Here is a 144,179-nt window from a genome sequence, read left to right on the forward strand (position 1 = left end):
CAGGTAAATAATCATGCACCAACAGGAAATGTGAATTAGTATGTGGATTATAATTAATGGACATTTTTCTAGGAGTTGGTCCATTTGTCATAAGGGAAAATCAAATCTGAAATGTCTAAGTGGAAATTAGAAACTTTTGTCTTTTTAAACCTCAAATACACTACAAGTTTTACAGTTATTGCATTGCAGGACAGTTATTCTGCAACAGGGTGATTAAATTAAGATCCTACATCTGTAGCAGTAGTAGTGACATAACTTACTGTATAGTATTAAAATATCAGTAGCTGCTTTGAATGCAATGAAGCACATCAAGAAATAAAAAGTGTATGGAAATATGGACCATGGCTAGATTCTACTACTATTTGGCTACCATTGAGACACTTTCTAAATATGATCAGAGGCAATTGATTTTTATTTTATTTGACATGTGATTCTTATGTGAAGCAGTTTAGTGCCTTATCAATATTGTGCCTGTTATAAAACAAAAGCCCATTGAAACTTAATTTTGACAATCTGTAACCAGGCATAAGCCCATTTTCACAGTTGGAACTTACCGTAAGCATATGCACTGATTGAGATGAACATCCTGATTTCTATACATAGAGTATGTGGTGAGATTTGTACCAATAGGATGTCCTTCATATTGAAGGGTTAGACTGGTACCATCCATCAGGGGGCAAAAAATAAACGTAATTCAATCAAATATGAATTTATGTGCAATTTAATAGTACAGTAAATAATACAAATTATAAAATGCTGCACACTGCTGCTCATGCTCCCAGGTGATTTGATTATTTCAACCCTTACTTCTTCATCAGGCATCCATAGTCCAGGTGTTGGTGGAAGGTCCTATATATAGGGGCAGTACTCAGTGACATCACCTCCTGAAACAGGAGGTAAAAATATATAACATAGGTTCCCAATATCAACATTCAATGTATCAAAATATATGACCATATGCAAGGAATGTGATCAATATTTATGGTAATATAAACTCAGCAAAGAAAGAAACATCCCTTCTCAGGACCCTGTCTTTCAAAGATAATTCATAAAAATCCAAATAACTTCACAGATCTTCATTGCAAAGTGTTTAAACACTGTTTCCCATGCTTGTTCAATGAACCATAAACAATTAAGGAACATGCACCTGTTGAACGGTCATTAAGACACTAACAGCTTACAGACGGTAGGCAATTAAGGTCACAGTTATGAAAACGTAGGACACTAAAGAGGCCTTTCTACTGACTCTGAAAAACACCAAAATAAAGATGCCCAGGGTCCCTGCTCATCTGCATGAACGTGCCTTAGGCATGCTGCAAGGAGGCATGAGAACTGCAGATGTGGCCAGGGCAATAAATTGCAATGTCCGTACTGGAAGACGCCTAAGACAGTGCTACAAGGAGACAGGACGGACAGCTGATCGTTCTCGCAGTGGCAGACCACGTGTAACAACACCTGCACAGGATCGGTACATCTGAACATCACACCTGCGGGACAGGTACAGGATGGCAACAACAACTGCCCGAGTTATACCAGGAACGCACAATGCCTCCATCAGTGCTCAGACTGTCCGCAATAGGCTGAGAGAGGCTGGACTGAGGGCTTGTAGGCCTGTTGTAAGGCAGGTCCTCACCAGACATCACCGGCAACAACATTGCCTATGGACACAAACCCACCGTCACTGGACCAGACAGGACTGGCAAAAAGTGCTCGTCACTGACGAGTCACAGTTTTGTCTCACCAGGGGTGATGGACGGATTCGCGTTCATCATCGAAGGAATGAGCGTTACACCGAGGCCTGTACTCTGGAGTGGGATCGATTTGGATGTGGAGGGTCCGTCATGGTCTGGGGCGGTGTGTCACAGCATCATCGGACTGAGCTTGTTGTCATTGCAGGCAATCTCAACGCTGTGCGTTACAGGGAAGACATCCTCCTCCCTCATGTGGTACCCTTCCTGCAGACTCATCCTGACATGACCCTCCAGCATGACAATGTCACTATCCATACTGCTCATTCTGTGCGAGATTTCCTGCAAGACAGGAATGTCAGTGTTCTGCCATGGCCAGTGAAGAGCCCGGATCTCAATCCCGTTGAGCACGTCTGGGACCTGTTGGAGCTAGGGCTAGGGCCATTCCCCTCAGAAATGTCCGGGAACTTGCAGGTGCCTTGGTGGAAGAGTGGGGTAACAATTGTCAAATCTGGTGCAGTCCATGAGGAGGAGATGCATTGCAGTACTTAATACAACTGGTGGCCACACCAATAGCATGGAATTCTTTAACTGTAATAGCTACTGTAAATTGGACAGTGCAGTTAGATTAACAAGAATTCAAGCTTTCTGCCAATATCAGAAATGTCTATGTCCTGTGAAATTGACTTGTTACTTATAACCTCATGCTAATCGCATTAGCCTACCTTAGCTCAACAGTCCCGTGGAAGGGACACCGATACTGTTCGGTCAGTATTACAGAACTGTGCCTTGTGGTGGATCTATTCAAAGTTTAGCTGGGCTCTATGATTGTGGTGTGAGTGTTGAGAAGTGGTGTGGCTGAAGTGAGCATGAGTCTGAAATATGTATGTACACTATTTTATTACTGTGAAAAAAGGTGTGCACTTGAATGTGTGTTTAAAGTGCATGTGATACTTTTAGAAATAAAATATTGTGCAAAACATTCATGATCCCTCGTCACTTTTTCATCACCTCTTGAGGGGTATGCCTCAATGTAGGGCCTAATAAGGCAAAGCGCTCCTCTTGTCACTGACTGTGAGCAGAACTTTCTATTGACAAACATTAAACAGATGACTTTGACTATGAGGCATTGGAGAGGGTTGAAGTCAACTCCCTACTACAGCCTCTCCTTTTGGTTAACCCCTAGAACTCTTTACACCTAGGCCAGCAGCATGACACATGAATGCTTGTTGACCGCTCACATGCCAGAGGAGTGCTGAAACTAAACACCCGTCTTGTGACACCTTGGCATAAGGGCAGTGTGGATACCCATAGATGGAAATTACATACAGCATTAAAGTTTTATTAAGACAAGTAGTTGCAGTGTGTCATTGGTTATTACATATACAATAGCAAAAAAAGCCTTAAATAACCTCTTAAATGTAGAGGGGAGAAGGATAACCGAGTTATATTTTCATCACTCTCTTCTTTCAGAGGTGGTTATATGCCCATGCATTATTCTGTCAGTGGAATGTAAATTAAAGTGTTCTCTGACTTCAGTCAGCTTCCTGTGCTCTGTGCAGACTCATACCCTGCTGGACACATAATAACTTCTCAAACAGGAAGAGCCCCAGGATAAGTCCGCTCACCAGCCCCTGAATGATGGACAAAATACAAGTGTTTTAATTTCCTGAAACTATCTGATCAACAAAATTCTCTACATTATGGACAATAAAATACACTGTTGATGACAGGTGTGTAAAATCGAGAATACAGCCATGCAAACTCCACAGAAAAACATTGGCAGTAGAATGGCCTTACTGAAGAGCCAAGGACTTTCAATGTGGCACCGTCACAGGATGCCACCTTTCCAACAAGTCAGTTAGTCAAATGTATTGCCTGCTAGAGCTGCCTCGGTCAACTGTAAGTGCTGTTATTGTGAAGTGGAAACATCTAGGAGCAACAACAGCACATTTGCGAAGTGGTAGGCCACACAAGCCCACAGAACGAGACAACAGAGTGCTGAAGCACGTAGTATATAAACATGGTCTGTCCTCGGTTGCAACACTCACTACTGAGTTCCAAACTGCCTCTGGAAGTAACGTCAGCACAATAACTGTTCATTGGGAGCTTCATGAAATGGGTTTCCATGGCAGAGCAGCTGCACACAAGCCTAAGATCACCTTGATCAATGCCAAACGTCATCTGGAGTGGTGTAAAGCTCACTCTGGAGCAGTGGAAACGCGTTCTCTGGAGTGATGAATCACGCTTTACCATCTGGCAGTCCGACAGACAAATCTAGTTTTGGCGGATGCCAGGAGAACACCACCTGCCCCAATGCATAGTGCCAACTTGAATGTTTGGTGGAGGAGGATTAATGGCCTGGGGCTGTTTTTTATGGTTCGGGCTAGGCCCCTTAGTTCCAGTGAAGGGAAATCTTAACACTACAGCATACAATGACATTCTAGATGATTCTGTGCTTTTGGGTGATGGAATGCCCCCGTGCACAAAGTGAGGTCCATACAGAAATGGTTTGTCGAGATCGATGTGGAAGAACTTGACTGGCCTGCACAGAGCCCTGACCTCAACTCCAACGAACCATGACTACATGTAACTCTATTCCACATCAGGTAACTGATGCAAGCTGTAGAATTAGATTTAAAAAACAGGTGAAAATACACCTTATGGAACAGAGGGGACTGTGAAGAAACACACACAAAGGTACAGACACGCATATGCACACAAGTGCTAGCACACGTACTCTACACACACGTACATTGTTATATTGTTGTATGGTGGTAGTATACATTTTGTATTGTAGATACAGTTGAAGTCGGAAGTTTACATACACCTTAGCCAAATACATTTAAACTCAGTTTTTCACAATTCCGGACATTTAATTCTAGTAAAAATGCCAGTTAGGATCACCACTGTCAATTAGGACCACCACTTTATTTTAAGAATGTGAAATGTCAGAATCATACTAGAGAGAATGATTAATTTCAGCTTTTATTTCTTTCATCACATTCCCAGTGGGTCAGAAGTTTACATATACTCAATTAGTATTTGGTAGCATTGCCTTTAAATTGTTTAACTTGGGTCAAACGTTTCGGGTAGCCTTCCACACGCTTCCCACAATAAGTTGGGTGAATTTTGGCCCATTCCTCTTGACAGAGCTGGTGTAACTGAGTCAGGTTTGTAAGCCTCCTTGCTCGCACACGCTTTTTCAGTTCTGCAAACAAATTTTCTATAGGGTTGAGGTCAGGGCTTTGTGATGGCCACTCCAATACCTTGACTTTGTTGTGCTTAAGCCATTTTGCCACAACTTTGGAAGTATGCTTGGGGTCATTGTCCATTTGGAAGACCCATTTGCGACCAAGCTTTAACTTCCTGACTGATGTCTTGAGATGTTGCTTCAATATATCCACATAGTTTTCCATCTTCATGATGCCATCTATTTTGTGAAGTGCACCAGTTCCCCCTGCAGCAAAGCACCCCCACAACATGATGCTGCCACCCCAGTGCTTCACGGTTGGGATGGTGTTCTTTGGCTTGCAAGCTTCACCCCTTTTCCTCCAAACACAACGATGGTCATCATGGCCAAACAGTTCTATTTTTGTTTCATCAGACCAGAGGACATTTCTCCAAAAAGTACGACCTTTGTCCCCATGTGCAAACCATAGTCTGTTTTTTTTAATCTCGGTTTTGGAGCAGTGGCTCCTTTCTTGCTGAGCGGCCTTTCGGGTTATGTCAATATAGGACTCATTTACTGTGGATATAGATACTTTTGTACCTGTTTCCTCCAGCATCTTCACAAGGTCCTTTGCTGTTGTTCTGGGATGGATTTGCACTTTTCGCACCAAAGTATGTTCATCTCTAGGAGACAGAACATGTCTCCTTCCTGAGCGGTATGACGGCTGCGTGGTCCCATGGTGTTTATACTTGCGCACTATTGTTTGTACAGATGAACGTGCTACCTTCAGGCATTTTGAAATTGCTCCCAAGGATGAACCAGACTTGTGGAGGTCTATCATTTTTTTTCTGAGGTCTTGGCTGATTTCTTTTGATTTTCCCATGATGTCAAGCAAAGAGGCACTGAGTATGAAGGTAGGCCTTGAAATACATCCACAGGTACACCTCCAATTTACTCAAATGATGTCAATTTGCCTATCTGAAGCTTCTAAAGCCATGACATAATTTTCTGGAATTTTCCACGCTGTTTAAAGGCACAGTCAACTTAGTGTATGTAAACTTCTGACCCACTAGAATTGTGATTCAGTGAATTATAAGTGAAATAATCTGTCTGTAAACAGTTGTTGGAAAAATTACTTGCGTCATGCATAAAGTAGATGTCCTAACTGACCTGCCAAAACTATAGTTTGTTAACAAGAAATGTGTGGAGTGGTTGAAAAACGAGTTTTAATGACTCCAACCTAAGTGTATGTAAACTTCCCACTTCAACTGTATGTGTATTAAAGTAGTAAAAAGTGAAGTATTTGTTACCATATTCATAGCAAGCAATGACTACATCAATCTTGTGACTTCAAATTTGTTGGATGCATTTGCTGTTTTTTTGTTGCATTTGCTTTTTTTTTTGCAAAAAAATCTACAAAACTGTTTTTTCTTTATCATTATGGGGTATTGTAGGTAGATTGCTGACTATTTAAAAGAAAATGTAATCCATTTTAGAATAAGACTGTAACGTAACAAAATGTGGAAAAAGTCAAGGAGTCTGAATACTTTCCGAATGCACTGTACTACATGGTGTGTTTTGCCATCATTCAGCCACGAAAATGGCATTGTGGTTGTTCATTGTAATGGTAGATATCATAACAAAAGAACAGTGTGGAACTGGCAGGGAGTGGAGAGGTTTTTAAGAAGAGATTATTCGATATTCTGGTGGAACAAACTGTTTTGTTTCATAACTTCAAAGTTAACACTGTGTTGTACAGAACTCACTTCTGACTATGATAGGCACAGTCTTATCCAGTTTCTTAAGAACTCACTTATGTGATGTGATGCCATTCTTGTCATTACAACACTGGAACTCTGTACCATGAGAAAAAGGGACACTGCACCATGAGAACTGAATGCCACAACTATTTTACCTACATACAAGGCCGGTTGAAATGTACAGAATCTTAAAAGTCTACACCTAACCCATTTTATATTTTAAATTAGATTTACAGGTTTACCTTGTATGAACATTTTATTATCCAAAAATGGAGATGTTGCAAATGCCAATAGTATAACATTGGTTAACCATGCATACACACTGAGAATAGCCTATGTCTATTGGAGCCTGTTTGGTTTTATAGCCCCACAGTAAAAAAGAGGCCCACTTTGAGTAGGAGTAGGGTGGGAGGGGACTGTTTGCTCAAGCATGTCGCTCCTTCCCCAGTCTCCATTTCCTGGGCTGAAATGATTTTGATTCCATATAAAAAAGAAGGTCTTGTTCAGTGCAAAAAGTGCAAAAAGAAAACACTCAAAACGGACAGTTTTATCTCCATCTCTTTATTCAAAGACTCCATCATGGACACTCTTACTGACGCTTGTGACTGCTTCGCGTGATGTATTGTTGTCTCGACCTTCTGCCCTTTGTGCTGTTGTCTGTACCCAATAATGTTTGTACCATGTTTTGTGCTGCTACCATGTTGTGCTGCTGCCATGTTGTGTTGCTACTGTGTTGTTGTCATGTTGGGTTGCTACCATGCTGTGTTGTCATGTGTTGCTGCCATGCTGTGTGGTTGTCTTAGATCTCTCTTTATGTAGTGTTGTGGTGTCTCTCGTCGTGATGTGTGTTTTGTCCTACATTTTTTTTTTATCCCAGCCCCCATCCCCGCAGGAGGCCTTTCGGTAGGCTGTCATTGTAAATAAGAATATGTTCTTAACTAACTTGCCTAGTTAAATAAAGGTTAAATAAAAATACATTTAAAAAGTTGGATCTGGCTTAAAAAAAATTTCACCTGGTATTTTTGGTTGTCTTTCATTTAATGTGCTAGCAGGGTTAAGAGGTTTGTCTAATGGTCTACAAGGCATTTCGTTTTAACTGGCCAACACAGTAAAATGCGTTGAGGGACCTCTGTGTATTGGATAGGTATCATTTTGACAAGCCTCTATGGAAACTTCTGTTTTGTAGAACTTGCAGCTTCAAAACAATTATGCTTGTTTTATGCAAAAAATAAATGGCAAATGGGACTATTGTAGGCTACTCATACACCTTGGCATGACAATTTACTTTGTGTAGTTCATCTTGCCTTGAGACAAATTTGAAGGTAATTTCCAATTAAGCCAACATATGCAGAATTTACTTTAAATGCAGTCTCCGCTAATGCGGGAACATTGTCTTTACATTTATATCGCTCTGTAGTGCAGATCTCCACCGCTTCGGATTGAATCGAGCCCGTTTAGTCTTTGAAACAGTAGCATAACGTTATAATGTTCACTTACATTAATGGCCTGTGTAAATTAAGTCCCTAGACATTTATACCAGTTTCATTAGCTGTATCATTCTAAAACTCAAACATCAGCCACTGCAGCTCTGAGGACTCCATTACTGTTCTTATAGACTGGTTTCAGTGACAGCTTATTAGAATAATCTACCTTCACCAAAAAACTGCATGCAAACCAACATATGAGTTGTTAAGAGACAGGAAAACATAGAGCTTCCTCCTCAGCTCTTAACACTTAAGACTCTTTGGACAACTCGTGCCTGATAAAGAACCGTTGAGTTAAGTGGGGGTTCTTGGCGTGACATCTACGGTTCTTCAGAATTCTGAAGAAAGTCCCTTTCATAACACAGACCAAATTGGCAAGTGTTAACTAGTGTTGATTTTTCAGTGTAACATTTATAGTGTTGATTCAGGAGTGAAAAATAAACTGTAAAGAGTTAAATTAAAACTCAGTAGTGTAAAAGAACCCCAGTGTTGGTGTTAATAACCAGAGTTGAACCAAAACTATGCCCATTATTATCATATTTCCCAGCATGTTATATTGCAGGTTCATTTTACAATTGTTTGTTTCAATATCTATGTTTTGCATGGACATTGATTGTTAAATTAATCTTATGCTACTCAAAAATAAATAACGTACATTTTCTAAACTAATCTAATCTGTTACTTGGATTTATTGCACCCGTTACTGAAATGGTTGTTCCAGTTAATTTCAAATCAAATGTATTCAGTCACATACACAGTTTACATTAGGTATAAAAGGTGCAGCGAAATGCTTATGTGCTAGCTTCCTCAACAATGCAGTACATTAATCAACAATCAATCATAACAAAAACATAACAAGTCGTAGAAGTAATATAAGAAGTAGTATGCATAGTAATAGTAGACTGTATTTACACAGTATTTACAAATATAAAGCGGGTTGTGGAATCAATATTATATAATACAATACCAGTGTTGACTGTGTGTGTGTGTATGAGTTCTGAGTGTGTGTGCCTGCTTGTGTGTGTGTGTGTGTTTATGGGTGTTTATGGGTGTTTGTTTGTAAATGTGTGTGTAAGGGTTGGATGTGTGAGTAGTCAGTGCAAATAGTCTCTAAGGTGCAGGTCTGTGCAGGGAGACAGCTAGGTTTAGCTTTTCAGCAGTCTGATGGCCTGGTGTTAAAAGCTGTCTTGGAGCCTGTTGGTCCGAGACCCGATATTGCTTGCCGGATGGTAACAGAGTAAACTGTCCTTGGCTCGGGTGACTGGAGTTGTTGATGTTCTTTCAGGCCTCCCTCAGACACCGCTTGGTGTAGAAGTCCTGGAGGGCAGGGAGCTCGCCCCAAGTGATGTATTAGCCTGTCTGCATCTGTCACGTTCACTGTCCTCAAACTCCCTGTCATAAATAAACCAAGGCGCAGCGTGCATGGAATTCCACATCTTTTTAATGAAAAGGAAACTCACCAAAACAACAAACAGGCGAAAACGGGACGTTCTGGGGCTGCTCAAAGGCAGCTACACAAAAACAAGATCCCACAACTCAAGGAGGGAAAAAGTGCTGCCTAAGTATGGTTCCCAATCAGAGACAATGATGGACAGCTGCCTCTGATTGGAAACCACACTCAGCCAAAACAAAGAAATAGAAAAACTAGATTGCCCACCCCACATCACACCCTGACCTAACCAAACTAGAGGAAAATAAACGTTTCTAAGGTCGAGGCGTGACAGTACCCCCCCCCCCCATGGTGCGGACTCCCGGCCGCAAACCTGAACCTATAGGGGAGGGTCCGAGTGGGCATCTATTCTTGGCGGCGGCTCTGGTTCGGGGCGTAGCCCCCACTCCGCCCGCTGATCCCCCCACTTCTGTGTCGCCGGAGGAACCAGACCGTGGAACATCGCCGGAGGCTCTGAACTGCCGACCGCCGCTGAAGACTCCGGACTGCCGGCCACCGCTGAAGACTCCGGACTGCCGGCCACCGCTGAAGACTCCGGACTGCCGGCCGCTGCTGAAGACTCCGGACTGCAGGCCGCCGCTGAAGACTCCGGACTGGGGGATGTCGCTGGAGGCTCCGGACCGGGGGACTTCGCTGGAGGCTCCGTGCCATGGATCATCACTACAGGTTCCGCACCATGTATCATCACTGGAGGCTTCTTGCGTCTGATACTTGAACTCTGTGAAGCATTTATTTGGCCTGCAATTTCTGAAGCTGGTAACTCTAATGAACTTATCTTCTGCAGTAGAGGTAAACGGGTCTTCCTTTCCTTTGGTGGTCCTCATGAGAACCAGTTTCATCATAGCACTTGATGGTTTTTGCAACTGAACTTGAAGAAACTTTCAAAGTTCTTGACTGACTAACCTTGATGTCTTAAAGTAATGATGGACTGTCGTTTTTATTTGCTTATTTGAGCTGTTCTTGATATAATATGGACTTGGTTTTTTAACAAATAGGGCTATCTTCTGTATACTACCCCTACTTTGTCACAACACAACTGATTGGCTCAAATGCATTAAGAAGGAAAGAAATTCCACAAATTAACTTTTAACAAGGCACACCTGTTAATTGAAATGCATTCCTGGTGACCTCATGAATCTGGTTGAGAGAATATAAGAGTGTGCAAAGTTGTCATCAAGGGAAAGGGTGGTTACTTTGAAGAATCTCAAATATAAAATATATTTTGATTTGTTTAACACTTTTGGTTTTGTGTTATTTTATAGTTTTTATGTCTTTACTATTATTCTACAATGTAGAAAATAGTAAAGCTAAAGAAAAACCCTGGAATGAGTAGGTGTGTCCAAACGTTTGACCGGTACCCTATGTATTTTATTGTCTTAAAGAACTTAATTTTTATGATATCATATTCACTTAGGAGCTCACTTGAAGGCCACATGACTGAAAATGAATGAATGCAACAACTACTGTCCCAGTCATGTACTGGTAACAAAAATTCACTCAAAAGGCCCCCTGGAAAATATGCAAATAAGGCTTAACCCTACAGTGTTAAAACAACACTCCAAAACCATCCAAAGAACCATAAACATCTTTTTGTATAACCTTTTATGACGTTTCCCTGTGGAACCAATAATGGCTCTTTGAAGCTCTTGATTTTTGGCATGGTTCTTCAAAGAACCATCCCATTTAAGGATCTTCAGAGAACCTAAAATGGTTCCCCTATGGCATCGCTCTGAAGAACCTTATTTGGTTCCGACTGGAACCTTTTATTTTTAAGAGTGTACAGCTACTAGTGAAACTGCCAAATGCCCGTATGGATGTCACATTCTTGAGTGACAAACTCAGAACAGAACAGCTGCGGGAGAGTCCTGTGAAGATGGGCCACTGAGTTAATTTCATATACTGTAACTTCATGAAAACATGTAAACAACGTTGCATTTTGTTGTTGTTAAAGATGCAATATGACATGACATACATAAGAAACTATAACTAATTATGATGACAGTGATGTTAGTAATGGATGATCTGAGCTATAGTTCCATTGAATTAGTTTAATCTAACCATGTAAAGACCATAGAACTGAAGGTGTCTTGTTCTGTATGGCCTTACATTCCACTAGACCTGAAGTTTATGTGTTTATGCTGAAAATATATACTGCTCAAAAAAATAAAGGGAACACTTAAACAACACAATGTAACTCCAAGTCAATCACACTTCTGTGAAATCAAACTGTCCACTTAGGAAGCAACACTGATTGACAATACATTTCACATGCTGTTGTGCAAATAAAATAGACAACAGGTGGAAATTATAGGCAATTAGCAAGACACCCCCAATAAAGGAGTGGTTCTGCAGGTGGGGACCACAGACCACTTCTCAGTTCCTATGCTTCCTGGCTGATGTTTTGGTCACTTTTGAATGCTGCCGGTGCTTTCACTCTAGTGGTAGCATGAGACGGAGTCTACAACCCACACAAGTGGCTCAGGTAGTGCAGCTCATCCAGGATGGCACATCAATGCGAGCTGTGGCAAGAAGGTTTGCTGTGTTTGTCAGCGTAGTGTCCAGAGCATGGAGGCGCTACCAGGAGACAGACCAGTACATCAGGAGACGTGGAGGAGGCCGTAGGAGGGCCACAACCCAGCAGCAGGACCGCTACCTCCGCCTTTGTGCAAGGAGGAGCAGGAGGAGCACTGCCAGAGCCCTGCAAAATGACCTCCAGCAGGCCACAAATGTGCATGTGTCTGCTCAAACGGTCAGAAACAGACTCCATGAGGGTGGTATGAGGGCTCGACTTCCACAGGTGGGGGTTGTGCTTACAGCCCAACACCGTGCAGGCTGTTTGGCATTTGCCAGAGAACACCAAGATTGGCAAATTCGCCACTGGCGCCCTGTGCTCTTCACAGATGAAAGCAGGTTCACACTGAGCACATGTGACAGACGTGACAGAGTCTGGAGACGCCTTGGAGAACGTTCTGCTGCCTGCAACATCCTCCAGCATGACCGGTTTGGCGGTGGGTCAGTCATGGTGTGGGGTGGCATTTCTTTGGGGGGGCCGCACAGCCCTCCATGTGCTCGCCAGAGGTAGCCTGACTACCATTAGGTACCGAGATGAGATCCTCAGACCCCTTGTGAGACCATATGCTGGTGCGGTTGGCCCAGGGTTCCTCCTAATGCAAGACAATGCTAGACCTCATGTGGCTGGAGTGTGTCAGCAGTTCCTGCAAGAGGAAGGCATTGATGCTATGGACTGGCCCGCCCGTTCCCCAGACCTGAATCCAATTGAGCACATCTGGGACATCATGTCTCGCTCCATCCACCAACGCCACGTTGCACCACAGACTGTCCAGGAGTTGGCGGATGCTTTAGTCCAGGTCTGGGAGAAGATCCCTCAGTAGACCATCCGCCACCTCATCAGGAGCATGCCCAGGCGTTGTAGGGAGGTCATACAGGCACGTGGAGGCCACACACACTACTGAGCCTCATTTTGACTTGTTTTAAGGACATTACATCAAAGTTGGATCAGCCTGTAGTGTGGTTTTCCACTTTAATTTTGAGTGTGACTCCAAATCTAGACCTCCATGGGTTGATAAATTGGATTTCCATTGATTATTTTTGTGTGATTTTGTTGTCAGCACATTCAACTATGTAAAGAAAAATGTATTTAATAAGATTATTTCATTCATTCAGATCTAGGATGTGTTATTTTAGTGTTCCCTTTATTTTTTTGAGCAGTGTATGTTGTTATTGGTCTTTTCCAGGGTAATCCCTGACACTAAGGTAAGACAACCCATCAATCCTTCAAGCCTTCATTTGGATGCATTTCATGCACCTTCAATGGGAAGCTCGCTGGCAGAGCCCAGTCAGAGGCTCCAGATGGGTAAATATAGAAAGTTCTGCCAAAAGAGTGCAAAAGTAACCTAAGAAAGTAAGTAGTGACAAGAATGTAAGAAGCCTATCATATTTCGTGCACCAGACACTAGTGCGCAATTAGCCTGGGAACCCTGATGCAACTGACTGAAAAGGTTTCACAAAATCTTTAATTTCCAGTAGAATGCTATGCAATGGAAGAACAAAGTACTTGCCTAAATGTAAAGTATCAGACAACAATAGATGAGAATAGACTATAGCTGATAGATATGAGTTTGGAGATAGATATAAGAGAGACTAAATATAGATGGTTAGGAGTTGGCAAAGGTAGTGGCCAGAAATGTAGTTATTAAGCAATGGACAAAGTCGACTGACTCACGACCATGAATCAGTGTTGAATGAAGTTTAAATCATTTAAGGTCCCAAAGGTCACAACAAGCATGACGTGCACATGGCCTCTCAAAATTCCAATCTATAGACAGCAGCAAATCAATCAAGCTGCTAATAGCTTATATACTTGTATCTGGTAAAGTAAAGTCCTATAAGTGTGACATTGGTTTTCTCTACTGGAATAAGTATACTTGATGTGAGAGCTAACCTTGCCTTAACATCAATGAAAGGGTAATTTGTCCTTTCTTAAAATAGATAGCTATAGCTTTACATATTTCATCCCCCTACATTTATTTCAGTTGACATATTTTGGGGAAAGATATGGACCACCTGCCCACCTGCCCTTCTGTGTGGATGGTGACATTTGAGAGGGGAGCACTATTTTTGTCCATGACTGAGGATTGGTCCATGTGTTACTGACTGCAGCCATTCAATGCCCATGCTTTCTGGGCATGATCAACTTCAAATTGAGGTAGAAGAGAGGGACGGAGGGAGCAGGAGATGGTGGGAGACGAGGGAGGTGTAAAAAGAGTCTTAAAGAGGAACACAGGGCTTGCAATTTAGAATGTTGTTATACAGGCTTTCAAATTACTGTACATGGAAATGATAAGTCTACCTCAATTCTGTTGTCATTGTGGAAAAAGTACAGCTTGTTTCCCTTTCCATCAAGCATCAGGGGAAATGTGAGGACAGAGAAGAGTGGAATTTGGAGTAACCCTTCACAAAAAACAGAGGCCATGAGAGTCTCATCAAATCAAATCAAAGTTTATTTGTCAGGTGCACTGAATACAACAGGTGTACAATTTACATTTTACATTTTAGTCATTTAGCAGACGCTCTTATCCAGAGCGACTTACATTTCATTTCATTTTCATTTCATACATTTTTTTTTCCCGTACTGGCCCCCCAGTGCTTACTTACAGGCTCTAACCAATAGTGCAAAAAAAGGTATTAGGTGAACAATAGGTAGGTAAAAACATAAAACAACAGTAAAAGACAGGCTATATAAGTAGCAAGGCTACATACAGACATCGGTTAGTCAGGCTGATTGAGGTAGTATGTACATGTAAATATGGTTAAAGTGACTATGCATATATGATGAACAGAGAGTAGCAGTATCATTGAAAAAGGGGTTGGCAGCTGGGACACAATGCAGATAGCCCGGTTAGCCAATGTGCGGGAGCACTGGTTGGTCGGCCCAGGTAGTACAGTGGGGGAAAAAAGTATTTGATCCCCTGCTGATTTTGTACGTTTGCCCACTTACAAAGAAATGATCAGTCTATAATTTTAATGGTAGGTTTATATGAACAGTGAGAGACAGAATAACAAAAACAAAATCCCGAAAAACGCATGTCAAAAATGTTATAAAATGATTTGCATTTTAATGAGGGAAATAAATATTTGACCCCTCTGCAAAACATGACTCAGTACTTGGTGGCAAAACCCTTGTTAGCAATCACAGAGGTCAGACATTTCTTGTAGTTGGCCACGAGGTTTGCACACATCTTAGGAGGGATTTTGTCCCACTCCTCTTTGCAGATCTTCTCCAAGTCATTAAGGTTTCAAGGCTGACGTTTGGCAACTCGAACCTTCAGCTCCCTCCACAGATTTTCTATGGGATTAAGGTCTGGAGACTGGCTATGCCACTCCAGGACCTTAATGTGCTTTTTTTTTAGCCACTCCTTTGTTGCCTTGGCCGTGTGTTTTGGGTCATTGGCATGGTGGAATACCCATCCACGACCCATTTTCAATGACCTGGCTGAGGGAAGGAGGTTCTCACCCAAGATTTGACGGTACATGGTCCCGTCCATCGTCCCTTTGATGCGGTGAAGTTGTCCTGTCCCCTTAGCAGAAAAACACCCCCAAAGCATAATGTTTCCATCTCCATGTTTGACGGTGGAGATGGTGTTCTTGGGGTCATAGGCAGCATTCCTCCTCCTCCAAACACGGCGAGTTGAGTTGATGCCAAAGAGCTCCATTTTGGTCTCATCTGACCACGACACTTTCACCCAGTTGTCCTCTGAATCATTCAGATGTTCATTGGCAAACTTCAGACGGGCAAGTATATGTGCTTTCTTGAACAGGGGGACCTTGCGGGCGCTGCAGGATTTCAGTCCTTCACGGTGTAGTGTGTTAATTGTTTTCTTGGTGACTATGGTCCCAGCTGCCTTGAGATCATTGACAAGATCCTCCCGTGTAGTTCTGGGCTGATTCCTCACCGTTCTCATGATCATTGCAACTCCACGAGGTGAGATCTTGCATGGAGCCCCAGGCCGAGGGAGATTGACAGTTCTTTTGTGTTTCTTTCATTTGCGAATAATCACACCAAATGTTGTCACCTTCTCACCAAGCTGTTTGGCGATGGTCTTGTAGCCCATTCCAGCCATGTGTAGGTCTACAATGTTATCCCTGACATCCTTGGAGAGCTCTTAGGTCTTGGCCATGGTGGAGAGTTTGGAATCTGATTGATTGATTGCTTCTGTGAACAGGTGTCTTTTATACAGGTATCAAGCTGCTCGTTACCTGTATAAAAGACCCCTGGGAGCCAGAAATCTTTCTGATTAAGAGGGGGTCAAATACTTATTTACCTCATTATAATGCAAATCAATTTGTATCATTTTTTACTTTTTTTTCTCAATATTTTTGTTGTTATTCTGTCTCTCACTGTTCAAATAAACCTAACATTAAAATTATAGACTGATCATTTCTTTGTCAGTGGGCAAACATACAAAATGTGGGGCACACAATGCAAATAGTCCGGGTAGCCATTTGATTACCTGTTCAGGAGTCTTATGGCTTGGGGGTAAAAACTGTTGAGAAACTTTTTTGTCCTAGACTTGGCACTCCGGTACCACTTGCCATGCGGTAGTAGAGAGAACAGTCTATGACATTCTGTGACAACAAAGATGAGAGGGGCGCACTCCTCACCCCAACCCGCCTTGAGTGGACAGCCGTTACCCCTCACTGGCTACATTCATCTAAATATGCACAACACAATCAGTGTTCAGAACTTGCTGACATAACAAACATTAATCTATTGATACTGACCCTACTTCCACTCTTTTGTTTTCTGTCATATACACATGTTCACCTGTCCTCCAAGGGTCAAGATGCATTTAGAGCATAAAATGTTGGACGGGTGTACAGCCCAAAATCAATCAACAATGTAATCTGTCTCTTAACACACATCCTCTGTACTCCAGTCCCCTATAGCAACTAGGACATGTCTAATGTTCACATGGCCTGTTGAATGAGAGGAGGTTGAATGGACATGAAGAGCATGGCATTTTGGCTAAAGGGGAGAGTGGAAAGCCCTGCTCAGCCAGAACATGCAGTTGATCTGCCTGGTGCAACCTGACCACTCAGGGCTGTGCAATAGTAATGGGCAAGAGTCCAACATGGTGGGCTAAGGTGACCAACCCTTGGCTTTAATGATGAGGTGTACACTGTCACTTAAACTGTAGATCCATATTGTCTTTATTCAACTTATAACCATGGTATTGGCTATCTAGTGTATCAAAATGTATATAGGCTGAATTGATGCATGCAGAATATTGATATAGTCTATTCAGTATAATTTTGTTCAGCAATGTCCAGCTAATTTTCAGCTCTCTAGCATGTAACCAGGCACCCCCGTTGATACCTAACTAGCCATGCTTTGCAGGCTTACAGTGCCACTATAGTATAGCAGCTGTCTGTCAAAGACACAAGGCTGGAAAGGAGACCAACGGTGCCAACTGACATGGCAAATATATTCTCTCAATCCAACAGATACCACAGACAACATTTTGGTACAGCATGCAAGCCAATATATAACAAGTTCCAGGTGATTTGATTTGTGTGGTTATATCAGGTGTTTGATAAAACATGGTCTGAATTGTTACCAGAGATGTCACTGGGCACCTGTATGGCCGCATGAGTATGTTCAGGGCAGACTTAAATAATAAGTGGACAAAGACAGTGTTATAGTGCAGTACGTGGTGACAATGTTTTGTAGGCTATAGATATTGCAGACAGGTCCTCTGTATTGTTGAGCTGCTTCATTTGGTATGTGTGCTGCCGCAGCTTGATCAGTGTGTCCCTCACAGGAAAGTATCAGGTTAAAAAATAGCTTTCTGGGGTCATAATGACACTGAGCTTCATACTTTACAGTATGATATTCCAGCCTGGTCTCATAGATTTGACGTAACATAGTAAAGTAAATCCAAGAACATCAAATAAGTATATGTTACAGTTGGCATGGTTACATAAGACAGATGGTTACTGAAGGCAAAAACAAATGTGGGTAATTGAGGGGGAATTGATCGTGGTGGATTTGGTGGTTGCAAGTTCAAATCTCATTCGAACTAGCATTTTAGCTAATTAGCATCTGTTCAAATACTTAGCAGGTTAGCTAACCATTCCCCTAACCCTAACCTTAACCCTTTTAGCTAACCCTAACCCTAACCCATAGCGCTCGCTAACATTAGCTACTTACGTTAAAGCCTTATCTATTAAATATAAAAAATAAAAATCAACACACAATGCCCCATAATAACAAAGCAAAATCAGGTTTTTAGAAAGGTTTGCAAATGTATTAATGATAAAAACAGAAATACCTTATTTACATACGTATTCAGGCCTTTTTTCAACGAGACTCAAAATTGACCTCGGGTGCATTCTGTTTCCATTCATCGTCCTAGAGATGTTTCTACAACTTGATTGGAGTCCAACAGTGGTAAATTAAATTAATTGGACATGATTTGGAAAGACACACACCTGTCCATATAAAGTCCACAGTTGACAGTGCATGTCAGAGCAGAAAACAAGCCATGAGGTCGAAGGAATTGTCCGTAGAGCTCCGTGACAGGATTGTGTCGAGGCACAGATCTGGGGAAGGGTACTAAAACATTTCTGGAGTATTGATGGTCCCCAAGAACACAGTGGCCTCTAACATTATTAAATGGAACAAGTTTGGAACCACCAAGACTCTTCCAAGAGCTGGCCGCCCAGCTAAACTGAGCAATCGGGTGAGAAGGGCCTTGGTCAGGGAGGTGAGCAAGAACCCGGTGGTCACTATGACAGAGCTCCAGAATTCCTTGGTGGAGATGGGAAAACCTTCCAGAAGGACGCCCATCTCTGCAGCACTCCACCAATCAGGCCTTTATGGTAGAGTGGCCAGACGGAAGCCACTCCTCAGTAAAAGGCAAACGACAGCCCACTTGGAGTTTGCCAAAAGGCACTTAAAGGACACTCAGACCATGAGAAACAAGATTTTCTGATCTGGTGAAACCAAGAGTGAACTCTTTGGCTTGGAAATCAAGCATCACATCTGGAGGAAACTTGGCATCACTTATCACCTGGCCAATACCATCCCTACGGTGAAGCATGTTGGTGGCAGCATAATGCTGTGTGGATGTTTTTCAGCGGCAGGCACTGGGAGACTAGTCAGGATCAAGGGAAAGATGAGCGGAGCAAAGTACAAAGAGATCCTCGATGAAAACCTGCTCCAGAGCACTCAGAATCTCAGACTGGGGCAAAAGTTCACCTTCCAACAGGACAACGACCCTAAGCACACAGCCAAGACAAGGTAGCTGTGCAGCGACGCTCCTCATCCAACTTCACAGAGCTTGAGAGGATCTGCAGAGAAGAATGGGAGAAACTGTTACGTGCCTCCTAAGAGAGGTAGGTGCAAGAGTCAGGAGCAGGAGAGCAAGGATTTCCAGAAGCACAAACGTTTATTAGAACGTCCCAAACACGACAACAACAGGTGGGGAAACACACCCAACGAAGTCGCTACACACAGGGAAATAAACGTAACACACGGAGGAGAAACCTCTACTCCTAAATGAACTACATCGGTACAACACGACCGTGAGAAAAAAAAACCTGTGGCGCAAACACGCACCTCTACCGTGGCAACAACAGCAAATAATCCCGCACAAAGAATAGCAGGCAGCGGGGGTTAATAAACCCACCGAAATTAACTAATAGGACACAGGTGTAAAACAAAAACAGACAGTTACAAACGAAAAGGAAAAATGGATCGGTGGCAGCTAGTAAGCCGGTGACGACGACCGCCGAGCACCGCCCGAACAGGGAGAGGAGCCACCTTCGGTGGAAGTCGTGACAGAAACTCCCCAACCCAAACACTGGTGTGCCAAGCTTGTAGCGTCATACTCAAGGCTTTAATTGCTGCCAAAGGTGCTTTAGCAAAGTACTGCGTAAAGGGTCTGAATACTTATGTAAATGTGATATTTTTGTTCATTTTTGTTCATTTTTTTAAAACCTATTTTTCCTTGTCATTGTGGGGTATTGTGTGTAGATTGATTGGGGGGGGGGGGATGTTTAATCAATTTTAGAATAAGGCTGAAATGTACGAAATTGTTGAAAAAGTCAAGGTATCTTACACTGTCTGGAACAAAAGAGAATGACATGTTGCTGCCGTAATATTTGATTGATTGATGCCAGCAAGTGTTTGGCCACCCTTGATCATTTAAAAAAAAATACAATTAACTGGGTCACTTGGCCAATCAGCGTTGTGTTGAGCTCAATTGTGGGTTGTCCTGGCACAGCAAAATGCCCCCCCCAATGGAGGTCAGTTTGGATTTGACTTCACATCAATCAAATCACATCCTAAACAAAACGTCATTGTTGCCCGAAAATGGTGTCTGTTTCTGGTCTGCTTGTGTTGATGTCCTGCAGTAGTTAGCTTTCTAAATCGTCCCTTTCCTACGCCATTGATGGAGATGGGGAATTTGAACTAGTTTTGGACTTAATTATCTGTACAGGCCAATGATTATGACAGCGATTCTGATCTAAGCATAAATTCATATGTTGTGCCTCATATATTGAATTGAAGTTCAATATGTAGCCTCATAGGCTCATGTTAACTAGCTAGCTAACTTAGCTGGTTCATTGTTACCCATGTGAGTAAGTTAGGCTAGCAAGCGTTTTAGCTAGGTAGCCTATGACAAATAAAACTAAAAGCGTACTGGATGACAAAGCCATAGACCGTTTTGCCAACATGAGGAAGTGAGGAGGATGGCATTGGCGTTCATCTAGTCTACAAGTAGGGTGAGTCAACCATTTTTGTTTTACTTACGCTCGCACACACACACACACACACACACACACACACACACACACACACACACACACACACACACACACACACACACACACACACACACACACACACACACACACACACACACACACACACACACACACACACACACACACAGAAAACAGCATATATAGTTTTGTTGTTTAAGTTGAAATGGTGCTGGAATAGCGGAGCCAGTGCTCCTGTTATCTTTGTGCTGACTTGCAGTAATTCCATGGTTCTAAATCAGTTGTTGTTTGGTAAACTGTCAAACATTAACTTGCTTGACCATGATGCAGGTCATATAACTGTTTGTTACATGCAACATTTGCTTGGTGGACTTCACCACACAGACGTTGCTCACTGGTTTTGTGATTGAATTTATTCCACCACTGTGTGACTTTTTGTTGTCACGGCCTTATTGTATATCATGGTGGCGTATGAAAGAGTGGGTAATAGAGCAAACAATGCAATTGTCACAATATTGCTTTTTTTACTGGCTTGGCATTACTCACGCACCGCTACTGGATTGGGGCACTGATAAGCACTTTAATTGGAACACAGTAGCTGTACAGTAACATGCTAATGACCTCAGAGCTCAGGCTCTGCACTTCACAGCGCTGTATGGTTTTATGGATTTTTGAGTGACAGCTGTTCTGAACTTCAGCACTGCACATGACAAGAAGTTGCCCCCATCCCTCCCGCTAATTGGGAAAGTTTTTTTATTTTTCTTGTCTGAGGGAATGAAATGCTGTCCAAATGTGCACTTGACATTTCCATATGATAAAACTCATGTCATATAAAGTGTCAACGTTTATGATCACTATGTTTGATGTACAGTTACAAATGACATGGTGTCATACCTCGGGTTGTTATGAACAGATTGAGCCTATTTGTCTATTGTGAAGAAATGCACAATAGAACTACGATCTGCTTCTCTGAATTGCCCTGTGAAAGCCTAACAGTGTAAGATCATATTTTATAACTTAGCTAGCTAGTCATGTTGGAAATAGAACAAGCTTGTAAATGATGCCCACCTGACCCAGATTGTGATTTTTAATGGGCTGTTTTCGGACTGCATAAAGAACAACAGTAACTGTGTGATGCGGGGATACAGGGTTGTGTTCCAAAGAAAACAACTACAAGTGTGCTTGCTCTAGTTGCTAAAAAAAGCACATCATAGTTAAAAACTACTCACTGAAGTTACTTAGGAACTGTGCACACTTTGGAGAGGTGCATGGCCACTGGAAGACCCCAGTTAGTCCTCTCACTCAAACCCCTGTAATTGTTTTGTCTTATGTTGCACCTACCCCACATTTTCCAGGAAAATTCTTATCATGTTACTGAATGTATCCAGAGTATTTTCAGATTTCGTTATCAACAAACGTCCAACAAATGCGGTGAAAAGTACAGTAAATGTGAAATTCACATAAAATCAACATTGTAATGTTTGGATTCAGTCTTGGGTCAGGTGAAACTTTGGTCTAATAATTTTCCCATGATCTCCAAACTGTTCCCTTTCAATTTCTAACATGCTTACGCATTTCATATTTATTCTGTAAGAAATATTTAAATTTAGCCCTAACCATATAGGGTGTAAAGGGTTAAAGGTCCTAGGCATATTCACAAGCATGACCTACCTACCAGTAATACAATTCATAAAAAAGCTCAGGTGAAACCTAATAATTTATCTTGCACACACTTTATTGACTTCATCATCCATGTGAACACACAGCAATGATGGAGCATGTTTAATGCTCCTTGTATAAGAGTTGTCCCTGCTTGACAGTTTTTCACCAATCAAGTACATCACTGAAACACCCTTCCAACTGTGTGGCAAGATTTTTCATACCTACAAACAAAGCCAGCTTCATATTGCTGTGGTAGAAAGTGGGAACAGGACTTATGCTGGTTTAGTGTGTGTGTGTGTGTGTGTGTGTGTGTGTGTGTGTGTGTGTGTGTGTGTGTGTGTGTGTGTGTGTGTGTGTGTGTGTGTGTGAGAGAGAGAGAGTGCGAGGGGGTAGAAGTCATGTTGAATACACTTGGTACAGACAAGGCAGGAAGAAGAAGGTCATGCTATAGCAAACGAATTGCTTTCCAGCAATGAATTGTGGGTACTGATTTGAGGTCAGATACTACACGATCACTACCGAGCAAAGGTTTTATAAACCATGCGCATGGCAAGGAGGAAATCATATTCCTGGGACTTAACTCTATGCTTTATCACAATAATGTGGGGTTAGACTGCATCATGTGAGAACAACCCATTTGGATGTAACAAAGTCATGTTAATAAGTAATTATGTAGTTGTTCTATGATTATTGTGCATAGTGTGTGGTTATTTCAAAAGTTGTAAATTTGTTTTAACAATGCACTTTAACATCTAAATTATTCATCCATGTTAGCACAGATGGTTACTTGCTGCTAGACTTGGGTCAGGCTGCAGGGACATACTCTTCTGCAGCAGCGTGTAAACTTTGTGTTGACCTACCCCCTTCCATCACTCTCTCCTATCGCTCTTCCTCTATATGACACTGGTTTACAAGCCACTAATCAACAGGCTTTACTGTGTGTGTGTGTGTGTGTGTGTATGTATCTATGTATGTACAGTATCTCACAAAAGTGAGTACACCCCTCACAGTTTTGTAAATATTTGAGTATATGTTTTCATGTGACAACACTGAAGAAATGACACTTTGCTACAATGTAAAGTAGTGAGTGACAGCTTGTATAACAGTGTAAATTTGCTGTCCCCTCAAAATAACTCAACACACAGCCATTCATGTCTAAACCACTGGCAACAAAAGTGAGTACACCCCTAAGTGAAAATGTCCAAATTGGGCCCAAAGCATACTGCTAGCTAGTTAGCTAACGTTAGCTGGCTGTCTCGCTAGCTAACATTACGTGTATGATCTATGTAGTAATATTATTTGTATCTCAGAGCCATTTGTATTGCTAGTTATATCCTAATGTTAGCTAGCTAACATTGAACCTGGCTGGTTAGTTACCTGCAGATTCATGCAAAGTAGTAACGTTATGAGTTGGGATTATAGTTCATTGTTTAGCTAGCTAGCTACATGTCTAAACAAAAGACTCCACTATGCAAGTAACCATTTCAAAAAAAGGTTCATGATGTCACTGTGACAACTATCGATAGACGTAGCTAATAAATTCACTCTGGCTATCTACTCCGATTTCAGAGCACTCTCATCCAAGTGTGCCAGAGCGCAGAATAACTGACAAATTTACGAACACTCAACACCCGTTGAATATGGCCTGTGTCAGTAAACATTGGCAAAAAAATTGCCAGCAGCCAAGTTACAGTCACCAATGCTCTGGATAACATAAAAACAGCCTAACCAGCTCTGCTAGGGAGAGTGAAATAGTCAGTGAGCTGTTCTCTCATTTGTGTCTGGAAGTAGCTAGCAAGCTAGCCAATGTTAGCCATTTGGCTTTGGTGCTTGACTGCTCTTGTTAGGTCTGAATGCTCGGATCAACCCTACTCCTCAGCCAGAGCATCCAGTGTATGCTCCGATAGCAATCTGACAACGCTCTGAGTTTACGAACGCCCAGAGCACACTCTGGCACTCCAGACTGAATTTACGACACACCCATAGTATAAACTAGTCTTTAGTCTTGACATTTTTGGTTGTTTAGTACATGGCCTCCCATGTGAATCCTTAAAGAGATGGGTGGAGCTAAGGCTTAAGAGGGTGTGAACGATGCTGAATGGGTGTAGACAAAGAAGAGGTCTCCAGTAGCTTTACCAAAACTTTCATGGGCCATTTTCTCAAAAGTGAGGTTACAAACTTATCAACTTTCAAAGCAGAATTACTTTCCCATTGTTCCTCAACCGTAGTGTATGATATACCCTTTTCTAGCTCTGTCGCTACTTTTATCCAATGTAAAAAACAAAATTTCTAATTTTGCTACATAAGACCGAATAGAGCCGGTCAGTCACATTTTCTCATGGCTTTCTCCTGTCCCTCTGCAGCAGACATACAGTATATGAGCAATATGTTTGGAACATTGAATCTCAAAATCACAGTATTGAATTGCAATACAATCTTGATATTGTATTGCAATTCAATCTAATCTATATACAATCTAATCAAATGTTATTGGTTACATACACGTGTTTAGCAGATGTTATTGCAGGTGTAGCTAAATGCTTGTGTTTCTAGCCCCAACATTGCAGTAATATCTAACAAGTAATATTGAACAATTGTCACGGTAGTTGTAGGGATTAGACCAAGGCGCAGCGGGTTGCGTGCTCATCATTATTTTATTTATAGGTGAACACGAAAAAACAATAGATGAAAGTTTCACAGGCTATACACAGCAGTGCAAAAACAATCTCCCACAAAGGGACAGGTGGAAAACAGGCTCCCTAAGTATGACTCTCAATCAGAAACAACGATGTACAGCTGTTCCTGATTGAGAGCCACACCAGGCCAACAAAGAAATACACAACATAGAAACCCTAGAATACAAAACAAGAACATAAACCGAAAACCCCGGAACACATACATCCAACACCCCTCTACATACACACACACCCCGAACCATATAAAACAAATACCCCTCTCCCTAAATACATAGCCCAAACCACATGAAACAAACACCCCCTGCCACGTCCTGACCAAACTATAACAACAAATAACCCCTATTACTGGTCAGGACATGACAACAATTTCCCAACAATACACACAATACACACAAATCTAAGTAAAGGAATGGAGTTAAGAATATATTAATAACAAAAAAAAGGTCCGCGCTAATAATGTAAGATATAACACATAAAAAAAATGAAATAAGTTGCCAAGAAGCCAGAAGCACGATATCTATCGCCGCCATTTTCATTGGCAATACATATCGTATTGGCACCTAAGTATTGTGAAATCGTTTTGTGGCAATTCCCAGAACCTAGTACTACTGTGTCCTATGACCCTGGCAGTGGTCAGACTGCAGGACCTGACCCAGTAGTAAAAATTACAGCTTGTTCCTCTACCTGTCTCTCAGGGTGTCAAGTTCTTCTCCTGTTGAGGCAGGCAAATTCTGACTGCTTATATTATGGCTTGTGGGGCTATAGTTCAAACTCAGATATGGTTGTGTGAGGCTGAAATACAGATATGGGGTATTACTGTAAGTTACAGTGTGCTTTCCCTGGATGGAGCCACAGCTGACACAAGTTTTGCAAAACAGACGCCTGATAACATGTACCTGTGAGTGTCTTTGGCATATTCACTTTAGAGATTTTGCCAAACGGAATCGATCGTGGACATTTAACCTGGCCCTGCACTCGTTCAAATTCACAAAATAAAAGATTTTCCATCACACACAGAACTACATTTGTGAGAGTAAATACCTCAAAATCAGAAGTTTATTGCTTCTGACAAGACAGCAATTCTCACAAATAAATAGAAACACAACATAACGTTATCAACAGTTACATTACACATCTGAACTGTAACCTGATGTCTCATCATAGACTTGCTCTACAGATCTACAGTATAGCTGTACATTCGGAATAGAGAACGCATTTTCAATAATTCATGTGACAGATTATGACATTGATTTACTGTATGATTAGTTAGTTTGTAAGACAAGAAAGTGATAGATTCACTTCTATTGTGAGATTAGTATAGTATAACATAAACACAAAAAATATATATACTGCTCAAAAAAATAAAGGGAACACTTAAACAACACATCCTAGATCTGAATGAAATAAATAATCTTATTAAATACATTTTTCTTTACATAGTTGAATGTGCTGACAACAAAATCACACAAAAATAATCAATGGAAATCCAATTTATCAACCCATGGAGGTCTGGATTTGGAGTCACACTCAAAATTAAAGTGGAAAACCACACTACAGGCTGATCCAACTTTGATGTAATGCCCCTAAAACAAGTCAAAATGAGGCTCAGTAGTGTGTGTGGCCTCCACGTGCCTGTATGACCTCCCTACAACGCCTGGGCATGCTCCTGATGAGGTGGCGGATGGTCTCCTGAGGGATCTCCTCCCAGACCTGGACTAAAGCATCCGCCAACTCCTGGACAGTCTGTGGTGCAACGTGGCGTTGGTGGATGGAGCGAGACATGATGTCCCAGATGTGCTCAATTGGATTCAGGTCTGGGGAATGGGCGGGCCAGTCCATAGCAACAATGCCTTCCTCTTGCAGGAACTGCTGACACACTCCAGCCACATGAGGTCTAGCATTGTCTTGCATTAGGAGGAACCCAGGGCCAACCGCACCAGCATATGGTCTCACAAGGGGTCTGAGGATCTCATCTCGGTACCTAATGGCAGTCAGGCTACCTCTGGCGAGCACATGGTGGGCTGTGCGCCCCCCCAAAGAAATGCCACCCCACACCATGACTGACCCACCGCCAAACCGGTCATGCTGGAGGATGTTGCAGGCAGCAGAACGTTCTCCACGGCGTCTCCAGACTCTGTCACGTCTGTCACGAGCTCAGTGTGAACCTGCTTTCATCTGTGAAGAGCACAGGGTGCCAGTGGCGAATTTGCCAATCTTGGTGTTCTCTGGCAAATGCCAAACGTCCTGCACGGTGTTGGGCTGTAAGCACAACCCCCACCTGTGGACGTCGGGCCCTCATACCACCCTCATGGAGTCTGTTTCTGACCGTTTGAGCAGACACATGCACATTTGTAGCCTGCTGGAGGTCATTTTTCAGGGCTCTTACAGTGCTTCTCCTGCTCCTCCTTGCACAAAGGCGGAGGTAGCGGTCCTGCTGCTGGGTTGTTGCCCTCCTACGGCCTCCTCCACGTCTCCTGATGTACTGGCCTGTCTCCTGGTAGCGCCTCCATGCTCTGGACACTACGCTGACAAACACAGCAAACCTTCTTGTCACAGCTCGCATTGATGTGCCATCCTGGATGTGCCATCCTGCACTACCTGAGCCACTTGTGTGGGTTGTAGACTCCGTCTCATGCTACCACTAGAGTGAAAGCACCGCCAGCATTCAAAAGTGACCAAAACATCAGCCAGGAAGCATAGGAACTGAGAAGTGGTCTGTGGTCCCCACCTGCAGAACCACTCCTTTATTGGGGGTGTCTTGCTAATTGCCTATAATTTCCACCTGTTGTCTATTCCATTTGCACAACAGCATGTGAAATTTATTGTCAATCAGTGTTGCTTCCTAAGTGGACAGTTTGATTTCACAGAAGTGTGATTGACTTGGAGTTACATTGTGTTGTTTAAGTGTTCCCTTTATTTTTTTGAGCAGTGTATATCGGTATGATAATTTCGAACCGACAGGTTGACGAGGACTGATACAGATGTAGGATCTTATTTCAGCCAGTTTGCTACAGCAGTAAATAATCCTATAGCAAAAGGAAATGTGAATTATTATGTGGATTATAATGAATGGACATTTTTGTAGGGGTTGATGCATTTTCTGTAAGGGAAAATCAAATCTGAAATTTCAAAATAGAAATTACAAACTTCAGAAGCTTTTTCAAACATCAATTACTCTACAAGTTTTAAATGTTCTGCATTGCAGGAAAGTTCTCCTTCAACAGGGTGATCAAATTAAGATCCTATATCTGTACTGTTTATCAGTCTTAGAATGAGATGCTTTTATAGTCACAGGGTACTTCTATGATAAATGTGTCAAACATCTATTTTTAGCTTCCTGAAAATTATTAAAGGCAGGATTGTGTCAAGTTACTGAATTACCCAACCAATCTGGGTTTGATTTACATTTAATCCTGTTTGTTTAAACAATAAGGCAGGTGTATGTGGATTTACTTTTCAGGTTTATGTTGATAATGTTTTGTCTATCCAAAGATCCTACACAACGTTTCTGACCAAAGGTTTCTCTTTAAATCTACCAGGCAGGCAGAAATAAGGCCACAAAGCTATTTACCTTAATAATCAGAGATAAAGATTCCAACATACAACCTGACAGTCATGGGCCCACTGCTACCATAGAAACAGGTGCTCAGATTTTCCATTATTACCAATCCAGTGAAAGAGCTATAAGTCTGCTGTGCCTAGAAATAGACAGCAATGTTAAATATATATCCAGGACCTCACAAGACAATCTATATCTCATGACAAAAGTAACATTCTTTAACCAGCAAAGCCTTAGTTTTGAATACTTATGTAACAGTGCACTACAAATCAAGCAAAGAAAATACACATTGTGACCTCACAAAAATATATCTGAATCTATTGAAGCACATTTGAGAAGTTTGAGAAATCACCAACTCTCATCTGTGAATCTCATAGCTGCAGACTAAGTCACTCTAAGCCAAAGCCCTCTGCGTTGGAGATGGTGATGATTAACTTCTGCTTCAGTTCCTTCCTACTTTTATAAGGTGGGAGGCAGATCTGGTTGAAGCAGGTGTGTGATATGGGTTACCTGAATAAGACAAAGATAACATGTCAGCAATGAGCTCTCAAATTACTGTAAGGGCCCTTCTGTTGCCAAAGCACTAAGCAGCCTGCATTATAACAGATTAGAGAGTGACACCACTATTTTTCTACTCAAACTATACAATACTGTAGCAATACTGTATGATGCTCAACATACAGTGAGGGAAAAAAGTATTTGATCCCCTGCTGATTTTGTACGTTTGCCCACTGACAAAGAAATGATCAGTCAATAATTTTTATGTTAGGAGTATTTGAACAGTGAGAGACAGAATAACAACAACAAAATCCAGAAAAACATAGGTCAAAAATGTTATAAATTGATTTGCATTTTAATGAGGGAAATAAGTATTTGACCCCCTCTCAATCAGAAAGATTTCTGGCTCCCAGGTGTCTTTTATACAGGTAACAAGCTGAGATTAGGAGCACACTCTTAAAGGGAGTGCTCCTAATCTCAGTTTGTTACCTGTATAAAAGACACCTGTCCACAGAAGCAATCAATCAATCAGATTCCAAACTCTCCACCATGGCCAAGACCAAAGAGCTCTCCAAGGATGTCAGGGACAAGATTGTAGATCTACACAAGGCTGGAATGGGCTACAAGACCATCGCCAAGCAGCTTGGTGAGAAAAGGTGACAACAGTTGGTGCGATTATTCGCAAATGGAAGAAACACAAAAGAACTGCCAATCTCCCTCAGCCTGGGGCTCCATGCAAGATCTCACCTCGTGGAGTTGCAATGATCATGAGAACGGTGAGGAATCAGCCTAGAACTACACGGGAGGATCTTGTCAATGATCTCAAGGCAGCTGGGACCATAGTCACCAAGAAAAATATTGGTAACACACTACGCCGTGAAGGACTGAAATCCTGCAGCGCCCGCAAGGTCCCCCTGCTCAAGAAAGCACATAAGGGGACAGGACAACTTCACCTCATCAAAGGGATGATGGACGGGGCCATGTACCGTCAATTCTTGGGTGAGAACCTCCTTCCCTCAGCCAGGGCATTGAAAATGGGTCGTGGATGGGTATTCCAGCATGACAATGACCCAAAACACACGGCCAAGGCAACAAAGGAGTTGCTCAAGATGAAGCACATTAAGGTCCTGGAGTGGCCTAGCCAGTCTCCGGACCTTAATCCCATAGAAAATCTGTGGAGGGAGCTGAAGGTTCAAGTTGCCAAACGTCAGCCTCAAAACCTTAATGACTTGGAGAAGATCTACAAAGAGGAGTGGGACAAAATCCCTCCTGAGATGTGTGCAAACCTGGTGGCCAACTACAAGAAACGTCTGACCTCTGTGATTGCCAACAAGGGTTTTGCCACCAAGTACTAAGTCATGTTTTGCAGAGGGGTCAAATACTTATTTCCCTCATTAAAATGCAAATAATTTTTAACATTTTTGACATGCGTTTTTCTGGATTTTTTTTGTTGTTATTCTGTCTCTCAATGTTCAAATAAACCTACCATTAAAATTATAGACTGATCATTTCTTTGTCAGTGGGCAAACGTACAAAATCAGCAGGGGAATGACCTATGACCTATGATAGCCATTCCCTTTCACTCAGTCAACTTTGGTAGAACATACTATTGTGAGTCGCACTCTCGTGACAGTTGAAGGATCTACGAGGCCAATGAAATCAGTGTCTTGCTGAAGCCCCGCCTTCCACTTGTGATAAATTGGAAAACAAGTGTCTTACGTTACGCCAACTAAACTGTCCCATAGTGGTAGACTGTGCTCACCCCATGGATGTTGTGTGCTGAAGGTTGTACTTGTTCTCATAAATGAATCTTATGAGATCAAACAATTAGTTATTCTTCAATTTGCTGGTGCAATGACTAAGATGGCTAAGAAAACAACCGAGAAGATGATAGCTAAGCTGAGTTCGGGGATGAATCATGCCCCCAGTCACGTAGTTAAAGCGTTTATCTTAAAGATAATCAAATCAAATGTTATTTGTCACATGCGCCGAATACAACAGGTATTCACCTTACAGTGAAATGCTTACTTGCAAGCCCTTAACCAACAATGCAGTTTTAAGAAAATACCAAAAAAAGTAAGAGATAAGAATAACAAATAATTAAAGAGCAGCAATAAATAACAATAGCGGGGCTATATACAGAGGGTACCGGTACAGAGTCAATGTGCGGGGGCACTGGTGTCGAGGTAATTCAGGTAATATGTACATGTAGGTAGGAGTTATTAAAGTGACTATGCATAGATAATAACAGAGAGCAGCAGCAGCGTAGAAGGGGGGGGCAATGCAAATAGTCTGGGTAGCATTTGATTTGCTGTTCAGGAGTCTTATCGCTTGGGGGTAGAAGCTGTTTAGAAGCCTCTTGGACCTAGACTTGGCGCTCCGGTACCGCTTGCCGTGCGATAGCAGAGAGAACAGTCTACGACTAGGTTGGCTGGAGTCTTTGACAATTTTTAAGGCCTTCCTCTGACCGCCTGGTATAGAGGTCCTGGATGGCAGTAAGCTTGGCCCTGGTGATGTACTGGGCCGTATGCACAACCCTGTGTAGTGCCTTGCGGTCAGAGGCCGAGCAGTTGCCATATCAGGCAGTGATGCAACCCGTCAGGATGCTCTCAATGGTGCAGCTGTAAAACCTTTTGAGGATCTGAGGACCCATGCCAAATCTTTTCAGTCCCGAGGGGGAATAGGTTTCGTTGTGCCCTCTTCACGACTGTCTTGGTGTGTTTGGACCATGTTAGTTTGTTGGGGATGTGGACGCCAAGGAACTTGAAGCTCTCAACCTGCTCCACTACAGCCCCGTCGATGAGAATGGGAGATAGCTCGGTCCTCCTTTTCCTGTAGTCCACAATCATCTCCATTGTCTTGATCACATTGAGGGAGAGGTTGTTGTCCTTGCACCACACGGTCAGGTCTCTGACCTCCTCCCTATAGGCTGTCTCATTGTTGTCGGTGATCAGACCTACCACTGTTGTGTCATCGGAAAACTTAATGATGGTGTTGGCGTCGTGCCTGGCATGACTGAACAGGGAGTACAGGAGGGGACTGAGCATGCACCCCTGAGGGGCCCCCATGTTGAGAATCAGCGTGGCGGATGTTTTGTTACCTACCCTTACCACCTGGGGGTGGCCCTTCAGGAAGTCCAGGATCCAGTTGCAGAGGGAGGTGTTTAGTTCAAGGGTCCTTAGCTTAGTGATGAGCGTTGAGGGCACTATGGTGTTGAACACTGAGCTGTAGTCAATGAATAGCATTCTCACATAGGTGTTCCTTTTGTCCACGTGTGGAGTGCAATAGAGATTGCATCATCTGTGGATCTGTTGGGACGGTATGCAAATTGGAGTGGGTCTAGGGTTTCTGGGATAATGGTGTTGATGTGATCCCTGACCAGCCTTTCAAAGCATATCATGGCTACAGACATGAGTGCTACGGGTCAGTAGTCATTTAGACAGGTTACCTTGGTGTTATTGGGCACATGGACTATAGTGGTCTGCTTGAAACATGTTGGTATTACATACTCAGACAGTGAAAATGTCAGTGAAGACACTTGCCAGTTGGTCAGTGCATGCTCGTAGTACACGTCCTGGTAATCCGTCTGACCCTGCGGCCTTGTGAATGTTGACCTGTTTAAAGGTCTTACATCGGCTGCGGACAGAGCGTGACCACACAGTTGTGTGATGCTCTCATGCATGTTTCAGTGTTACTTGCCTCAAAGCGAGAATATAAGTTCTTTAGCTCGTCTGGTAGGCTGGTGTCTCCAGGACGCTCTCGGCTGTGCTTCTCTCTGTAGTCTGTAATAGTTTGCAAGCCCTGCCACATCCGATGAGCGTCGGAGCCGCTGTACGATCTACAGAATGTGTAGTTTGTCTCATCTTGGAGCAAGCTCAGGGGGTCCTCGCTCAAAACAATCCGTTGCATTGCCACGTACTGCGTACAAACTCGTGTAGCATTCTTGAGGAAGCTTGTAATTACTGATGGTGACTTTCCTTTCCCAGATGCCAGTACCTCTACTGGGACCGAGGCACAAAAAGCGGAGATGTATTGGACAAATGTTTTGTCTGCCGATCTGTAGCCGGATAAGGGAGGCCCCCACTGCCTGTGTCTGCTTTGCTAAAGCACCGCTTGCCTCTCTTCCCAGACTTGTTGATGAAGGGTCCAGTCCCACCTCAGTGATCTGGCCCTAGGTGGACTTTCAATACCGGGCTAGCAAAACGAGCAAGGGATAGTGTGTTTGTCAGGTTGGCTAACTCGCCAAGGTGAGCTACCTACTACTAGCTATACCTCCCTCCCCACATGGAGTTGCTGGGTTAGTTATCTTTTTTAGTATACGTAGCGTTAAGTAAATTGGTTATTCTAAACGGACTGTGCTGCGGTCAAAGAGGCTATCTAGCCTAGTTTATGCTAAAAAATCCTCCTGGCTAATGTAGGCTAGCATGCTTAACTTGTGGCAAGTGAAACTTACTAGGTTTCCCCAAGCGTTATGGCAACTCCATTCCTATTTTCAGTTGCTGTAGATGGAGGGTGTGAAGGAAATGGGGTTCGCGTGCAGCCCCTTTGCCCGTAAAGGGGCTGGGCTTCATGCAGGCTATACAGTCTCATGGAAACAAAACGTATGTTGGAAGTTTGTCTATGTCAACCTGGCCAACATCCGGTGAAATTGCAGAGCGCGAAATTCAAACTGCAGTATTATAAATATTTAACTTTCATAAAATCACAAGTGTAATACATCAAAATAAAGCTTAACTTCTTCTTAATCCAGCCGCGGTGTCAGCTTTCAAAAAGGCTTTACGGCAAAAGCAAACCATGCGATTATCTGAGGACAGCGCCCCGCATACAAACACATGAAAAACATATTTCAACCAGGCAGGTGTGACACGAATGTCAGAAATAGCGATATAAAAAATGCCTTACCTTTGATGATCTTCTTCTGTTGGCACTCCAAAAGGTCCCAGTTAAATCACAAATGGTCCTTTTGTTCGATAATGTCCTTCTTTATATCCATAAAAACTCAGTTTAGCTGGCGCGCTTCAGTCAATAATCCACCCAGTTTCCCTCCATCAAAATGCATAAAAAATGTATCCCAAACGTTACTAATAAACTTTTCCAAATAAGTCAATCAACGTTTATAATCAAACCTTAGGTACCCTAATACGTAAATAAACTCTAAAATTTCAGACGAAGAATCGTTATTGTCTTTACCGGAGAAAAATACCAAAGAACGCTCTCTCTTCCACGCGCTTTCAAACACTACAGCCAAAATGGGAGCCACCTAGAAAAACTACAATTTCTGGCTCATTTTTCCAAAAACCAGCCTGAAACTCTTTCTAAAGACTGTTGACATCTAGTGGAAGCCCTAGGAACTGCAATCTGGGAGGACTTGGCCTTATAATTAAAGTGATAGCCATTGAAAATGGAGGTAGGCAGAATTATTTTGGGGAGGGATGGTTTTTCCTCTGGGTTTTGCCTGCCATTTCAGTTTTGTTATACTCACAGACATATTTTAACAGTTTTAGAGTGTTTTCTATCCAAATCTACCAATTATATGCATATCCTAGCTTCTGAGCCTGAGTAACAGGCAGTTTACCTTGGGCATGCTTTTCACCTGGATGTCAAAATACTGCCCCCTACCCAAGAGAGGATAATGTTGCCCCCTCCGTTACCACGTGTTCCACATTGTTCACAGGGTTCAAGGAGTATATCAATCTCCAGAGGGTGAGTGTGACAAGTTTAGTCATTTTAGGCAAACCTTGGCACAAATAGTTTTTTCAACCGAGTTCCAGTATTCACGGGTGTTAAGTGTTGTCTCCCGAACGTGAGTTCGATGAAGAGTGTGGTGGAAATGGAAGAACCAATCTCTCCCAATCCACATGGTGGCGTCACGACCATTGAGATGGCACTTTACGGGAGTCGCGCTGTCTGCGCCAACCAATGGCCCGCAAGTGGAGTGTCGCCCTGGATCATGCGAACAGTGACGTCAGGTTACAGGCTGAAATTTGTTATGTAACTCCCACCCTTCTGCAGCGTCATCATGACGAATGTTGCAAGGCCTCAGTGCCTGTTTTGAGGAAGGAAATATCTTCCGGTCTCCAGAAGCAGGCAATCCGAGTGGTTCCTGTGTCCAAAATACGGGACTGCTGGTACTGTCGGTATTCCTGGTTATGATGGGACGGAACAATGCATCCCATTCTAGACCTATGTGATCTCAACAAGCACCTCAGAGTCTCGGAATGCTCAAGAGCCGCCGGCTATTACAGTGATTGGCTGGTGGCGATGGAGTCGAGGGGGCAAGCAGTGCTACACACATCCATGCTACTGTCCCGTATTCAGTCTCTAGGCTTCATAAGAAACCAGAAATATAGTTGTTTGACTCCATCTCAGCGCATTCCTTTTCTGGGTGTCGACCTAGGCTCACTCGCGTTTCACGCTTTTTTATCCCCATGGAGGGTGTCCGGGTTCCAGCTCTGCTTAGCCAAATTTTGGCTGGGTCACACAGTGCGTTTTTGCCAGTGCCTATGCCTACTGGGGATGATGGCTTCTATGATGGAAGTCGTTCCTGTGGGGTTAATATGGCCCTTCCAGAACTGAGTGCTAGCAACTCACCTGGACGCATCTCTCAGCCTAAGTCGGTCACGTCGGGGGTCCCTGTCAGGCCTACAGGCCATGGCCCAGTGGTGGGACCCTCTGCTATTGTCAGGGAGATCCCCTGGGCTGAATTGTATCCCACAAGTTGATCATGACAGATGCATTGCAGACGGACACTCCCTATTGCTGGGGAGCAGTGTGCACATTCTTTTGCTTTGGGATACGCATGTCCCCGGTTGCCTCAACTCAGGTGCAGATATTTTATCCAGGTGGTTACCTTCTGTTTCAGCAGTGGAGGCTCTCCAAGGTATGGGACATTTTTTGACAGGGCCAATATAAATATTTACACTTCACTAGAAAAAACACAGTGTTTATTTTTCTTGATGAGGGACACTACCACACAAGTGGTCTCACACCCTGTTTTACGCATTGCCAACAGTGGTTCTGATTCAGCCCACGGTGGAGTGGGTGTGCTGGGAGAGGCTTACCATGGATTCTTGTGGCTCCTCGTTGACCCAAGCAGCCTTGGTTCATGGAGATCATTCACCTTTTAGATGGGGACCCATGGAAACTCGCAAACTCCCAATCCCTGTTGTCCCAGGTGCATGTGCAGGTTTGGCAAGTGAGGCCAGAGATTTGGTTCCTATGGGCCTGGTCCCTAAGCGGGCCATTGTGATGGCTAGAGGTTTACCTCAGAATATTATTGCTACCATTCAGTCTGCAAGGGCGCCCTCCACGAGAGGGGTGTATGCGTATAAGTGGCAATCGTTTGCACTCTGGTGTCAAGATAAGGGCCTTGTTTTTTTTCAGTGCTCTGTGAGGGACATCCTTATGTTCCTACAGGAGCTTTTCAAGCATTCTCCACTTTAAAAGTGTACATGGTCGCTGTCTCAGCGTGTCATGTGGGAATTGACGGTACCTCACCGGGGGCTCACTGGTGGTGCGGTTCCTGAAAGGTGTATGTCGTCTCAGACCGGTCTCTTAACCAACTAATTGCGCCCGCTTGGGACTTGGCGCTGGTTTTGGAGACACGGTGTGTCACCCCTTTGAGCCTCTGGAGTCAGTGGATCTGAAGATCCTCTCCTACAAACCTCCCTGCTCAGGGCTTTGGCCTCCACTAAATGTGTTGGGGTTGTCCGTTATCTATACACCCTTCCAGTACTCAGTTCGCCCTGTGTGACTCTAAGCGGTCTTTGCATCCAAATGCGGCCTTTGCCCCAAAAGTAATGGCTATGTCCTAAAGGTCCCTTTTCGCCTCCTACTTTTGCTTCCGGAGAGCAACATGGTTTGCCCTGTGTCCAATGCAAGCTTTAAACAAACATAGGATATCCATAACTTTTTTTCTGTCTTGCTAATCCAGTTTATAAGAATATTTTGAAGATAAATACACAATGGGATGAGAGGACAAGAGTACTAAAAACTAAATAGAGTACTAATGGTCAATAGGGAATTGTCAGAGCTATAGTTGTTTCTCAGTTCAACAGCTGTTTAGAATCTGTGGAATGTCAGTCCTGAACTCAGAGCTATGTGTGCTGCGTTCTGTACATTGAGTCTGGAGCAGGATATTTGTTATTTGGCCATTGGCCCAGTTGTACTGGAAGGACTTCTGATTGGTCAACCCCAGGCTAGGGTGGGGGGTTATAAATGACATCCTGTTTCTTTGTTCTGGGGAGAAAAGCTGAGGACAGGGATGACTGAAAATCTACCTCCCAGCATAACATCTATGATTTGTCCTTTTCAAATAAATACATTTTTCTCCCCTTGATTTGCTTTGGGGTTTGTGTTTAGGAAGAATAACATCAACTGCTAACACTTGGTGCCATGACCTGGATGAATTGGTCTGAATAACAACAAGAAAAACTTATGAACTGTGTGGTGATCCAGAGGAAAGAGAGAAGGCTGTGCGCAACCCACTTTGGGGAGTCAACTCTTAATCTCCTGATTGATGGCATAGTTGCTGGGTGAGTCTAGACCAATATAATTTTAAATAACCAAATCAGGTTAAAATAGTGCATGCAATGAGTGGTACGTATCTGTGATGTATAAGGTTCAAGTCCTTTGTTCTCTATTAAAAGGTTCAAGTCCTTTCTCTATTATAGGGGTTCGAGGCTTTTATTAAAGGGTTTGAGGCCTCTGTTTTTGTGAAACCTTGTTGTATGGAAGTGAGTTGCTAGTTGAGTAGCAATTTTTAAACATGTGGTAAATGTAAACCTTGTAAGCATTCAACAAGCCTTGAAGTGAACACAAGTTTTTATGGATAACCAGGGCCTACAGAAACAATTTGTTCTAGAAGAGGTTTGAGTCCTCAAAAGGGGTTTTTATATATATATATATATATATATATATATATATATATATATATATATATATATATATATATATATATATACACATACATATATTTTGGGGTTAAATAAATATATAAACATAGAGATATATATTATACAACTATTGATGTTAATGTAATGCCATTGTTAAGTGAGAAAACCACTCTGAAAAAGGATGGATCAGATGTTAAAATCACTGTCTAGTGATATAAAGAACCATTTAAAAGTAGAGGAGGAGACATGGGTGAAAAAGTCAGAGGTGACCCCCACCTGTGGCCTCTCTGTTCCCTCTGTCTATCCTCACACTGAGTTGTGCAAGGCAGATCAGGTTTCAAGCATCTGGTCAGCATTGCCTGGCTTTGAGTCAACAGATTTTGACAGCAGGCGACGAACGATGTCTTAGGCCAACCACAGGCTGTAAAAGATAGTAAAGATAAACCTCTAGTGACAGTAATCACACATAAATCAGCACCCCCAAAACAGTTGCATGAAGGTCAAAAACGTTTAAGCATCCACGAGATGAGGGTATCAGAGTTGTGCAGGTTCCGAGTGAAACCAACAACATTATTCGTTCAATAGAAGAGAAACCTGGTGTATGTCATAATTTCGGGATTTCTGGTCACTGGCAACAAGACTGTAGGAAAAGAAAATGTGATTTCATGAGAAGTGGCCAGGAGAAGCAGGGTCGGTCTAAAGGAAAATGGAATCAAGACAACAGCCCCAACGACACAATGCTTGTGCAGAAATTTAAGAAGCTCTCTCTGGCTCAGCAGCAGAGTTTGCTGGATGCTTTAGAGGTAAACTAACAGCCCCTCTCTTACATCCCATCTCAGCTGGTGTACATATGAAATCGGTTGGAATATTTGTGAACATGATGGTTAACAACCTTGCAGTATATCTTTTAGTGGATACGAGTGCTGAAGTCACTGTATTGCCCATATCTTATGCAAAGTATGTGAACTCTTTGCAATTACCTGGGTTTCTGCATAAATTGGTCATAAAATTTGATCTGATCTTCATCTAAGTCACAACAATATACAACATAGTGTGCTTAAACTAATAACACACAAATTATTGTATTTTTCTTGTCTATATTGAATAGATCATTTAAACATTCACAGTGTAGGTTGGAAAAGGTATGTGAACCCCTAGGCTAATGATTTCTCCAAAAGCTAATTAGAGTCAGGAGTCAGCTAACCTGGAGTGCAATCAATGAGACGAGATTGGAGATGTTGGTTAGAGCTGCCTTGCCCTATAAAAACACACACAAAATTTGAGTTTGCAATTCACAAGAAGCATTGCCTGATGTGAACCATTCCTCAAACAAAAGAGATCTCAGAAGACCTAAGATTAAGAATTGTTGACTTGCATAAAGCTGGAAAGGGTTACAAAAGTATCTCTAAAAGCCTTGATGTTCATCAGTCCACGGTAAGACAAATTGTCTATAAATGGAGAAAGTTCAGCGCTGTTGCTACTCTCCCTAGGAGTGGCCGTCCTGCAAAGATGACTGCAAGGGCACATTGCAGAATGCTCAATGAGGTTAAGAAGAATCCTAGAGTTGATCAGCTAAAGACTTACAGAAATCTCTGGAACAGGCTAACATCTCTGTTGACGAGTTTACAATACGTAAAACACTAAACAAGAATAATGTTCATGGGAGGACACCATGGAAGAAGCCACTGCTGTCCCAAAAAACATTCCTGAATGTCTGAAGTTTGCAAAAGTGCACTTGAATGTTCCACAGTGCTACTGGTAAAATATTCTGTGGACAGATGAAACTATAGTTGAGTTGTTTGGAAGGAACACACAACACAATGTGTGGAGAAAAAAGGCACAGCACAGCACACCAACATCAAAACCTCATCCCAACTGTAAAGTATGGTGGAGGGAGCATCATGGTTTGGGGCTGCTTTGGTTGTCTCAGGGCCTGGACAGCTTGCTATCATTGACGGAAAAATGTATTCCCAAGTTCATCAAGACATTTTGCAGGAGAATGTTAGGCTATCTGTCCATCAATTGAAGCTCAGCAGAAGTTGGGTGATGCAACAGGACAACGACCCAAAACACAGAAGTAAATTAACAACAGAAGAAAATATGCCTTCTGGAGTGGCCCAGTCAGAGTCCTGAACTCAACCCGATTGAGATGCTGTGGCATGACCTCAAGAGAGCAGTTCACACCAGACATCCCAAGAATATTGCTGAACTAAAACAGTTTTGTAAAGAGGAATGATCCAAAATTCCTGACCGTTGTGCAGGTGTGATCCGCAACTACAGAAAATGTTTGGCTGAGGTTATTACTGCCAATGGAGGGTCAACCAGTTAAATCCAAGGGTTCACATACTTTTTACACCCTGCACTGTGTATGTTTACACAGTGTGTTCAATAAAGACATGACAACATATAATTGTGTGTTATTAGTTTAACCTGTTAGGGCTAGGGGGCAGTATTGACACGGCCGGATAAAAAACGTACCCGATTTAATCTGGTTACTACTCCTGCCCAGTAACTAGAATATGCATATAATTATTGGCTTTGGATAGAAAACACCCTAAAGTTTCTAAAACTGTTTGAATGGTGTCTGTGAGTATAACAGAACTCATATGGCAGGCAAAAACCTGAGAAGATTCCATGCAGGAAGTGGCCTGTCTGACAAGTTGTGTTTCATCTTGGCTCTTTTTATTGAAGACTGAGGAACTTTGCTATAACGTGACACTTCCTACGGCTCCCATAGGCTCTCAGAGCCCGGGAAAAAGCTGAACGATATCGAGGCAGCCTCTGGCTGAAACACTTTATCGCGTTTGGCAAGTGGCTGATCAGAGTACTATGGGCTTAGGCGCGTGCCCGAGTCGACCGAATGCTTTATTTTCTTTCGTCTGTTTACCTAAACGCAGATTCCCGGTCAGAATTTTATCGCTTTTTTATGAGAAAAATGGCATAAAAATTGATTTTAAACAGCGGTTGACATGCTTCGAAGTACGGTAATGGAATATTTAGACATTTTTTGTCACGAATTGCGCCATGCTCGTCACCCTTATTTACCCTTTCGGATAGTGTCTTGAACGCACGAACTAAACGCCGCTATTTGGATATAACAATGGATTATTTTGAACCAAACCAACATTTGTTATTGAAGTAGAAGTCCTGGGAGTGCATTCTGACGAAGACAGCAAAGGTAATAACATTTTTCTTATAGTAAATCTGACTTTGGTGAGTGCTAAACTTGCTGGGTGTCTAAATAGCTAGCCCTGTGATGCCGGGCTATCTACTGAGAATATTGCAAAATGTGCTTTCACCGAAAAGCTATTTTAAAATCGGACATATCGAGTGCATAGAGGAGTTCTGTATCTATAATTCTTAAAATAATTGTTATGCTTTTTGTGAACGTTAATCGTGAGTAATTTATTAAATTCACCGGCAGTGTTCGGTGGGAATGCTAGTCACATGCTAGTCACATGCTAATGTAAAAAGCTGGTTTTTGATATAAATATGAACTTGATTGAACAAAACATGCATGTATTGTATAACATAATGTCCTAGGGTTGTCATCTGATGAAGATCATCAAAGGTTAGTGCTACATTTAGCTGTGGTTTGGGTTTATGTGACATTATATGCTAGCTTGAAAAATGGTTGTCTGATTATTTCTGGCTGGGTACTCTGCTGACATAATCTAATGTTTTGCTTTCGTTGTAAAGCCTTTTTGAAATCGGACAGTGTGGTTAGATTAACGAGAGTCTTGTCTTTAAAATGGTGTAAAATAGTCATATGTTTGAAAAATTGAAGTTTTTGCATTTTTTGGAATTTGAATAACGCGCCACGGGATTACACTGGCTTTTGAGTAGGTGGGACGGGTTAGCCCATAGAGGTTAAGCAGAATGTGTTTGTCTATTGCTGTGATCTAGATGAAGATCAGATCAGATCAGATTTTATGACCAATTAATGCAGAAATTCAGGTATTTCCAAATGGTTCACATACTTTTTCTTTCCACTGTATGTCCTCAGTACATGGGCAAGAAGATGAGAGCAACACGATTGGGGGGGGGGGACAGATATGAAACAAACCATTGTCAATTTCTAATGGTCCAATGAAGATTGATGCAGGAATCTACAGTTCAGAACCATGCTATTTGGACTACGAAGAAAAATGAGTGAGGAACTTTGCATATGGAACCAGTGTGTTTGACAGGTGTTGCCCCACCTTGCACAAAACTATATCCCAGTAGCAAGGAAGCTATGGACGCTACTAAAGTAGTGATTAAAGATCTATGGGACACGGGTATAGTTGAAAAGACACCATGTAATCCAGCTACTCTGATGTATCCTCCAGATACCACATTATTTGAATACAACTGTTGTGAGTTGTTTTGGGTCAGCGCTCTGATGAGTTTATAGAGTAATTTGTTGGAAAACCCTGAGTTTATCTTATACACAGACGGTTCAAGCAGTGAGGAAGGTAGGCTGGGCAGTGACTACAATGGACAATGTCCCTACCAGGCACGTTAGATTTGAGAAAATCAGACATTCACTTTGAGCGAAACAGTGCTTAACTATTGCATACAACTTTCTAATGGGGAATAACTCCAGAAGGGGGTCATGACGTGGTGCCAGGACAGTGGGTGTTGGTAAAAAAAATATGTGACAGACACATTAGGGCCAAAATGGGAAGGTCCTTATGAAGTTTTGCTGATAACGAGGTCAGCAGTAAAAGTCCAGGGAAAATCACAATGGATACATGTCACTCATTGCAAGGTTGTCCATTTTGATGACAAAGCGGAGCCTGGAGAATAAAGAACTGATGGATTAGCAATTGGGGCTCAATCTCGGGTGAAGAAGCATAGTAAGATGATCAGAACCTGATAAACTTCTATGTTGTATACTGCAGTCGTCAAGTTAGGGATATCTAGGTGAAATGTACAACTTTTTCTTGAAAATCAGGACATGCTTACTTAGGAAAATCTATGTGAAATATCAATTTCTCTTGAAACTTTTTTGTTTCCTTCGTTACAGGTTATGAGAATCTATCATCTGAGGCTGCAGCAATATCCCTTGACTGTACCTGAAACAATACAAGATCACCGGTGGAGTGCAACCAGTGGAATGGAAGAAGAATTCCTCACACCGGCAGACTGTCAGAACATAATTTCTAATAGTTATCTATGGGACTGATACCAGTGTGGAAGAGCTGGTCACTTTTAAAGGACTTTGTGAATGATTACCTTGACAATAGGACGATTGAATATTATTGTCTTGCAGACAAGTGAAAGATGTTAGAAATTATTTTCCTTGTGAGTTTCCTCCTAATACAGGATGTGGGTGGTGTTTCCATTTCTAACACAGAGATGCATCAGCAGGATGAGGGACACTCGAGCGTCAATACGTTTCTAGCTCTCTCTCTACACAATGCCACAGTAGTCAAAGTAGTTGTTGGGTTTGTATGTATGCACCATTCACATCAAGGGCAGGTATTCCATTAGGGGCTATTCCTTTTAACCAGAGTGAAATGTTGGGTGGTTATGTTTTAATAGGTCACTCTCTCGGAACTTGTCTCAACTGCACCAGGACAGGTTTGTCAAAGGGTTGACTATAGGAGATATTTGTGCTACGGCGAGTTGGGCATCATCACACACTTTTGTGAGGTTTTAATCGCTTGGATGTCACTGCTCCCAGTGTAGCACACAGTGTGCTTATGGTTGGGACAGGGGAAAGTCACTAGGCAGCACGCCATCTGCACAATACCCAGACTGCCTCATCTGGCAGGGTCAGGTCTGGCTGGTGTGCCAAGGGCCATTTCATTTAGCATCCGTTGGGGTCGGCTTGGGGCGTGATTATATTTCCCCATAGTATTTTGTATCGAAGTTGATTGACATAAAAGGAACGTAGCATTACGACTATACTGAATGGCCCCCTACCGCCCGTTCCTGGGCTCAGTGAAGAGCGGTATTAAATGAAAGGAATGAATCCGAGCCTCACGCTTGTCAGAGAGGCATGGATTTCATTGGCCTTGTCAGGCGTGATTGCAGATCCTTCAATCGAAGCCTTGAGAGTGTGATTCCCCATAGTATGCTGTACCTTGTTTCCCTCCTTGAACAGTATTGTTAGTCAATGTTACAGTCTATAATGTTTATTTTGTGTTTGGATATTGTTCTAATTATATTGTTGGATATATATGAGAGTAAGAGCCAATGAGTGATGGGATGACTACAGTACCAGTCAGTGGACATGTCGATCTTGGCGATCTTGAAGTTTAGGTCAACCAACCCTCCCACGGGGACACGGTCACATCCTGTGGCGAAGTGGAGCAGCTTCTTCTGCAGCGCCAAAGGGAAAGCCAGTACCACGTCCCAGAAATGGCTAAACACACACAGAAACAGGTGGTGTCAATAAAAAAATTCCAGACAGGCAATGTAAAACACAGCCAACGTGACTATTCTGTTATGGCAGCATGTCAAGACCTAAATTTAGACGGCTGTTGTAACATCACTGACGATTGCATGAAATGGAGAGTGAACTACACTCTTAGAAAAAAAGGGTTCCAAAAGGGTTCTACAGCTGTCCCCATAGAATAACCCTTCTGGTTCCAGGTAGAACTCTTTTGGGATCCATGTAGAACCCTCTGTGGAAAGGGTTTTACCTGGGACCAAAAGGGTTCTACCTGGAACCAAAAAGGGTCCTTCAAATGGTTATCCTATGGGGACAGCCGAAGAACCCTTTGAGGTTCTAGATAGCTCATTTTTTTCTAAGAGTGTACAGCTCCTTGAGAAGTTATGTTGCATGACACTGCATTGACTCGTGTAATAGGAAAAGTCAATGCATAGACTTGTGTAATAGGAAAGGCCAAATGAAGAGCTATGTTATGGTTGACTTTCAAATTAAAGCAAGTGGTTGGTCCCCCAAGGGGGAAGGGGAGGGAGTGCAGCTAGAGTAAAACAGGCCTGAAAGGGACCGGAAACGCATGCAGCTGTAAAGTGGCACAGGTTGGCTGCAGGGATCCAGTGGAGGTGGTATAAAGAGTTCAGCTCTAGGTTCCTCCAACAGAGTGAAAGAGCATTGCATAATGGGTCTGTCATAATGGCTTGTTGCTAAAGGCTTTGTGGTACTCCACGGCAAGGTGAGGGGAGGATCTGGGGATATTTGCCAGGTGAAAGATTGAAAAATAATGAACAGTTGTATAGATTGGGTGCACTAGGGGTTTTATGTGCATGACACTTACCGTACTGTGAGGTCAGATTTGCTGTAGCCCTCATACTGAGCTGCTTTCTGCAGGGCGCTCATGCCCAGCTCTGGAGTTCCACATACCAGGATCTCTACCTCCTCAGGTCTCAGAAGCTGCATATCCACAACACAAGATGTGCCTAGGGCTGTTACTGTGACCTTATTACCTCCACACCGGCAGTCCGGTGTCATGACCACAGACAAATTCCAGTGATGATTGAGTCACGGTAACTAGGCTTCTCCAAAATAGTTCTCTGATGCCTTTGATGGTCATTAGTAGCATACCAAACTTGCCAGTTGCTAATGGCCGGTACTCATGGCTCTATTGTCCCTCTAATCACTCTGACATCAATGCAAATAGTTTTGAAAATCAAATGAAACACTTAATGAGAGCTCTGGCATTGAGTTTGAGCGAAATCGGATAACCTGTTGCACAGCGACAGCCAGCTAGTTGATGCATGGAATGAAATAAGTGTTCCAGTTGCTCAACATTTCTATGGGCTATGCAATCGTGTGAGAAAACAGAGTTTTGATGGCCTCTATTAAAAATCGGATGATCCCTTCAGCTTTCTAATCACTAGGCCTCCTATATTTATTTATCAACTTACCTAATATTAAGCACATTGCTTCGCTTTACAACTGGAGTAGCCTACCTTGCTGGCATGAAAATGAACCGCAGGAAAAGTGTCCTCCATTTGCTATTCAAGTGCATATGGTCTTTTTTTTTACCATGCCCCTGTTCCGACAGGTGCATGATAATGGCCCATTCTAAATGAAAACTAATTTCACACATATTATTTAGTATATGTCAATTTGTAAATCGGAAGGTACTGGAACAAAAAGTGAGCTGGAGTGGGGTGACCTGGTGAGCTCTGAGGTACAAGAACGCATGAGAAATAAAATCACCTTAAAAGGCGCTGCATGGTCATTCCGACATCTGCATTGGCCATGTTTGCAGCATTTACGGTGATGCGGCTTCTGCAGTAGTCAGTGCATTCAGCAGAGCTGTTGTGAAGGAATTGTCAAGGAAGTGAGTTTGTGTTTATACAGGACCTCCCGCCACCACCTACCATCAACCAATCTTGTCAATGCAGAGCTATACGGAGCCTTCCGCATTGTTACAAAATTTGGGAGGCACACGGTGATGCGGTATGGAGCTCAATTTGGCCTCTGCGTGCCTCTGGAGGATCTGTTATTGTGTCACACCCTCCATAAATGGACTATTCTAATAAAGCATTGCATGCATATCATTGCAGTATGGTTGTGGAAAATGTTTTGTAGCCTAGGATCCGGGAAAAAGTGTCCTTTTATAAACGCATGCAATTCTAAGTAATTTTACATGACTGGAGACTGGCAGAATATTTTTCTATATCACACAAATTATCGAAATGACAGGCTACTTTGACACTGACAAACTGAGAATCTGAGATCAATAAAAATGATCTTGTCTTGAATCCATCAACAGCCTAGGCCTAGCGTTGTGGAGACACATGTATTATAGGCTACAAAATGAGGAGGAAATTATAGTCCTAAACATGCTTTCCAGTTTCACTGACTCGACCAATGATATGCTCACTTGCCGGAGATGGCCGAAGCATTTGTGCCAAAAGCCTATCTCGCTCAATATTTGGAAGTTGATCAAATATTTTGGTAGCCTACAGCATACAGATTAGAGTCTTCTCTTTCCAGCAGGAGCCATTTGCTTTCCAACCTTTGTTTTCAGTGATTGTATTTGAAATATTGCTAAAGGCCTGTATTGTCTACACGCTGTTCACTGACAGATTTGCCGCACGTTCCCGACTGTATGTATGTGTGAATATATATATATACAATACCAGTCAAAAGTTTGGACACACCTACTCATTCAAGGTTTTTTTTATGTTTACCTTTTTCTACATTGTAGAATAATAGAGAAGACATCAAAACTATGAAATAATACATATGGAATCATGTACAGTACGAACCAAAAAAGTGTTAAACAAATCTAAATATATTTTATATTTTAGATGCTCCAAAGTAGCCACTCTTTGCCTTGATGACAGCTGTGCACACGCTTGGCATTCTCTCAACCAGCTTCACCTGGAATGTTTTTCCAACAGTCTTGAAGGAGTTCCCACATATGCTGAGCACTTGTTGGGTGCTTTTCCTTCACTCTGCAGTCCAACTCATCCCAAACCATCTCAGTTGGGTTGAGGTCGGGTGATTGTGGAGGCCAGGTCATCTGATGCAGCACTCCATAACTCTCCTTCTTGGTCAAATAGCCCTTACACAGCCTGGGGGTGTGTTGGGTCATTGTTCTGTTGAAAAACAAATGATAGTCCCACTAAGTGCAAACCAGATGGGATGGCGTATCTGCATAATGCCGTGGTAGTCATGCTGGTTTAGTGTGCCTTGAATTCTAAATAAATCACTGACAATGTCACCAGCAAAGCACCCCCACACGATAACACCTCTTCCTCCATGCTTCACGGTGGGAACTACACATGCGGAGATCATCTGTTCCCCTACTCTGCGTCTCACAAAGACACGGCGGTTGGAACCAATAATCTCAAATTTGAACTCATCAGACCAAGGACAGATTTCCCGCGGTCTAATGTCCATTGCTCATGTTTCTTGGCCCAAGCAAGTCTATTCTTCTTATTGGTGTCCTTTAGTAGTGGTTTCTTTGCTGCAATTCAACCATGAAGGCCTGATTCACGCAGTCTCCTCTGAACAGAAGGAAAGAAATTCCACATATTAACTTTTAACAAGGCAGACCTGTTAATTGAAATGCATTCCAGGTGACTACCTAATGAAGCTGGTTAAGAGAATGCCAAGAGTGTGCAAAGCTGTTTAACACTTTTTTGGTTCCTACATGATTCCATATGTATTATTTCATAGTTTTGATGTCCTCTCTATTATTCTACGATGTAGAAAATAGTAAACATAAAGAAAAACCCTGGAATGAGTAAGTGTGTCCAAACTTTTGACTGGTACTGTATTTCATTGTGCCCTACAATGCATGATTCACAGTGATCAGAACATACAGTGAGCATACAAAGTATTAGGAAAACCTTCCTAATATTGAGTTGCACCCCCTTTTGCCCTCAGAACAGACTCAATTCATTCTCAATCCATCGGGGCATGGACTCTACAATGTGTCGAAAGCGGTCAACAGGTATGATGGACCCATGTTGTCTCCAATGCTTCCCACAGTTGTGTCAAGTTGACTGGATGTTGTTTGGGTGGTTTGCCATTCTTGATCCACACAGGATACTGTTGAGCTTGAAAAACCCAGCAACATTGCAGTTCTTGACACACTCAAACCAGTGCGCCTGGCACCCATTACCATACCCTGTTCAAAGGCACTTAAATATTTTGTCTTGCCCATTCACCCTTGGACTGGCACACATACACAATCCATATCTCAATTGTCTCAAGGCTTAAAAATCCTTCTTTAACCTGTCTCCTACCCTTCATCTACACTGATTGAAGTGAATTTAACAGGTGACATCAATAAGGGATCATGGCTTTCACCTGGATTCACCTGGTCAGTCTGTCATGGAAAGAGTAGGTGTTCCTAATGTTTTGTACACTGTGTATCCTACATGACCATACATCTTGGTGGTGAAGTTTGGCAACAGCCTCAACTCAGATATTATCTTGCCTAGTTTAGGATTGGCCCAGGTGTAGACCCTTACCACAGTGTGTATGTGTGTGTGTGTGTGAATTAATAATGCTCTCACTTACCTCAGTGTGTGTTACCATAACTCCAAACTATTCTTGACTACAACCTGATGTAGCTCATTAAGTTCTCCAGTGTCAAAAGGTTTTCAACAAATATCAAATCACTCTACAAGGACACTTGTGTCTCTGACCAACAGAAATGTACCACCAACGTTTATTTAATTGAATTATTTTACCTTTATTTTACCAGGCAGTTCAATTAAGAACAAATTCTTATTTACAATGACAGCTTGGCAAAAAATGTGCAAAACATACACTGAAATACAGGAGGAAATAAATGCACAAATCTATTGAGAGTGAACATTTTGAACATGCCATTGATTCCATTGTATCGTTTAAATATTTCAGGGATGTACAGTATGGCTCAGCCACAGGACGGCCGGTGGCGCCTTAATTGAGAAGGACGGGCTCATAGTAATGGCTGGACTGGAATTCATGGAGTGGTATCGAACAAATCAAACACATGATACCATTCCATTCACTCCATTCTAGCTGGGGTGTGGTCAATCTACAGATAGCCTGGAGACACAGAATTACACCCAGGCTCATGATACAGTATTTATCTATGGCCTCTGTCAAAATGCAACAGCCCATGTGGGTCACCCCCACCCCAATATGAGACTACCCCACTGCCGAAGTCTGGGTCGGGGTGAACCTAAGCTTTTCTGTGTCTCTGGCTGATCAGTATTCAACGGTAGCCAACAGTGTTAGATTTGTACTGCTGTAACTAGATGTTAACTCATTTGTCCCAGGAGGCCCTGATCCCTATAGTCTGTCTTAATGACTAACTCATCACCTCTGTTCTTGACCCACTTAAAACTGCCCTTTTTTTGCAATTTAGGAGGGCTGTAGTATAATGTAAGCAATGTCAGTCAGTGCAACCTATACCCCAGGAGAGGGGGTCATGGGGAACAGGAGGGGGCACGTGGGTAGAAGTGTTGTATATTTACATTAACAGTCATAAGGGACTCACATAAATCACACAGCTGTGTGTATCAGATACACACACTATGATATTAGCTTCTCTCCTACTTTTACTCAGAACTGCATGAGTTCTAAACCTGTATCAGAATTTTCAAGTTATAAACCTGGATCAGAATGTTCATCTGGATGTTTTCTGACCACAGTGACGTGAATAACTCTTATTGTACTTTACAATCTGAAAGACCTCCAAGAGCCTGAGAAATTTTACCCCACCCCCCACTGAACGCAGAGAGAAGTCCTGACTCACCATCATAGCGTCTGATGCACACACACACTATGGAAGCCATGATAGAAGGCTGCAAACTGCTTGTAAATGGACTTATTCAGTAGGAAATCAGTGTACAGCTGAACATATTCTGCAGAGAAAGAAAATAATTTAATAAACCACTGACGCCCACAAATAGAGGAGACATATACTCAAATACAAAGAGGAGCCTTGTGACATAACATGTGGAACAGAAAAAGACACACTAAGCGGAATTAGATTCAAGTGAATGGCATGTCTGTTTTTCAAACAGAAATGTAGTCCTGGAGGTTCAAAGCTTGATTTCATTGTAATGTGTTTTAAATTGACAACCTTGACCATTTGATTCGTTGAATAAGCTGTGTTAGAGATGGGATGGAACGAAACGAAGCACATCCTGTGGCCCCTGTATGTCTACCTCTCATATTTTAGCCACAGTATAGGCCTACTCACCCTTTCTGTTCTGTTTGTTGACTAGGATCTTGTCACCTCCAGGTTATAGGACTTGACCACACCAAGCTCCTCTTGGAAAACCTAGATACAATGACACACTCATTATCTTTAAAAAAAGAGAGTGGATTTCTGGTTCCGTGCGTAGTACCCCCACTGCCCGCTGATCCCCCCCACCGCCCGCTGATCCCCCCCGCTTCTGTTTGTTCGGAGGAACCAGACCATGGATCATCTTCGGAGGCTTCGGACCGCCAACGAAGGCCCTGGGCTGCAGACCACTGCCGAAGGCCAATTGCTCACAGCAGGCACTGGCTGTACCGGGTTATGGATGCACACTAGAGGGAGAGTGTGAGGAGCAGGAATCGGTCTCACCGGACTGGGAAGACGCACTAATGGCCAAGTGCTCACAGCAGGCACTGGCTGTACCGGGTTATGGAGGCGCACTGGAGGGCGAGTGCGGGGAGCAGGAACAGGACGTACTGGGCTGGGCAGGCGAACTGGAGGCCTGGGGCTGGCTTTGGAGGCGCCAGACTAGTAACACGCACCTCAGGGCGAGTGCGGGGAGCAGGGACAAGACGTACTGGACTGGGCAAGCGCACTAGAGGCCTGATGCGTGGGGCTGGCTTTGGAGGTGCCAGACTAGTAACACGCACCTCAGGGCTAGTGCAGGGAGCAGGAACAGGACGTACTAATGGCTGAGTGCTCACAGCAGGCACTGGCCATACCGGTTTATGGCTGCACACTGAAAGGAGAGTGCGAGGAGCAGGCATAGGACATACTGGACTATGAAGACGCACTGGAGGCCTGGTGCGTGGGGCTGGCTTTGGAGGCACCAGACTAGTAACACACACCTCAGGGCTAGTGCGGGGAGCAGGAACAGGACATACTGGATTATGGAGGCATACCGGAGAGAGAGTGCGAGAAGCAGGCATATGCTCACCACAATAAGCACGGGGAGTTGGCTCAGGGCTCACCCCTGGCTCACCTCAGGGCTCACCCCTCTCCCAGTGTCTGTTGGAAAGCAGACTGAACCAGGTTTTCCTCTGGGACACTGCCTGTGCTTAGCTCTATTCATTTTTTTTATCCTAAAAAACTCCCTAGTTCTTGCCAATGACAAGCATACCCATAACATGATGCCACCAATATGCTTGAAAATATGAAGAGTGAAACTCAGAGGTGTTGTGTTGGATTTGCCCCAAACATACTGCTTTGTATTCAGGACATAAAGTACATTTCTTTGCCACATGTTTTGCAGTATTACTTTAGTGCCTTATTGCAAACAGGATGCATGTTTTGGAATATTTTTATTCTGTACAGGCTTCCTTCTTTTCACTGTCATTTAGGTCTGCATTGTGGAGTAACTACAATGGTGTTGATCCATCCTCAGCTTTCTTCTATCACAGCCATTTAACTCTGTAACTACCTTGAAATCTCCATATATTTGCAATTCCCTTATCCAAATGGATTATTCATTTACCTAGTTCTTATTAATAGCTCTAATCAAGTTGTAAATTACAGTGCTTGGAGAATGCTGTTATTTCTAACTGAAAGTAGATGCTTTTTCCACTTGGAACCAGTATGTTCGCTAGACCTTATGCATGGTTTCCTCATGTATAAAGGTGGTGGAATTAGGGAATTAAGTCAAGGACAGAATACAGTGTATCTGTAGACACCTCTGCCACACCTTCATTTATTCGATCTACACCCCAAATGAATCGCTGGTGAATAGCATGCTATTCTTATGCTTAAATTCAAGGTCAGAATACGCATGGCGAGAAAAGTGCATAAAAAGGTAATTATGTTCCATTTACGCATGCTTAATTCGGGTCGGAATCGACACCCTGGTGCACTGTTGCCCTTGCACAGGTAATAAATAGGAAAGGAGATCAAATCAAATCACATTTATTTGTCACATGCGCCGAATACAACTGGTGTAGATTTTACAGTGAAATGCTTACTTAAACTTCTTAGAGCTAGGGTCTATTTTCCTGAATTTCTGCCTGACTGACGTGCCCAAAGTAAACTGCCTGTTACCCAGGCCCAGAAGCCAGGATATGAATATAATTGGTAGCATTGGATAGTGTTATTCAGGCCCAGAAGCCAGGATATGCATATAATTGGTAGCATTGGATAGAAAACACATTGAAATTTCTAGAAATGTTAAAATAATGTATGACTATAACACAATTGATATGGCAGGCGAAATTCCAAAGAAAAACAAAACAGAATTATTTTTTTTGATCCCAGGCTCTTATAATGGAAAGCTATGGGTTCTATGTAATTCCAGCTCCCAGATTGCAATTCCTATGGCTTCCACTAGATGTCAACAGTCTTTGTTCATTGTTTCAGGCTTGTTTCTTCAAAAACAAGCAAGAATTTTGAGTTTCTGTACAAAGACTCCCAGTTCAAAATCAGTCTGTTGGCACGCGCTTACTTACTAATTTTACATACTTCTTTCCGTATGAAATATTATAGTTTATTTAGATTTTAGGATACCTGAGGATTAGATAGAAATGTAGTTAGACTTGTTTGAACAAAGTTTAGCAGTAGCTTCTTGGACTCCTTTGTCTGCATGTTGAATGAGTGGATTACTGAAATCGATGGTGCCAACTAAACAGACTTTTTGGGATGTAAAGAAGGATTTTATCTAACAAAACGACCAATCATGTTGTAGCTGGGACCCTTGGTATTGCAAGCAGAGGAAGATTTTCAAAAGTAAGTGATTTATTTAATCTCTATTTGTGATTTTATGAAGCCTGTGCTTGTTGAAAAATATGTCGTTGTGGGGCACGGTCTTCAAACAATCACATGGTATGCTTTCGCTGTAAAGCCTATTATAAATCAGGCAGTGCAGTTAGATTAACAAGAATTTACGTTTTTAAATGATACAAGATACTTGTATGTTCATGATTGTTTAATATTATGATTATTTATTTATTCTATTAAACAACAATACAGTTCAAGAAATAGAGTTAAGAAAAAATGTACTAAATAAACTGAAGTAAAACAATTACCTGGAAGGTCAGATAGAAGTCTTCCTCCACATTGCCCTCATAGCTGAGCAGCTCTCCAAGCCCATGTGCCAGGTCCTGAAATGGAAAATAATGTATGTCACTTTTATTACTTACTGTCAACGGACTGCACACGGGTGATATATTACTATGTGTGCCTGCATGAATGTGCACATTATGTTACCAAGCTTCTATTTGAAAGCTAATCATCTGTGTCTGGAAAAATGTATATTCAGCAAACCATTCAACCATTCAACACAACAGAATTTTCAGATGGGACTGTACTGCAAACAACTTTTAACCGTCTTCTTATTCAGCCCAACTGCAAATGAATTACATAAATTGAGGGCACGATTTCTGATCGGTTGTACAGTGTCATGGCTATGCCTGCCTGTCACACCCCAAGGGAGCCAGTGCTGAATTACTGTGGCAGTAAGACTATGCCAGGCCAGCCACCCTGCTTCATTGAAGCCACAGTGTTATTAAAAAAAGTTTTTTAGGAAGATAGGGGAGAGAAAAATGCCCCACTCTGATGTGAACTGTGAACAAAGCCAAAATATAAATTAAAAAAAGAGGCAGGAATCTGGCACAGTTTAACAATTAAAACCAAACTCTTATACCAAAAAACACAATGTCAGCAATGGTGACCTGAGAGCTGTTTCACACTGGACAGATTAAATGAAAATGTTAATTTATTCAGAGGAGTTTCAGAGGTTGGATCCAGTCCAGAGGAAAACGTTTGGGAGTAAAGACAGAAAGCTGAACGGTTGGTCCTCCTGATGGTTAACTGGGGTTTTGTGATCCTCACTTTAACTCCCTAAAACCCACACTGGCCTGCAGGCTAATTTACCTATACTAATGAGGATGCCTATCCTCAGAGAAAGTGTACTACTCTAAATGGTGTGCTTGAGATGAAGCAATCGTAGAAGACGAACTGGCATAACCTGATGCAGGTCGCCCAGGGTAGTGGTTGCCATGCCAACAGGAGTATTCTGGTCACATGGCACGATGTGTGGAGTCAAGAGCTTGTTGTAGCAGTATGGAGGGAAGTGGATGTCCAGACAAATGCTGTTCTAGACAGCGAGACCCATGAGCTGACACAGAGTTAAGGACAATACACTGATTTACAGACAGTTTAGACCGTTTTAGGTGATCGGTTTTTACCAAAGCAGGACCAGTGTCTTATGTCAAAAATCTATCCTGAGCCATCTAACAACGCCCAGACAATATGAAATCACTGCACATCACTCAGTGACAATGAATATATTAGTGCAACACAATAACACAGGAAATTTGAACATAACGTACGGTACCATACAACTGTGAATGTTTGGGCTAATGCCCAGTAACCACAGTGTTTCAGAACTACACCAGGACAGAGTAAATTACTATATTGTGTTACTGTGTGTGTTCGGTCTACGTCAGCCACCGCCCCTTTCCTACAAAACCCAGCAGGTGCATAGAACATTTAGTCCATTAATTCTCCATCACCTACACACACACACATACACACAAGCAAGCACACGCACACTCACGCATGCACACTCACGCATGCACACACACACACACACACACACACACACACACACACACACACACACACACACACACACACACACACACACACACACACACACACACACACACACACACACAAGCAGTAACGCATGCAACCTTGCACGCACACACAGGCAGAACATTTCCACAGCTGTCTAGTCTCCATATGGTCTCCGTATGAGGGAGCCACTTTGGCTATATTTCAGAGGAATAGCACACAGATCCCTTTATAATGTGTAACTGCAGGTAGAGTGGGTGCCTTGATTCAAGAGTACAAACACCTAAGCACACATGCATGCAAACTGTTCAGATACACACAACGCTCTAACGAACACATGCACATACATACACACACACACACACACACACACACACACACACACACACACACACACACACACACACACACACACACACACACATACACATACACACACACACACACACACACACACACACACACACACACACACACACACACACACACACACACACACGTTTGTGCACACTTACACACATTTAAAGACCATTGGAAATTAAACTGGGTTTTTGTAGCGAAGGGAATACACCGCCACCTACTACAAAACTCAATGTCATTGATTATTTCCATGGTTGATTCTTGGCCTTACATAAGAATCAGATTCTCACTTTACAATGTTAGGCCACACAAAGGGAAGGAGCTTCACACGTGTTTCTTTCGGGGAGTTTGAGGGCCAAGACATAATAGTAGGCTATAGGGAACATACTGTATTACACATAAATGTGCTGTACCATGTGCTTTGAGAGAGTGGTACAGTAGCGTGCCAAGCTATATCAGTACAGGAGCTGACAGACTGACTTCTTGACATTGCGTCTCTGACCCCAGGGCAATCAGAGAGGTAATGCCAGGACAACCGGCTGCCTTCAAGTGTCTCTATATTTCTCTCCCTCTCCCTCTCTCTGTGTCCGAATAGCTCTCCTCTGATTTTCTCGCTGTCCCTGTAGTCTCATTTTGCAACGTGTCTTTATCCATCTCATTGGAAGTGATTTAAAAAATATATATATATTTAACCTTTATTTAACTAGGCAAGTCAGTTAAGAACAAATTCTTATTTACAATGACGGCCTACACTGGCCAAACCCGGACGACGCTGGGCAAATTGTGCACCGCCCTATGGGACTCCCAATCATGGCCGGTTGTGATACAGCCTGGATTCGAACCAGGGTGCCTGTAGTGACGCCTCAAGCACTGAGAAGCAGTGCGTTAGAAAGCAGGCTCAATTCCAGCACAACACTATTGCAACGTGTACAAATTCCAAGCAACATGCCCAAAGTAAGAACGGCATGCTGCGTGCACAGTCTCTGCACTGTGCAAAACGTAACTGTAACATAACACAGAGCTTTGACAAGCCCCAGCTCACCTGTAGGTAGGAATGAACTGGATATGCTCAACTTCCCAAGTAATACATCACTCCCTTGAAACACACATAAGGGAAAACTTATTCACTCTATTTATTTACCACTTTCTATTGCCATCTCTTGAAAACACACTCAACTAATTTACTTTAATTAAATGACACCCTATGGTGGTTCCTCTCTAGGTTTCTTCCTATGTTCCAGCCTTCCTAGGGAGTTTTTCCTAGCAACTGTGCTTCTGCATCTGCATTGCTTGTTGTTTGGGTTTTTAGGCTGGGCATCTACAAAGTAAAGCACTTTGTGAAAACTGCTGATTTTAAAAAGGGCTTTATAAAATACACTTGATTGATTGATTGTGACATCCCACTAGAAGGCAGACACACACCGGGCCGACCAATCGCAGCACAGTGGTTTCTGTGTTGGCGCTACGGTCACTCGTGATCAGTCCTAACAGCACTAAATCCACACCCATGGATTACATTTTTTGTATCAACAGTAAGTCTTCTGTCACATCATTTTTCATTATGTAGATCACCAGTAGTCCCCAGTCATATGGTATGTGTTTACAAGCACACAACGAGGAAAGAACATAGCCTTGTGAGTCCCTCACTGTTGTGCAGCACACGCCAGGTGATCTAGTTACATTATGTAATTCACAACAAAATGTTTGCCAGCAAGATACACTAAAATTTCAAAAGTATGTGGACAACCATTTAAATGAGTGGATTCAGCTATTTCAGCCACACCCCTTGTTGACAGGTGTATAAAATCTTCGATCACACAGCCATGCAATCTACATAGACACACATTGGCAGTAGAATGGCCCTTACTGAAGAGCTCAGTGACTTTCAAGGTGGCACCGTCACAGGATGCCCCCTTTCCAACAAGTCAGTTGGTCAAATTTCTGTCCTGCTAGAGCTGCCCCGGTCACCTGTAAGTGCTGTTATTGTGAAGTGGAAACGTCCAGGAGCAACAACAGCTCAGCCACGAAGTGGTAGGCCACACAAGCTCACAAAACGGGACCGCCGTATGCTGCAGCGTGTAAAAATCGTCTGTCTTAGGTTGCAACACTCACTACCAAGTTCCAAACTGCCTCTGGAAGCAACGTCAGCACAATAACTGTTTGTCGGGAGCTTCATGAAATAGGTTTCCATGGCCGAGTAGCCTCACACAAGCCTAACATCACCATGCACGATGTGAAGCGTCGGCTGGTGTGGTGTAAAGCTCACTCTGGAGCAGTGGAAACAAGTTCTCTGGAGTGATGAATCACGCTTCACCATCTGGCAGTCCGACAGGACAAATCTGGGTTTGGCAGATGCCAGGAGAACGCTACCTGCCCCAATGCATAGTGCCAATTGTAAAGTTTGTTGGAGGAGGAATAATGGTCTGGGGCTGTTTTTCATGGTTCAGGCTATGCCCCTTAGTTTCAATGAACGGAAATATTAATGCTACAGCATACAATGACATTCTAGACAATGCTGTGTTTCCAACTTTATGGAAACAGTTTGGGGAAAGCCCATTCCTGTTTCAGCATGACAATGCCCCCATGCACAAAGCGAGGCCAATACAGAAATGGTTTGTCTAGATCGGTGTGGAAAAACTTGACTGGCCTGCACAGAGCCCTGACCTTAACGAGAGTCTTGTCTTTAAAATGGTGTAAAATAGTCATACGTTTAAGAAATTGAAGTAATAGCATTTCTAAGGTATTTTCTACATTTCTAAGGCAAGCGTCCCACCTAGCCCATAGAGGTTAACCCCATCGATCACCTTTGCGAGCCAGGCCTAATCGGCCAACATCAGTGCCTGACCTCATTTATGCTCGAGGCTGAATAGAAGCATGTCCCCAGAGCAATGTTCCAACATCTAGTGGAAAGCCTTCCCAGAAGAGTGGAGGCTGTGTGTCACGTCCTGACCAGCAGATGGAGCTATTGTATTCGTTTTGGGGTCAGGACGTGGCAGTTTTTGTGTATGTGAATGATTGTGTTGTTGATTGGGACTTCCAATTGAAGGCAGGTGTGTTGAGTTGCCTTTGATTGGAAGTCCTATATAGGTGTGTGTGTTTTTCTTTGGGGTTGTGGGTGGTTGTTTTTGCACTGCGTTTCATAGCCTGCAGAACTGTTGCTGTTGTCACCTTTATTGTTTTGTCAAGTGGATGCTTTACTCCTTTTTAAAAAATTAAATATGAGTATTCACATACCTGCTGCACCTTGGTCTTCTCTCCATGACAACTTCTGTTACAGAACCACCCACCAAAGGACCAAGCAGCAGAAGAGGAGGAAGCCATGGGAGAAAAAAATTGAGGAATGGACCTGGCAGGACGAAAGACAATTCTGGGAGGACAAGTTAAGGGAGCTAAGGGAACCCGAGAGGCAGCCCCAAGATTTTTTTTATGGGGGGGCACACGGGTAGTTTGGCCAGGCCAGGGAAGAGCCGTAAGCCAGCTACCCGTGACTACAGGGAGGTGCGTATAAGGTGGAGGGCGCCATGTTACGCTGAGGTGCGCACCATCTCGCCTATACGGACGCACAGCCCAGTCCGCCCAGTACCAGCCCCACGCATCAGGAGTCTAGTGCGTCAGCCCAGCCTTGCCAGTCAAGAGTCACCAGAGCTGCCCGCCAGTCGTAAGTCACCAGAGCTGCCCACCAGTCGTAAGTCACCAGAGCTGCCCGCCAGTCGTAAGTCGCCAGAGCTGCCCGCCAGTCGTCAGTCGCCAGAGCTGCCCGCCAGTCGTCAGTCGCCAGAGCTGCCCGCCAGTCGTCAGTCGCCAGAGCTGCCCGCCAGTCGTCAGTCGCCAGAGCTGCCCGCCAGTCGTCAGTCGCCAGAGCTGCCCGCCAGTCGTCAGTCGCCAGAGCCGCCCGCCAGTCGTAAGTCGCCAGAGCCGCCCGCCAGTCGTAAGTCGCCAGAGCCGCCCACCAGTCGTAAGTCGCCAGAGCCGCCCGCCAGTCAGGAGCCGCCAGAGCCGCCCGCCAGTCAGGAGCCGCCAGAGGGGCCCGGCTGCCCGGAGCCGCCAGAGGGGCCCGGCTGCCCGGAGCCGCCAGAGGGGCCCGGCTGCCCGGAGCCGCCAGAGCGGCCCGGCTGCCAGAGCGGCCCGGCTGCCCGGAGCCGCCAGAGCGGCCCGGCTGCCCGGAGCCGCCAGAGCGGCCCGGCTGCCCGGAGCCGCCAGAGCGGCCAGACTGCCCGGAGCCGCCAGAGGTGCCCGCCTGCCCGGAGCCGCCAGGGTGCCCTGCCTGTCCTCCGGCCCAGCCCGGGTGGCCCTCCCGTCCTCCGGCCCAGCCCGGGTGGCCCTCCCGCCCTCCGGCCCAGCCCGGGTGGCCCTCCCGCCCTCCGGCCCAGCCCGAGTGGCCCTCCCGCCCTCCGGCCCAGCCCGAGTGGCCCTCATGCCCTCCGGCCCAGCCCGAGTGGCCCTCACGCCCTCCGGCCCAGCCCGAGTGGCCCTCCCGCCCTTCGGCCCAGCCCGAGTGGCCCTCCTGCCCTCCGGCCCAGCCCGAGTGGCCCTCCGGTCCTCCGGCCCAGCCCGAGTGGCCCGCCTGTCCTCCGGCCCAGGCCGAGTGGCCCGCCTGTCCTCCGGCCCAGCCCGAGTGGTCCGTCTGCCAGGGTCAGCCCGAGTGGCCCGTCTGCCCGGCGCAGCTATCGGCGCCACCAAAGTGGGCGACGCCGAAGGTGGAGCGAGGTCCACGTCCTGCACCTGAGCCACCTCCAGGATAGGTGGGTTGGGGAGGGAGGGTGTAGCACAGTGCCGTTGGTGACGGCGGCCACCCTCCCTTCCCTCCCTTATTGTTTAGCGGTTATTTTTTATGGGGTTTTTGTTGGTGTTTTCTTTTGGTAGATGCATTCCGGGGTCTGCACCTTGGGGGGGGGTACTGTCACGTCCTGACCAGCAGATGGAGCTATTGTATTCGTTTTGGGGTCAGGACGTGGCAGTTTTTGTGTATGTGAATGATTGTGTTGTTGATTGGGACTTCCAATTGAAGGCAGGTGTGTTGAGTTGCCTTTGATTGGAAGTCCTATATAGGTGTGTGTGTTTTTCTTTGGGGTTGTGGGTGGTTGTTTTTGCACTGCGTTTCATAGCCTGCAGAACTGTTGCTGTTGTCACCTTTATTGTTTTGTCAAGTGGATGCTTTACTCCTTTTTTAAAAATTAAATATGAGTATTCACATACCTGCTGCGCCTTGGTCTTCTCTCCATGACAACTTCTGTTACACTGTGATAGCAGCAAAGGGGGCAGCAACTCCGTATTAATGCCTATGATTTTGGAATTAGATGTTCGACGAGCAGGTGTCCACATTCTTTTGACCATGTAGTGTATCTTATAACTATTAAGTTAACTCTGTAAAAGTTGCTAAATGCTCTGTTGTGCATTTGGTTTGCTAATCACACAGTGACAATGGCAGCTTCATTAAATAGTACAAAACATCAGTCTCAATGTCAACAGTGAAGAGACGACTCCGGGATGCTGGCCTTCCAGGCAGAGTTCCTCTGTCCAGTGTCTGTGTTTCGCCCATCTTAATATTTTCTTTTTATTGGCCAGTCTGAGTTATGGCTTTTTCTTTGCAACTCTACCTAGAAAGCCAGCATCCTGGAGTCGCCTCTTCAAGGTTGACGCTGAGACTGGTGTTTTGCGCATACTATTTAATGAAGCTGCCAGATGAGGACTAGTGAGGCGTCTGTTTCTCTAACTAGACACTCTAATGTACTTGTCCTCTTTCTCAGTTGTACACCAGGGCCTCCCACTTCTCTTTCTATTCTGGTTAGAGCCAGTTTGCTCTGTTCTGTGAAGGGAGTAGTACACAGCGTTGTACCAGATCTTCAGTTTCTTGGCAATTTCTCACATGGAATAGCCTTCATTTCTCAGAACAAGAATAGACTGACGAGTTTCAGAAGAAAGGTCTTTGTTTCTGGCTATTTTGAGCCTGTAATCGAACACACAAATGCTGATGCACCAGATACTCAACTAGTCTAAAGAAGGCCAGTTGTGTTGCTTCTTTAATCAGAACAACAGTTTTCAGCTGTGCTAACATAATTGCAAAAGGGTTTTCTAATTATCAATTAGACTTTTAAAATGATAAACTTGGATTAGCTAACACAACGTGCCATTGGAACACAGGAGAGATGGTTGCTGATAATGGGCCTCTGTACGCCTATGTAGATATTCCATAAAAAAATTAGCCGTTTCCAGCTACAATAGTCATTTATAACGTTAACAATGTCTACACTGTATTTCTGATGAATTTGATGTTATTTTATTGGACAAAATGTTTTCTTTTCTTTCAAAAACGAGGAAATTTCTAAGTGACCCCAAACCTTTGAACGGTTGTGTGTGTGTGTGTGTGTGTGTGTGTGTGTGTGTGTGTGTGTGTGTGTGTGTGTGTGTGTGTGTGTGTGTGTGTGTGTGTGTGTGTGTGTGTGTGTGTGTGTGTGTGTGTGTATTATTTTACTGCTCTAGGGATATAATTATTGTTTGGATAAACTTATTTACTATTGTGTATTGATTTTTACCTTACATTTTTTTACTCTTTATGCAATGTGCACTGCAGATAACACCAGAAGAAGAATTATCACTGAATTACCACAGTGAATTATTGTATTGTTTGTTTGTGTCAATTAATCCCATAAGTGATGGGTTGCCAATTGACGATTTGACACAAATAAATGTTTCATTCATTCATTGTAGGAAGGGGTAAAGTGACTATGCATAGATAATAAACAGCAAGTAGCAGCAGTGTAAAAACAAAAGGGGATTAATTGTTCAGCAGTCTTATGGCTTGTGGGTAGAAGCTGTTAAGGTGCCTTTTGGACCTAGACTTGGCGCTCCGATACCGCTTACCGTGCGGTAGCAGAGAGACCAGTCTGACTTGGGTGACTGGAGTCTTTGATCATTTTGGGGGCCATCCTCTGACACCGTGTCATGTTGGTATGAATGATTCGGGAGACAGGCGCAGGAATGCATAATAGTTATTTTTATTACACCCAATTACGTCGTGCCGTGTAAAGGAACGGGGACGAAGACCAAACAAACACGTAACAAAACACACGGTTGAACCCCAAACAAAAGAGCAAGGAGTACACGCACACAATGATTAACACACGTGCACAATGATTAACACACGGGACGAGACCTGTAATCATCTGCGCAATCCACAAGGGCAAGAAAGCCCAAAACACACAGCACAGGTACTCACACGCACCAACGGACATTATAACAATAATCGACCCACAATGGAAACCAAAGGGCACATATATACAAATACTAATCAGTGGAAATAGGGGACAGGTGTGCGTGATGAAAGTTCCGGAGGAATCCGTGACACACCGCCTAGTATATAGGTCCTGGATGGCAGGAAGCTTAGCCCCAGTGATGTACTGGGCTGTACACACTACCCCCGGTAGCGCCTTACGGTCGGATGCTGAGCAGTTGCCATACTAGGCGGTGATGCAACCGGTCAGGATGCTCTCGATGGTGCAGCTGTAGAACTTTTTGAGGATCTGGGGATCTGGGGACCTATGCTGTCTAATATTTGTTTTGTGTGTGAAGCAAACTGTGAGTAGCATTTTTGAGTTACTTGTATAACTTTACGAGCTTGGATGTTTGTCTTGCAAATAGTTTAGGTCAGAGACTGTATAAAATGTTCGCAATGCGCTCATTAGCATTTGGTTAGCATTCCCTATGGGATTTTAAATATACTTGTTTACATAATATTGCTAACCTTAGGATTACAAAGGCTCAGTAGGGTTTTAAAATAGTGCCCCTTGTGTTCAGTTCTGGTATTACCGAATATATCTTGGTATGGCACAAGGTTGGTATGAAGGTATGACAATCTGGATACCGCCCAAGCCTAGAGGAAAACCCTATGAAAGTTATGTCAGATAACGTTGGCTTACAATGACATTACATGTGAATGATTGGGTCAATATAATGATTATGTGGCCACTGCCATCCTAATATGCAGACAGACCAGCAGTCCAGATCAGCTTTATCTTCGGAGGGTTATGGATGTTATGTTCAGTGGTTTGAAATGTAACTTTTTTGTATCTCTTACTTATTAATCGCAGGAAATATCATGCTTGACATTATATCATGAAGATTCTGTTATTGTTCATGTCTCGCAAAAGTGGTTTACATACGTCCTATGAAATATAGATAGATAATAAGCACATATTGGATGGTTAGACAGATTTATAGCATCAAAAATACATTAAGTTATCTGTTTCTCCAGTGTGGTTTTCAAGCACTGCCTCATCTGTTGTCTGTGTGTGTGGTGCAGATTGCTGTATATCTGAAAACGTTGACACAGTAATTCCTAGGTTAGGAATGAAAGGATACAGTCCCGATCAATTGAAACTCAAGAGTAGTTGTCACACTTCCAGCTGCTGAACCAATGACAACAGGAATCCTTCAACTAGGTGAACATGCCTGAAAAAACTAACAATTTTGATATTTAATCCAGTGAAAGGGCATAAATGCGACTGGGAAAACCCCTCCATAGGCCTAATGTAACACAAACGTCTATTCAATGACTACTCTGATAATATTTTATATAGTAGTTTTTTAAAAGTAGACTGAAAACATTCCCAGGAGCATTCAGCAGCAATCCTTAACCAGATGAAAACACTGACCTTCAAACATGAAACATTATTGTGCCTTTCACAGCTCGGCTATGAAAAGCTGACATGAACTTTCTGGCACAAAAAAAAACAGTTTTAATGAGCGGGCCACAGTTTTCATTATGTCTAGGCAAGCAGCCATCACTTCTGAAAATGTATCTATGAAAAGAATAACTCAGCTTGGAGGACTGTGAGTGAAGGAGAAAGAGCGACTCCGTGCCTCCAAAAGCAACAAGCACACTCACAGTTATTGTGTTTTTATAGGCAGTGTGACTGTGGCTTAATGGCTAGTATTCGAATTCTGCTGAGATTTCAATGAAAGCTGATTTACTTTCCATTGCATTGCATACATTATCTAAAATGAGAGAGAGAAACATTTGAAAAATCTTGCATGGGTTTTAAGAAATATATGGATTCTATGTAAATTTTGATTAGCCATGGCAAAATGTGTATAATTGCAAGAAAGAAGAATTGAAACTGGAATTTGTCTCATCAGCCCCATTACAAACTTGTAGAACTGCAGGAAACTAGCTTTACAACTGTAAAATGTTCTCTCTGCCCCATGAATGACAAAATGTGGTAATTATCTTTAAAACAGCAAATGTGCATCCAAGAGGGCCTCTTTACCCCCCTGACTATGTCTCACCATAGTGAATAATCTGTTGAAGCAGCAGCAGGAACCACTCCTTGGTGAGGCCTCCCATGTCGAGCCCTGCCTCTCCTATGAAGGTCACCTTGAGCTTTTTCTTTAGGTCCACTTTTTTCCTGCTCAGCTGGACAGGGCGACAGAGGGTTGGAGAGGAGGGGAGGAGGGGTGATACAAACCCTGCGTTTTACAGCCAGGCAGATTTTTCAAATTAAGCCATGGTGACAGAATACTTCCCAGAGCAAAAGACCAGATGGGCTTTAGGGGGGGAAGGAATGGGCCCACTAATGGCTCTGTGCTTTAGTGTTATGTATCACCATTAGAAGACAGAGTGCTGAATAAGCTGTCAGACAGTTATAGTGCTCATGGGACCAGACAACTTCATAAAGAAGAGCATACTGAGTGGGGAATATTTTTTTACAGAGGACAGCGTCTCAACAATGTCTCGACCATACCCAACGCTTGGGCCACCCAGGCTTGGTGTGTTAGGTCTTACCTCAACCAGTGAGTCGTTGAGTAGCTGGGCCCGTCGTACCTTGATGTTAAGGAACAGCAGGTTCATGTTCACTCTGCCTGCGGGAGACCTTGTTCACCAGGCTTTGCTGGAAAAACACATACTGTAAAAAAAAAAATATGAAAGCAGGTCATCTCAGTTTATGCACAACTCAGAGTCAATGGTGTCGATGATAAAGGAAAGTTGACAGAAGACAACAGGCTGTGTGTCTCACTCTGGCCATGCTGATCATCTGCTGTTCTGAGTCCCTCTGGATGATGGCTCTCTTCACCATTGTTGACAGGATAAATGGGAACTGGCATAAAGAGAACCTGAGGATGAGAAGAGAGGAGGAAATAATGGACTTGGGAAAAATAACTGCAAATATGGAAGCAGGAAGATTTCTGTGAAGAGGAAGAGAGCAACCCACAGTCTCTGGTCTGATCCAGATCCATAATAATTTCCATCTTTAGAATGAAGAATGATTGTGCAATATCCTTCTCTCTCCATAACATGTGTCCCTTTACGGTCACACTTCATATGGAGGCGTGATGCTCTGTTTTGAGTTTCGGCTCTGACTCACAGAGCTGTTCCACTGAGGGTAGTCACAGCGAGAGAAGAACTGGGGGAGGCTCACCTTCTGTAGCGCTGCATTAGACTTTGAACTGTTCATATGAGGTATGGCACACAAGAGGGAGCTCTATCATCAAAAACGTGGAATGGACAAGCAGGGAGAGAGGAAAAACGTGAAGCTTATGAGAAGTACAGAGCATTCGGAAAGTATTCAGACCCCTTCACTTTTTCCACCTTTTGATACGTTACAGCCCTATTCTAAAATGTATTAAATTAATTGTTATCCTCATCAATCTACACACAATGTCCCATAACGACAAAACAAAAACATGTTTTAACATTTTTGCAAATGTATTAAAAATAAAAAAACAGATACCTTATTTACATAAGTATTCAGACCCTTTGCTATGAGACTCTAAATTGAGCTCAGATGCATCTTGTTTCCACTGATCATCCTTGTGATGTTTCTACAACTTGATTGGAGTCCAACTGTGGTAAATTCAATTAATTGGACATCATTTGGATAGGCACACACCTGTCTATTTAAGGTTCCACAGTTGACAGTGTATATCAGAGATAAAACCAAGCCATCAGGTCAAAGGAATTGGCCGTAGAGCTCCGAGACAGGATTGTGTTCACAGATCTGGGGAAGGTTCAGAAAACATTTCTGCAGCATTGAAGGTTCCCAAAAACACAGTGGCCTCGATCATTTTTACATGGTAGAAGTTTGGAACCACCAAGACTCTTCCTAGAGCTGGCCGCCCAGTTTTTCAGCGGCAGGGACTGGGAGAATAGTCAGGATCGAGGGAAAAGATGAATGGAGCAAAGTACAGAGAGATCCTTGATGAAAACCTTCTCCAGAGCGCTCAGGACTTCAGACTAGGGCAAAAGTTCACCTTCCAACAGGACAATGACCCTAAGCACGCAGCCAAGACAGCGCAGGAGTGGCTTCGGGACAAGTCTCTGAATGTCCTTGAGTGGCCCATCGAGAGCTTGGACTTGAACCCAATCGAACATCTCTGGAGAGACATGAAAATAGCTGTGCAGCGATACTCCCCATCCAATCAGACAGAGCTTGAGAGGAATGGGAGAGAAGAATGGGACAAACTCCCCAAATACAGATGTGCCAAGCTTGTAGCATAATACCCAAGAAGATTTAAGGCTGTAATCGCTGCCAAAGGTGCTATTTAATTTTTTTTACTGTTTTTGCTTTGTCATTATCGGGTATTGTGTGTAGATTGATGAGGGAAATTGTTTAAAATCCATTTAAGAACAAGGCTGTAACAAAATGTGGAAAAAGTCAAGGGCTCTGAATACTTTCTGAATGTGCAGTGTGCAGTCCAATTCTTTAGATTAACATTTAGCAAAAGAATAGGCCTAAACTTAAAGATAGGAAATTGAATACAAAACAGAATTGTTGTAGCCTATATTTTTTACAATTGTCATACACTGTCAGTTACAGCAAGTACAGATTTATTCTGAGGAGTTAAATTATTAATGACCACCAGCATTTTCCTTAGGTGGACTAGGGTTACTAGATTTTAGGTTAAGTGAAATCAACGACTCTAGTAACACAGCTAGCTCAGGACACAGAGAGTAACTGTTGCAGTACTGCTGTGCACTGACTGACTGAGATATGACTGGAGTCAATGGGCTGTATGGAAGGGGAAGAGGCCTAAGGATTCCAGCGTGTCTTGCTTGGCCTGGCCCATTGTAATGTAAAGCTAGGCATTAGACCAACAGACAGAACTACTGCTGCAATAAAACATACTCAGGTGTAAGAGGACAGAGACACGGTGTACTGTAGGGATTAAATGAACATCCACTGCCACAGTTTGTAAGTCGCTCTGGATAAGAGCGTCTGCTAAATGACTTAAATGGAAATGGAAAATGGAACCAACAGGACCCGGAACAGCTTCTACCCCCAAGCCATAAGACTGCTAAATAGTCCGGGTAGCTATTTGGTTAACTATTTAACTATCTGCTTTGACCCTTTTTGCACAAACTTTTTTAACTCATCACATACGCTGCTGCTACTGTTTACTGTCACTTTGTTCCTAAATATAAAAACATATCTACCTCATTTACCTCGTACCCCTGCACATCGACTCAGTACTGGTACCCCTTGTGTATAACCAAGTTGTCGTTACTCATGTTTATCTATTAATACTTTCTATTATTTCTCTATTTTCTTTCTCTCTGCATTGTTGGGAAGGGCGGTAAACATTTCACTGTTAGTCGACACCTGTTGCTTACGAAGCATGTGACGAATAACATTGGACTTCATTTAATTTGTATGATAAAGGAAAACTCCACCCAAAAATGATATTTTGGTATTTGTTTCATTGGTCCACAGGTGATATAGTCCCAAAATGTTTTGAATGTCAGCAATGAAGTTTTCAAGATACTTTCATATATCTTGAAAACTTGATTGCTGACATGCAAAACATTTTGGGACTATATCAACAATGGACTAATAAAACAAATACCAAAATATAGTTTTTGGGTGGAATTTTCGGATTAGTGGGACGCTACCGTCCCATTTCGACAATTTCAGGTGAAATTGCAGAGCGCCAAATTCAAATTATATTACTATAAATATTAAACTTTCATGAAATCACAAGTGCAATACATCAAAGTAAAGCTTAACTTGTTGTTAATCCAGCCAAGGTGTCAGATTTCAAAAAGGCTTTACGGCGAAAGCAAACCATGCAATTATCTGAGGACAGCGCCCAGCACACAAATGCATAACAAATAATTTTCAACCAGGGAGTTCCGACAGGAAAGTCAGAAATAGCGATATAAAAAATGCCTTACCTTTGAAGATCTTCTTCTGTTGGCACTCCAAAAGGTCTCAGTTACATTACAAACGGTCCTTTTGTTCGATAATGTCCTTCTTTATATCCATAAAAACTCAGTTTAGCTGGCGCGCTTCAGTCAATAATCCATTCGGTTTCCCTCCTTGAAAATGCATACAAAATGAATCCCAAATGTTACCAATAGAACTTATCCAAACAAGTCAATCAATGTTTATAATCAATCCTTAGGTACCCTAATACGCAAATAAACGATCAAATTTAAGACGGAGAATTGTTATTGTCTTTACCGGCGAAAAATACCAAAGAACACGCTCTCAGTCACGCGCTTGGAAACACTACAGCCAAAATGGGAGCCACCTAGAAAAACTACAATTTCTGGCTCATTTTTCCAAAAACCAGCCTGAAACTCTTTCTAAAGACTGTTGACATCTAGTGGAAGCCCTAGGAACTGCAATCGGGCACGATTTCGCCCTATTATAAAAGTGCCAGCCATTGAAATCAGCGGTAGGATGAATTTGTTTTGGGTGGGAATGGTTTGTCCTCGGGGTTTCGCCTGCCATTTCAGTTCTGTTATACTCAGACATTGTTTTAACAGTTTTAGAAACATTTCAGTGTTTTCTATCCAAATCTACCAATTATATGCATATCCTAGCTTCTGGGCCTGAGCAGCAGGCAGTTTACTTTGGGCACGCTTTTCATCCGGACGTCAAAATACTGCCCCCTATCCCAAAGAAGTTAAGTACACATAAGCAATGCTGTATGTATGGTAAACAGTTTCTGCAGTGTAGCAACAGTAATCATAGTAACAGTAAATGGTAGTAGAGGTATAAATTGAACGCAGCACTCACCCTTTCCATTCTCTCAATAAGCTGTTAATAATTCCCTTCAACACGGATTTCTGGATGTCTTGGGGCTAAAAGAACATAAACAAACATGAGTTAACCTTTAAATCGGGTAAATATGACCCAAATGCTGCTAGTTTCAGGAAGAACTTTCAGGGAAAAAAATCTGAATATGATTTAATTCTGGGGTTTTTGCCATACGATATCCTTTTCCCTAGAAATGTCATGTACTTACATGTACTTACAGTGCACAGTAAAGCATCATAAACAGCATTCACACATTTTGAGTTGACTCCAGAATCCTCTATTGTGTTAAATGGGCCATTAGCTTCTAAGATAGGAGGAAAAGAGTGTTTCCCGCTGTTGTATGGTTTTATTTAAGGGCTTTTTAACGAGGGAGGGAGGACATATGTGTGTGTGTTGAACTATTCTCGCATGACGCCAACAAAACAAGGCTTGGACCGTTATGAGCAGTATGGATTACACATTTTTTAACTCTTACATTACGCACTGTTGGTTTCCTCATTAATAACACTTTCCAGAACGAGTACATGCTGTTCTGTATGCTTTACATCTTAAGAGAATTCACAACAGAGAAACAGGTGCTGCAAATATCAATAATTTAAGAAATGGAACTAATGTAAACTAAAGGACTTAGAATATTATAAAATTAGTAAGGTATCTTTTGGAAAAGCCAAAACATAAAACAAAAAGCCAACATGAACCATTTGAAAATCCATTACCTTGAAGGCAGCATTGATCTCTAGAAAGGAGTCAAAGGTAGTCAGGTAGAAATCCCACACATCCCGCCAGTCCCCTGAGATTGGGGCTCGCTCTGTCTTCCCTGCAGCCATGAAGTGCTTTGAAAGGTTGGTAATGGCTGACATCAACACCATTATCCCAGAAACCCTAGACCCACTCCAATTTGCATACCGCCCAAACAGTTCCACAGATGATGCAATCTTTATTGCACTCCACACTGCCCTTTCCCACCTGGACAAAAGGAACACTTATGTGAGAATGCTATTCATTGACTACAGCTCAGCGTTCAACACCATAGTACCCTCAAAGCTCATCACTAAGCTAAGGATCCTGGGACTAAACACCTCCCTCTGCATCTGGATCCTGGACTTCCTGACGGGCCTCCCCAGGTGGTGAGGGTAGGTAGCAACACATCTGCCACGCTGATCCTCAACACTGGAGCTCCACAGGGGTGCGTGCTCAGTCCCCTCCTGTACTCCCTCTTCACCCATGACTGCATGGCCAGGCCAGGCACGACTCCAACACCATCATTAAGTTTGCAGATGACACAACAATGGTAGGCCTGATCACCGACAACGACGAGACAGCCTATAGAGAGGAGGTCAGAGACCTGGCCAGGTGGTGCCAGAATAACAACCTATCCCTCAACGTAACCAAGACTAAGGAGATGATTGTGGACTACAGAAAAATGAGGACCGAGCATGCCCCCATTCTCATCGACGGGGCTGTAGTGGAGCAGGTTGAGAGCTTCAAGTTTCTTGGTGTCCACATCAACAACAAAATAGAATGGTCCAAACACACCAAGACAGTTGTGAAGATGACAAAGCCTATTCCCCCTCAGGAAACAAAAAATATTTGGCATGGGTCCTGAGATCCTCAAAAGGTTCTACAGCTGCAACATCGAGCACATCCTGACTGGTTGCATCACTGCCTGGTACGGCAATTGCTCGGCCTCTGACCACAAGGCACTACAGAGGGTAGTGATTACGGCCCAGTATATCACTGGGGCTAAGCTGCCTGCCATCCAGGACCTCTACACCAGGCGGTGTCAGAGGAAGGCCCTAAAAATTGTCAAAGACCCCAGCCACCCCAGTCATAGACTGTTCTCTCTACTACCGCATGGCAAGCGGTACCGGAGTACCCAGTCTAGGACAAAAAGGCTTCTCAACAGTTTTTACCCCCAAGCCATAAGACCCCTGAACAGGTAATCAAATGGCTACGCAGACTATTTGCATTGTGTGACCCCCCAACCCCTCTTTTTACACTGCTGCTACTCTGTTTATCATATATGCATTTTCACATTAACTATACATTCCTGTTCATACTACCTCAAATGGGCCGACCAACCAGTGCTCCCGCACATTTGCTAACCGGGCTATCTGCATTGTGTCCCGCCACCCACCACCCGCCAACCCCTCTTTACACTACTGCTACTCTCTGTTCATCATATATGCATAGTCACTTTAACCATATCTACATGTACATACCACCTCAATCAGCCTGACTAACCGGTGTCTGTATGTAGCCTCGCTACTTTTATAGCCTTGCTACTGTAAATAGCCTCTTTTTACTGTTGTTTTATTTCTTTACTTACCTATTGTTCACCTAACACCTTTTTTGCACTATTGGTTAGAGCCTGTAAGTAAGCATTTCACTGTGAGGTCTACAGCTGTTGTGTTCGGCGCACGTGACAAAAAAACTTTGATTTGATTTGAACACCGTGGAAAGAATACATAAATTCTTGTCATAGCAAATCAAAGGTCATGGTGATCATAAGAGGGGAATAAGGTAGGCTACTCACTGTTACACAAGGTCAAAGGAAGGTCATAATGTAGGTAATTGGGAGAGGTGGTGTTACTCACTGGAACTCTTTGGTGGTTTTAGTGCGGAGAGGGATGACAGGGTCAGAGGGGAACGGGGCCTTCACCTCGTGGGGAATTGTGTCGATGGAGAACCTCTGTTTCTGCATCACATCACAGCAAATAGGAGGTAGCTCCCTCCCTGGGAAATTACAAAAGACACACACAGTTCTCTCTACATAGTGTAATACACATGACTAATGTGTACTGTGGCAGATATGTAAATTGTTTTTTCACTGCTTGCAAAGACACAGATGGGATACATACAGTAGTTCCACAATGCATATGATTCAGAAGGCTTTGATAGCGAGATCCTCAGACTGCGACTTGTTCAGATTAAGAAAACCAAGTCATTAACCACAACCCAATCAGTCAGTGTAATCACTTAGTACATTCACTGCATGACATTCAGTTGACTCCGGCTGACCTTCCGTTAAGTGTGGACACACATTGTCTCTACCCATCTTTTTCACGATCTAACAGGCTCTACCCACAAAGAGAATCAATGCAACGGTTGGGATAAACATTTCTCCCCCACGCTACAGACGGCTATATCCGTCAGTTAATACAGGACTAGCAAAGACCCAGTGCACTAGTTTTTTCTTTTTTTTTCTTCTAATTTGTATTTTATTAATATATACAATATCAGTCAAAAGTTTGGACACACGTACTTAATCCGGGGTTTTTCTATATTTTTACTATTTCCTACATTGTAGAATAATAGTGAAGACATCAAAGCTATGAAAAAATACACATGAAATGAAGTTCTAACCAAAAAAGTGTTAAACAAACCAAATATATTTTATATTTGAAATTCTTCAAAGTAGCCATCCTTTGTTTTAATGACAGCTTTGCACAATCTTGTCATTCTCTCAGCCAGCTTCATGAGGTAGTCACCTGGAGTGCATTTCAATTAACAGGTGTGCCTTGTTAAACATAATAATTTGTGGAATTTCTTAACTTTTTACTATGTTTGGGCCAATCACTTGTGTTGTGACAAGGTAGGGGTGTACAGAAGATAGCCCTATTTGGTAAAAGACCAAGTCCATATTATGGCAAGAACAGCTCATATAAGCAAAGAGAAATGGCAGTCCATCATTACTTTAAGATTAAGAAGTGAAGGTCAGTCAATACAGAACATTTGAAGAACTTCTAAAGTTTCTTCAAGTGCAGTTGCAAAAACCATTAAGTGCTATGATAAAACTGGCACTCATGAGGACCTCCACAGGAAAGGAAGACCCAGAGTTACCTCTGCTGCAGAGGATAAGTTCATTAGAGTTACCAGCCTAAGAAATTGCAGCCCAAATAAATGCTTCACAGAGTTCAAGTAACAGACACATCTCAACATCAATTGTTCAGAGGAGAATGCGTGAATCAGGTCTTCATGGTTGAATTGTTGCAAAGAAACCACTACTAAAGGACACCAATAAGAAGAAGAGACTTGCTTGGGCCAAGAAACACGAGCAATGGACATTAGACCGGTGGAAATCTGTCCTTTGGTCTGATGAGTCCAATTTGAGATTTTTGGTTCCAACCACTGTGTCTTTGTGAGACGCAGAGTAGGTGAATGGATGATCTCCGCATGTGTGGTTCCCACCGTGAAGCATGGCGGAGGAGGTGTGATGGTGTGGGGGTGCTTTGCTGGTGACACATCTCCAGGATGTGGATCAGATGATCTGGCCTCCACAATCACCCTACCTTAACCCAATTGAGATGATTTGGGACGAGTTGGACCACAGAGAGAAGGAAAAGCAGCCAACAAGTGTTCAGCATATGTGGGAACTCCTTCAAGACTGTTGGAAAAGCATTCTTCATGAAGCTGTTTGAGAGAATGCCAAGAGTGTGCAAACCTGTCATCAAGGCAAAGGATGGCTACTTTGAAGAATTTAACCCTTTCACGCGTGAGTTCCAAATATCTCTAACGGTCGCCCCAGCGTGAGTTTTTTTATGCACGTGATGTTCGAACGTTCTCTCCATTCCAGGATGTGATTGATACGTAACAGTGCATTTAATCCGCGCTGTCCTCAAACCAAAGCATGCAGACTGTTTTTATTTATAGGCTGTTTCAACTTCAATTTCAAATGATTTTCGAACAAGTTTTTATTTTCTAAGAACAGTTTGAATTTAGGTGTGTTCCGCCTCCTCATTCATTCACATAAAAATAGTCATTTTTTCTTTTGCGGACAATTTAATTTTTGGGACATTTCTGACCCGGACAAAATTCCCCAAGCACTTTCCAATTGTTTGTGCAGTTCAAGTCTGCAGACATTTGCTAATCTCCCGTCAGAACAGGATCTGCACACGTGTTCACATTTTCCATCTGTTGCCCTCATTGTTTTCGTTACTAGTAATAACTTTGGAAATGTGTGCGTTTCTATCAAAGTAAGTGCATTATTACGTTGTAATTGTAGCGTACTGTATGTATGGAGCATAATAGATTTGTGTATATTCTTTATAACCGCGGACACGTGAGGTAACGTTACTCATTTTATAACCTTTATGTTATATTCAATCGTGCTTAGGTAGCTAGCTACATTCTTCTATTAGCTCTGTAAAACAATGCTAGTTGCGTCGGAGAAGTATTAGCTTGTGTTGTATTTTGAAGCTACCCTGACCTTATGACTCCCTAGTGGCGCAGCGGTCAATGGCACTGCATCTCAGTGCTACATCTCCAGGCTGTATCACAACTGGCTGTGATTGGGAGTCCCATAGGGCAGCGCACAATTGGCCCAGTGTTGTCCGAGTTTGGCCGGTGTAGGCCATCATAGGTAAATAATAATTTGTTGTTAAATGACTTGCCTAGTTAAATAAAATAAAACATATGACCATGGTTTGTTTATTTGGTCTATTCAGCATGGCTCTGTTCTGCCCTGCCTTGCCCCCTTGTGGAGCTCAAAAGTTAGTTTCTTACTGTTATAACTCAAATCTGTGATTTTGTCAATGCAATAAACTATTTTTATAGCAGTGTTTATTATGTTATTTGTAATATTGTTTTATTGCTATATCCTTATATTGTATTCTAATGAATAATTCCTCTTTATTCTGTACTTTCAGAAAACACAAACACTATTTGCCAATATCATAACTGGAACTGGACATCTTTCCAGCTGAAGATTGAGGACAGCTTTTGTATGCTAACGTTCTCTCCTTAACAGTTTTACTGGATGAAAACACAGCAAGAAAACACATAGGCCAATATGTAATAGTCGTCTATTTTTGTACTTCATCCACTGTCGGTCTGCCTCCATCACCACCAGCATCTTCAAAGGGACCTGGTACTTGGTCAGTGGACAAGGGGTCCTCAGATTCAGGGTTCTCAATGGCTACAAGGTTGGGGGGCAGCTCCTCACTGTCACTGTCAGAATCTGATTCCTGACTTTCATACTCAGACTCATTGTCAGAATTTAAAAAAATCTCCAGAATTTCCACATTTGTGAGTTGTCTCCTTTTGAAAGACATTGCTAATGCTACAGCTTAGCTCACTAGCTACATACATAAACAACAACACTGAATGGCTCAGAGTGAGAGGGGACGTGATTGACTGCCGGCATGCGTCACTTGTATCAATAAATCACCATCAGAAAATGTTTTGTGTGGTAATTATTTGTGTATTTACTGTCTTATTCACATGTTTTCAATTCTAGGTGACAAATCATGCATTCCGATTCTTGCATAGATTGTAATGGGCACATATTATGTGTGTAAAATACTTATTTGAAGGTTATACTGATTATGATTAGCTAAGCTAATTCCAGCTATGTGTATGGAGCCATGTTTGTTGACATACAATGCATTCTGGGTTTCACGTAATCGTCTGACCAAAGATGTTATAACAAAATGAGGTGAGTAAGAGTTCACTCATTTTTTGAGGACTTCTGGAAATGAATGGTGGGATGTGAACGACGGTAGACACACCCCTTCAACGTGCATACTATAAACAGACCGAACTCATCTTGTCTGTTATTATCTTCGATTTCTGTGAGGAAAAAAATGCATGGCTGCGCGCTGAAACTAATCGTCGGATTACTTTCGATTTCTAGAAAGTGTTTTACTGAATTATTTTGATCAACGGTGAGCAAACCCGTGATGTGATTAATTGTACATAGTAATTGCTATTAGCTAATTCATAGTGTAGTTTATGTCAGCCGAGAGTTAGAAAATATGACCGCTTGTGTTGCGTCAATCTTTCCTCAGCGCTAGGACAAATGTAGCCTACATTTTTCCGGTTAGGATGATTGTGTTATGCTATAGATACTTCTGTGAATATCTGAACATTGCATCCAAAAATAAACTGCTCACATTCTGGACATAACTTTGTAAGGACTGTGTTTGTGTAAATAGTTTCTGAAAAAAGTGTGGCCAGCTGCGCGCTGAAACTAATTGTCGGATTACTTTCAATAATTGTACATAGTAATTGTTATTAGCTAATTCATGGTATAGTTTACGTAAGGACTGTTTGTGTAAATAGTTTCTGAAAAAAGTGTGGCCAGCTCAAATGTTGATTGTTGCGTCATTCGAAACTGGCCGTTCTAAATGAGCATTCTAAATTAGTGTTCTAATCACACGGGGTGTGATCGTACGCTTCAGGGACCACTGTAGAACGATCACACCCCGTGTGATGGTACGTGTGAAAGGGTTACTACATGATTCCATATGTGTTTTTTCATAGTTTTGATGTCTTCACTATTATTCTAAAATGTAGAAAATAGTAAAAATAAAGAAAAGCCCTTGAATGAGTAGGTGTATCCAAACTTTTGACTGTATAATATTTTGGAATGTTCATTCATATTGCCACAGGGTTTTTAATTCAGCTGTTCAGAAATATGAGTCAGAGACATAGGCTACATCGAGTGGCGTGTATTCATGGATGCCAAGGGATTTCTGTCTTGACCAAAATAGCATAACATGTTGCCACGTTAGCATTTGATGATTGATGCAAGCAAGCGTTTGGCCTACCTTTGATAAAACATTTTATCAAATCACTTCCTAAGCTAAATGTCATTTACAGAAAAAAAGTGTCTGTTTCTGGTTTGCTTGTGTTGATTTACTAGCTAGTAAGAATTTTGTCATTATGACATAAGCGTTATTAAGTACGCTATTCTTAAGCGATCCGAGGGAAATGAAGAGGGCTGCAGCTTAACTTTTTATGGCTTGGGGGCAGTATTTCGTATTCTGGATGAGAAGCGTGCCCAAAGTAAACTGCCTGTTACTCAGGCCCAGAAGCTAGGATATGCATATAATTGGTAGATTTGGATATAAAACACTCTAAACACTCTGTTGTCCCTCTAAACCCCACTACTTGCCAAAGAGTCCAGTTGCATGGGTGCTATGATCTACCTGCTTGGTGCTTGGCTGCATGCTGGAGTTTCCTCTTCACCAAGAAGCCAATACTTTGCCAACCCTTAATTAAGTTAGAGCAATAATAACATGACATGGTGAAAGTTCCCTTTACCTCTCAATACCTGCCATGTCTTCCTGAGTGCATGTGTGGTCAATTAGAAGGGATTGACAGCCTTATCCCCAATCCCCTCCGAGACAGGGCTTGATGGGGTTTGGTAGACTCATACACAGTGTTAGTGTGGGTGTTTATCTTTCCTTTCGGGGGAGAGGGAGAAAAAAGAGAGAGAGAGGGAAAAATAAATGGCTTGTGTTGAGGGTGAGCAGATTTGAATTTGTTGCTCAGCCTGGCTTTAGAAGCAAATTACTGTTTAATTTGCCCAGTGTTGTAGGTAATTGTTCTCATTCACTGGATTGGGGCTAATCTGAAAGTGACTGGAGGCTAATTGATCCATCTTAAACCAAGAGACCCTACAACAAGTCAGGGCTGTGTGTGTGTGTGTGTGTGTGTGTGTGTGTGTGTGTGTGTGTGTGTGTGTGTGTGTGTGTGTGTGTGTGTGTGTGTGCGTGTGCGTGTGCGTGCGTGCGTGCGTGCGTGTATTTTTGTGTGCATGTGTGTTTCCATGCATGATTCAGAGGGACATTTGAAAAAATAAAGCAAAATAGAAAGGGGTCAAGAGATATTTCACTTTAGGTAAAGAGAAGTTCAAGTCAAGGCACTGAGTCCTAGAGGATTGTGGTCAGTACGAGCGCATCGTCAGAAATAACCTTGGGGCAAACGCTGGAGCATGTGGCGAAGAAAGAATGTAAATGTGAAGCAGCAGGACTGAACTTTCTGGACTTTTTAGAACTGCTGGGCTGTTGGCAGTGGTGCTCTGCTCTCCCTAGTGGTCAACTTCACCCAAATGGCAGCCCTTACAGCATGAAGAAACCATATGCACACAGAGTGTGGAGCCGAGTGCTTGACATGCATTGAAATATTGATGAAGTTGCAGACGGTTCTCTAATAGCCTTCCTTTACTATTTGCTGACAGGCCATTATTGCATCTCTCCCGTAGCTGCAGGCAAAAAAATAGTTTAACAACCACACATATCCCCTCAGAGCTGACATCTTCATCTCCTTTGCCTGTCATTGGTCACATGATATCTCCCCTGTGAATTTAATTGCATTAACTTCTTATGGCTTGGGGGCAGTATTTCGACATCTGGATGAGAAGTGTACCCAAAGTAAACTGCCTGTTACTCAGGTCCAGAAGCTCGGATATGCATATAATTGGTAGATTTGGATAGAAAACACTCTAAAGTTTGCAAAACTGTTAAAAATAATGTCAGTGAGTATAACAGAACTGATATAGTAGGTGAAAACCTGAGGAAAATCCATCCAGGAAGTTGGATTTTTTGTTATTTTCAATTGAATGCCTATAGAGTATCTAATGGGTTAGGACCCAGATTGCAGTTCCTATGGCTTCCACTAGATGTCAAGTCTTTAGACATTGTTTCAGGCTTGTTTTCTGAAAAATTTTGAAATGTGTGCAGTAGTATTTACTGATTACTGGAAACAGTGAAGACAATTGCACACATTTCTCTTCTGATGAAAACAATGTGTTAATAATCTGTGAACAAAACACTTAACAGTGAAATTTGTATTCAAAGATGACATTTGTATTTAACATTTTGCAAAAGGTGGTGTAAGATATTGTCGTGTCTCTACTATGGTTAAATGAGATGACATGCTATTTTCAAATCAATTACCTAACGTTTAATTGATAACTTCATTGAATTAAACCATGCAACAATTAAACCATTAATAACCTGGGGCACCGGGGAAGCATTAGTTTATATAGAGCGGCTATCTCCCGAATCCACTCTTAAAGAGCTGAAGATCTTTTATATCAATAGCTGTCAATCATTGTTCTTTACCTTCTATCAGTCTCATCTGAATGTTGTAAAATTATTGGTCATCTGCACAAACCCTAATTTCCATAATGAATCAGCAATATACAAATTGGCTTAATTATTTATTTACTAACTAACTAAATAATCACAGAAATACATAACAAACAAACAGTAGATATTGGTTACTAACAATGATAGGAAAGTCCCTAGTGGGCTAAGCTGATATGACAGCTTGGTAGACAAAAGGAAAAAGGTGGGACTGAGAAAGAGCGGGAAAAACAAATGGATTCATTACACACAGTCTATAATTATATTACTTGAAATGCTAATCCTTTGCCCATGAACGGCCACTCATTCGAAAAGAAATTGCAATTCATATTTACGCCCAGATGTCGTTGTTGTCTTCTATGTTTGTGGTTAGATGGATACTTCAGAGTACCATTCAGAAATGTTCTCATAGAATAGATGCTTCGGCGGTTGTCTGTATTGTCGTCCTAGACTCACGTGATTTCTAGTTGCAGACTAGTAATTATACGTCTAAGATTTGCTCTTATTCTGTAGGGATCGATAGTCTCAGAGTTTAACCATTTCCATCTGTGTAGCCAATGCTCCACGTGGTATAATCTTGTCCTTTGTTAGAGTTGTACTTTAAACCACTTCACACACCAGCATCACCCGACACGTTTTGGTCTTAGAAATTCAACCATTTGCAACCTTAGCTAACACCTGGGTTTGCGTGGTCTGAACCATTCGCAACCACAGCTCATGCTGGAGTTTGCTTAGTCTGATGTGAATTTCATCAGCAGTGGGTTTTATATGTAACAGTAGAAAAGGGCGGTCCATGATGCCTAAAGTGATGTCTGGGCTCATGGGGGTGTGGCCACTGACTAGTTCATCTTTATACGAAAATCCATACTCTCATTTAGAAGGTTAACATGACATTACATCTTTTCACAAATAATTCCATGTTTAATCACATACTTTTCACAATATTTAGATGTAAACCTGACAGCTGGGAAATGTACACTTTAAGAGATACCATTATGTGCGTTTTCTGTTCTTCATGCTATCACCAAATGAAACACACTCGTCATAACTGTCCCTTAAGTGTCCACGGACTATTCCCACATTCTCAAAAGTAGCAATATTGTTTAATTCTCCCATTTTGGGGATTAGGAGTTTGGCCAAGGCTCTGTTCTGGGAGACTCTCCATCATGGTGTAACTGAGTCAGGTTTGTAGGCCTCCTTGCTTGCACACGCTTTTTCAGTTCTGCCCACACATTTTCTATAGGGTTGAGGTCAGGGCTTTGTGGTGGCCTCTCCAATACCTTGACTTTGTTGTCCTTAAGCCATTTTTCCACAACTTTGGAAGTATGCTTGAGGTCATTGTCCATTTAGAAGACCCATTTGCGACCAAGCTTTAACTTCCTGATTGATGTCTTGAGATGAGGCTTCAATATATCCACATAATTGTCCTCCCTCATCATGCCATCTATTTTGTGAAGTGCACCAGTCTCTCCTGCAGCAAAGCACCCCCACAACATGATGCTGCCACCCCTGTGCTTCACGGTTGGGATGGTGTTCTTCGGCTTGCAAGCATCCCCCTTTTTCCTCCAAACATAATGATGGTCATTATGGCCAAAAAGTTATATTTTTGTTTCATCAGACCAGAGGACATTTCTCCAAAAAAGTATGATCTTTGTCCCTATGTGCAGTTGCAAACCGTAGTCTGGCTTTTTTATGGCGGTTTTGGAGCAGTGTCTTCTTCCTTGCTGGGTGGCCTTTCAGGTTATGTCAATATTGGACTCATTTTACTATGGATATAGATACTTTTGTACCAGTTTCCTCCAGCCTCTTCACAAGGTCCTTTGCTGTGGTTATAGGATTGATTTGCACTTTTCGCACCAATGTACGTTCATCTCTAGGAGACAGAACGCGTCTCCTTCCTGAGAGGTATGACGGGTGCGTGGTCCCATGGTGTTTATACTTGCGTACTGTTGTTTGTACAGATGAACGTGGTACGTTCAGGCATTTGGAAATTGCTCCCAAGGATGAACCAGACTTGTGGTCTACATTATTTTTCTGAGGTCCTGGATTTCTTTTGATTTTCCCATGATGTCAAGCAAAGAGGAACTTAGTTTGAATGTAGGCCTTGAAATACATCCACAGGTACACCTCCAATTGACTCAAATTATGTCAATTAGCATATCAGAAGCTTCTAAAGCCATGACATCCTTTTCTGGAATTTCCTATCAGGTTTAAAGGCACAGTCAACTTAGTGTATGTAAACTTCTGACCCACTGGAATTGTGATAGTGAATTATAAGTGAAATAATCTGTCTGTAATCAATTGTTGGAAAAATTACTTGTGTCATGCACAAAGTAGATGTCCTAACCGACTTGCCAAAACTATAGTTTGTTAACAAGAAATTTGTGGAGTGGTTGAAAAACAAGTTTTAATGACTCCAACCTAAGTGTATGTAAACTTCCGACTTCAACTGTATATCAACTCAATGATTGTGTGTGTGTGTGTGTGTGTGTGACCAAGTGGAGAGGGAGGAAGAGAACATCTGCTGGAAGCCCCCTGAGCTCAATCATATAGGCAGACCACCGATAGAGAAATCCATACTCCCCTATCCTCATGTCATGCACTCTATCTCTTCAAAACCTCTTTGTGCCATCTAATAGAAAGAGGAGGAAGGGAAGCGCTACTAAGGTACACAATAGTAAATGTTGGTAGACAGAAGGTGCTCTTTGGTAAAAGGGTTGAGTTGGTCTTCAAAAAGAAAGGAGGACCAAGGCACTCTTCATATAATTGATTAAAATGCCTTTATTAGTATGGCATGTTCAATAGAAACAATGTTTTTAAAAAACCGACGCGTTTCGGCTGCATGGCCTTCATCAGGGTGTACAAAGAAATAATACAATGTTCTCTGTTTAACAGCTTTTCCAATTAACCCTAATTAGAAGGGGGAGTGGTTAAAATTGATTGGACACACCTAGTAAGCAATAGTATACACACTTTAAAGTGAAATGCTGCAGCTATGTTATCATAAAAATGTAACTCCAAACTAGAAGTATCAGAACACTTAGAAAGGTAGTTCTAACCTTAAATATGTCTGGGTGAAGTGTCAAGAATAAGAAAGCAATACCTTCCATAGTACACTCCATATTAGCTTCTTGCCACACCCAGAGACAGCAAGTGGATTTAAAATTTTTTACCAGGCAAGCGAGTTAAGAACAAATTCTTATTTTACAATGACGGCCTACTCCGGCCAAACCCCCTCTAACCCGGACGACGCTGGGCCAATTGTGCGCCACCTTATGGGACTCCCGATCACGGCCGGTTGCGATACAGTCAAACCAGGGTCTGTAGTATCACCTTTAATACCGAGATGCAGGTCGTTAGACCACTGCGCCACTCTGGAGCCCAAATGACCAACAAGAGCAATAACTTTGCTACCTGTGCTTTTCTCCCTATTTCATTATTGTCCTCTTTAATTTCTTACTGTAGTGTCCAGTTGTTACTCCACATTGAGTATTATAATTTTCCCTATTATCTATCTGCGTCATCATTGATTTGATATGTCTATTTTTGCTTTGGCAATGTATGTGGTAACACTTTCCATGCCAGTAAAGCCATTTGAATTTGAGAGAGAGAGAGAGAGAGAGAGAGAGTATGCAGGTAAGATAGGGGACATGTGCCCCTCAGATTTGCCCTTCTTTAAATATATATACAATACCAGTCAAAAGTTTGGTTCACTATTTTCAACATTGTAGAATAATAGTGAAGACATCAAAACGATAAAATAACACATATGGAATCATGTAATAACCAAAAAAGTGTTAAATTAAAAGCTTTTTCAAAGTAGGCAGCCTTTGCCTTGATGACAGCTTCGCAAACTCTTGGTATTCTCTCAACCAGCTTCACAAGGAATGCTTTTCCAACAGTCTTGAAGGAGTTCCGAAGTATGTGACTCACCACCTGGATTCGGTCTTATGCCGTGAAATTGTGTTTTTTACATTGGATAAAAGTAGAGACTCAGAGCTACAAAATGGTATCATACACTGCATTCGAGGAACAATGGGAAAGTACTTCTGATTTGAAAGTTGATCAACTTGTAAACTCACTTTTGAGAAAATGAATGTTTGAATGCCTTTGAATGTTTTGTTATCTAGTGAAAAGCTCTTCTTTGTCTACACCCATTCAGCAACGTTCACACCCTCTTAAGCTTTAGCCCCACCCATCTTGTTTTGTTCTCAGAGCGTACACTTGATGCTCTGGCCGATGATTTGTTTACCACTGGATAACATGAAAACAGCCTAACCAGCTCTGCTGGCAACAATTTCAATACGCTTTTTTTTTGGCAGACCTTTACTGACACCGGGCATATTCACCTGGTGTTGTACACACGTCACGTAACGTTAGCTAACGAGCCAGCCAGCTAATGTTAGCTAGTTAAACAACAATAAACAAAGAGCCAACAATGTCTAACATTTAAAAAATATATATATATTTCACCTTTATTTAACCAGGTAAGCTAGTTGAGAACAAGTTCTCATTTACAACTGCGACCTGGCCAAGATAAGGCAAAGTAGTGCGACAGAAACAACACAGAGTTACACATGGAATAAACAAGCGTACAGTCAATAACACAATAGAAAAAAAGAAAGTCTATATACAGTGTGTGCAAATGGCATGAGGAGGTAAGGTAATAAATAGGCCATAGTAGCAAAGTAATTGCAATTTAGCAGATTAACACTGGAGTGATTGATGTGCAGATGACGATGAGCAGATGATGGTGTGTAAGTAGTGATACTGGTGTGCAAAAGAGCAGCAAAGTAAATAAAAATGGGGATGAGGTAGGTAGATTGGGTGGGCTATTTACAGATGGACTATGTACAGCTGCAGCGATCGGTTAGCTGCTCAGATAGCTGATGTTTAAAGTTAGTGAGAGAAATGTAAGTCTCCAGCTTCAGCGAATTTTGCAATTCGTTCCAGTCACTGGCAGCAGAGAACTGGAAGGAAAGGCGGCCAAAGGAGGTGTTGGCTTTGGGTTTGACCAGTGAGATATACCTGCTGGAGCGCGTGCTACGGGTGGGTGTTGTTATCGTAACCAGTGAGCTGAGATAAGGCGGAGCTTTACCTAGCATAGACTTATAGATGACCTGGAGCCAGTGGGTCTGGCGATGAATATGTAGCGAGGGCCAGCCGACTGGAGCATACAGGTCGCAGTGGTGGGTGGTATAAGGCGCTTTGGTAACAAAACGGATGGCACTGTGATAGACTACAGACTACAGACTACAGTCTAGTTAGGCTCTAACTAGAAAAGCAAACAGCTCTGGGAAACGAATAAACGTCTGCTAGGGAGCCAGCCAGCTAACGTTAGCTAGCTAACAGTACACTTTAGCTTAAAACATACAGCTAGCTAGCTAGCTAGGTAAACAATGAACCTAGCTAGGTAAACAACGTTTAAGATCACACACGTAACGTTAGCTAACGAGCCAGCCAGCTAGCGTTAGCTAGCTAGCTAACAGTACACTTTAGCTTGAAATGAAACCACTTCTGTCAATATTATAAACGTGTAAAATCTGAAAATCTAGCTAGCTATCTTACCTGCATACATCAACATGCATCATGGACGCGTGCGTCTCCCTGTCAGGAATGCCATACCACGGTTGCCCTTAGTTTGAAGATGTAATCCAGAGACAGGTCTTTTCTCCACCTCTTAAGCTATCATACTCTAACTACACTGATTTCAAAACTTGATCCTCCAGAAAATGGAGAGCAACACTTATGCAGCTCCACTACACAATACAAGTTTGTTATTAAGGCACATGAAAGTTCACATATTCGAGAAGGCATTTTTGCCAAAAAACGCATTTTGATAAACATTTTTTTTTTTACATTCAAACGGGTCTCCTGTGAAGTTGTGACTTGCGACAAACGCCTAGTTTCCTGAATCGGGTCACATATGCTGAGCACTTGTTGGCTGCTTTTCCTTAACTCTGCAGTCCAACCAAACCATCTCAATTGTGTTCAAGTCAGGTGATTCTGGAGGCCAGGTCATCTGATGCAGCACTCCATCACTCTCCTTATTGGTCAAATAGCCCTTACACAGCCTGGAGGTGTGTTGGGTCATTATTCTGTTGAAAACAAATTATAGTCCCACTAAGCGCAAACCAGATGGGATGGCGTATCGCTGCAGAATGCTGTGGTAGCCATGCTGGTTAAGTGTGAATTCTAAATAAATCACAGACAGTGTCACCAGCAAAGCACCCCCACACCATTACACATCCTCCTCCCTGCTTCATGGTGGGAACCACACATGCGGAGATCATCCATTCACATACTCTGCGTCTCACAAAGACACGGTGATTGGAAGCAAAAATCTCAAATTTGGACTCATCAAACCAAAGGACAGATATCCAACAGTCTAATGTCCATTGCTCGTGTTTCTTGGCCCAAGCAAGTCTCTTCTCCTTATTGGTGTCCTTTACTAGTGGTTTCTTTGCAGCAATTTGACCATGAAGGCCTGATTCACGCATTCTCCTCTGAACAGTTGATGTTGAGATGTGTCTGTTACTTGAACTCTGTGAAGCATTTATTTGGGCTGTAATTTCTGAGGCTGGTAACTCTAATGAACTTATCCACTGCAACAGAGGTAACTCTGGGTCTTCCTTTCCTGTGGCGGTCCTGATGAGAGCCAGTTTCATCAGAGCGCTTGATGGTTTTTGCGACTGCACTTGAATAAAATGTAAAAGTTCTTGAAATGTTCCATATTGACTGACCTTAATGTCTTAATGTAATGGTGGACTGTCATTTCTCTTTGCTTATTTGAGCTGTTCTTGCCATAATATGGACTTGGTCTTTTACCAAATAGGGATATCTTCTGTATACCACCCCTTCCTTGTCACAACACAACTGAATGGCTCAAGCGCATTAAGAAGGAAAGAAATTCCACAAATTAATGTTTAACAAGGCACACCTGTTAATTGAAATGCATTCCAGGTCACTACCTCATGAAGCTGGTTGAGAGAATGCCAAGAGTACATAGCAGTCATCAAGCCAAAGGGTGGCTGCTTTGAAAAATCTCAAATATTAAATAATTTTTGGTTACTACAGGATTCAATATATGTTATTTCATAGTTTTGATTCCTTCACTATTATTCTACAATGTAGAAAAGAGTAAATATATAGAAAAACCCTTGAATGAGTAGTTGTGTCCAAATATTTGACTGGTACTGTATATTCAATGAACAGGTGTGCCTTGGTAAAAGTTCATTTGTGGAATTTCTTTCATTTTTAATGCATTTGAGCCAATCAGTTGTGTTTTGACAAGGAAGGGGTGGTGTACAGAAGATAGCCAGATTTGGTCAAATTTGGCAGTGGCTTCTGATTAAATAAAATGTTCACAGAACCACTTGTTGCAATTTCGATGGGTCTCTCTTGTTCAGATATCGGTAATTGGACTGGAGGCAGGACATGAAAGGGATAACGAATCCAGTTGTTTGTGTAGTCCATTTCGGGAAAGTACCTGCATAATTGCGCACAAAGCTCACGCAGGTGCTTCGCTATATCACATTTGACATTGTACGTATGCTTGAGTTCATTTGCACACAAAAAATCATACAATGATGGAAAGACCTGTGTATTGTCCTTGTTAATGCAGACAGAAAAGAGCTCAAACTTCTTAATCATAGCCTCAATTTTGTCCTGCACGTTGAATATAGTTGCAGAGAGTCCCTGTAATCCTAGATTCAGATCATTCAGGCGAGAAAAAAGATCAACCAGATAGGCCAGTCGTGTGAGAAACTCCTCATCATGCATGCGGTCAGACAAGTGAAAATGATGGTCATTAAGAACTTTAAGCTCGTCTCTCAATTTAAAAAAAAAACGTGTCAATACTTTGCCCCTTGATAACCACCGCACTTCTGTATGTTACATGGTCGCTGACCGTATCATTGCATAATGCAGAAAATACACGAGAGTTCAGGGGCCTTGCTTTAACAATGTTAACCATTTTCACTGTATTGTCCAAAATGTCTTTCAAGCTGTCAGGCATCCCCTCGGCAGCAAGAGCCTCTCGCTGGATGCTGCAGTGTACCCAAGTGCTTGCACGTGCGTTACCACTCCACTATGTCTCCCTGTCATCGCTTTTGCGCCATCAGTACAGATACCAACACATCTTGACCACCAAAGTCCATTTGATGTCACAAAGCAGTCTAGAACTTTAAAAATATCCTCTCATGTTGTCCTTGTTTCCAGTGGTTTGCAGAAGAGTATGTCTTCCTTAATTGACCCCCCATAAACATAACGGACATATACCAGGAGCTGTGCCAGGCCCGCCACGTCTGTTGACTCATCCAGCTGTAACAAATATATTTCACTGGCTTGTATGCAAAGCAGTAATAGTTTCAAAACATCTCCTGCCATGTCACTGATGCGTCGTGAAACAGTGTTGTTTGATAAAGGCATTGTCTGCATAGTTTTTTTGGCCTTTTCCCCCAGCATTGTCCCAGCCATATCCGCGGCAGCAGGAAAAATTAAGTCCTCCACAGTAGTATGGGGTTTGCTGTCCTAGCCACTCGGTAGCTCATCATATAACATTTACATTTACATTTTAGTCATTTAGCAGACGCTCTTATCCAGAGCGACTTACAAGACGCTTGTAGCCCATTCTTATTAATGGTATATGTTGCTTTTATACATGTCTTACTCCTCGAAAGTAGTCTTTATTCTCGCTCAAAAAACTCCTGTGGCTTATTTTTCAAATTGTCATGTGCCGTTTCTAAATGTCTGCGCAAGAGTGAAGGTTTCTCACGAGAGAGTAACGGTTAACGTGATTGGATGTTAATTACTTGACAAGGCTACCTGTATTTGACATTGTTGTTATTTTGCAAAACACTAGATGGTTTAGTTTTATTTTTGGCAGTGAAATAAGGCTTCTCAGGTGAGAGAAAAAAAATCTCTGTTGGAAAATATAAATGTACTGTTTGAAAATGTGAAGATATAATTTTTTTATTTTGTATAATATTTTTTCAAATGTAAAAACAAATGTGAATCACATTTTTATTTGGCGTACCCCCGACAGCATTGCACGTACCCCTGGAGGAAAAGCATTCCTTGTGAAGCTGGTTGAGAGAATGCCAAGAGTGTGCAAAGTTGTCATCAAGGCAAAGGGTGGCTACTTTGAAGAATATAAAATATATAAAATAACTTTTGGGTTACTACATGATTCCATGTGGGTTATTTCATAGATTTGATGTCTTCACTAGTAAACTACAATGTAGAAAATAGTAAAAATATAGATAAACTCTTGAATGAGTAGCTGTGTCCAAACTTTTGACTGGTATTGTATACTGTATGCCTTGAAAAAGTATTCACCCCCTTGGCGTTTTTCCTGTTTTGTTGCATTACAACCTGTAATTTAAATTGATTTTTATTTGGAATTCATGTAATGGACATACACAAAATAGTCCAAATTGGTGAAGTGAAAAAAAGTACTTGTTTCAAGTGGTGCATACTGTCACGTCCTGACCAGGGTAAGCTGTTATTTTCTATGGTAGAGTAGGTCAGGGTGTGACAGGGGGGTTTATTCTATGTGTTCTATTTCTATTTTGTTAGGTTCTAGTTTTTGTATTTCTATGTTGTTTGTTTGGGATGATCTCCAATTAGAGGCAGCTGGTCCTTGTTGTCTCTAATTGGAGATCATACTTAAGTAGGGGTTTTTCTACCTGGGTTTTGTGGGTGATTATTTTTCAGTAGTGTTTGTTTCTCCTCTGCGTCACAGTTTGTTGTTTTGTTTATTCAGTTTATTTATGTATTGCATAGTTTCACAGATTAAATAAAATGTGGAACGACACACACACTGCACTTTGGTCCTCTTCTCCTTATGACAACCGCGACACATACGTATTCAACCCCTTTGCTATGTAGCCCCTAAATAAGATCTGGTGCAACCAATTACCTTCAGAAGTCACATAATTAGTTAAAATAAAATGCACCTGTGTGCAATCTAAGTGTCACATGATCTGTCACAGGATCTCAGTGTATATATACACACCTGTTCTGAAAGGCCCCAGAGTCTGCAACACCAAGGGGCACCACCAAGCAAGCTGTACTATGAAGACCAAGGAGCTCTCCAAACAGGTCAGAGACAAGGTTGTGGAGAAGTACAGATCAGGGTTGGGTTCTAAAAAAATATCAGAAACTTTAAACATCCCATGGAGCACCATTAAATCCATTATTAAAAAATGGAAAGAATAGGGCACCACAACAAACCTGCCAAGAGATGGCAGCCCACCAAAACTCACAGACCAGGCAAGGAGGGAATTAATAACAGAGGCAAGTAAGAGACCAAGGATAACCCTGAAGGAGCTGCAAAGCTCCACAGCGGAAATTGGAGTATCTGTCCATAGGACCACTTTAAGCCGTACACTCCACAGAGCTGAGATTTACAACAGAGTGGCCAGAATAAAATAAGCAAACATGTTTTGGTGCTCGCCAAAAGGCATGTGGGAGACTCCACAAACATATGGAAGAAGGTACTCTGGTCAGATGAGCCTAAAATGTAGCTTTTTGGCCATCAAGGAAAACGCTATGTCTGGCGCAAACCCAACACCTCCCATCACCCCGAGAACACAATCCCCACAGTGAAGCATGCTGGTGGCAGCATCATGCAGTGGAGATGTTTTTCATCGGCAGGGACTTGGAATCTGGTCAGAATTTAAGGAATGATGGATGGCTTTAAATACAGGGACATTTTTGAGGGAAACCTGTTTCAGTCTTCCAGAGTTTTGAGACTGGGACGGAGGTTCACCTGCCAGCAGGACAATGACCCTAAGCATACTGCTAAATCAACACTCGAGTTGTTTAAGGGGAAACATTTAAATGTCTTGGAATGGCCTAGTCAAAGCCCAGACCTCTATCCAATTGAGAATCTATGGTATGAATTAAAGATTGCTGTACACCAGCGGAACCCATCCAACTTGAAGGAGCTGGAGCAGTTTTGCCTTGAAGAATGGGCAAAAATCCCAGTGGCTAGATGTGCTAAGCTTATAGAGACATCCCCCAAGAGACTTGCAGCTGTAATTGCTGCAAAAGGTGGCTCAACAAAGTGTTCACTATGAATAGTTATGCACTCTCAATTTTTCCGTTTTTTTTGTCTTATTTCTTGTTTGTTTCACAATTAAAAAAACATATTTTGCATCTTCAAAGTGCTATTCATGTTGTGTAAATCAAATGATGCAAACCTCCCAAAAATCCATTTTAATTCCAGGTTGTAAGGAAACAAAATAGGAAAAATGCCAAGGGGGTGAATACTTTCGCAAGCTACCTACTCATTCAATAGCTTTTCTTTATTACTACTATTTTCTCCATTGTAGAATAATAGTGAAGACATCAAAACTATGAAATAACAGTGCATTTGGAAAATATTCAGACCCCCTTGACTTCTTCTGCAGGTCGATGTCCTCTCTGTAGGCCTTGACGTTGGCCAGGAAGAAGTCGTTGATACACTCTCTGATGTTGTCCTGGAAGACGAACTCCAGCACGGCCACAGTCAGTTCCAGGAAGAAGATTAACCCGATCACCTCAGAGAACTGGAAGAGAAAAACAAGTTAACTACACGTGGTGGGAGACTGATAGAGAAGCATCAGAGTCAGAGACAACAGACTCAAATACAGGACAGTAGTGTTCTTGAGAGTACGGTTTGTTAGTGCTTTGCATGGGTATAAAAAAGCAGCATAAAGACAAAACAATTGCATGCCCTAATGAATGAAGGATGTGGTGAATTAAGGAATCCCTCACTCATTAAGATGGACACACCTTCTTATATAGTCATTGTATAGCCTGAGGCGTCATAGGAGCATGTCTGACTCGTGGATCACAAGCTGAGCCAACTATAATAATGGAGCTGTGAGTCGGGAAGCAGGTGCAGGTGAAACGTTTAATTAAACAACAAAACCAGGAATGAGACAACTCCATGTGGCTACACGCCAGTACACAAGAATAATACTACAAACTGGTGAGTGAACATAAGAGAGTGACATATAAAGGGGAGGACATGATGAAGGTAATGGAATCCAGGTGTGAATCATAATGATTAACAGGTGCGTGTAATGATGATTGCCAGGTGTGCTTAATGATGAATCCCAGGACAGGTGGTTAGTATTCCGGCGACGTCATACGCCGGAGGGGGGGAGCAGGAGAAGATGTGACACCACCAGAGAGTTGCTTGTAAGTAGGGCTGGCACAATTAAGGTATAATCATGTAATAGATGTAGACCGTCTTGAAAATAAATTAACCCTTTATATATAAATAAACACACACATACACTATGCATTCATAAAGTATTTAGACCCCTTTATTTTCCACATTTTGTTACAATATAGCCTTATTCTAAAATTAATTAAATGTTTTTTTCCATCAATCTACACAGAGTACCCCATAATGAAAAAGCAAAAACTGGTTTGTAGAAATGTTTGCAAATTCATTCAGACCCTTTACTCAGTACTTTGTTGAAGCACCTTTGGCAGTGATTACAACCTCAAGTCTTCTTGGGTATGACGCTATAAGCTTGGCACACCTGTATTTGGGGAGTTTCTACCATTCTTCTCTGCAGATCCTCTCAAGCTCTGTCAGGTTGGATGGGGAGCGTCGCTGCACAGCTATTTTCAGGTCTCTCCAGAGATGTTAGATCGGGTTCAAATCTGGGCTCTGGCTGGGCCACTCAAGGACATTCAGAGACTTGTCCTGAAGTCACTCCTGCGTTGGCTTGGCTATGTGCTTAGGGTTGTTGTCCTGTTCGAAGATTAACCTTCGCCCCAGACTGAGGTCCTGAGCCCTCTGAAGCAGGTTGTCTTCAAGGATCTCTCTGTGCTTTGCTCCATTCATCTTTCCCTCGATCCTGACTAGTCTCCCAGTCCCTGCCGCTGAAAAACATACCCACAGCATGATGCTGCAACCACCATGTTTAACCTTAACGGGATGGTGCCAGGTTTCCTCCAGACGTGATGCTTGGCATTCAGGCCAAAGAGTTCAGTCTTCATTTCATCAGACAAGAGAATCTAGTTTCTCATGGTCTGAGAGTTCTATAGGTGCCTTTTGGCAAACTCCAAGCGGGCTGTCATCTGCCTTTTACTGAGGAGTGGCTTCCGTCTGGCCACTCTACCATAAAGGCCTGATTGGTGGAGTGCTGCAGAGATGGTTGTCCTTCTGGAAGGTTCTCCCATCTCCACAGAGGAACTCTGGAGCTCTGTCAGAGTCACCATCGGGTTCTTGGTCACCTCCCCAACCAAGGCCTTTCTCCCCCGATTGCTCAGTTTGGCCGGGCAGCCAGCTCTAGGAAGAGACTTGGTGGTTCCAAACTTCTTCCATTTAAGAATTATGGAGGTCACTGTGTTCTTGGAGATCTTCAATGCTGCAGACATTTTTTGGTCCCCTTGCCCAGATCTGTGCCTCGACACAATCCTGTCTCGGACCTCTACGGACAATTCCTTCGACCTCATGGGTTGGTTTTTGCTCTGACATGCACTGTCAACTGTGGGACCTTATATAGACAGGTGTGTGCACTTCCAAAGCATGTCCAATCAATTGAGTTTACCACAGGTGGACTCCAATGAAGTTCTAGAAACATCTCAAGGATGTTCAATGAAAACAGGATGTACCTGAGCTCAAATTTCGAGTCTGATAGCAAAGGGTCTTAATACTTACGTAAATAAGGTATTTCTGTTTTTTGCAAATGTTTCTAAAAACCAGTTTTTGCATTGTCATTATGGGGTATTGTGTGTAGATTGAGGAAAATGTTTTATTTAATCAATTTTAGAATAAGGCTGTAACATAACAAAATGTGGAAAAAGTCAAGGGGTCTGAATACTTTCCGAATGCACTGTACTTGTGCTCCTCAGATTTTTTTGGGTGCATGATGCCCATGTATGTATACAGTGCCTTGCAAAGGTATTCAGACTTTTTGGATTTCTTCAAATTGTATTGTGTTACAAAGTGGTATTAAAATGGATTGAATTGTAATTTTCTGTCAACAATCTACAGAAAATACTCTGTAATTTAATAAATAAAAAATGCATTAACAAAATAGTGATTGCATATGTATTCAGCCCCTTTGTTTTGATAAGCCTAAATTCATCCAGGAGTAAAATTTGGCTTAAACAAATCACATAATATGTTACATGGACTGTGTGAAATAATCGAGTTGACATGATCTTTGAATGACTAATCCATCCATTGTCCCCAATACATACATCTGCAAGGTCCCTCAGTCAAGTTTTGAATTTCAAGCACAGATTCAACTACAGGAAGGCCAATGATTTGGTAAATGGCTAACAATAACTAATCAGACATTGAATATCTCTTTAAACATGGCCAAGTTAATAATTATGCTGTGGATTATATATTAAACCACTCCGATACATCAAAGATATAGCCGTCCTTCTGAACTGAGCTGTAGGACAGGAATGAAAGTGCTCAGGGATGTTACCATTGGTGATTTTAAAACTGCTACAGAGCTCAATCTGGTAGAAAGCTAAGGATGGATCAACAACATTGTAGTGACTACAGAATAATGACCCAAATGACAGTCAAATGAAGAATACAAATATACAACATGAAAATATTCAAAAAATTGCATCTTGTATGCAACAAGGTAATAAAGTAATACTGCAATCAAACACAGCAAAGGAATACATTTTTTGGCCTAAATGCAAAGCCTTATGTTTGGGTCAAATCCAACACAAGACATCACTGAGTAATGGCTCCTTATTTCCAAGCATGGTGGTGGAGACATCATGGTATGGGTATGCTTGACATCGGCAAATAATTGGAAGTTTTTCAGGATAAAAAGAAACAGGATGGAGCTAAGTACAGGCAAAATCAACTTCAGTCTGCTTTACACCAGAGATTGGGAGAAGAATTCACCTTTCAGCAGGACAATAACCTAGAACACAAGGCCAAATCCTCACAATCCAGGTGTGCAAAGCTCTTACAGACTCACCTAAGAAGGCTCACAGATTTAATCAATGCCATTGGTGTTTCTAACATGTATTGACTCAGGGAGCTGAATACTTATGCAACGACTATTTTTTGTAACAGTTCATTTCTATTAATCTGTAAAAAAGTTAAATAATAATAGTAATCTTCCACTTTGACATTAGAGTATTTTGTGTAGATTGTTGACAAAAAATGGCAATTAAATCAATGTTAATCCCACTTGGTATCACAATAAAATGTTAAGAAATCCAAGGGGTCTGAATACTTTACAAATATCTCTTCTATGTCTTCTCACTTTTCATCAAGATTCTAATTCAGGCCTCTCTCTGACACATATGGACTTTTTATTATGCCCTAATAGACATATTTTCTCCCTTTATGCCTTGTATTGCATAACTGCAGATGTGGCTAGTCATGAGTTGAGCCTGTTGACTTGTGTGGGCATCGAGAGCAGGGAGGGGCCACTGGAAGGAGCTACCAAAACCACTGTTTCCAGATGGATGAGTCTGTGGCAGGGTTCCTAGTCCATCCTTCCTCCCTCATTCATCCCTCCCTTTCCTCCCTCCCCTCCCAAAACCACTGAATCTCTGGCACATGACTTGCCCACTGTTTGCAGACCAGGTGTGAAAACAGTGCAGGCATGGAACCAATCAAAAGGAGCGGCAGCCCTGGCCATAACTACACATATGTGTTACTTCATTTTTCTCATACCTTTATTTCCCTCCTCATTCAGATACTGCTAAATAAATGCAGTTCATCACTGAGTTGTCCAGATGGAAAATATAGGCTACAGTGTATTTTACACCTCAAATATATGGAAGTGGCTTGAAAATAGATGAACTTCTGTGGAAATACTAAAGTTATCCCAAATGTGAGTAATACAAGATTTACATTTGGGGAGGAATGGACTTCCACCCACTGCAGATGGAAGAAGTACCTTCATAGTTCCAATTTAACCCCTGAACATAGGCACACATTTTATGCTAAATTCTATACCTTCACTTCACCTATACACCTATTGTTTGAGCACAAACCCTATTTTAATTTGAATACTGAGGGAAAGTTGATTTGTAGCTAACACCATAAGACATTGTCCAAGCATGACAGTGGCACAGATAAAAGCAAGGCCTAGGAATGTTATAGCCTAGGTTTAGTTTTGTGGTTACAAATGCCTATCTGTATACTTTTCTGAAGTCCATGGTACTGCTGTGAGAGTTTACCCTAGTCTCTGCACTCCACTCCTGGGTGGGTTGGTTGTTAGGAGTAATATTTAATTTCATTCATAGTAACTCAAAAAACATGGGAGTTTGGTCTCTTCACAGAGCCTTCATTCATCGTGTTGTGCACACAAGCACAAGGTTACTCCAGTTCATAGCCTGGGTGTGGCTGTTTGTGTTTAAGTGAAATAGGCCGACAATAGGCCGACTTCAGAAAGTATTCACACCACTTGACTTTTTACACATTTTGTTGTGTCACAGCCTGAATTTTAAATGTATTAAATTGAGATTTTGTGTCACTGGCCTACGAACAATACCCCATAATTTTTTTCAACAAATTAATTAAAAATGAAAAGCTGAAATGTCTTCAGTCAATAAGTATTCAACCCCTTTATTATGGCACGCCTAAATAAGTTCAGGAGTAAAAATTTGCTTAACAAGTCACTTAATAAGTTGCAGTGATAGTGTTTAACATGATTTTTGAATGACGACCTCATCTCTGTACCCCACACATACAATTATCTTTAAGGTCCCTCAGTCGAGCAGTGAACTTCGAACATGGATTCAACCACAAACACCAATGCCTCGCAAAGAAGGGCACCTGTTGGTAGATGGTAAAATTTAAAAAATGTAAAAGCAGACATTGAATATCCCTTTGAGCATAGCGAAGTTATAAATTAATCGCTGTGATAGGAGAAAACTGAGGATGGGTCAACAACATTGTAGTTACTCCACAATAATACCCTCACCTATAAGTCTTCGCTAGGTAAAGCTCCGCCTTATCTCAGCTCACTGGTCACCATAGCAACACCCACCCGTAGCACGCACTCCAGCAGGTCTATTTCACTGGTCATCCTCGAAGCCAACATCTCCTTTGGCTGCCTTTCCTTACAGATCTCTGCTGCCAATGACTGGAACGAATTGCAAAAATCCCTGAAGTTGGATACTTACATTTCCTCACTAACTTAAAGCATCGGTTGTCAGAGCAGCTTACCGATCGCTACAGCTGTACACAGGCCATCTGTTAATAGCCCATCCAACCAACTACCTACCTTATCCCCATATTTGTTTTTTGTTTTTTTCTTGCTCTTTTGCACACCAGAATTTATATCAGTATTTACACTTGCACATCCTCATCTGCACATCTATCATTCCAGTGTTAATTGCTAAATTGTAATTACTTCACCACTATGGCCTATTTATTGCCTTACCTCCTTACTTCATTTGCACACACTGTATACAGATTTTATATTGTGTTATTGACTGTACGTTTGTTTATCCCATGTGTAACTCTGTGTTTTTTTTTGTCGCCCTGCTTTGCTTTAACTTGGCCAGTTCGCAGTTGTAAATGAGAACTTGCTCTCAACTGGCCTACCTGGTTAAATAAAGGGGAAATAAAAATAAATAAATGACAGAGTGAAAAGGAGGCTTGTACAGAATAAAAACATTCCAAAACATGCATCCTGTTTGCAATAAGGCGCTAAAGTAAAACTGTAAAAAAAACGTGGCAAAGAAATGTACTTTATGTCCTGAATACAAAACATTATGTTTGTGGCAAATCCAACACAATACACCACTGAGTGCCACACTTCCTATTTTCAAGCATGGTGGTGGCTGCATCATGTTATGGGTATGCTTGCCATTGGCAAGGACTTGGGAGTTTTTTGGGATAAAAATAAATGGAATAGAGCTTAGCGCAGGCAACATCCTAGAGGAAAACCTGGTTCTCTGCATTCCAACAAACAGTGGGAGACAAATTCACCTTTCAGCAGGGCAATAACCAACTGGAGTTGCCTACCAAGATGACAGTGAAGCTTCCTGAGTGGCCTAGTTACAGTTTTGACTTAAATCAGCTTGAAAATCCTGTAGGCTACAGAAAAGGGCACATACTCTTTCTGCCATATGCTATATCTGCTACATGATCTGTATGTTAGGTATTTTGGGGGTGACAGAACATTGGTGGAGGGCTACAGAGATGTGTCTCTCCAACAGCACCCTGGAGAGGCACGCTGGGAATGGACAAGCAAAATATGTTGTGCCCCTGCCTTTGACAAAGTGGGCATTGCTTACCAAAGGGCGACATCGACGCTCACCTAAGAAGCACATATGCCACTGGTTGAGAGAGATTGTTTTTGGGCAGAATTATGTGAGATTTTGTGTTTTTGTTGGAGGTGCGTCTTGGCCAGTTTAGCTCAGAAAATGCCGCCCTCGTCAATCTGCCGCCATAGTCGAGCAGTGAATTTCAAACAAGGATTCAACCACAAACACCAATGACTCGCAAAGAAGGGCACCTATTGGTAGATGGTAAAAAAAAAAATTCAATAGCAGACAATGAATATCCCTTTGAGCATGGTGAAGTTATTAATTAATCGCTGTGATAGGAAAAATCTGCCTAATGAGCAGGCTGGCCATGTAAACAACCAATTTGACTGATCTTGAATATTTATTTATTTTTGTATTGACTCAGGAGTGTAAAATACTTATGTAAAGAAGATATTTCTGTATTCCATTGTCAATACGTTTGCAAATATTTCTAAAAACATGTTTCACTTTCTCATTATGGGGTATTGTGTGTAGATGGGTGAGACATTTTATTTAATCCATTTTGATTTCAAGCTGTAACACAAGAATGTGAAATAAATCAAGGGGTATGAATATTTCTGAACGAACTGTGTTATGTATTGAACGTGCTGGTTTTTATTCTCACAGCACAAAGGAGCTTGTTGGTCAAGAATAAGTAATGAAGAGTTGCTTTTAATTATGCAAATATAGAGAATATAGAGAAGTATTCTAATTAACCTAGATCATTTTAGTGACATTTCTGGGGGAAACAATAAGAGTCGACAATAGAATAAAGATGGCAGTTAATTTATTGTCCGTATTACCTGTCCTTTCTGTAGGAGAGTAATGCTTACTCAGACTTGCCCCATGCAAATCTAGTCCATGGGTCTTAGAAAGAGACAGAGCTGAGCCCAGAAGAGAACCTGTGGTACCTCTTCATTCCTTTGTGAGTCACTATGGTCAACAACTCCTGTGATTCCCGGTCAACAAGCATCTGTAGATCGACTCATGTCAGACCGATCTTGTCTGTTCTCCAGCTAAACCTCAAAAAGTAATCCATGAGAATGAGATGACGGTGAGGTTTTCTAATGAATGCCAGCATTTATTAGATCACATCACCTTGGACTACTATAGATCCTGAACCCGACTCAGTCAAGTTCCATTATGCTATACATTGTCCTCAGTAAATCACATTTTTTGGAAAACAGCTACACCTGCTGAATTATTGCAGATATTACTGATATACTGTAGGCTTATGCAGACGCTAGTCTCAAGGGACTTTCCAAAATGTTGAATGCGATTCATAAAGAGTGTGATGCCACAGCAAGACTTTTCTAATGCATTACATTTCTAATGTATTTTTTATGCAAAATATCTCACACTATTGTATGAATGCCTAATAAGAAACCACCACATGCTTGAGGCAGATCGCTAATAGTGATTTATTTTTCTATTCCCATCAGCCCATTCATTGTAGCAGACGTGCAATTCATCAATCAGCATATCCTGGACACATTTGTAACCCCAGTCACACAAAGGTCATGCTCACAATGGTGTTGGAGACAAGAATATTATTCAATGGAGGGTCATAACTCTTTTCAAGGTCATGACTTTTCCATGGAACTGCAAGGGCATGTCAGGAGATCAACACAACAGCATATTCTCTCATGACCCCAAACTCACATTGGAATTTTATTCAACGTATCCGCCACTGTTTGTATCCTCATGATTTCAGTGGAAGATAATTATAGTGGTCAGCAGATCATTTTGGCCAATCTTACTTAACTGTTAAGAATCTTACACTTTAGTTGCAATTAGAGATTGCACATATTGCACTCAACCCTTCAAATAGTTAGTCAGTGCATAATAGTGCAGAATGATGTGTGGATAGTACAATGCCAGCAGATGGCAGCAAGCTCCAGATATGATGAGAAGTCATCATTTCATTATCAGCTGATAGTGTAGCCTAAACTACTAGATATATTGCAATATGTATCGTATATATACATTATATGTGCCAATAGCCAATATGTCTGGCTGTGAGAAAGCTTAATGGAACTGACATGTCTTTTTTTGTTGCATTATACCCTTGCAAAGTGTGTGTGTGTGTGTGTGTGTCAATAACTATGTATGTGTCATGTGTATAGACCCTTGCAGTGTGTCTACAGCAGGACATCTACAGCACACAGTGTCACAGGCAGGCAAAGAAGTTCGTCAAGGAGCTCAACCACCTGAGCCACGGCCTATTCACCCCACTACCATCTAGAAGGCAGAGACAGTACAGGTAAATCAAAGCTGGGACAGAGAGACAGAATATGTTTATCAATCTCCAGGCCATCAGACTGTTAAACAGTCATCACTAGCCGGCCTTCACCCAGTACCCTGCCCTAAACCTTAGACACTGTCACTATCTGGCTACCAGCCGGTACTCTATCCTGCACCTTAGAGACTGCCCTATGTACACAGAGTCACTGAACACTGGTCACTTGAATAATGTTCACATACTGCTTTACCCACTTTATATGTATATATTGTATTTTAGTCATGGCTAATCCTATATACAGTGCATTCCGAGAGTATTCAGACCCCTTGACTTTATCCACATTATTTTGCATTACAGCCTAATTCTAAAATGGATTGAATTAAATAGAATCCTCATCAAATCTACACACAATACCACATAATGACAAAGTGAAAACAGGTTTATGAAATGTTTGCAAATGTATTAAAAATAAAACACCTTATTTACATATGTATTCAGACCCTTTGCTATGCGACTCAAAATTGAGCTCAGGTGCATCCTGTTTCCATTGAACATCCTTGAGATGTTTCTACAACTTGGAGTCCACCTGTGGTAAATTTCATTGATTGAACATGATTTGGAAAGGCACACACCTGTCTTTATAAGGTCCCACAGTTTACAGTGCATGTCAGACCAAAAACCAAGCCAAGAGATCGAAGGAATTGTCCGTAAAGCTGAGACAGGATTGTGTTGAGGCACAGATCTGGGGAAGGGGGAAAAAAACAATTTAATCGATTGTACAATAAGGCTGTAACTTAACAAAATATGGATAAAATCAAGAGGTCTTACAACTTTCTGAATATACTGTAAATACTGCTGTACATACCTTTTCTATTCACATACTGTCTATACACACTATTATACATATATTTATATTCTGGACTCAGGAAGCTAATTTACTGCAATTCTATCCATTTTGTCATGGGTTTTGTAAAGTACTGTGTATTTATATACTGGACATAGTTCACTCTAATATATTTACTGCTGTGCATATCATTCATTCCTCTCATCTGGTGTAGGCTATATACATACAGTTGAAGTCTGAAGTTTACATACACCTTAGCCAAATACATTTAAACTCAGTTTTTCACAATTCCTGACATTTAATCCTAGCAAAAATTCCCTGTCTTAGGTCAGTTAGGATCACTACTTTATTTTAAGAATGTGAAATGTCAGAATTAATAGTAGAGAATTATTTATTTCAGCTTTTATTTCTTTCATCACATTCCCAGCGGGTCATAAGTTTACATACACTCAATTAGTATTTGGTAGCATTGCCTTTAAAATTGTTTAACTTGAGTCAAACATTTCAGGTAGACTTCCACATGCTTCCCACAATAAGTTGGGTGAATTTTGGCCCATTTCTTCTGACAGAGCTGGTGTAACTGAGTCAGGTTTGTAGGCCTCCTTGCTCGCACACGCTTTTTCAGTTCTGCCCACACATTTTCTATGGGATTGAGGTCAGGGCTTTGTGATGGCCACTCCAATACCTTGACTTGTGTCCTTAAGCCATTTTGCCACAACTTTGGAAGTATGCTTGGGGTCAATGTCCATTTGGAAGACCCATTTGCGACCAAGCTTTAACGTCCTGACTGATGTCGCTTCAATATATTGACAATTTTCCTCCCTTATGATGCCATCTATTTTGAATGCAACAGTCCCTCCTGCAGCAAAACACCCACACCACATGATGCTGCCACCCCTGTGCTTCACGGTTGGGATGGTGTTCTTCGGCTTGCAAGCATCCCCCTTTTTCCTCCAAACATAAATGGTCATTATGGCCAAAAAGTTATTGTTTCATCAGACCAGAGGACATTTCTCCAAAAAGTGATCTTTGTCCCCATGTGCAGTTGCAAACCGTAGTCTGGCTTTTTTATGGCGGTTTTGGAGCAGTGGCTGCTTCCTTGTGTAACCGATGTGAAATGGTTAGCTAGTTAGCGGTGTGCGCGCTAATAGCATTTCAGTCGCTGACGTCACTCGCTCTGAGAGCTTGAAGTAGTTGTTCCCCTTGTTCTGCAAGGGCCACTGCTTTTGTGGAGCGATGGGTAACGATGCTTCGTGGGAGGCAGTTGATGTGTGCAGAGGGTCCCTGGTTCGAGCCCAGGTAGGGGCAAGGAGAGGGAAGGAAGCTATACTGTTACACTTGCTGAGCAGCCTTTCAGGTTGTCGATATAGGACTTGTTTTACTCTGGATATAGATACTTTTGTACCGGTTTCCTCCAGCATCTTCACACGGTCCTTTGCTGTTGTTCTGGGATTGGTTTGCACTTCTCGCACCAAAGTACATTCATCTCTAGGAGACAGAATGCATCTCCTTCCTGAACGGTATGACAGCTGCGTGGTCCTATGGTGTTTATACTTGCTTTGTACAAATGAACGTGGTACCTTCAGCTGTTTGGAAATTGCTTTCAAGGATGAACCTAAAAAAAAAAAAATTCTGAGGTCCGGGCTGATTTCTTTAGATTTTTCCCATGACGTCAAGCAAAGAGGCACTGAGTTTGAAGGTAGGCCTTAAAATACATCGTTACGCACGTCTCTAGGAAGAGGGAATGCAACACCCTGCTACAACGCAACTCTCCGTGGTGTGAAAGAGGTATGGGACTGTAGGTGTGAGTAAGGATGACAAAAGGCAGAGAATACCTTTTACAGTGAATTTATTCCGTCGCACGTTAGGTTTGGGGAAGAGGGGCTGGACGGAACCAAAGCAAAGAAAAGTAAATATCAAAGCCCCCTCTACCTATCTAGTACCACCTGGTGCACTAACCAAAATACAGGGGATGGTCCACCCAGGTCTTTCCTAGTGTGCGTAGACTAAACTACTACGGGTTATGTATGCCCACGGGCCTCTTGCCTAAGCACTCCCTAGGTGCCTTCCCCTTCCCCCCGGGAACAAATGAAACAGAATAACACAATTTCAATAAATCAAAACACAGCGTCCTATTGACACAAGACATAACCAATCAGCTCCTACACAATACTTAAACAAACTCTAAACACAGAATTTACCAATCAGCTCCCCAGCAACAATCACAGGACACACTCATGTCTGTTAGCAACCACCAACGCAACCACCAACGCAACCACCAACAGCCATCATCAGCTTTCTGCAGCAACAGAACACTGGCTTATATAGCTGGATAAGGAGTCTGTAATGGGATACAGCTGTATCCTGACGAGGGGGCGTGGTCAGCTCTCCAATTAGCAATGGGGGCCGACCAATCAGCTGCTTTGGGAAATTCAGGGAGCCATTCTGAAACACACATACAAATACACAAACCACAACACAGAAACTGGGGAACGTAACACATCCACAGGTACACCTCCAATTGACTCAAATTATGTCAATTAGCCTATCAGCAGCTTGTAAAGCCATGACATCATTTTCTGAAATTTTCCAAACTGTCAATTTAGTGTATGTAAACTTCTGACCCACTGGAATTGTGATACAGTGAATTATAAGTGAAATAATCTGTCTGTAAACAATTGTTGGGAAAATGACTTGTGTCATGCACAACGTAGATGTCCTAACCGACTTGCCAAAACTATAGTTTGTTAACAAGAAATTTGTGGAGTGGTTGAAAAAGAGTTTTAATGACTCCAACCTAAGTGTATGTAAACTTCCGACTTCAACTGAATATATTGCATTTGGTTGCTGTGCTATTTGGCTTGTTAATTGGATTCGTTGAACATATCTTGATTTCAGTGTTATTTTTCTTTTTAGAATTAAATTATTTTTCTACTTGTTTGATATTTTACAGCATTGTTAGGCGCTAGAAACATAACCATTACGCTGCACCCGCTATAACATCTGCTAAACGGTGAAAGTGAAAAATAAACTATTTGATGTATCAGTGTCATTTATTGACCATATTAATTCGTGAATGTGTCCATCTTTGAGTGTTTTTTTTATTTCCATAAAGTTGATTTGTTGAGTTTGCATAGCTAAGTGCTAGCTAAAGTTGATTTGTTGAGTTTGCATAGCTATGTTGCTAGCTAAGTGATAGCATTATGAACATGTAGCTGGATAAACAAATAACGTTATATTATTACTACCCAATCACATATCAATTAAAGTTCTAACGTGTAACCTTTCGGTAACACGAAAACAAAAACATATGAGAAAATTGGGCGTGGCCTGCTGCCCTTACAGGAAGTGGAGTACAAAGTCTGCAAAGAGTTTTCGAAACTCAATCAAGATATATGTTTGGCCAACAGGCAATGCAGCGCTAAACAAAGCCGCGGTGAGTTGTTGATAATGGGAAAGTTGATAGGTAGCAACAAATAAAATAAATATAAAAACTTAGTTTTTGTAACGTAGCTACTTTATCTATATTGAAAATGTGAAGTTTGCCGAATATTTAATTTTTTGAGCAAGATAGCTAGCTAGTTAAAAGAACACTGTCTTAATCGCTACGCTAGCTAGCAACGAAGCTGACATTGAGTCCTAATCTTTGACTAACGTTAGCTAATTTCAGTAACTAGTGAATGGCTTCTGTTTACCAAAATATTTATTTTCCGGATAGCCACTATGGCTAGTACTTAGTTAAGTTAGCTGTGTTTCCATCTGTATCATAGTATCTAGTGATAACCAGCTAGCTATCTAGCCACCGTATAAATTAATTGTGTTGACCAACTAACGTTAGCCAGGTAACGAATCCGTTAGTAAGCTGTCTAACGTTAGCTAGCTACAGTCACGTTAACTCTGCGAATAGCTATTGTTATCTAGCTCTTGGTGTTCTGACAGTGTACAGCAAATCGGATGATGGTTAGTTAGCTAGTTGTTAACTAGTTAGCTAACTAACGTTAACGTTAGTTTGGCCAGCTAGCTGGCTTTTTCTGGCCAACAGTCAGTTGTAGCTACCATTTCATTTTTTGATTCAGTGTTTCAGATGAGCTAGCTAACGTTAGCTAGTGAGCGAACTATGTTGCTAGCTAAGCGATAGCCTTATGAACATGTAGCTGGATAAACAAATAACGTTAGATAATTATCTAGCTAACGTTAGTAGGTCAACCTTTAGCACACAGATGGGACAAGATGTTAACTGTTATTGTCTCGCTCCTGTCTCTCAACACAGAGGAAAAATATGCACTACTATCGTTATGAAAATGCAGAAGTCAGCTTCTGTTACAAGTACCTCATGTTCAGCTACAACATCATATTTTGGGTAAGTAGCACAAGCAGTAGGTAGCCCTGTAAACCATGAGTAATGCAGGCATGCTGTGACACCCCGTTTTCTCATTTGGTGCTATGCTATGAATGCAGTTATGCATATGCTGTATAGTTGGCCTGAGTTAGCCTAGCGGACTAAACTCCACACGATGGTGGAGGAAGTTTATGAAGAAATGTACCAAGAGAGTGGAGCAGAGACCAGACTTTGTGGAATCTAGCTCAGACTACATCGATTTGCCCAATACTTAAAAAAAGGTAAATCCTGAAATGCCTTCATTGTACCAATGTTTGACCTCTAGTTGCGTGCCTTTCTTTTATTGCTGAAATTCATACCTTTTCAATGAACAATCAAATGCAGCCACTGACTTTTTGCTCGTTTCTGTGTCTCGAAGATGGCAACTTCCATCAATTGAATCTCTGACGTTTGTAAATTAAATCTAGGCTATTAAACAGGGGTCGCCAACCATTTCTAGCATGAGAACTACTTATAATAAATTAACATGTCTTGAGCTACTCAAATCAAATTTATTTATATAGCCCTTCGTACATCAGCTGATATCTCAAAGTGCTGTACAGAAACCCAGCCTAAAACCCCAAACAGCAAGCAATGCATGTGAAAGAAGCACGGTGGCTAGGAAAAACTCCCTAGGAAAAACTCCCTAGAAAGGCCAAAAACCTAGGAAGAAACCTAGAGAGGAACCAGGCTATGAGGGGTGGCCAGTCCTCTTCTGGCTGTGCAGGGTGGATATTATAACAGAACATGGTCAAGATGTTAAAATGTTCATAAATGACCAGCATGGTCAAATAATAATAATCATAGTAGTTGTCGAGGGTGCAACAAGCACGTCCGGTGAACAGGTCAGGGTTCCATAGCCGCAGGCAGAACAGTTGAAACTGGAGCAGCAGCACGGCCAGGTGGACTGGGGACAGCAAGGAGTCATCATACCAGGTAGTCCTGAGGCATGGTCCTAGGGCTCAGGTCCTCCGAGAGAAAGACAGAAAGAGAGAATTAGAGAGAGCATATTTAAATTCACACAGGACACCGGATAAGACAAGAGAAATACTCCAGATGTAACAGACTGACCCTAGCCCCCCGACACATAAACTACTGCAGCATAAATACTGGAGGCTGAGACAGGAGGGATCAGAAGACACTGTGGCCCCATCCGATGATACCCCCGGACAGGGCCAAACAGGCAGGATATAACCCCACCCACTTTGCCAAAGCACAGCCCCCACACCGCTAGAGGGATGTCTCCAACCACCAACTTACCGTCCTAAGACAAGGCCGAGTATAGCCCACAATGATCTCCGCCATGGCACAACCCAAGGGGGGGGCGCCAACCCAGACAGGAAGACCACGTCAGTGACTCAACCCACTCAAGTGATGCACCCCTCATTCTTCTCATCTCACCTGCAATTCTTCCCCGGGCCCTTAGTGTACCAGAGGAAGTAGTACACTACTTGTTTTGTTTTTTTACTCTAAAATGTACAATTGTTCATAGATAAACAATAAAATTGGATGTCCTGAGTCAATGTGAAGACCATTTTTTTTAAGGGGGGGGGGTGTGTATGGAAGAAAATGAACAAATATACATTTTTTGTAATTCCCATTTTATTGCACCTGACCCTTTACTTGCACATCTAGCGAGGTGAGGAATGTGCCATCTAATGTGCTGGTCTAGCTGTGGTTCTGTACTGCTGCTGCTAATTACATGGCAAAGTAAGCAAATAATAGATACAAATGTTATAATTAAGCTATACGGCCCGATGGGGTGTGGTATATAGCCTATATACCACGACTAAGGGCTGTTCTTAAGCACGACACAACCCCCGAGGTGCCTTATTCTATTATAAAATGGTTACCAGCATAATTAGAGCAATAAAAATAAATGTAATGTACTTTCAGAATTGTTTGCCGAGCTACTCATAGGTGGACTGCGAGCTACTGGTCGCTCGCGATCGACCTGTTGTAGACCCCTGCTATAAAATGATTGTAATATGTAAAATAAAAGTATATTTTTATGATTTCTCTCTCGTTATTTCTCAGTATCTCTGGATAGAAAATGCGCCAAGTCAATAAAGTAATGTGCCAAATTTTGGGTTTACTGGCACCTGCAATGATCTGCGAAATTCGATTGGTCGGCACACCATCTGTAGATTGTGTGATTTGATTGGACAATGATTATTTGGAGCACTAGGTTTACGTCATCGGAGAATCAATTGACACATGCACATTCATGCTAAATTGCCATCTTTTGAGAAACAGACATGAGCAAAACGTTGGTGGTTGTATTTTATTAACATTTTTTTTTAAATATGGATTTCAGCAAACAAGGCCCGCAACTACAGAGGACAAACATAGGTACAGAGTAGGCGTTTCATGATAAAACATTTTTTTTAAGTATTGCCCATGAGTGAATTGATGTAGTCTGAGCTAGATTCCAAAAAGCCTGGTCTCTGCTCCACTCTGGTGAAGTAAATCATAAACTTCCTTCACCTTGGAGTTTGGTTTGCTAGAGTCAGCCATGAGCAGTAAATCAGATACTCAAGAATACTGCAACTTTAAAGCCAGGCGTACACTGCATGATTTTGACCCCGAATTAGCTGTCCCAGACAAGTTTTTGAGATTGGAGACAAAATCACCATGTTGTTGCTTACGCGGGGTGGGCGGCTGTCACCGACGCAATCTGAGGGCTATCGATCCCGTCTTTGAGCCGTCCCAGATGCTCCCATATTTTCAAACACATTTTATCAGCACAAATCGGCAGTGCTCTTGTAGTGAGATGTGCAACGGCACGTTTTGAGAACGCTGATCAGCAATGAGAGCTTGCCAGAGAAGCCAGTGAGATGATGATGTATCGCATCACCCAGAATGTGTAGACTGTCGAGCCAGAGCGATTACTACTAGTATGTGTTTGTACTTGTCTTTAACCAAAGCCAGTGTCAAATCACTACAGCTCTGAAGTTCACAAGCAATTTTACTAAATTCAAAATGTGTAGGCTAGGTGATTCAACTCTGTATGGCAAGTGTGCATTTCTGATTGAATGTGTTTGTGGCTGCTTTTAGCCACTGCTTGTTCCAGCTACGTTTACAATCGAATCAGTCATTATTTTCAGGAGACAGCGTGGTATCGAGAATCCTCACGACAAAGTGAAGAATCTTGTAGTGTGTGACCCCCAGTCTGTGCCACATCGTTTAGTGTGTGCACCACTATGTTGGCAAGACCAAAAAAACTACAAGAAAGACGTTTGTTTAATGTGCGGCTTAGCGATGTTAGGATTTTGAAAGTCGTGTAGTTTATGCTCGGCATGAGGTGGAGCATATAGCAGTCCCTCCAGGATTGTGTAATCACAACATACTTAGCAAAATCAACAATTTCCTGATTTATTATGCGAGGGCTTGCAGATTTGACCAATCACTGCACTATTTCTGTCAGTCAAATCATCACAATATTATTGCATAAAACTGACCCATCACCGCAGTACAAAAATGGAGCTCGAAATTTCAACCAATCACTGTACATTTTTGCCTGCAAATATCACAAATTCCAGCAAAATCCTGGAGGGACTAATATGGTGTTCTTTTAAGGCAAGAATGTCTGGGAAGCCCATGTAGAGAACACATTGATTTACTAAAACCATTTTCAACATCTGAGGGCAGATGGCAGCCCTTGCTGGCTGACCTGGTTCCCCCTGCCACTATCTTTCTACACAGAGCACTTTTTCAATAGCCATTCCCTCTGATAACATCCTCCACTGGTAACAGCCTCTATTTCTGTTTATTTCTAAATGAAAGAAGAGTGTGAGCATTTATTTTGTTGCTTTAGCCTACTTCTCTAATGTCCTTCCAACATCCAGGGTTAAGAAATAACCTTTAGAGCCCCTACTTCCTGTTTTAGCGAGTGAACATGAGACTCATTAAGATATTTGCTAGCTTCCTCTCTTGGTCTGTGTCAACAGGAAATGTAGAAATGCTTCTGTTTTGGATTTTGGTTAAGCTCGTTAATTCATCTCTTGATAGGGCAGTTGTATTCTGAGTTCAAAGATACGCAATAACCACTTATAACCCATCTCTTCCTGTTTTTTTTATTATTATTTTTAAATGTATTTTTTTTATTTTTGGCAATTTCTTGAGAATTTTGGTGCCCTTTGAAATTATAGACATGGTCAGTATTTTCGTTATTAGCAGGCTCCCTCTTTTTTTTGTTATACCTAGTTATGCTTTAATATTATTTCGTGGCAGTTTTCCCTAATGCCTATGTGAAAATGTTAAATATAAAAGTAAACAACTGAACACACCAAGTAAAAAATGTAAACACGCCAGAAAAAAGTCGGTCTGCTTCCTTCCTCAGCTGGCTGGAGCAGCATTCATCGCCATTGGGTTCTGGGCCTGGAGTGAGAAGGTGAGGGAGCAGCTTCTCCCATTGTCCTGTAAATGTTTCACCACTGTACAGACAGCTAATCTCTACTCATTGACTCTGTTTGTGTAATTGTGTTTGTGCCAGACCTTCAGCCCACAGACTTGTCATCAAGGCCATCACATCTTTTAAAACATTCACAACCATCAAATTCACAGTTAATTTCCCCTATTGTTACACACAGCTTGAAGCTGAATACACATTTTAATCAATGTCTGTTCTGTAGGGTTGAACCGCTAGATTAGAGGTTATTCAAATGTGTATTGGAGATATTAATGTTAAAGGATAACACGACAGCTTTTAATGAGATACGCTATGTAATTTATTCAATGTATTGAATTCTTTATAATGTGGCATTCATTATTCTCGGAATGACTGTCTACTTGCATGTTGATGCTTTGCTTGAAATGGTATCAGCCTCTCATCCATGTCTGAAAGGTCATACAGTATTTTATGTAATTCACCCGTCGTCCTGTGTCGCCATGCCCAATACCCTGGGGATCTGTTAGCTCAACGGTTAACTCAACTGTTCTCACTCCTGTAGGGAGTACTGTTGGACCTGACACAGGTGACACGGCTGCATGGCTTTGACCCCGTGTGGCTGGTGCTGTTGGTGGGAGCGATCACCTTCATCCTGGGCTTTGCAGGATGTGTAGGAGCACTCAGGGAGAACATATGCCTCCTCAAGTTTGTGAGTACTGCACCACCACAACAATACTCTTTCTATTTCTCTTGCTCTTTCTCTCTCTCTTGGGGGTCTCATAGCATACCGATAGAATACTGGTACACATTTTAGCTGCTCTTACAAGTGGGGCTGTGACGGTCATGGAATTTTGGGTGACGGTTATTGGTCAGCCAAATGACCGAGGTCACTAATAACCATTTGAGTAGAAAAAAGTAATCATTCTCCTCTCCTCTTGACTGCATGTGCTGTAGTAGAAATATCATGAATAGAAGGGGCATCCCCATTCAAGCGTGCTGGTATATGGGGTGGACTGGTGGCCATTGCGAGTTCACCCATAGTAGCAAGGCAGGAAGTATACCCATCAACATGTGTTGTGGTTTGTTGATTCAACTCAAGTGACTTTACAAAAAATGTATTCCATTGTATGAGCCAAATCAGTTATCATACATTCTACTTTACCATGGGAGTTATTGCATGAATATACCAGGCAACCATGTTTGAGTTCATGAAATTACTGGTCAAATTGCCAGGGATAGAACTTCCAAGCACGTTTTATTCATTCCATTTTTCTGTGCTGCTGGTTCAAGGAGGGGGCATTACCTTGGCATCGCCTTGCTAGAAACAAAAACGTTTCATCACGTTAAGAGTCCATGTTACCACAGAAACAGCCTCAAACTGACTCTTCAGTCAGCTGTTCGTTTCACAAAAACATTTTTATACACACACACACACACACAGTATCAGTCAAAAGTTTGGACACACCTACTCATTCAAGGGTTTTTCTTAATTTTTTACTATTTTCTACATTGTAGAATAATAGTAAAGACATCAACTATGAAATAACACATGGAATCATGTAGTAACCAAAAAAGTGTTAAACAAATCTAAATATGTTATATTTGAGATTCTTCAAATAGCCACCCTTTGCCTCAATGACAGCTTTGCACTCTTGGCATTCTTTCATGAGGTAGTCACCTGGAAAGCATTAATTAACAGGTGTGCCTTAAGTTAATGTGTGGAATTTCTTTCCTCCTCAATCAGTTGTGTTGTGACAAGGAAGGGGTGGTATACAGAAGATATATAGAGATAGATAGCAAGAACGTTGAAAGTTTCTTCAAGTGCAGTCACAAAAACCATCCAGCGCTATGATGAAACTGGCTCTCATGAGGACCGCCACAGGAAAGGAGGACCCAGAGTTACCTAAGCAGCAGAGGATAAGTTCATTAGTTACCAGCCTCAGAAATTGCAGCCCAAATAAATGCTTCAGAGTTCAAGTAACAGACACATCTCAACATCTGTTCAGAGGAGATTGTGTGAATCAAGCCTTCATGGTCGAATTGCTGCAAGGAAATCACTACGAAAGGACACCAATAATAAGAAGAGACTTGCTTGGGCCAAGAAACACGAGCAGTGGACATTAGACGGGTGGAAATTTGGTCTGGAGTCCAAATTTGAGATTTTTGGTTCCAACTACCGTGATGATATCCGCATGTGTATTTCCCATGCAAAGCATATTTGAGATTTTTCAAAGTAGCCACCCTTTGCCTTGATGACAGCTTTGCAAACTCGTGGCGTTCTCTCAACCAGCTTCATGAGGAAGGCTTTTCCAACAGTCTTGAAGGAGTTCCCACATGTGCTGAGCACTTGTTGGCTGCTTTTCCTTCACTCTGCTGTCCAACTCATCCCAAACCATTTCAAATGGGTTGAGGTCGGGTGATTGTGGAGGCCAGGTCATCTAATGCAACACTCCATAACTCTCCTTTGTCAAATAGCCCTTACACAGCCGGGAGGTGTGTGAAAAATAAATGATAGTCTGACTAAGCGCAAACTAGATGGGATGGAGAATGCTGTGGTAGCCATGCTGGTTAAGTGTGCCTTGAATTCAAAATAATCACAGACAGTGTCACCAGCAAAGCACCCTCACACCCACCATGCTTCACGGTGGAAACCACACACGCAGAGATCGTCCGTTCAACTACTCTGCGTCTCACAAAGACACGGCGGTTGGAACCAAAAATCTCCAATTTGAACTCATCAGACCAAAGGACAGATTTCCACCAGTCTAATGTCCAGTGCTTGTGTTTCTTGGCCTAAGCAAGTCTCTTCTTTTTATCGGTGTCCTTTAGTAGTGGTTTCTTTGCAGCAATTCAATTATGAAGGGCTGATTCACGCAGTCTCTTCTGAGTAGTTGATGTTGAGGTGAAATCTGAAGCATTTATTTGGGCTGCAATCTGAGGTGCAGTTAGCTCTAATGAACTCTGGTTCTTCCTTTCTTGTGGTGGTCCTCATGAGAGCCAGTTTTCTTCATTAACCACATCCTTCATTGATTAGGGCATGCAATTGTTTTATCTTTAAGCAGTTTTTTCTACCTATGCAGAACACTACCAAGCCATACTACCAAGATTACTATTGTCCTGTATTTGAGTCTGTTGTCTCTGACTCTGATGCTTCTCTATCAGTCTCCCACCACGTATAGTTAACTTGTTTTTCTCTTCTAGTTCTCAGGGGTGATCGGGTTAATCTTCTTCCTGGAACTGACTGCGGCCGTGCTGGCGTTCGTCTTCCAGGACAACGTTAGAGAGTGGATCAACGACTTCTTCCTGGCCAACGTCAAGGCCTACAGAGAGGACATCGACCTGCAAAACCTCATTGACTCCCTGCAAAAGCTGGTGAGAGAGGCAGAGAACGAGAGCTATGCAGCGTGTTGCTGTTGGGGGTGTGTAATGGTATATAGTGGCAGGGAGAATGTGAGACACGAAGTTACTTAATAACCTGCTGTCTCTCACATCGGTTCAGTCATGTTGTTTCCTTCCTTTCCTCCTAACCCCTTCCCGAGATGGTTCATACATCCTCGTGTTGCTGTGTAATTGTGTGCTTGCTTTCACAAGCCTTGCTACGATGGCCTGTTCTCTAGGGACCTGATGATACTTGAACTGCTGTCCACTAAGTGACTGTGTGCTCAGTCCTACACTGTCAGATGTATGGTATGGAAATACACTTCAGGAGTTGGTGTGTGTTCGGGTTCGTTAGAACCATCTGACTCAAACTTCCCTCTTGTCTGTCCTAGAACCACTGCTGCGGAGCAAAGGAGCCTGACGACTGGAACCTGAACGTCTACTTCAACTGCACCAACAACAACCCCAGCAGAGAGAGGTGCGGAGTGCCCTTCTCCTGCTGCCTCAGTGACCCTGCAGTGAGTAATCTGCCTGCCCTTATCTCCATGTCTCTCTTGGTGTCATTGCTCCTTCAGTATCTCTCTGAATAAGTCACTCTACTAGTTGTTATAACTGCCACTGTCATGCTCATTTTTAGGTTTGCCTCTTGTTAGTCCTTGACACTGACCGGACTAATTCGAGCTGTTTATTTCTCTCTCTCCACAGGACTCAGTTTTAAACACCCAGTGTGGCTATGATGTCCGTAAACATCTAAAGGTATGACCCTATCCAGTGCACACATCACATGTACAGTTGATGTTGGAAGTTTACATACACCTTAGCCAAATACATTTAAACTCAGTTTTTCACAATTCCTGACATTTAATCCTAGTAGAAATTCCCTGTCTTAGGTCAGTTAGGATCACCACTTTATTTTAAGAATGTGAAATGTCAGAACAATAGTAGAGATTTATTTCAGCTTTTATTTCTTTCATCACATTCCCAGCGGGTCATAAGTTTACATACACTCAATTAGTATTTGGTCGTATTGCCTTAACCTGTCTGGGCCAGTGGGACGCTTGCGTCCCACCCTAATCAACAGCCAGTGGAATCGCGTCACTCTAAATGCAAAACCTCATAAATGCTATAACTTCAATTTCTCAAACATATGACTATTTTAAACCGTTTTATAGATACACCTCTTCTGAATCGAACCACGATGTCCGATTTCAAAAAGGCTTTACAGCAAAAGCAAAACATTACATTATGTCAGCAGAGTACCCAGCCAGAAATAATCACACAGCCATTTTCAAAGCAACTAGCATGCATCACAAATACCCAAAACACAGCTAAATGCAGCACTAACCTTTGACAACCTTCATCAGATGACACTCCTAGGACATCATGTTACACAACACATGCATTTTTTGTTCGATAAAGTTCATATTTATATATAATTTATGTCCCAATAGTGTTCGCGCGCTCCGAAGGCTAGTGAAAATGTACCGTGTGCGTCTGACTTGTCGTCAGGAAAGAGCAAAAAATATATATTTAAGTTCGTTCAAACATGTCAAACGTTGTATAACATAAATCTTTAGGGGCTTTTTCAACCAGGGCTTCAATAATATTCCATTGGGACGGTTGCATTGTCTTAAACGTTTCAAAAAGGGAGAGTACCCATGGGCGCCGACGTCACAATGGTAACGGCCCATCCCCTGTGACAAAGGTAAACATCCTCTCTTTCAGTCAATTTTGATGGTAGGAGGCTCAAACCACTTTGTAAAGACTGGGGACATCTAGTGGAATAAATTAATCGCAAGCCCCTGTGTGTTTCAATGGCAAATGTTTGAAGTGATATCCACACATCAGATTTCAGTTTCCTGTCAGGATTTGTCTCAGGGTTTTGACTGCCATTTGAGTTCTGTTATACTCACAGACACCATTCAAACAGTTTTAGAAACTTTAGGGTGTTGTCTATCCAAATCCAACAATTATATGCATATTCTAGTTACTGGGCAGGAGTAGTAACCAGATTAAATCGGGTACGTTTTTTTTTTTCCGGCTGTGCAAATACTGCCCCCTAGCCCTAACAGGTTAAACAATTTAAACTTGGGTCAAACATTTCGGGTAGACTTCTACAAGCTTCCCACAATAAGTTGGGTGAATTTTGGCCCATTCTTCCTGACAGAGCTGGTGTAATTGAGTCAGGTTTGTAGGCCTCCTTGCTCGCACATGCTTTTTCAGTTCTGCCCACACATTTTCTTTGGGATTGAGGTCAGGGCTTTGTGATGGCCACTCCAATACCTTGACTTTGGTGTCCTTAAGCCATTTTGCCACAACTTTGGAAATATGCTTGGAGTCAATGTCCATTTGGAAGACCCATTTGCGACCAAGCTTTAACTTCCTGACTGATGTCTTGATGTTGCTTCAATATATCCACATAATTGTCCTCCCTCATGATGCCATCTATTTTGTGAAGTGCACCAGTCCCTCCTGCAGCAAAGCACCCCCATAACATGATGCTGCCACCCCTGTGCTTCACGGTTGGGATGGTGTTCTTCAGCTTACAAGCCTCCCCCTTTTCCTCCAAACATAATGATGGTCATTATGGCCAAACAGTTCTATTTTTGTGTCATCAGACCAGAAGACATTTCTCCAAAAAGTACGATATTTTTCCCCATGTGCAGGTGCAAACCGTAGTCTGGCTTTTTTATGGTGGTTTTGGAGTAGTGCCTCCTTCCTTACTGAGCGGCCATTCAGGTTATGGCGATATAGGACTCGTTTTACTTTGGATATAGATAGTTTTGTACCTGTTTCCTCCAGCATCTTCACAAGATCCTTTGCTGTTGTTCTGGGATTGATTTGCCCTTTTCGCACCAAAGTAGGTTCATCTCTCTAGGAGACAGAACGCGTCTCCTTCCTGAGCGGTATGGCGGCTGCGTGGTCCCATGGTGTTTGTACTTGCATACTGTTTGTACGGATTAACGTGGTACCTTCAGGCGTTTGGAAATTGCTCCCAAGGATGAACCAGACTTGTGGAGATCTACAATTTTTTTTCTGATATCTTGGCTGATTTCTTTTGATTTTCCCATCATGTCAAGCAAAGAGGCACTGCGTTTGAAGGTAGGCCTTAAAATACATCCACAGGTACACCTCCAATTGACTCAAATTTATGTCAATTAGCCTATCAGAAGCTTCTAAAGCCATGACATCATTTTCTGAAATTTACAAGCTGTTTAAAGGCACAGTCAACTTGGTGTATGTAAAGCTCTGACCCACTGGAATTGTGATACAGTGAATTATAAGTGAAATAATCTGTCTGTAAACAATTGTTGGAAAAATGACTGGTGTCATGCACAAAGTAGATGTCCTAACCGACTTTCCAAAACTAGCTTGTTAACAAGAAATTTGTGGAGTGGTTGAAAAACAAGTTTTAATGACTCCAACCTAAGTGTATGTAAACGTCTGACTTCAAATGTATGTGTACATATAGTAATATATGCTATTTAGCAGACCCTTTTATCCAAAGCGACTTTTGATATCCACACATAATCTGGAGGAATCGCTATTTGTCTTTACGATAGCCTACTGCATGTCTTAACTGTATGTTTATATGGCCTATATATGCATCCATGTCTATTGTTTGCAACAATCCACCTCTGTACTAGCTGTAGTAAGACTATTTCTGTGAAAGGGAAACATTGCAAAGTAATAGATTAGATTTCAGGGCAATTTCAGTGCAGAAAGTAAACTTCCATTTCTTCTTAAGGGTAGATAATACAGGCTTTAGTGTCAGGTCATTTAAGCTGTATCGACAGTGCCTTTTCTTCCCATTACCCAAATGGGAGAAACACAAATTTGGTGTTATCACTGCTGAACGAAAGGCAGGCTCCCTCCTGTCCCTGTTAATCTCTTGTCACTACGAAGAACGGCAGGCTGAAAATAAATTATCCTTTATCTATATTTTGGCCTAGTGTTCCAGTGGTCGCTCTCAAAGCTGGGGCTTAAATTTGTTTTTCTGCAAATCCACCCTGTTTTACATCGGTTCTGGTCCCCTGGCTCAGAATGAACTATTAATCTTCATTGTTATTCAAACTTATGAGGCAAACTGATTTGTCTTTTTTGTTTATCATGAAAAATATCTTAGACACAGCAGATGCTTCTAGATAAATGGGAGTTTTTATGTTGAAATGGAAGAGCTGAGTTTCACTATTCATCATAGATGACTCATCAATTCTTCATATTATTTGTTTGTCACATACACTGGATAGGTGCAGTGAAATGTGTTGTTTTGCAGGGTCAGCCATAGTAGTACAGCGCCCCTGGAGCAAATTAGGGTTAAGTGCCTTGCTCCAGGGTACAAACATATTTTTTGCCTTATTGGCTCGGGTATTCGAACCAGCGACCTTTCTGTTACTGCTGCCCATTAATTGCAGAAGAACTATCTATTTGCTAATTTTGACCTTTCCCCTCTGCCCCTTGTGATGGTCAATATTAATTTCACTGAGATATTGCCATAGGCTGTCATGGATAATAGCTACACAGCAGCAGAATGCATCCTTTTGACTTTAAAAAAAATATATATTCTAATTCGGGAAAGTTCTTGACAACAAACACTTGGTGTCAAATCTACTTCGGTATTTGAAAAAACAATCAGTTTGGTCTATCCCTACAAGATACACTAAGTACAAGTCTTGGTGCACTTAATGTAAGGTGATTTGAGTAAGCCGGTATATACAAAGGTATGGGAGAGCATTCCATATAACTCTCATTTCCTTTTGCAGGGGGACTGGATCAACTATATTTACATCAAGGGCTGCATCCCAGCCTTAGAGGAATGGCTTCCACGGAATCTCTACATAGTAGCTGGAGTATTCATCATTATATCTCTGCTTCAAGTAAATATATCTATATTGAAAGGAGAGTACATGTTTATATGCTGATGGGATTCGTATCTATTGTTAGCTAATGCTGTGAATTCTTCCCCCTTTTCAGATGATGGGCATCTTCTTGGCTCGGACACTGATTGTCGACATTGAGAAGGTCAAGTTTAACTACTAGTGAGGGGTGTGGTGGAATGCATAGGCCTACAGGGTACTGTACTGAGAGAGAAACTATCCACCATCCATTCCGCCCTCTCTCTGATCTCCCTCTCTGAGGCCCGGCAAGGGATGAGAGAAGGGGGCAAAAATACTTCCATACCTATGGCTCGTTATCTTTGGACTGTTCTGTCAGTCTCTGGAGACTGATACCTCTGCAGAGCCTGCACAGTGGACATGAAGCTGCCTTATTCAACTAGACTCGTATGTGCCTTCTCTCACAGGATTGCAGTCAGACTTCAACGAACCACTTAAAAATAGCCTCTGGGTTTCCCTTTAAATATGTTTTTGAATTAGATACATTCTTGTATTGTTTGCCTCAGACACTGTGAACATATTTCCTGGGAACAGTGTCTTAACCAATACACCCAGGTAGAATCCTGGGTGAATTCATCATACCTCAACAATGATCAAAAAAACAACCAATGAAGTCGTCGCAAGCGTTTAAACAGTGTGCTCTCTGGCCTGCAGCATTCCATGACTAGAATTGTAGAATATCAGACTGTGCGAGCAGTAAGAGTTGTCTACCACAACAGTGAAGATGTAATTGCTCCAATATGAGACTTTGTCCTAGAGCTCTTTCTGAATCAATAGGATCTCAGCACTGCATTGTGTGACGGCTAATCTCGTCCACCAGCCGGCTCTGTCGAACCGTCTGGTTTCACGGCGCCTCAGAACTTGACTCGACTGGAAGTCTATGGCAGGAGCGGACTAAACAACCATTGTTTTAATTGGCTAACCTATCACCATCTAGCATAACCCTTAGAACCTCCCCCACCATTGAGCACTTTAAAGCTTGAGCAGCACAGGTGATTTAAACAAGTGAGTACAGAAAATCTGAAAGTACACTTCGAGAAATATTTTTTCAGATATAAACTTTAAATCCAGAACTCCGAATCAATTGAGCTCCTCAAAAATAATATGGCAATGTGATAGAACATTTATAATAATTGGCTATTTTTGCCATATTTCAGTCTCATCTAATCAGGCTCGCTGTCTCCCACCTCAATTTTATCCACACCCCTTTTCAAATCCCACTTTGTTGCTCAGTGTTACCATGCTCTATGCAACAGCAATTTGACCTTGGGGACTAGGTTAGGACAGGCTTTCAACTGGAACCACCATTGTCTCTTACCTCTCAGCTAAGCAATGGGAAAATTCTGCTAGCTCTTAAGCATTTGAATCAGTCTACAGCTGTTCAAACCCATATGTGCACTGCTGAACCTCTGACTTGTTGTCAGTCAAGCCATGTCTTTTCTATAAGTCATGTCTCATAACTTGTCATACAAACTTGTCAGTCCACAACGTGCATCAAATGCTTCTGAGCAGAAGATGGGTATTGATCATTCAGATACATACTACTTTCCTTAAGGGAAAGTGAATTGTGGATTCAATGTGTATGTAGATAGTTGACATGTTTTATTTTGATCAGTGTTAGATGACCCGTACGTGAAGTATTAGTTAGTTGTTAGCCCTCAGAGTAGCGGAGTTTGATTATTTTGCTGTTGTGTTGATGGGGCTGCCCGATGGAACTTTATGGAGAAGATATACAATTACAACTGTACTTGATGCCCAACCCACCAGCGTCTCTCCTCTCAGTTCAGACTATATACCTCAACAAGGCACCGAGCAATCATCCAAGTGACACCTGGCTTAACATTATTCAAAGCGTTCTGAATGCATATTTGGCGGAGGTGTTTGCCTCATGCCAGTTAACTGCCAGTCCTTCCACACATTGAGTTTGCTTTACTGCCATCCTGTCCAAAGATACTCTGCTCGTTTCCCCTACTCTGCTGTCCTCGTACTAGAAAGGGGAGTTTTACAGAGTAATCTATGGAGGGTTATGGAATGTTAATTGAGGATGTATTTTATGGGGTTTTCTATCTCATGAATGCTAGAGTTGAGCTATATAAGTTACAAGATAAAAGAAGCAATGGAGTTGACGGTCATTCATGCCTTCAACTGCAGATCTGCTGGTGAATGTCTGTCATGTAGTTTGACAAAACATTTTTTTGGTGTGTTACTGATTGTTTCCATGTAATCATGTGTGTTTTTAACAAAAGGGATGTTATCTGTTTTATGTAATGACATTTTGTAAATGTGAATTTTCTTAATTCTGGATAGGTTTTTATAAACAATAAAGTATGTTTGTCCATTTTGTTAAACTTCCCAGTGTTATTAATCATCACAGATGACATTAATTTAGTCACATTACCTTCACCAGGCATACACTTAAAAGGTGGTCGTTGGATATTCTGAAAAGTGCAAAGGCTACTACTTGCTTTTGTGCCTCCTTGGTCGAAGGATTTGACGTACTCTAAAACAGTACTGATTTAGCTGTGTTTTAGAGCCCTCTTGTGTTCATTGTGGGAAGTAAATAGAAACCCTGAACAGCCTTCATGGCTGACTGTTTTAAAATAACTAGGAATAGGTCTATTGCAACATTGAGACATTCTTGCAACTTTGATGGGGGTGGGGGCCACAAAGAATCTGAACTCATCACGAGGGGCCGAAGTGGCTTCCGGGTCTGCATACACACATGCAGTCAGTGCTGGTCCTGAAGAGAAATGTTTGCAGTTTATAATATGAGTGACTAACAAAATCAATGGGGGGCCCCTGGTCGATAGCTGGCTAGACTAACTTACCAATTAGATTTTAATTTTTTGGGGGGACATTGGCTAATTGAGTGACTGACAACGAGATCAAAGTTGCTGATGAGTAAGTTAATAAGTACAAAAAATATGCAGCTCCATTCTTTAAAATCCTCATTTAACCAACACCTATTTCTGTGACTACCTGGATCTACCATTTGGTATTGAAATCAAACCATATGATTTGAATGTAAAGTATTTTTAATAAACAACATGAAAAGGTGACTGTAAAGGCGTCCTTATGCTTCCCGAAGTTTAGAGTTTGTGCATATGTTATTTTGTGAAGTTTTGGACTTCGGCTGTTTCTGGAGGCTACACCCCTTCATCAGTGATTGGTCAACAGTAGGGATTCTTCAATAAAGTCTTTCCTGTCATTCAACGAAGACGACTCATTGTCAAGCAAATGTATTTTTATAAAAAAAATACTGCACAAAACAGAAAAATTGCGCCTCTAAGATCTCTTCATTAAAAACGTCAAAATGAATGACAGATTTCTTGAGTTATCTTACATTCATTCTGAATATTTTGAGGAAGTGGCTATGGCATCTCAAAATGGACAAACAATACGATGGGTGCTTTTTTTTCTTGTTTTTAAAGCAAATGTCTTTTAAGGGAGAACGGGAGCACACTCATTCGGTTCGGCAAGGCGCCAGCCGAATTTAAGCACGCTGAGGTCTTTAGAAGCGCTCATTATTTCAAACAGGCTACATCTATTAACTGCCACCATGACTATATTGATGCACCCATGCATCAATCCAAGTAACATAATAAAAACTTATCCATCAAAATCTGTCAGTTTAAGATAGAGATATGTTATTTTGCATCCACTGCATTCGCCCATGCCGGCTCTATGCGGTGGAAGGTAGACGAGCTACAGCAGTGTTTGTTAGACCATGAGTCATCCTGAAACTTGGTCTTCTCACGAAAAGGTCTGTCGTGTCCGAATGGTCCAATGTGACTTGTCTGAAATTGGTAACGCTGATGTGCCAATTCTGTCTGTAGCATCTGAACCGTTTGGGCTAAAAACTAATATGACCCCACTGTGAAAACGGGATACTCTCACGAACACAATGTTGTCCTTTTCTCCTGTCACGGGACTCGTCTGAAGGTAACCCATACAAATTAATGGAAGTATAGAGGTAGTTTTGTGCCAACAAAAATAAGGGGTTAAATATGTGCCCCCAAAAAATAAAACATTTCTGAAATGTATTTTTTTTACATTAATGAACGTGTCATTCAATGTGTTTCTGTTGGCTATAGTAGTAAATGCCAAATTATATATTTTATCAAATACAGTGAGGAAAAAAAGTATTTGATCCCCTGCTGATTTTGTACATTTGCCCACTGATAAAGAAAGGATCAGTCTATAATTTTAATGGTAGGTTTATTTGAACAGTGAGAGACAGAATAACAACAAAAAAATTCAGAAAAACGCATGTCTAAAATGTTATAAATTGATTTGCATTTTAATGAGGGAAATAAGTATTTGACCCCCTCTCAATCAGAAAGATTTCTGGCTCCCAAGTGTCTTTTATACAGGTACGAGCTGAGATTAGGAGCACACTCTTAAAGGGAGTGCTCCTAACCGCAGCTTGTTAACTGTAAAAAATACATCTTTCCACAGAAGCAATCAATCAATCAGATTCCAAACTCTCCACCATGGCCAAGACCAAAGAGCTCTCCAAGGATGTCAGGGACAAGATTGTAGACCTACACAAGGCTGGAATGGGCTACAAGACCATCGCCAAGCAGCTTGGTGAGAAGGTGACAACATTTGGTACGATTATTCGCAAATGGAAGAAACACAAAAGAACTGTAAATATCCCTCAGCCTGGGGCTCCATGCAAGATCTCACCTCGTGGGGTTGCAATGATCATGAGAATGGTGAGGAATCAGCCCAGAACTACACAGGAGGATCTTGTCAATGATCTCAAGGCAGCTGGGACCATAGTCACCAAGAAAACAATTGGTAACACACTACACTGTGAAGGACTGAAATCCTGCAGCGCCCGCAAGGTCCCCCTGCTCAAGAATACATATACATGCCCGTCTGAAGTTTGCCAATGAACATCTGAATGATTCAGAGGACAACTGGTGAAAGTGTTGTGGTCAGATGAGACTAAAATGGAGCTCTTTGGCATCAACTCAACTCGCCGTGTTTGGAGGAGGAGGAATGCTGCCTATGACCCCAAGAACACCATCTCCACCGTCAAACATGGAGGTGGAAACATGCTTTGGGGGTGTTTTTCTGCTAAGGGGACAGGACAACTTCACTGCATCAAAGGGACGATGGACGGGGCCATGTACCGTCAAATCTTGGGTGAGAACATCCTTCCCTCAGCCAGGCTCATTGAAAATGGGTCGTGGATGGGTATTCCAGCATGACAATGACCCAAAACACACGGCCAAGGCAACAAAGGAGTGGCTCAAGAAGAAGCACATTAAGGTCCTGGAGTGGCCTAGCCAGTCTCCAGACCTTAATCCCATAGAAAATCTGTGGAGGGAGCTGAAGGTTTGAGTTGCCAAACGTCAGCCTCGAAACCTTAATGACTTGGAGAAGATCTGCAAAGAGGAGTGGGACAAAATCCCTCCTGAGATGTGTGCAAACCTGGTGGCTAACTACAAGAAACGTCTGACTTCTCTGATTGCCAACAAGGGTTTTGCCACCAAGTACTAAGTCATGTTTTGCAGAGGGGTCAAATACTTTTTTCCCTCATTAAAATGCAAATCATTTTCTAACATTTTAGACATGCGTTTTTCTGGAATTTTTTGTTGTTATTCTGTCTCTCACTGTTCAAATAAACCTACCATTAAAATTATAGACTGATCATTTCTTTGTAAGTGGGCAAACGTACAAAATCAATGAAGCGTGGTAAATTTACTGTTGAAGAAAAAGCCCCTTTATAATAAAGCCATAATAACGTTTGCCATGTGGCAAAAGCTACAGTTGAACAGAAATGTTTTCCGAAAAACAATTGACCATTTAAAAGCACATTTCATGCAATTCTTTGTTTACATGACAGAATACATTATCTGAATATTTTTTAATACCACACAAATTACCTAAATGAGTGGCTACTCTAACATCTGGTCTTGATTTCAAACAAACAATAGCCCAGGCCAATGAAGCAACACACAGATTGTGCAATATTAGGGGCAATATGCTGTGTACTGTATACAGTATATATATATCATAGGCTACAGTAGGCTACTAAATACAATTTCCAGTGGAACACTGACTCACCTAATGATGAAGATGAAGCTATAGGCTACTCACGGTGATGGCCGATGTGCTCTTCGTGGCAATAACCTGAAGATCTGAAGATGAACAACTGCAAAAGTGCTGCTGTTAGCTACACATTGGGAGTTGTTGAAATTGTATTTTTTTCCTGTGATTGTATTTTGAAATCTGCAAAAGGCAAACTGACAGCCGCAAGCAACCACAGAAAAATGATCCATAGATGGCAGTTCCCATTCAAGTCAGGACTGGCATCCATTGCTAGTGTACCCATGAGTTTAAGGGCTTGTAAGTAAGCATTTCACTGGAAGGTCTACACCTATTGTATTCGGCTAATGTTACAAATAAAAGTTGATTTGATTTTGTTTAACAGTCAAATTGCCAGGGTAAACGGTTAAAACACCCTTCTATGGATTATATGGTTATGGCTTAAACACAACAGGCTGTAACCTATATTTGGCGCACATGCTGCCCAAACTGCAGCCTTCCCGACTGTAGGCATACCCCTTGAATATTTCCACATTTTGTTTACGTTACAGCCTTATCCTCTAGGGGCTAGGGGGCAGTATTTTCACGGCCGGATGAAAAATGTACCCAATTTAAACAGGTTACTACTCCGGCCCAGAAAATAGAATATGCATATTATTAGTATATTCGGATAGAAAACACTCTGAAGTTTCTAAAACTGTTTGAATGGTGTCTCTAAGTATAACAGAACTCATATGGCAGGCAAAAACCTGAGAAAAAATACAAGCAGGAAATGAAAATTTTGTGGCTGTACTATTTTCAAGTCATTGCCAATAAAACACACAGTGACAAAGGATTCATTTTTCATTTTCAAGCGTCTATGATGAACAGAGACCGAATGAGAAGGAAGGGAAGTTGACGTCCCTGGGATGTCGTCACTTCATTATTGCGCGTTCATGTGAGGCGAGACCTTTTTCAAAACGTATTTCAAGACACAGGAGAGGTTGGGTTGAAATATTACTGATGTTTCACGTTAAAAATGGACCAAAAGATTGATGCTAAACAACATTTGACATGTTTGAACGAACGTAAATAGATTTTTTTTTTTACTTTTCGTCGTGACTTTTCCCTCCCGCGCCCTACATTTTGAGTAGCCTACCGAACGCGCTAACAACACGGAACAGCATGGAGTTATTTGGACATAAATTATGAACTTCATCGAAAAAAACAATATTTGTTGTGGACCTGAGATGCCTGGAAGTGCCTTCTAATGAAGATTATTAAAGGTAAGGGAATATTGCTAATGTTATTTATGGTTTTAGATGATTCCAACATGGCGGCTATCTGTATAGACTAGTGTATTTTTCTGACTAGAGTACTCAGATTATTGCAAAGTATGCTTTCGCAGTAAAGTTATTTTGAAATCTGTCAATGCGGTTGCATTCAGGAGAATGCAACCGTTATTCTTTGAATAACAGTTTAATACTTTAACCACGTTTTATAATGAGTATTTTTTGTAAATTCACTGGCAGTTTTGGGGGAGACACATTTTCTCAACGACATGCGCTGATGTAAAATGCTGTTTTTGGATATAAATATTAACTTGATAGAACAAAAATGCATGTATTGTCTAACATAATCTTCCTAGGAGTGTCATCTGATGAAGATTGTCAAAGGTTAGTGCATAATCTTAGCTAGTTTTCTGCTTTTGGTGACGCCTGTCCTTGAATTGAAAATGGATGTGTGTACTTTTTTGGCTATGTACTCTCCTAACATAATCTAACTTTATGCTTTCGCCGTAAAGCCTCTGAAAATCGGACAATGTGGTTCGATTAAGGAGATGTTTATCTTTTAAATGGTGTAAAATAGTTGATTGTTTGAGAAATTGAAATTATTAGATTTTTGATGTTTTGAATTTCCCGCCATGCTAGCAATCCCATCACTGGGATTAGGTTACCCTCGATCCCTTATTCTATAATGGGTTAAATAAATACAAATCCTGAGAAATCTACACACAATACCCCATAATGACGAAGGGAAAACAGGTTTTTAGAAATGTTAGCACATGTATTAAAAATAAAAAACAGAAATACCTTATTTACACAAGTATTCAGTACCTTTTCTATGAGACTCAAAATTGATCTCAGGTGCGTCCTGTTTCCATTGCTTATCCTTGAGATGTTTCTACAACTTCATTGGAGTCCCCCTGTGGTAAATTCAATTGATTGGACATGATTTGGAAAGGCACACACCTGTCTATATAAGGTCCCACAGTTGGCAGTGCACGTCAGAGAAAAATCCAAGCCATGAGGTCAAAGGAATTGTCCCTAGAGCTCCGAGACAGGATTGTATCGAGGAACACAGATCTGGGCAAGGGGACCAAAAAATGTCTGCAGCATTGAAGATCCCCAAGAACACAGTGGGCTCCATCATTCTTAAATGGAAAAAGTTTGGAACCACCAAGTCTCTTCCTAGAGTTGGCCACCCAGCCAAACTGAGCAATCGGGGGAGAAGGGCCTTGGTCAGGGAGTTGAGTTCCTCTGTGGAGATGGGAGAACCTTCCAGAAGGACAACCATCTCTACAGCACTCCACCAATCAGGCTTTTATAGTAGAGTGGCCAGATTGAAGCCACTCCTCAGTAAAAAGCACATAACAGCCTGCTTGGAGTTTTCCAAAAGGCACCTAAAGACTCTCAGACCATGAGAAACAAGATTCTCTGGTCTGATGAAACCAAGATTGAACTCTTTGGCCAGAATGCCACGTGTCACATCTGGAGGAAACCTTGTACCATCCCTACGTTTTTCAGCGGCATGGACTGGGAGACTAGTCAGGATTGAGGCAAAGATGAACAGAGCAAAGTACAGAGAGATCCTTGATGAAAACCTGCTCCAGAGCACTCAGGACCTCAGTCTGGGATGAAGGTTTACTACCTTCCAACAGGACAACGGCCGTAAGCACACAGCCAAGTCAACGCAGGAGTGGCTTCGAGACAAGTCTCTGAATGTCCTTGAGCGTCTCAGCCAGAGTCCGGACTTGAACCTGATCAAACATCTCTAAAGAGACCTGAAAATAACTGTGAGCGACGCTCTCCATCTAACCTGACAGAGATTGAGAGGATCTGCAGAGAAGAATGGGAGAAACTCCCCAAAAACAGGTGTGCCAAGTTTGTAGCGTCATACCCAAGAAGACTCGATGCTATAATCGCTGCCAAAGGTGCTTCAACAAAGTACCGAGTAAAGGGTCTGACTACTTCCGTAAATATGATATTTTAGCAAAACATTTGAAAAACCTGTTTTTGCTTTGTCATTATGGGGTGTATTTTGAACATTGATAGGAATTTCTGTGGTTGGATAAAAAATGTGAATAGTATAAACAATGTAATTTACATGTAAGAAATAAAAATAAATGCCTCTTGGGCCCCCTACGAGCTTGGACCCCCTGTGGGCTTGGGCCCAGCCCCTGACTCACACAATTTACCAGTCACATTTATTTATTAGCAGTTTTTTTATTAATCAGTTACCCAATCATGTTACCCAATGTTGGCACCCTACTTCTGCTCCTCCCCCTATCTGATGATTAGCAGAGCGGCAGCAACAGGTTGTCTACTGTACATTCATTGAGAGTGGACTCCTGAGTGTTCCTGTGGTTAGCGGTTACAGTGGATTTTCTTTTTATATATACTACATACAGTATATAATATATACTGTATATATAATACATAAAGTATATATTTCCTGAATATAATTCTTTTTCTGCCTCTTGGACCCCCCATGGGCCTGGGCCCAGGGGCTTCCAGCCCCAGTAATCCCCTGCATTAATCTGGCACTGCATGTGAGACAAGAAGGACAGTCCAAACCATTGAGAGCAGAGACTGGCAGTAACTCTTAAGGTGGAAAATTACAAGATTATGTTTTAATACTGTTTATGCATCGAATAAGGTTTCTCATTACTCTCTTATCTGTGTCTGTGGTACTGAGTTGGGCCTCTGGGGCTCGGTGCTGGCAATTGATTTATGATGGCTTGGTGATAACCTACAGCCTGCATTCCATTGAATGATTAGTGTCTGTGAAATGCTGGACTGTTTGCCAGGGACAGGTGAACCCTCCCTCCAGTTTCTCTCCCACATGCAGATGAACACTGGACTTCAGAAATTGTGACGACCCAGTGTCCCATGTTGCATTAGTATCTGTGTGTTAAGGAGTGTGAAACTGAGAAGATATACCTGTATAAACATACAGTAAATGATCTAGAAACAGAAACCTGACACGATGTAAATCTTGCTGTCTGTTGCTTGATATCACAATGTACCTTTGTATAATTTTACACATCTGTTGTTTGTCAAGAACATTCAGGAGGATGTACTTTGCTATAAAGAACTGTAACACAAATCTGCTCGTTGGGCTCTCAGCGAACATCTGGTCGTTGACCAGCTCCATTATTGCAATAATTAATAATAACGTTTGATTGTTTTTAAAGAAATCTAGAAATATTCCACGATAATTTGGCGATGAGGATAATGGGTGACTAACTCTATTTTGTTGCTGATAGATCCCGGGGAAATCCTGGAGGGAGTTTTGGCGATGGATACGTCATTTCGAACAAATAGATTAAGGGTGAGACTGATTTCTTTTAATAATTAAACTTGAAAGGTCACAGAACGAATAGTACTAATTGAACATTAATTGAATATTGTTATTGTTGAGTGGGTATTTTAGGTGAAAATGTTTAGTGGGCAAGAAAAACTTTCACATAGCTAATGATATATTTATTTCTTGAAAGAAATGTTACCCTTTTAAAATCCTAGATTGTGAGGTTGGAAAAGAGAATTTGGTCTCTTGTTTTTACCAAGGTAGGAAGTGGGCAGTTTGGTGAAAATGGTGTTCATTGTCTTTAAAGAATTCCTAAAAGAGGTTTGGAAAAGAGAAATAGGTATCTTATTATGAACCCGAGGAATAAGGAGAATAAGTATCCTATGCAGTTACATGGTGTAACCTAGTGAGTAGTAGATTAAAGTTTTAGAACACCTCATTCAACGGTTTTTCTTTATTTTTACTATTTTACATTGTAGAATAATAGTGAAGACATCAAATCTATGAAATAACACATATAGAATCATCTAGTAAGCAAATAAGGCCCTCCTTTCGAAAAAGCTGACCACGACTCCATTTTGTTGCTTCCAGCCTTTTGACAGAAACTTAAACAGGAAGCTCCTGCGCTTAGGTCTGTTCAACGCTGGTCCGACCAATCGGATTCCACGCTTCAAGATTGCTTCGATCACATGGACTGGGATATGTTCCGCATTGCGGCGAACAACAACATTGACGAATACGCTGAGTCGGTGAGCGGGTTTATTAGCAAGTGCATCGGCGATGTCGTACCCACAGCGTCTATTAAAACATTCCCAAACCAGAAACCGTGGATTGATGGCAGCATTCGCGCAAAACTGAAAGCGCGAACCACTGCTTTTAATCAGGGCAAGGTGACCGGAAACATGACCGAAGACAAACAGTGTAGCTATTCCCTCCGCAAGGCAATCAAACAAGCTAAGCGTCAGTATATAGACAAAGTAGAGTCGCAATTCAACGGCTCAGACATGAGAGGTATGTGGCAGGGTCTACAGTCAATCACGGACTATAAAAGGAAAACCAGCCCCGTCGCGGACCAGGATGTCTTGCTCCCAGACAGACTAAACAACTTCTTTGCTCGCTTTGAGGACAATACAGTGCCACTGACACGGCCTGCTACCAAAACCTGCGGCCTCTCCTTCACTGCAGCCAACGTGAGCAAAACATTTAAACGTGTCAACCCTCGCAAGGCTGCAGGCCCAGACGGCATCCCCAGCCGCGTCCTCAGAGCATGCGCAGAACAGCTGGCTGGTGTGTTTACGGACATATTCAATCAATCCTTATCCCAGTCTGCTGTCCCCACATGCTTCAAGAGGACCACCATTGTTCCTGTTCCCAAGAAAGCTAAGGTAACTGAGCTAAATGACTAACGCCCGGTAGCACTCACTTCCATCATCATGAAGTGCTTTGAGAGACTAGTCAAGGACCATATCACCTCCACCCTACCTGACACCCTGGACCCACTCCAATTTGCTTACCGCCCCAATAGGTCCACAGACGACGCAATCACAATCACACTGCCCTAACCCATCTGGACAAGAGGAATACCTATGTGAGAATGCTCTTCATCGACTACAGCTCAGCATTCAACACCACAGTACCCTCCAAACTCGTCATCAAGCTCGAGACCCTGGGTCACGACCCCACCCTGTGCAACTGGGTCCTGGACTTCCTGAAGGGCCGCCCCCAGGTGGTAAGGGTAGGTAACAACATCTCCACCCCGCTGATCCTCAACACTGGGGCCCCACAAGGGTGCGTTCTCAGCCCTCTCCTGTTCTCCCTGTTCACCCATGACTGCGTGGCCATGCATGCCTCCAACTCAATCATCAAGTTTGCAGACGACACTACAGTGGTAGGCTTGATTACCAACAACGACGAGACGGCCCTTGGAGTGTAGTGTCAGGAAAATAACCTCACACTTAACGTCAACAAAACAAAGGAGATGATCGTGGACTTCAGGAAACAGCAGAGGGAGCACCCCCTATCCACATCGATGGGACAGTAGTGGAGAGGGTAGAAAGTTAAGTTCCTCGGCGTACACATCGCGGACACTTCATATAATGTTTACATAACCTACATTACTCATCTCATATGTATATACTGTACTCTATACCATCCACTGCATCTTGCCTATTCCGTTCTATACCATCACTTGTTCATATATTTTTTTTATGTACATATTCTTATTCATTCCTTTACACTTGTGTGAATAAGGTAATTGTTGTGAAATTGTTAGGTTAGATTACTCGTTGGATATTACTGCATTGTCGGAACTAGAAGCACAAGCATTTCGCTACACTCGCATTAACAATTGCTAACCATGTGTATGTGACAAATAAAATTTGATTTGATTTTCCAACAGTCTTGAAGGAGTTCCCACATATGCTGAGTACTTGTTGGCTGCTTTTCCTTCACTCTGCGGTCGATTCATCCCGAACCATCTCAATTTGGTTGAGGTTGGGGGATTGTGGAGGCCAGGTCATCTGATGCAGCACTCCATCATGCTCCGTCTTGGTCAAATAGTCCTTACACAGCTTGGAGGAGTGTTGGGTCATTGTCCTGTTGAAAACAAATGATAGCCACACTGAGCCAAAACCAGATGGGATGGCATATTGCTGCATAATGCTGTATTAGCCATGCTGGTTAAGTGCCTTGAATTCTAAATAAATCACAGACAGTGTCACCAGCAAAGCACCCCCACACCATTACACATCCTCCTCCATACTTTACGGTGGGAAATACACATGCAGAGATAATCTGTTCACCCACACCGGGGGGGGTCTGGGCTAGAAGGCGAAAGAGGTATTGTAGGTATAGTAATTTTGTTTGCTAGCAGCGCCTGGCTCACGGCTAACTGGTGCTAGCTTCGGGGGCATTAGCCACTATAGCCACTCGGTAGCAGCTAGCTAGCAGCGATGATCCGCTGCAAAGGTCCAGAACTTACGGCAAGTATCCGGTGGAGTAGTGGATTGTGTCCGGGGGGCATCAGCTGGGTAGCCGGGTGATCACAGAGCAGGCCGGGATGTGGGCCTGGGTCAGGGCTAGCTTCGGGGCTGTGTCACTCGGTGGCAGCTAGCTAGCTGTGATGATCAGGAGTAATGGTCCAGGGTTTACGGCAGGAATCCGGCGTTGTAGTGGAGAAAAACTGTCCGAGGCTGGTAGGTATTATCCAGGCTAAAAAAAAAACGGTTGGTACCTGTGCAGAAGGTAAAGGCCGCTAGCAGTGGCTAACAATGACTAAATAGCTAATTAGCTGGTTAGCCAATGATGGCTAGCTTCTGATGGAAGTTCTGGCTTTATGGTCTAAAAGAAATAGTGGATCCGTGTCACATTGAATGAGGCGGGTTACCGAAGGTATATTTAATTAAAAAATAGAAAAGGGATTGAAATATACTGCTCAAAAAAATAAAGGGAACACTTAAACAACACAATGTAACTCCAAGTCAATCACACTTCTGTGAAATCAAACTGTCCACTTAGGAAGCAACACTGATTGACAATAAATTTCACATGCTGTTGTGCAAATGGAATAGACAACAGGTGGAAATTATAGGCAATTAGCAAGACACCCTCAATAAAGGAGTGGTTCTGCAGGTGGTAACCACAGACAACTTCTCAGTTCCTATGCTTCCTGTCTGATGTTTTGGTCACTTCTGAATGCTGGCGGTGCTCTCACTCTTGTGGTAGCATGAGACGGAGTCTACAACCCACACAAGTGGCTCAGGTAGTGCAGCTCATCCAGGATGGCACATCAATGCGAGCTGTGGCAGAAAGGTTTGCTGTGTCTGTCAGCGTAGTGTCCAGAGCATGGAGGCGCTACCAGGAGACAGGCCAGTACATCAGGAGACGTGGAGGAGGCCGTAGGAGGGCAACAACCCAGCAGCAGGACCGCTACCTCCGCCTTTGTGCAAGGAGGAGCAGGAGGAGCACTGCCAGAGCCCTGCAAAATGACCTCCAGCAGACCACAAATGTGCATGTGTCTGCTCAAACGGTCAGAAACAGACTCCATGAGGGTGGTATGAGGGCCCGACGTCCACAGGTGGGGGTTGTGCTTACAGCCCAACACCGTGCAGGCCGTTTGGCATTTGCCAGAGAACACCAAGATTGGCAAATTCGCCACTGGCGCCCTGTGCTCTTCACAGATGAAAGCAGGTTCACACTGAGCACGTGACAGACGTGACAGAGTCTGGAGACGCCGTGGAGAACGTTCTGCTGCCTGCAACATCCTCCAGAATAACCGGTTTGGCGGTGGGTCAGTCATGGTGTGGGGTGGCATTTCTTTGGGGGGCCGCACAGCCCTCCATGTGCTCGCCAGAGGTAGCCTGACTGCCATTAGGTACCGAGATGAGATCCTCAGACCCCTTGTGAGACCATATGCTGGTGCGGTTGGCCCTGGGTTCCTCCTAATGCAAGACAATGCTAGACCTCATGTGGCTGGAGTGTGTCAGCAGTTCCTGCAAGAGGAAGGCATTGATGCTATGGACTGGCCCGCCCATTCCCCAGACCTGAATCCAATTGAGCACATCTGGGACATCATGTCTCGCTCCATCCACCAACGCCACGTTGCACCACAGACTGTCCAGGAGGTGGCGGATGCTTTAGTCCAGGTCTGGGAGGAGATCCCCCAGGAGACCATCCGCCACCTCATCAGGAGCATGCCCAGGCGTTGTAGGGAGGTCATACAGGCACGTGGAGGCCACACACACTACTGAGCCTCATTTTGACTTGTTTTAAGGACATTACATCAAAGTTGGATCAGCCTGTAGTGTGGTTTTCCACTTTAATTTTGAGTGTGACTCCAAATCCAGACCTCCATGGGTTGATAAATTGGATTTCCATTGATTATTTTTGTGTGATTTTGTTGTCAGCACATTCAACTATGTAAAGAAAAAAGTATTTAACAAGATTATTTCTTTCATTCAGATCTAGGATGTGTTGTTTAAGTGTTCCCTTTATTTTTTTGAGCAGTATAGTTAGTTGACTCGATACATGAGTCATCAGATTAATGCTTAGTTCACGCCACGACAACTGTATATACAAAAGCATGTGGACACCCCTTCGAGTTATTGGATTTGGCTAATTCAGCCACACCCGTTGCTGACAGGTGTATAAAATCGAGCACACAGCCATGCAATCTCCAAAGACAAACATTGGCAGTAGAATGGCCTTACTGAAGACTCAGAGACTTTCAACATGGCACCGTCATAGGATGCCACCTTTCCAACAAGTCAGTTCATCAAATGTATGCCCTGCTAGAGCTGCTCCGGTCAACTGTAAGTTCTGTTATTGTGAAGTGGAAATGTCTTGGAGCAACAATGGCTCAGCCGCAGAAGATCACAAAACAGGACCGCCGAGTGCTGAAGTGCGTAGTGCGTAAAAATCATCTGTCCTTGGTTGCAACACTCACTACTGAGCTTCATGAAATGGCTTTCCATGGCCGAGAAGCCGGACAAAATGCCATGGACAAAATGCCATGCACAATGCCAAGCGTCGGTTGGAGTGGTGTAAAGCTCGCCGCCATTGGACTCTGGAGCAGTAGAAATGTGTTCTCAGGAGTGATGAATTACACTTCACCATCTGTCAGTCTGATGGACGAATCTGGATTTGGCGAAGGCCAGGAGTACGCTACCTGCCCCAATGCATTGTGCTGACTGTAAAGTTTGGTGGAGGATGAATAATAGTCTGGGGCTGTTTTTCATGGTTTGGGCTAGGCCCCTTAGTTCCAGTGAAGGGAAATCTCAATGCTACAGCAGACAATGACATTCTAGAAATGATTTCCAACTTTGTGGCAACAGTTTGTGCAAGGCCCATTCCTTTTTCAGCATGACAATATCCCAGTGTACAAAACAAGGTTCATACAGAAATGTTTTGTCGAGATCGGCGTGGAATAACTTGACTGGCCTGCACAGAGCCCTGAATTCAACCCCATCGAACACCTTTGGAAAGAATTGGAACGCTGACTGCGAGCCAGGCCTAATTTCCCAACATCAGTGCCCAACCTCAGTAATGCTCTGTGGCTAAACGGAAGTCCCTGCAGCAATGTTTCAACATCTAGTGGAAAGCCTTCCCAGAAGAGTGGAGGCTGTTATAGCAGCAAAAGGGGGCATCAACTCCATATTAATGCACATGATTTAGGAATGAGATGGTCGACGAGCAGGTGTCCACACACTTTTGGTCATGTAGTCTACCTTATCATACATCTTGGAGGATGTATAGTATTATAAGTCTTTCTCTGAGACCAGGTTGCTTGCTGCTCGTAACAACAAAGGAGAATTATCTTGAGAGTTTGTTGGTGGTTAGGTGAACTAAGGACAAAGGTTAGGATAATTTATGTAAAAGGTTAGGAAATCTAAATCAACATGTTTAGGAGAATTTACGTAGCAGGTTAGGTGAAATCGGTTAGCTAAAATGCTACAGTTGTCCCCAACGCGACTTGAACACACATCCTTTGGATTGGTGGCGGATTACTCCCACCCATCCTCCCTGACCAACCTCCATACTTCAGTTTTTTTGGGGGGGGACTCAGTCGGGGTCTCAACTTACTGTTGAAAGTTAGAATAGTGGAATACACAAGGTGAAATTTTTAAATTTGGTTTGCATCAGCAGTTTTACTGTTATGTCAGTCACTGACAGTCACTCAATTAGCCCATGTCAGCTACTATTTTTTAATTGGTAAGTTACTCTAGTGGCCAGATATCTAAACGTATAATAATCATAGTTGAATTACCAATCTGGGGGCCCCCATTGATCATCAGATATCATATTAAAAACTGCAAACATTTGTTTCCACCCTATAGCAAAATGTGTAGCATTGCAGGAAATGTCCTGTAAAATTGCACATTTTTCTCACTGCCCCATGACAAAATGTTTACAATTGCAGCAAACTTGCTTTAAAACTGCTAAATGTTCTCTATACCCCATGTAATAATGTGTAGAATTGCAGAAAATGTACTTTAAAAAAAGAAAAAAAATTCTACGCTGTCAAGAGAGGGGCCGCTAAAATGTTTTGATCACAAGGTCGCACCCTTGTGAGCTGTTGCTGTGGTTTTACGATTTTTGTGGCCCCAACCCCCATCAAAGTTGCACATCCCTGGTCTAAAGTAACTAGACCTTTAGTAGGTATCATATGTCTTGGAGGTGCTCAGGAATATATAAAGTTTGTTTCTTATGGCTCTGTGGCCAGGCTGAAAAAATACAATGCTGTCTGATATGGCTTTCTTATCACTGTGCCAAACAAGCCTTGCTAATCATCAAATCAAATTTGTCAGAAGCGCCGAATACAACCTTACAGTGAAATGCTTACTCTCAAACCCTTAACCAACAATGCAGTTGTAAGAAAAAGAATTGTTAAGTAAAAAAATACAAAATTAAAGAAAATAATTATTAAAAAGCAGCAAAAAAATAACAGTTGTGAGGCTGTATACACTGGGTACCGGTACAGAGTCAACGTGCGGGGGCACCAGTTAGTCGAGCTAATTGAGGTATTATGTACATGTAGGTAGAGTTAAAGTGACTATGCATAGATAAAAAACAGAGAGTAGCAGCAGAGTAAAGGGGGGGGGGGGTGCAACTAGTCTGAGTAGCCATTTGATTAGCTGTTCAGGAGTCTTATGGCTTGGGGGTAGCTGTTAAGAAGCCTTTTGGACCTAGACTTGGAGCTCCAGTACTGCTTGTTGTGCGCTAGCAGAGAGAATAGTCTATAACTAGAGTCTTTGAATTTTTAGGGCCTTCCTCTGACACTGCCTGGTATAGAGGCGTAGCAGTGTAGATGGTTTGTCATCCTCTCGTTTACTTTTTGTATTTTTCATATTTTTTGTATATACACTGCTCAAAAAAATTAAGGGAACACTAAAATAACACATCCTAGATCTGAATGAATTAAATAATCTTATTAAATACTTTTTTCTTTACATAGTTGAATGTGCTGACAATGAAATCACACAAAAATAATCAATGGAAATCCAATTTATCAACCCATGGAGGCCTGGATTTGGAGTCACACTCAAAATGAAAGTGGAAAACCACACTACAGGCTGATCCAACTTTGATGTAATGTCCTTAAAACAAGTCAAAATGAGGCTCAGTAGTGTGTGTGGCCTCCATGTGCCTGTATGACCTCCCTACAATGCCTGTGCATGCTCCTGACAAGGTGGCAGATGGTCTCCTGAGGGATCTCCTCCCAGACCTGGACTAAAGCATCCGCCAAATCCTGGACAGTCTGTGGTGCAATGTGGTGTTGGTGGATGGAGCGAGACATGATGTCCCAGATGTGCTCAATTGGATTCAGGTCTGGGGAACGGGCGGGCCAGTCCATAGCATCAATGCCTTCCTCTTGCAGGAACTGCTGACACACTCTAGCCACATGAGGTCTAGCATTGTCTTGCATTAGGAGGAACCCAGGGCCAAATGCACCAGCATATGGTCTCACAAGGGGTCTGAGGATCTCATCTCGGTACCTAATGGCAGTCAGGCTACCTCTGGCGAGCACATGGAGGGCTGTGCGGCCCCCCAAAGAAATGCCACCCCACACCATGACTGACCCACCGCCAAACCGGTCATGCTGGAGGATGTTGCAGGCAGCATAACGTTCTCCACGGTGTCTCCAGACTCTGTCACATCTGTCACATGCTCAGTGTGAACCTGCTTTCATCTGTGAAGAGCACAGGGCGCCAGTGGCGAATTTGCCAATCTTGGTTTTCTCTGGCAAATGCCAAACGTCCTGCACGGTGTTGGGCTGTAAGCACAACCCCCACCTGTGGACGTCGGGCCCTCATACCACCCTCATGGAGTCTGTTTCTGACCGTTTGAGCAGACACATGCACATTTGTGGCCTGCTGGAGGTCATTTTGCAGGGCTCTGGCAGTGCTCCTCCTTGCACAAAGGCGGAGGTAGCGGTCCTGCTGCTGGGTTGTTGCCCTCCTACGACCTCCTCCACGTCTCCTGATGTACTGGCCTGTCTCCTGGTAGCGCCTCCATGCTCTAGACACTACGCTGACAGACACAGCAGACCTTCTTGCCACAGCTCGCATTGATGTGCCATCCTGGATGAGCTGCACTACCTGAGCCACTTGTGTGGGTTGTAGACTCCGTCTCATGCTACCACTAGAGTGAAAGCACTGCCAGCATTCAAAAGTGACCAAAACATCAGCCAGGAAGCATAGGAACTGAGAAGTGGTCTGTGGTCCCCACCTACAGAACCACTCCTTTATTGGGGGTGTCTTGCTAATTGCCTATAATTTCCACCTGTTGTCTATTCCATTTGCACAACATCATGTGAAATTTATTGTCAATCAGTGTTGCTTCCTAAGTGGACAGTTTGATTTCACAGAAGTGTGATTGACTTGGAGTTACATTGTGTTGTTTAAGTGTTCCCTTTATTTTTTTGAGCAGTGTATGTTTAATTGTTACTCAATTAAATTAATCATGATAACAATGAATTCATTATGATTTGGGGCAACACGGAAGAAGTTGTTTAATAAGTTACCATCTCCCAAATTAAACTCTAGATGATATATAAGATATATATTGATAACAGTAATTTATTAATCATTACCTCATATCAGTCTCATAATTCTGAACATTGCATACTCCTCGCATCTGGACAAACCCCAGCTTTACTGATCATTCCATACCACAAAAATGGATTTAATTATTTATTTACTAACTAAATAATAACACAGGATACACACACACTGTATAGGTTATTGATTAGAAACTTAATACGATGGAAACAGGTCCCTAGCGGACTAAAGACAACATTTTTTTTTTACATTTTACGGACGCTCTTATCCAGAGCGACGTACAGTAGTGAATGCATACATTTCATACAATTTCATACATTGTTTTTCTTTGCTGGCCCCCCGTGGGAATCGAACCCACAACCCTGGTGTTGCAAACACCATGCTCTACCAACTGAGCTACAGGGAAGGCTGACTGCATGTTTATCAAAAGAGGGAGGAGTAGAGAGGGGAAATGGGAGAAAGATAAAGAGACAACACTTGTAACTATGCTCACAGTAATTCTAATACTTAGCCCCAGAACCGCCGACCATTTGGGGTAAGAAATAATGAATATATTTACGTGTTTAAATGTCTTCCTTCATCATTAATCTCTGTTGGACCCAGGCCTTCGTGAAAAGGGTTCAGTTGGGCCTTCTCCCAAGCGTAAGGCTCTAATTGTCCACAACATTTACATTTAGCAGACACTCTTATCCAGAGCAACTTACAGTAGTGAATACATACATTTCATGGATTTATTTTATTGTACTGGCCCCCCATAGGAATCAAACCCACAACCCTGGCGTTGCACACACCATGCTGGCGTTGCAAACACCATGCTCTACCAACTGAGCCACAGGGAAGTCTCAATGTCCTTCTTCTTAGTTGGCCATGGCTTCAATGCCTTGTCCTGTAGTCTGATGCAGGACTAACAGGGTGGTGTTTACTTTCACTCATTCTGGAAGAGTGGTCCTCTGAAGACAGCTAATCAGCTGTCGATGATCCCCAGTGGGGTGATGAGGGCAGTGTAGTCAACAATAGTTTGAAGAGAGTAACAGGATGGTCCTACTTAAATTCAGTTTCTTAGATACAGTCCTTAGAACAGATACTCAGCCATGACATTGATTGTTAGAAAGGCTACTTTGTCGTCTTCACCTCGTGTTGATTTTCAGGGTTGTAAACAATGGAGACCTAAGCTGCAGCTTGAGTCTCAACTCATCCTTTATACACTCTGGTAAAAAGTGGGCGTTTCCGTCATGCTGACACTCTGAGCTCCCTCGGGCCTGGCTACTTACTGGGGCAAAGTATCATCAAAACTATAGTCTCGTTAGAAAACTAAAATCCCATTCCTTTCTTAACAAAAATACTCTCATTATCTTTGATATTTCCTACACAATGTAAAGGATAAACACCTGATATATATACAATGTGTATACTGTTCAAGTTACAATATTTTCATTATAAAAATGTTATAATTTTTTTTATGACATCACAAAATATACATTCGTTTTCCATAGACCATCTCTCATCATTCCCCACATTCGGATGTTAGGAATATTGTTCCAGTGTTCACTTTTGGACTTTAGAGTTTTTGGGCAGCAAAAGGTCTCTGTAACAAAGCTACATTCCAATCACCAATACTAAAGGGTAAAAAAAAAAGTCCACTGCTGCATATAATTTACAACCGAGCGAGAGGTGTCACAAACCCCCCCCCCACATCAATCCCTCCTCCCCTCTACGGGTGAGAGGGGTCTAGTAGAAGTTGATCTATTGTAAACCTTATCTTTGGATCCTCAAAGGAGAGTCATGACACACTACAGTGTACCTCATCCAACTGGTATGCTATTGTATGTAGACGTATGATACTATACGTCCTATAATTTGTGTGATATTGTACGACTGCTATTCCATTCATAATGTAACCCAACATAAGCTATTATAACATGCTAAATGGAGTTTCACAGTTTTACATAGAGAATAATACTAATTGCCCTGAGACCACATAGATATTTTTGGCAAAGTAGTATAAAAAACTCCATCCATCTCTCCGATGACCTTTTGTCTCTGTTTTTGATGAGGTTGATGTTCAGAGTGATGCTTTAATGTAACTTAATGGCTGTGTGGCTGTGGCTGACTACTGGCTGCTCTAAACAGACTGACTGCCTGGCTCACTGACTCATGGTGGACCTGCTGCCAGTAAACTGATACCTAAAGCTGTACAAATCGAGCTGCCTGCCACACAACAATCTCTCATGCTGCTTACTACAGCAGCACATCTCTAGTAGCCAGGAAAATGCATTCTTTACAGTGTTGTGGAAACCTGAGCATATGATTGAATGTGTGTCTGTGTGTCTGTGTGTGTTTTTGGGGTGCGTGGGGGTGTGTGCTGATGATGTTAACAAAACTATTGGCTGTCTTAACTGCTGAATGATACTGGCTGTTGGAAAAGAGGAGCTCTGGTTACCTGCTCGGGATCAGTGAGGCTATCACTTGCATGGAAAAAGCTGTCAGTGCTACTGCAGCAATAGTCTTATATCCTGAACAGGAGGGCACTTGCACCATTCATTCTAGAGATAGGTGGATCTCAGTGAATAATTGCACTGTTTGCATTATGATTAATTCCTTCTCATAGTAGCTTTAACCTATGGGAGGAGGATGTGCATTCATTCAATACACGTAGTTTGATTTCTTTGCAAATGCTCTCTTTCAACTGCAGTCTGGCCCAGGAACAAAGCCCTATCAGGATGACAACAGATTCCCTATAGGGATGAGTGCACAAAAACAAGTTCAAAGTTCTCTATGACTCTACGTTAAAGCTGTAGAACTCCCTGAGACTTTTGTTTTGTCTAATTGTGTTTAGCATCTTACCATACATTTGCTTAAGTACAAAGTCAGAATCTTAGCATTAAAAAATAAATTGTATCAGTTGGAGTATTTGACAGATGCTAGACACTTTTATCAATCCACCTCTGTTCCCTGTTGCCTCCGGTGTCTGGGTGTCTGTCTGCTTACCTGTGAGCACAAGTCTGCTCTTTCCCTAAAAACTGGATCTTGTCCTGAATCGCACTGTTGCTAATCATTTGTGTAACTCCCTAAGCAGAAACGATATATATCTCAATGGCTCACTCATCTTTTGTGTTACACAGTCCTCACTGCTATACAGCTGGGGGTGAGGCATGTGAGATGCTACTGGGGGAATAGATGTCTATGGACAGTCCTGTGGTACGGTTGGAGTCTGAAGAGCTCTTGAGCTCCCTCTGTGTGAATCCAAGGGGGTGAGGTCAAAGTGACATCACAGGGAGCACAAAGGGGTTCATAGTGAACTGACAAGGTGTTGAGGGGGTCATTGGAAGAGTCCCCATAGCCCGTGGCTGAGTCTATCCGTTTGTATGCCTCCTGCAGAAGCTCTCCTCCTGATGTGGTGATCATCTCTTCCTAAAGAAAGACAGACAGGTCATCAGTACATAGCCTACAGCTGCCTAGTCTTAGATATGCTTGTGCTCTACATTCTTATCAACAGCTGTTGTTTTGTCTGTTGTTGTACACTGCATGCATGTTATGTAGCTCTACAGTAATATGATGGTTTCATGTTACGATTTTCCAGATCCAATGTGGTGATCTGTGGTGAAATATATTCACACTGTTTATCAGCATCCTCCCCCCAGCAGTCTCCAGATGCTTTTTATCTGTATTTGTACACCACACAATGTTATACTGTATGTGTAATGTCAAAGAGACGTGAATTCTTGCAAACCAAGATGCATCCTCCTTTTCAAATTAGCATATAACTAATGTCACACATTCACACACACTTCAAACAGTCAGTTCTGTCAGCCTCCGCATATCATGTTTCCATGGTTACAGCAGTATTATTGAAGATAACGCAGGTCAGCCGTGTATGTGATTTGTTGCTACATCAGTTGTGATATGAAAAGAACACTGATGTACTGTATATCCAGCCACACACACTCCAGCCACACACACTAGCATGCACGAACAGACTCACTTTTTTTCAATGCTCCTTTCCTGAGGAATACTTTTGAGTTAGATAGTTTGCATGTGGTAAAAGTAGTGAAGAGAAGTAGTTTGGTGCAAGAGGGGATGCTAGGAGGGATCCATGTTTGGTCGAGACAACATCCCAGTACTGACCGTGGAACCAGGGGGCAATGGTGGCGCTGTTGCACTCATAGCCAACCTGTTTGGGCATTTGCTCCTCTTTGAACCATAGCAGAACACACTCTCTGGAGCTGGGCCGGGGAGCTCTCACCCAGGCGAGACTGGAGAAGATAGAGAAGTGAAGCATGCATAATCACATGATATTATAATAAGAAATAAATACATAATATATAAGATTGCCCAAAGACTTTTAATGGTGCCGTGATAAAGGTGCATCATGCTTTAGATGAGTTCCAGGCACAAAAAAAGCCTTGCGGGTCTATCGGGTCTGCTTCTGTGTATCTCTCAATATATATTATATACTTTTTTTTACTTCACCATTCTATGCATCTTATCTGTATATGGATTGGGTGCTGCATAGTAATTTTGCTATATCTATCCATGTACATATTCATGAGTAGTAGGCCAATTCTGTATCTGTCCTGTACATCAGTGGCTGTGTAACAGTGAGGCTGTGTCTTCAGGCACTGTCCGCGGCAGTACAGTGGAGGAGCAGCAGGCTGGAGGCTGGAGCAGTGGGTACGCTCTGTGCTGTGGGTGGTGGAGGAGGATGACTCTAGCACGGTGCTGTGTCTCCTGAGGGAGGCTGCTGTTTGTCTGTTCCCCACCACAGGGCCCTGCCAGAACAGCCAACTGAGCACCGCCACACAGCCCTTCTCTATTGCCCTCAGGGACTGCCGGGTTGTACTCGACACGTGCCTACAACTTATGAAGGCTTTATAAACAGTAGATACATGGGTCATAAATCATCTGTAACCGTATTTCCTGCTCTAGAATGATTCATAATGTGGCATAACTGTGTGACATAAGCATCTAATTTATTTGTTCACATGTTTTGATCCTTTATAGAGCATGAAATAAGGTTATAGATGATTTGTGAGCCATTTATGTAGTGGTTATAAAGCATATATGAATGCTTTATGAAGCCTTCATAAGATGTACTTCAAATAAAGCAGGACCGTGTTTTTTAAACACAACTGCATACTTCAAGGAGTAGGGCTTTCAAATAGTTGGTTTGATGGGAAGTTGTGATGTCATCGGCCTTCGCCCTTGCTTGAAGAACAATAGAGAACAAACAAGGAAAGGCCCAGCTCCCCACTTGTGGTATGTCATGACTTATCTGAACCACCTATTGAGATGTGACTTTTGTTATGTAAATCAGGTGTTAAATGACGTAAAAAGGAGACTGGATTCACCAATTTTGAATGTTATATATTATTTGTGCATCTATGAGTGATGTTCTATCGATTGCCGGGGTCATTTCATGTTTTCAGGTGTAGGAAAGTTTGAGGATTAACAACAAAAGTTTTGGAGTTTACATTTAGGGAGAGACAGAAATGAATAAAAAAGGTTCATGTAAAAATGAGGGATGGAGAAGGAGGTGATCAATGGAAAGGAAAACAGGTGTAGAGAGAAAAGTCAGGGAAGACTTGACTTACGTTGCGCCTCCCATTCCTTCTCATCCTTCTCACTCCTTCTTTGTTCCTGCTCTAGGGAGATATACAGCTCCCTCGCTCTCTTCTCCTCTGCACGTTTTATCTCCTCCTCACCTTGATGTCTCTCCTCCTCCTCGCGTTTCTGTCAGAGGAGAAATATGTGAGGAATTGTGAACAAAAGACAGGTTGGCGTACACATTTGCATAACATTTCGTAACAAAACACAAAAATAATTGTCCAGGACTGTCGGCAGTAAATACAGAACCTGTATGTCCCTGACTGTCATGATTGCTGCATCTTCTAATGTACCCTGGCCTGCTGAGAAATGTAGGCCTATTATAATATTTAGGGTTTGCTCCCTTCCCCTTCCTTAGTCCAACTTGGCTA

At 42.3% G+C, this 144,179-nt stretch overlaps 2 protein-coding genes and 2 pseudogenes across 2 annotated transcripts in view; 2 read left to right on the forward strand and 2 right to left on the reverse strand.

Annotated features, from left to right (window-relative positions):
- Nucleotides 1-339, forward strand: part of LOC106607927 (protein phosphatase 1 regulatory subunit 3C-B) — a 3,684-nt gene extending 3,345 nt beyond the window's left edge. Inside the window, exon 2 of the mRNA XM_014205410.2 lies at nucleotides 1-339. This exon is cut by the window's left edge and continues 1,082 nt beyond it. The gene's annotated coding sequence lies outside the window, so the exon portion shown is untranslated.
- Nucleotides 340-29,170: 28,831 nt separating this feature from the next.
- LOC106605694 (probable E3 ubiquitin-protein ligase HECTD2) lies at nucleotides 29,171-72,462 on the reverse strand (annotated as a pseudogene).
- Nucleotides 72,463-104,379: 31,917 nt separating this feature from the next.
- On the forward strand, nucleotides 104,380-120,359 carry tsn14 (Tetraspanin-14). Its single transcript, NM_001140012.1, is given in 9 exon segments — nucleotides 104,380-104,413; nucleotides 105,248-105,337; nucleotides 109,698-109,748; nucleotides 110,308-110,454; nucleotides 112,947-113,117; nucleotides 113,516-113,641; nucleotides 113,829-113,879; nucleotides 117,887-118,000; nucleotides 118,098-120,359. Coding segments are annotated over 8 exon segments (807 nt in total). The 5' UTR covers nucleotides 104,380-104,413; nucleotides 105,248-105,256; the 3' UTR covers nucleotides 118,164-120,359.
- Nucleotides 120,360-141,335: 20,976 nt separating this feature from the next.
- The window catches only part of LOC106608802 (SH2 domain-containing protein 4B-like), an 18,647-nt pseudogene continuing 15,803 nt past the window's right edge, over nucleotides 141,336-144,179 (reverse strand).

This window comes from Salmo salar, chromosome ssa01, assembly GCF_905237065.1.
Source record: "Salmo salar chromosome ssa01, Ssal_v3.1, whole genome shotgun sequence".
Taxonomy (NCBI): Eukaryota; Metazoa; Chordata; class Actinopteri; order Salmoniformes; family Salmonidae; genus Salmo; species Salmo salar.